The following is a 121,896-nucleotide window of genomic DNA, read 5'->3' as shown; positions in this document are numbered from 1 at the left end:
TTATTTACAGCAGGATATAATTTTTTTTTATGGAACACGAAACTAAAAGGTAGCGGAAACCATTGCCTACGAACACTGAGAAGGAACTGTTGGACTTCCTTAAGTCTACTTAGCTTTATAGTTCTAAGTCTGGAACCACGTAAATGATTTATACATCATTAAATAAAAATGAATCAAATTTCAAGTTCTTTGTGTGTGTGTGTGTGTGTGGCACTGGGAATTGAACACAGGGGCATTCTACCTCTGAGCTATATATCCAGCCCTATTTTATTGTTTATTTGAAACAAGGCCTCACTAAGTTGCTGAGGCTAGTGGCAAACCTGCCATACTCCTGTCTCAGTCTCCCAAGTATTGGGATTACAAGTGTGTGCCACCACCTTCAACTTAAAATTCTTTAAAAAAATTATTTAACACAGCCGGGCCTGGTGGCGTACACTTGTAATCCCAGAGCTTGGGAGGCTGAGACAGGAAGATCTCACAGGTTCGAAGCCAGCCTCAGCTACTTAGTGAGGCTCTCAGCAACTTAGTGAGACCCTGTTTCCAAATAAAATATAAAAAAGGTCTAGGAGTATAGCCCAGAGGTAGAAAGCCTCTGGGTTCCACCCCAGTACCACCAAAAAAAGAAAAAAAAAATGTTTTAACACAGAGAAGAATTAGTTTGAGTTACTTTTTTTTTTTTCACTGTTGTGGTACTGGGGATTGAACCAGGGACTTCTTCCCAACCCTTTTATTTTTTTGTTTTGAAACAGAGTTTCATAAGTTGCTGAAAGTCTTGCTAAGTTGCTGAGACTGGCCTCAAATCTGTTAATCCTCTTGTCTCAGTCTCTCAAGTACTGGGATTATAAGCGTGCACCACCACATCCAGCTCAATTTACTTTTTTTATTATTTATTTATTTATTTATTTATTTATTTATTTATTTATTTATTTTTGTGGTACTGGGGTTCCTGGAAACCCTTCTACCTCTGGGCTATATTCCCAGACCTATTTTTATACTTTTTATTTTGGAAACAGGGTCTCTTACACCAGCGAGGCTGGCTTCGAACCTGCACGATCCTCCTGTCTCCGCCTCCCAAGCGCGGGGATTATAAGCGTGCGCCACCACAGTTACTTTTTTTATTTTTAAAAAATGACATTTACTTTTATTTATTTTTATTTAGATTTTACCGATGCAATATAATCATACATCATAGTAAAGAGAAGGCCTCACTAATAATAAATAGATGGGTGGATTGATAGATGACACTCTTCCTATTGCAGACTATATAGTTCAAGAGGTTATAAGTAGAATTTGTTCCAAAATAGAGCTGAAATGAATGTTGGTGACCTGCCACACTGGAAAGTCTCAAGTTACATTTAAAAAGACATTTGACTATATGCACCAGTATGTAGTCATTATGTCATAATGACAGAAACAAATGCAAATGAACCTTAAATTGCTTTCAGTAGTCAGACTGCAGTCACAATATTGATATAGATATTGGAAGTATAATATATATCGTGTAGTTTAAAGTATATAAGTGACCATGTTAGTACTAGTAAAACCAAGATGTTCAACATAAGAGAAAAGAGATACAAATATAAGTCAAAGTAGTAAAAATTCTCTAGTCTTAAATTGGAACAAGAGCCTGTCTTCATAACATATTTTTTCAAACAAAAAAAGAAAAAATATTTCTAGCTTTTTGTTAGAGAATATAAGGATAAAAGAAAACACAGCTCTACAGACCAGAATAGACTTTTTAATTGGAGTGAAGCCTGGAAGAGGCCTGACCTGGAGAGAGAGCCCAGGAGTCAGGAGCCCCTTTTATACAGACGAGGACGTTTTCTGGGGCATTAGTGGGAGTGAGGCAGCGTGTATTTCTCTGATTGATGAGTTTAACAGCAGGCCAGGGCAGGTACATTTATGTGGCTGGGTGCAGAGGAATGGTTAGGGGCATCTTCTGCCTTTGCAGAAGTCCTTTGTTCTCAGCCTTTTCCCACCAGGACTCCCAGTCAGACCTCACAGGGGCCACACTTTTTCCACTGAAAAGGCCTACAATCATTCCAGGAGCCATAAATCTCCTCAGTGCTCCCACGCTCCTTGGGGAAAATGGCTAATTCTAGATTTGGTCAAGAAATGTATAAGATAAACCAAGAATATTATATAATGGAAATCAAGGAAGATATCAAAAGTTGTTCCAGACTCTATTAAAGAGCCCCAAAGCCAATTCGTGTATACCCTTTGGGGACTTCCCCTTGCCAGAGATGTGACAATTTGACTATCAAGAAGAATAAAGATTATAACATAGAAAATAATTAAAATTCATAAATTTGTAATAGAACAAATTTGTCCATAACCTGAAATATGTTAATTACTTTAAAACTAGTGAGTTCAGAGCCCATCATGGTGGCGCACGCTTGTAACCCCAGCATTTGGGAGGCTGAGACCGGAGGATCCCGGTTTGCGAACAGCCTCAGCTACTTAAGTGAGGCCCTTTGCAATTCAGTGAGACCCTGTTTCAAAATAAAGAATAAAAAAACATAGGGCTGGGGGTGTCGTTCAGAAGTAGAATGTCCCTGGGTTTCATCCACAGTACCGCAAAAACAAAAAACAAACAAACAAACAAACAAAAAAACCTAGTGAGTTTAGTTGGGAGTGGTGGTACACACTTGTAATTCTAGTACTTGAGAGGCTGAGACAGGAGGATCGCAGATTCGAGGACAGCCTCAACAATGTAATAAGACTCTCATCGACCTAGCAAGATCCTGTTTCACAATAAAAATAAAATAGACTGGGTGTATAGCTCAGAGGTAGAATGCCCCTGGGTTCAATTCCCAGTGCCACAAAAAATAAATAAGTAAATAAAATAAAACGGGTGCGTTCATAAGATACTTTGAAAATGCACTGGTAACCAGCTCTTCCAGCTGAAATTAGAAATATGAAAAATCATGAAAATTAACTATGCATACAAGAAGATGCTCGGCATTTCTTGTTGCCTCTGTTTGGATGCGTCCCCCAAGTCCCATGGGGATTGGTTGAAGGTTGGGGATTAGCTAAGTGGTAGGTGCTTGCTTAGCGCGTGTGAGGCCCTAGGTTCAATCCCCAGCACCATATGAAAAAGCAAAACAAAACACTCATTTCCAGCCGGGCATGCTCCTGCATGCCTCTAATCCTGGTACTTCGGAAGCTGAGATAGGAGGATTTCAGGTTCAAGACCAGCCTCAGCAACTTAGCAAGACTGAGCAATCTAGCGAGACCTTGTTTCAAAACAAAAATAAAAAGGGTTGGGTGTGTAGTTCAGAGGTCAAACACCCCTGGGTTCAATCCCCAGTACCACACACACACACACACACACACACACACACACACACACACACACACGGGCTTGGTCACCAGCCTGGGGGCTTATTGGGAGGCAGTAAAATCTTTAGAAGTTAGATCATTGGAGTGTGACCACGAGGAGACACTGGAGCCCTGGCCTCCCTCTTTGCTTCTTGGCCTGTTCACATGACCAGGCTTCCTCCACCACGCACTCCTACCACGACTCACGGAGCTGCCACAGGCCCAAAGCAAGAGGGCCAAACAGCCCTGAAAGCGAAACTTCTATGAGCCCAGATGAGCTTTCCCTCTTTAAAAGTTGATTTATCATAGGAATTCACTACAACAATGGAACTCTAACACCCTCATCACAAGGGATATGCCAGTCAAAACCACAGGAGGAGCCAATTCACACTGACGAGGATGACTGATGTTTGAAAAAGGGCAGATCGCCGGGCGTGGTGGCGCACGCTTGTAATCCCCGCGCTTGGGAGGCGGAGACAGGAGGATCACGCAGGTTCCAAGCCAGCCGCGCTGGCGTAAGAGACCCTGTTTCTAAATTTTAAAAAGTGTAAAATAGGTCTGGGAGTATATCCCGGAAGAAGAAGGGTTTCCAGGAACCCCAGTACCACCAAAAAGAAGTTTAAAAAAATAAAATAAAAAAGGGCAGATTATAACTGGCTTTGGAATAGATGAGCAGAAATGGAAACCTTCATTCAGTGCTAGGGGAATATAAAAAGGATTCTATCATTTTGAAAAATAGTTTGGCACTTTTTCAAAAAGTTAAATACAGAGTTACTATGTGCTCCGCACTGCTCGTCTCCTAGGTACAAGAGAAATGAAAACATATATCTACCATAGAATTATAGAGGAATACTCATAGCAGCATTGTGCATCAGAGTCAAAAGTGAAAACCCAGCTGAACGTGGTGGTGCACACCTATAATCCCAGTACTTGGGAGGCTGACACTGGAGGATTATGGTTCGCGGACAGCCTCAGCTACTTAGTGAGACTTTCTAGTCTCTAGGTTCCACTCCCAGTACCACACACACAAAAAAAGGAAAACCCAAAATATCCATAAAATGTAACATGTGTGCACAGAGAAACATTTTTAGCAATAAAAAGGAATAAAGTAGCCAGGCGTGGTGGCCCATGCTTAATTCCCGCGCTTGGGAGGCTGAGACAGGAGGATCGCACAGGTTCGAAGCCAGCCTCAGCTACTTAGTGAGGCTCTCAGCAACTTAGTGAGACCCTGTTTCCAAATAAAGTATAAAATAGGTCTGGAAGAATAGCCCGGAGGTAGAAATCCTCTGAGTTCCACCCTCAGTACCACACAAAAAAAAAAAAAAAAAAGAAAGAAAAGAAATAAAGTGCTGAAATGTGACAACATAGATGGATTTTGAAAACTTCACGCTGAGAGCATATACCCACTATATGTATATTGTATATGTATATTGTACAATTTCATTTATATGAAGTGCCCCAGATGGGCAAATCCATAGAAACAGGAGTTAAGTTAGTGGTTGCCAGAGGCTGAGGGAAGTGGGGAATAAGGAGAGGCTGGAAATGGACACAGGCTTCCTTGGGGGAGAGAGTCTGGAATTAGTAGTGATGGTCGCACAACTCTGCAAACATGCTAGAAACCACACAACGGTGTTCTCTAAAGGGCGAATTGTGTGGCATGAGAATTATACCTAGGTAAAGCCATTATTTCTTAAATCACTTTGTAAAACTTGTTTGGATTTTGATTCCAACCAGCCATCCATAAAATGATGGGTAGTGGTAATCTGAGAAGTCTGAGCTCGAAGGGGTAAATGATATGTGACAGCCTGTAATCTGGTTTTAGACATGATGGTGTCACCTTTATTGAAAATGATCTCTTAAGGCAGGCCTGGTCGCACAAGCCTGTAATCCCAGTACTTGGGAGGCTAAGACAAAAGGATTACGGGCTCAAAATGAGTCTCTCCAATTTAGGGAGACTCTTAGCAATCTAGCAAGACCCTATTTCAAAATAAAAGTTTGAGAAAATAGGGCTAGGGGTGTAGCTCAGAGGTAGAATGCCCCTGGTTTAATCTTCGGTACCACAAAAATTAATTAATTAATTAAAAAATGCTCCCTTAGACATATATCCTAAGTACTAACCTGGGATTTCAGGTGTGCAGCACTGTGCTCAGTGTCATACAGGTAATTCTTTTAATTTTTTTATTCATTCATTCATTCTTTTTTTGTGTGGGTCTGGGGCATGGCACCCAGGGGCATTTGACCTCCGAGCTACACCCCCAGCCCTATTGTTTTTATTCTTTATTTTGAAACAGGGCCTCACTAAGTTGCAGAGGGTCTCACTAAGTAGCTGAGGCTGGCCGCGAACTGTGATCCTTCAGTCTCAGCCTCCCGAATGCTGGGATTACAAGTGTGCGCCACCACACCCGGCTTCATTCTTTTTTGATACTGAAGATTGAGCCCAGATTCCAGGTGTGTATCATCATGCCCAGTGTTGTACAGATAATTCATTCATTCATTCATTCATTTTTGGTACTAGAAATTGAACCCAGGGCATTCTATCTCCAAATTAAATCATTAGTCCATTTATAATATTTTTTATTTTGTGGTCCTGGGGATTGAACCTAGTGCATTCTACCTACCTCCAACCTACACCCCAGCCCTATCATTTATTCTTTATTTTGAAACAGGGTCTCATTAAGTTACAGAGGGCCTCACAGTTGCTGAGGCTGGTCTTGAAACTGTGATCCTTCAATCTCAGCCTCCCAAGTTCTGGGATTACAAGTGTGTGCCACCACGCCTGGCACCGTACAGGTAATTCCCATCACTACGGTGCAAGCAGACACATCGCTAGTCCTCGAATGTCTTGGAACCATAGACCAAGGGCCAGGAGCCTCGCACAGGGTTAGTTGAACCAGGCTTCACTACCACTTTGGACTGGATGATATCTGTTATGGTGGGACCAACCTCCCCTTTGCATCCCGGCCTCCACCCACTAAATGCCGAAGCTGGACAAGAATAAACGCCTCCAGATGTTGTCAAATGTCTCCCGGGGGACAAAACTGCCTCGGTTGAGAACTAGCCTACTCCAAGAACCCTGGGGACAATGGAGGGAATTTGTCTAAAATACTGCCTGCAGGAGATGATGCCGAGCTAGGTCTAAGGGACTGAGGAGTCACCAGACCTAGGAGGGAAATGGCGTAGAGGAAGAGGAAGAGCAGGGGAGGGAAACAGCAGGAGGTGAGTGGAGGGGGGTTTGCAGCAGGGAGTGAAGTCAGTGAGTGTCGCTAACTCGCGGACTTTTTGTTTTTGACTTGTTTTTCTGTCTTTGTGTCTTGGTTTGTTCAGGTTCAGCTGATAGTTCTGAACAGATAATATATGCAAAAGCACCCAGTGAATCCAAAGAAGTGCTATTCAAATGCAAATGATTCTTGTTACCATAACATCGCTGGAAACAGTGCACTTTACAGCTTGACTTTGTTTGCGAGCGCTTTATGATCTCGAGAATTCTGAAGGACAGAGCCCTACTCACTGCTTATTGAACCACTGTCTCTCAGCTTCAAACGCACTCATACACCCTGAAACCCAGGCAACCCTCAAACCTCCCTTCTCCTTGGCCCGCGGGCTCCTCCTGGGCTCTGCCAATAGGGGGCAGTAGAGGGGACCGCGAGGTTGGAGACAGGTGAGCAACAGCGACTTCCCTGTCTCCTGGTCGCCTTCCGGTCACTGTGACCATGTTCCTTCACCCCAGCAGCACAGTTTGTTCCAGTAGCAGCAACTGATTCCCGTTTCCCTAATACTGCCAGAACCACCTTCTTTAGAGCTTTTCAAAGACACCAGCTCCAGCAGTTTGGGGTCTCCTCCGCTTCCTCAGAGACCCAGACCCCAGCGCCGTGCGCCCTGCTCCAAGCATCCAAGTGTTAATCATTCTGATGTGGGATAGGAGATTTTTAAAAAAGACACAAAGGAGGCAGACAGGAAGAAGTCAAATATAAAAGAACCTGGTGCTGAAGTTCTTCAGCCTTTACTCCCCAAACCATTCTCTCCCCAATTCCTGGGAAATTTGTAGACCCTAGAATTAACCAAAACAAACAAATAAAAACAAAATAACACTACAATTGCTCTCTGCACGGTAAAGAAAACAAGTAAGATATCTTGAGAAACCTATAACTTAGGGGACTTTTCAGCTTATCTATTGATCAGGAATAGATAATCAGCCTGAAACCCCTGAGGATAAACAGATCACCAGAAACCGCCTGTGACCACCGGACTGAGATCACCTAGCGCCTTTCCATACTCACCCATCACCTGTAAAAGAGGAGCCATAAACTGGGTATGGCGCGCACCTGTAGTACCAGTACCAGCACTTGGGAGACTGAGAATGGAGGATTGCTGGTTCGAGGACAACCTCAGCAACACAGAGGGACTCAACAACCTGGCAAGACCTTGTTTCAAAACAAAAAAAAAGGACTAGGCGTATAGCTCAGGAAAATGAGAGAGAGAGAGAGAGAGAGAGAGAGAGAGAGAGAGAGAGAGAGAGAGAGAGAGGAGATCCATGAAACTCCAAAAGGTACCTCCCTCTTGAGATAATCCACATTCTCTCTTTTTTTTTGGGGGGGGGTGGTCTGGGGATGGAACCCAGGGGCATTCAACCTCCAAGCTACATACATCCCCTGCCCTATGTTTTTATTCTTTATTTTGAAACAGGGTCTCACTAAGTTGTGGAGGGCCTCACTAAGTAGCAGAGGCTGGCCACGAACCGCGATCCTCCAGTCTCAGCCTCCCAAATGCTGGAGTTACAAGCGTGCGCCACCATGCCCGGCTCACATTCTCTCTTAAATGTGTATTTCTTACTTCCCTAAATTAACCTCTGTCTCTGACTAGCACACTTCATTTCTTTACTCTTCTTTGAAACCTTTGATGATGATAAAATATACATATATAAATGTACATCTTCAGGAATTGTTATAAAATGAGCATTTATGTAACTACCAGGAAATACAATCCCAAGAGCACTCTGTCTGTGATCCCACCCTACCTGCCAGAACTGACCACAACCCTACTTGGCTCCTTTCTTCCCCGTGGGTTTCTTCACGAAGGGTACATCTGTTATAGCAGAGTTTGATTTAGTCTGCCTTTAATTTTAATATGCAAAATCATACAGTATGTATTTTTCTGGATTTTTGTTATTGTTCACGCTGTTATTTTAAGTTGCCTTCCTAGCTGGACGTGGTGGCTCGTGCTTGTAATCTCAGTACTTGGGAGGCTGACACAGGAGGATTGAAGGTTTCAAGTCAGTCTCAGCAATTTAGTGAGACCCTGTTTCCAAACAATAAAATAAAAGGGGCCGGGGATGTCACTTGGAGGTAGAATGCCCCTGGGTTGAATCCCCAGTAACACACACACACACACACACACACACACACACACACACACACACACAGCTTTCCTGTTGTATGAATCTCTACTTTTTTCATGTCCACTGCTGTGTAGTACACCAGTATATGTAATACCACAATTAAAAACCCATTCTCTTGGGATTTTTTGTTTGTTTGTTTGTTTGTTTTGTTTTGTTTTGTTGCAGGTCTGGGATGGAACCCAGAGGCATTTGACCTCCGAGCTACACCCCCTGCCCAATTTTTTATTTTTTATTTTGAAACCGGGTCTCACTGAGTTGCAGAGGGCCTCACTAAGTAGCTGAGGCTGTCCGTGAACCGCGATCCTCTGGTCTCAGCCTCCCAAATGCTGGGATTACAAGCGTGCGCCACCACGCCCGGCTTCATTCTCTTGTTGATGGACATTTCAGTCTCCTCCCCTTTGGATACATATAAACACACACTTCTTTAGGGTAAATATGCTATGCAATAGTGAAATGGCTGGGCCCTAAGGTAGCCACAGTCCGGGGAATGGCAAACCACCTTCCAAAGTGGGCGCACCAGTTTCCACTCTGCCAGCGGCTGCACAGGAGGCCTCCTGCCTGGTACCATCCCTGCACTTCACGTCCGTAACTTACGCCTGTCAGGTGAGTGGCACCGGGGGTGGTTTTAATTTTGCCTTTTCAGATTAAAAGTGAATTAAGTACCCTTTTCGTCAACAAAAGATATTTATTTATTGGCTATTTGAATACTTTTTCCTTCCTTTTTTTTTTTTTTTTCATGAAACCCAGGGACGTTCTACCTCCGAGTGACACCCCCAGCCCTATTTTTAGTCTTTTATATTTTTTATTTATTTTTTATTTATTTTATTTTTGAGGTACTGGGGGTGAAACCCAGGGGCATTCTACCTCTGAGCGACACCCCCAGCCCTTTTTGTCAGTCTTTTATTTATTTATTTATTTATTTATTTATTTATTTATTTATTTATTTGTGGTACTGGGATGAAACCCAGGGGCATTCTACCTCCGACCTACACCCCCAGCCCTATTTTTTATTCTTTATTTTGAAACAGGGTCTCACTGAGTGGCAGAGGGCCTCACTAGTAGCTGAGGCTGTCCTCGAACTGCGAGCCTCCTGTCTCAGCCTCCCAAATGCTGGGGTTACAAGCGTGTGCCACCACCCAGCTGGCTTCCTTTCTTTTTTCTGTAAAACACCTGTTCCTCTCGCGTCCTCTTCCACGGATGGGGTTCCCTTTCTTCTCCGTGTCGGAGTCCTGGTATCCTAGCAGGTGACGTGCGACAAGGCTCTCCCTCGGGCAGCTGGCCTCCCCAGGGCGCAGCCGGAGGCCAGGAGGCGGCGGGAGCCGAGGCGCGGGGTGGCCGCCGGGCAGGTGCGCTGGTGCGGGCGGCGGAGGGTGGGCGCGGGGCGGCGGGCGAGGACGCCTGGGGCGGGGAGGCGCCCGGCCCGGCCTGGCGGCCTGGAGTCGCGGCCGTGGCGTCGCGTCGCTTGGCAACCGCAGCTCCGCGGGCCTCGGGGGCCAGCCCGGCGGCGGCGCCGTCCCGGGGTCCTTGCCCGGTGGTCCTTGCAGGTGACCGCGAGCGGGCGGCTTCCACTCTCCACTCGGGAAGGCCAGGCGGGCGGCGGGCGAGCGGGGCTGGGGCCGCCTGGCCGCCGCCCCCTGTCCACCTGCAGCCCGGGCTCACCGGCCTCCTTGGCTCGGAAATTTCAGCCCTCACTGCTGCTCGCTGCGGGTCCTCGTCCAATCTGAAACATCCACTTGCTAGTTCTAGTTCTCTCAACTTGACTGCCTTCCTTTAGTAATCTGCTTTCATTTATTTTTCTTTTTTGCGGTACTGGGGATGGAGCCTGGGGGCATTCTACCTCCGAGCTACACCCCCTGCCCTATTTTTGAAACAGGGTCTCACTGAACTGCACAGGGCCTAAGTAGCTGAGGCCGTCCTCGAACTGCCATCCTCCTGTCTCAGCCTCCCAAATACTGGGATTACAAGCTTTCGCCACCACGGCCGGGTTAGCAGATCAGAAAAACCAGCCTTGGAGGTATCTGGCTTTGCTCTTTTGGTACTCTCAAATGCATTAACATGTTAACAGCAAAATTATTATCTTCTGTGGCTGTTCTTTCATTTTTATTTATTCCAAGAAATCCTAGACTCTCAGTAGAAATTGAAGGGGCTGATTTATATCTATGAAAAAGCAATTCAAAAATGAACAGTAACGATTAATTTAAGCTTATTCTTAAAGATTCCAAAAAACAGTAACTTAACTCCTTTAGTAAAACCTATGTTTATATAAACTTTTAGTTCACATGTGTTAGTTATTTGCTGTCTGTGCTGCTTTCTAAAAACACCCTGAGAAGCCAGGACTTGCTGATCAGTATTAAAATGCTATGGCAGAATTAAATACGTATTTTTTAAGTAAAAGACTTAATGCAGCAAGCCAGTTTGTAAAACGAGGCAACGATATGTTAGTGGCCACAGGGGAACTCGGCGCAGAACGATCACTCCATGTGTGTTTAAATGGGAGCCTCCTCTTTTGCTGTTATGTTTGCTAAGGTGCTTTCCCCAAGGACCTGCTGTTCCCTAGAAACCTCAGCAAGGAGGTCAACATGCTGAGTAGTCCCAAGAATAAGGTTTTGCTACTGAATTAAAATTAGGATTTGCCAAAAGAGCCCCAGCTGGCCAGCAAAACAAATGTTTGCAGTGATCTGTAATGATCAAGGTTTCTATTATGTGACTTACAGAAAAATAACTGGCCTAACGGTAGTGAAGTGTGACCTAAACCAAACTAGAAGTGCCAGCTCGAGATGAAAGGAAGCACAAATCCAGAAGCATCATCTCCTTCTAGTCCTGTGTGAACTCACAGCCCTCTTTCCATAGACGGTCTCCCGGGTCCTTGAGATCGCAGGGCTCGCTGGGAATCACTCTCTGGTCAGAGTGGAGGGACTCCAGCCAACTCCCCGCTGTGACTCAGGTCAGCCTCTCTCCCAGCTTCCCCCACCATCCCTTTCAGACAGGCGCCATCCAGCCTCTGTGGTCATGATGATGTTGTTGTTGAATACTAAGCTGACGCTGATCTCCATAAAATGTCCACCTAAATTATAGTCTTCTCTAGTAGCATCCAGGATATCAAAAAGCCTTTTCTAAATGCTGCAGCTGAGCTGGGCGTGGTGGCGCACGCTTGTAATCCCCGCGCTTGGGAGGCTGAGACAGGAAGATCGCACGGGTTCGAAGGCAGCCTCAGCTACTTAGTGAGGCTCTCAGCAACTTAGTGAGACCCTGTTTCCAAATTAAAAAAAAAAAAAAAAAAGCTCTGGGAGTATAGCCCGGTATAAAGCCTCTGGGTTTCACCCCCAGTACCACAATAAATAAACAAATAAATAAATAAATACTGCAGCTGGCCCAAATGGGTCCAGAAACAAAACCAGCTTACAGTTCCCACTATGGAAACCACACTCCTTTCTCTTTCATTTACTTTCCAGAACCTGTTTTTGGTTTGTTTGTTAGTTTTGTTTCAGTACTAGGGATTGAACCCAGGGGCATTCTACCTCCAACCTACAGCCCCAGCCGTAATTTTCATTCTTTATTTTTGAAACAGGGTCTCACCAAGTTGCGGACAGAGGGCCTCACTAAGTAGCTGAGGCCGGCCGAGAAACTGCCATCCTCCTGTTTTAGCCTCTCAAGAACTGGGATTACAAGCATGTGCCACCATGGCTGGCTTCTGAACCTGTTTTTACCTCCCATGAATACTGCTGAACAGGCATAAGTATATTGTGGCCCTGGGTGTTTGAAATAGGGCCAGCAGAGTACTGTCCGTAATTAACCATCAGCTTCTCCCTGGCCTGTCAGAGAGAGGAAGCTGCTCTCAAGCAACTGTTTGGTGTCCTTAATAAAACTGCATTCGATTACTCAGGCTGTGGATGAGCTCTAAATCAGATGGGTTTCTGTAGAGAGGAAAAACAATCGTTATTCCAATAGACTTTCCTCGTACACCAAAAGGGTGCATATAACATAATTATTCATATAACGAGGCACAAAAGGGTACATACAATATAATATAATATGAAAGGCTGCAGCCGGGCGTGGTGGCGCACGCTTGTAATCCCCGTGCTTGGGAGGCTGAGACAGGAGGATCACACAGGTTCGAAGCCAGCCTCAGCTACTTAGTGAGGCTCTCAGCAACTTAGTGAGACCCTGTTTCCAAATAAAGTATAAAATAGGTCTGGGAGTATAGCCCAGAGGTAGAAAGCCCCTGGGTTCCATCACAGTACTGAAACACACACACACACACACACACATATATAAAAGGCTGCAGATAATAGAACAAGGTTCTTTTACTCACTGAAATGTTTGGTAAACATTGGCATTGAGATTTCAGGAGTCACAGAGTAACAACTATAATTTTTTTTTTTTTAGGTAACGCTTTTGTGAGCCACAACTTTAAATATTGATCAACCGCTGCTAACAACAAGACCCTCCCTTGTTATTTTTTAAATTTTTCAAAATGAGTAAGAAGAGTAAACTGATTCCCAAGCTCTCCATTCATTCTCCTGTCCATCATACCAACTTAAATGCCCAGTTATTGGATCCACTCTCTAAGAAAGAAGACTTAAATCTGATTTCCAAAGACTCGTTGGAATCGGACTCAGAAGGCCTCACTCGAGAGGCGAAGGCCCAGGCTGCAGCAGAGGACCACACCCAGGACAGAGACATGGAGCCTGACAGCTTAGAGGAGGGCAGCTCTGAGCAGGACAGCGCCAGCGACACGGAAGAGAAAGCACACAGAAACACAGCTCAGGTGCCCAGCGAGGGAGAGCGCCTGGCCGGGGACCAAGGCATGAGTAACAGGTAAAGAATGGGCTTTAAAAAATAAAAATAAATAAAAATAAAAAGAATGGGCTTATACCCAATAGTAATATCAAATAATGACTGGCACCGTGGTATTAAATAATTACCCTCATTCCAAGCGAGGACAGGACAGGCTTTCCCAGTGAGCCCCTGTGATGTGTGGGAGACAGGTCTCCAAGGAGCTAAGGGTTCTAAAGTCTAGATTTGAACAGCAAGGCTCCAAGTCATGCGTGCGTGCGTGCGTGCGTGCGTGTTACTGAGGATGGAAGCCAGAGGCATTCTACCTCTGAGCTACTCCCCAACCCCATTTTATTGTTTCATTTTGAAAAAAGGTCTCTCTAAATTGCAGTGGACCTCACTATGTTGCTGAGGCTGACCACAAAACTATAATCCTTCTGCCTCTGCCACACAAGTAGTGGGAAATCAATTGTGCCACGCCCAGCCATTTCTTTCTTTAATTAAAAATCACGATACCATCCCCAGTACTGCAAAAAAAAAAAAAAAAAATTACAATAGAACTGGATGTGCTGGTGCATACCTGTAAACCTAGTATTTGGGAAGCTGAGACAGGAGGATCACAGGTTTGAGGACAGCCTCTGCAAGTAGTGAGACTCTCATCAACCAGAGACCCTGTTTCAAAATAAAAATAAAGTGAGGCTGGGGGTATAGCTTGGAGGTAGAATGTCCCTGGGCTCAATCCTCAGGACCACACACACACACACACACACACACACACACACACACACTGCAATAGGTATTAATAAGGTCATTTGCATTTCTTTCTCTGAGCTACTCCCCCAGCCCTTTTCACTTTTTATTTTGAAACAGGGTCTCAGAGTTGCTGAGGCTGGCCTCGAACCTGTGATCCTCCGGTCTCAGTCTCCCAGGTACTGGAATTACAGGCTCGTGGCTCATTTGGATTCTTACTCTCTTATTTGTTATACGTATTCCAAGAGTCTGCTACAACCTCGCCTTAGAGAAATCCCAGAAAACGTAGTATAGGAAAATGTGTAACTTGGAGTCCGGCGACCTTAATTTGGTCCAAGCGCTGCTGGTTGGTGTCAAACTTGGAATAAGCCACTTAATTCTTTCAGCTCACTTTTTCTCATCTGTTAAGTGATCTAGCCTGCCTACCTCACAGGATTGCTATGGATGGCCAGTAAAAACAAATAGTTGGGGTGAGAATCCTATCGAGTTTGTAGGGATCTACTTCCCAGGGCTTGTAGGATCATTAGAGATTTAGTTCAATAACCAGTACTTATGGGAGTTAACATTACTCCATAAGCTATCAAAAAATATAAGGGGCCAGGCGTGGTGGCGCACACTTGTAATCCCCGCACATGGGAGGCGGAGACAGGAGGATCGCACAGGTTCGAAGCCAGCCTCGCTGACTTAAGAGACCCTGTTTCCAAATAAAAATATAAAATAGGTCTGGGAGTGTAGCTCGGAGGTAGAAGGGTTTCCAGGAACCACAGTACCACTAATATATATATATATATATCATACAGTGATAGCACTCCATTTTAATGGTTCATGAAATGATATGATCAGAGTTCAGAAGTTAAAAACTATTCATGAGAAAGGGTTTAGCATGGTAGAGAAGGACAAGGTCTAAAGCAGGCTGCGTGCGTTCAGTACTGATTCTGTGTTCAGTACTAACTCCATCACCTTGGCCAAGCCCAGTGACTAACTCTTTATAAATTATATTATAAATTATATTGTATGCATTTTTTAAAATTAGAGTTCAGCTGGGTTAAGGAAGGTTTATTGAAAGGCCTAGAACTTGGGCAGGGTTTTGAAGTCAAGATTTGGATATTAGATCAGCATTAGAATGACATGTTTGTGGCGCACTGGGAAATCCAGTTGGATTGCAAAGAATTTGTTCACGTGGAGGAGAAATTGTTTGAGTGGGAGCCTGATTATAGGGGCCTTGAGAAAGGCCCTTCAGTCGTGGACGACAGACTTACGGGTCATTGAGCATAACCACCCCACACCTCGGAACTCCAGGATTTGTCCGAGGGATGGTCCTGCGGGGGCGGGATTGGAGCCAGCCCCAGGGCCTTTGCTTCCTTTCCACTTCCCCTCCTTCCTCTTTTACTGGGGATATCAAGTTAAGTACTCTTGTATGCATCTTAGGATGTCTCAGAATACAGTAGAAAGGATAGGTGCTGTCCCAGAGGTGCTAAGTACGGGTGGAGGAGCAGCGTGGTTTGGGCTGGACTGGGTCCGCCAGAGGGACCGAGGGTCCTTGGGGAGGCAGTGGACGAAGCAGTGTTTACGGAAGTCGTTCTCAAGCTGCTGGAGACTAAGTGGGCAAACAGACTCCCGGACGGGAGCACCGGCGTCAGCGCCGCTGCCCAAAGCCTCTCTGTGGCCCTCACTTCGCACTGCAATCTTGTGATGAAAGTGCTGCTACCCCCATTTTACAGAGATGAAAAATGAGGCTAAAAGAGATGAAACAACTCATCTAAGTCATAGTGCTCTGAGAGGATTGTGTTATCTTTTTTTTTTTTTTTTTTTGTGGTACTGGGGTTCCTGGAAGCCCTTCTACCTCCAGGCTTCACTCCCAGACCTATTTTTATATTTTTGAAACAGGCTCTCTTAAACCATCGCAGCTGGCTATGAACCTACGCTATCCTCCTGTCTCCACCTCCCAAGCGCAGGGTTTACAAGCGTGCGCCACCACGCCCTGCTGTGTTGTTATCATTTAATGTCAGGTTTTTTATAATTAGGAAAAATTCTGGCCTACAGAAAAGTTCGGGGGAAAAGACTGTATGACCCTGATCGCCATATTTGTTTCAGGTTGTTTAAGCCATAAAATACTACAGATACATTTTCTTTAGTCCTTCTCAAGCCCATTCACCAATCTCCTCCTCAAAGGTAACCAAAAGCCAGGCATGGTGGTGCATGCCTGTAATTCCAGTAGTTTGGGAGGCTGAGACAGGAGGATTGCAGGTTTGAAGACAGCTGTAGCAATTTAGTGAGGTCCTCGGCCACTTAGCAAGACCCTGTTTCCAACTAAAAATTAAAATGAGGCTGGGGGTGTGGATCAGTGGTAGATTTCCCCTGGGTTTAATGCCCAGTAAAACACACACACACGCACTCACGCACGCACGCACGCACGAGCACATGCATGCATGATAACCAAAAATCTACTCACGTGGGTTTGCACATTTCTCAGCAACCTTTTATTCATTTCTTCCACAGGTAAATCTATAATTGGCAGGTGTGTGTGTTTTGTCCAGTCAACATCATTTTCATGACATTTTATTGTTCTGCATTTTTTGTATGTGTGTTTGTGTGCGCGGATCTGGGGATGGAACCCAGGGGCATTCAATGTCCGAGCTAAACCCCCTGCCCTATTTTTTGTTGTTGTTCTTTATTTTGAAACCGGGTCTCACTGAGTTGCAAAGGGCCTCACTAAGTAACTGTGATCCTCCGGTCTCAGCCTCCCGGGTGCTGGGATTACAAGCGTGGCCACCACACCCGGCATTGTTCTGCTTTTGAATCACACCTTGAGGTCCTTCATGCTCTGACTTCTCTGCTCCAGGGACACACAGCTCACCTGTTTCCCTAGTGACGAATGTCAAGGCCGTTCCCATTCTCCTGATTTCCCACAATGCTCCATGCACCTCCTTCTACACCTCCTTAGGTAGACGTGTGAGAATTTCTTTAAGTGGTATGCATCAGGAGTGAAACTGCTGGCTTATTGGATAATAAACATCTTCCACTTTACCCAGTGTACCTGCAAGTCCTCACAATTATCTAGGGCTTTTTTTTTATTATCTTACATTCAGTCAGGTTATAAAATTGCATCTTCTTATAGATTTAAACTACTTTTCCCTGAAGACACGTGAGAATGCTTTTAGCCCAAGGAGATCAAGTTAGACATACTCTTTAATGACTGGTTGATTTAACTATCACAAGTGTCAAGTCTCTTTCTGACATAGCTTTACCTCATGCTACCTAGTATTCTAATATCGAGAGGCATCATGGTATTATCACCCAGTCACCCAGGGGTGGACATTGGGATGCTCCTGGGTTTTTTGTTGTTTTCTTGTGATACTTGGGATTGAACCCAGGAACATACTACCTTCAAGCTACATCCCCAGCTCTTTCCATTTTTGTTTTGAAAGAGTCTCGCTAGGTTGCGAGAGATCTCACTCAGTTGCTGAGGCTGGCCTCGTATCTGTGGTCATCCTGTCTCAGCCTCCCCAAAACATGCCCAGCTGCTGTGTTTTCATTGAAAAATACATGGAAATATCGACAGAGCTTATTGATGGCTTAGAAATGGAGACTGAAGAAACAACAGATGCCACAGATGAGGTGTAATGAGAATAGCTAGCATTTATAGCTATACATGCACCTCCCACACACACTAAAGAAATGCGCTGTCGTACTCAGTCCTGATGGCAGCCTGACAAGTAGGCACTGGACTGGTCTCAGCCTGAAGGTGTGCATGGGCACCAGGAGGTTATGTTACCCCCCCCACCATCTGTCTAATCAGTGCTGGAGCAAAAGCTCAGGCAGTCTCACTACATATTTTACCCTGACTCTAACCTAGGAGATTCATAAGTCTCCTCCGTAGTAAATTGTAGTGGTTTTATTTACAGAAATGAGGCATCAGAAAGGAAAAATTGTTTGCTTTATACAAAGTGTCCTTGTCTGTACTTCTAAGATAAAAAAAAAAAAAGCCAAGGCAAGACTCCATTAAGTGACCTTATTCCTCAATTGTGGAGTTTTTCCTTCTTTTTCCAGTGTAGAGGGACCTGGTTTTAACCCTTTGTTTGTTTGTTTGTTTGTTTGTTTTTACCAAAGGGCAACTTAAATTCCACTTAATGCATTTTAAGTCATAAAGAATCATGCTTACAAAACTAAAACCAAAATTAAGATTAGATTCTTGGTCTTCTGAATCAGAGTCTTAAATAAAATGCGATTTTCCTTAGACTGACTTGCCTTGGAAATATTGAATGACAGGCTATCACCACAGGGCGGGGTTAGGACGGGTTACAGCTGGGTCATCAGTAATGTGCAGAGCTTTGTTCATTCCACTTCTGCTATAGAGAAAAACAAATAATGCTTCAAAAAGATTATTCAGGTGTGATTTAGTCATTGATCCCTTTCTCTGCATCACATTAGCCTTAAAAACCTTTCCTATGTGTATTGCTGATCATTTGATTAGTTATGAGCTATGATATAGACAAATGCATTGATCTTAGATTCTCAGTATGAAATTCAAGTAGATTTTCATTTCTGTGAGGCAGATGGCATTCTGGGAATTGTAGTTTAAAAAATCAAAGCTTTGCTTTAACCCAAAGCAGATCTCTTTCTTCCTTTTTTTTTTTTTTTTTTTTATAAGCAACAATTTTAAAAGCCGCCTGACAAATCACTTAGCCCTACCTACTCTCGTGTTCTGATGCTCCGAGAGCCTCCTCGGAGCAATTACTCCCTTGTATCTCACCAGAATCAAGCAATAGCCCCAGGTATGGATTAGAAAAAACCTTTTACTTAATAGAAATTGGAGCAATATTGACTGTAGCGAATGAATCAAGAGTGGAGAGAGGATCTTTATGTGACAGTCCTTAAGCCCCACTCCAGAATGAACCTCAGGACACTCGGCACTCTCGAAGAAAGAGATCAATGTAATGCCTGGAGCATTAGAAGTAACCTCTGAAGTCCCGGAGCCTTCTGACACCACACACACACACACACACACACACACACACACACACACACACACACAAAACACGGTTATATATATTACTTATTTGTATTTATATAAGTATATATGACTATATATTTACTTATATTTATACTTACATGCATTTTATTTATTTATTTATTTATTTATTTATTTATTTATTTATGGTAGTACTGGGGTTCCTGGAAGCCCTTCTACCTCTGGACTACACTCCCAGACCTATTTTTACATTTTTATTTGGAAACAGGGTCTCCTAAGCCAGCGCGCTTACATGCATTTTAAATGAGGGCTGGGGGTGTATGTTAGTGGTAGAGTGCTTGGTGAGCATGTGTGAGGCCCCGGGTTCAATCTCCCATACCACAAAAATAAACAAATAGTAAAAATCAGAAAGCCGCAACTCAGTACCCAGTCTATGTAAGGACTATTTAGTAGGACTTGCTTACACAAATATTTATGATTACTACTCCTATAGAAATATTTGCTTTACATATTATGTATATATATATATATATATATATATATATATATATATATGTCTCATTCTTACAAGAGCCCCTGAGATAGGCTTTATTTATTCATTCCCTTGTTTATTTCTGTGGTGCTGGGGATTGAACCCAGAGCCTTGGGTATACAAGGTATATACCTTACCACCGAGCTATACACCCAGCCCCAAGGCATTATTAGCCCATTTGCAGATAAAGAACCCAGGCTCTAAGACTCTGCCGGTATATGTGGTTGCTAAGTAGCAGAACTAGACATTAAATTGAATGCTCTCCTACCTCCAAAGCCCAAGTCTCTACTTATGAGCATCTGAATAGCTAATCACAGATTGAGCGGATAAATTTATAGACAGCACAACTGCAGTATGGACTAGAGTGGGGCAGAGGAAACAGGCATGTAAAATTATAAATTTTAGTAATGACATGAAACATTTTAAAGGACACTGTGTCCTCAGAATAGCTCCACTTAATTGCATTTTTCCTTGGGCCGTGGAGTCATAGTAACCTTTAACTCCAGCCCCTCCCCTGGGAAACAGGCTCACTTCTACTCTGCGATTTCCTTTTACATCACCTGGGACCCACATCATCCACAAAAGGGCCACATCCTGTCCAAAGAGCCTCCTGTGCTAGAAAAGCATGGGAGGCAGATAGGCTGGAGGAGGAATTATTAGTTAAATCGAATGCTCAGATTGTCAGGACGGAGAAAAGGGACTCAATAGTTGACATTTTTACTGTGTTGTGGTATGGATTTATTTTTCTTTCAAATCTTTTCTTCCTTCCTTGCTTTCTTTCTTTTCTCTTGGCAGTACTTGGGACATTCTACCCCCAAGCTACACCCTCAGCACTATTTTTTATTCCTTATTTTGAAACAAGGTCTCACCGAGTTGCAGAGGGCCCCACTAAGTAGCTGAGGCCGGCCAGGAACTGCGATCCTCCTGTCTCAGCCTCCCAAGTACTGGGATTACAAGCGTGTGCCATCATGCTTAGTGCTCTTCCAAATCATTTAAAGTGTGTTGTTTCTGAGCAGTAATGCAGGAATCAGGAGAAATAGTAAATGAAGAGTTGTACAGCCTGAAGTGCAGAACTGGATAACCAAAGCAGATAATGGTGGGCAAAGGAAGCTCTGGTGAAGACCCAAATCAGTATCTTCATTTTTTCCACCAAAGTTCTCAAGCTGTTTCATAGAAGTTTTTGAAATATGTAAGCTGAGGCTAGACTACTTACGGGTACTGTAGATTTTCCCCTCCACTGGTTGGAAATGTAAAGACATTTGAGGCTGGTTCTAATGTTCTAGAATTATCGAGAACATTTCAGAAGCCTCTAAGTCGCCTTTGGTTGGCCAACCTCTTCAAATACATCATACTATATACCACGTTCCAGAAGTTTCCACTCAGTATCCAGGGAATAGCTAATAGCATACTGGTGGTTTCGGATCATGTGGAAGTAGTTTCATCAGACAAGTGACTTTTGTCATAAGCATTCGTTATTTCTGCTTTATTTCCATTCATTTTCTCACAAATTGTACCTTAGTTAAACCGAAGGCCCGGCACTGTGCCATCCGGACAGCTGAGCCGTCACAGAAGGAAGCTTGGCTGTGCGTGAGCACGGATCCTGCCTGTTACAGGCACAGTCTTTGCCAGAAATGCTAACACTATGTTTGCTCCTGGGGTGTGTCGCCCCGAGAGACAATCGCTAGTTCCTTTCTCATTTACGTCAAAATCGGGATGTATTCTTGTGTTAAAATAAGTAGTCAGAAACCTCACAAAGAGCTGGTGGCAAGCTGGGCATGGTGGCACAGGCTTGTAATCCCAGCATTTGGGAGCCTGACACAGGAGGACCATGGTTTGAGGACAGCACCCAGCTACTTAGTGAGGCCCTTTGCAACAGTGAGACCATTTCAAAATAAAGTATTAAAATGGTCTTTAAAAAAAAAAGAATAAAAAATAAAGAATAAAAAATAGGGCTGGGGGTGTAGCTCAGAGGAAGAATACCCCTGGGTTCCATCCCTAGTATCACACACACACAAAAAAAAACCTTACAAATTATAATTTAAATTTATCACCTACAATCTTGTGAGTTAACCTAGAGGATCAAGAAAATTTTAACCAAGTTACTAAAGAGATGGTTTAATATCTGACCTTTACATCTTCATTTATTTCCATCTCTGACAAATTTGAAAATATATAGCGTTTTGATTAGTATAATTTTGTAATATATAGAATCTAAATTAAATTATTTTTCCCAATACTTATTAAAATCAGAAAGTTTTACAGGAAAGGCCCAATTTAACTAGTAAAATAATGGATTCTTTGAGCATTTAGGGCTGGGATAGGTCAGCCAGTTCCCCTCTTGTACAGAGGAGGAACCTGAGGCCTACAGGGGTCAAGAAACTCGCCCAAATTCAACTGCTAAGCAGCGGCAAGCCTGGACTGGAACACCAGTGTTGGCCATCGTCTCTCCCATGACATTACAGCTCACTTCCAGTGCTGTTAATCTGAAAGTTCATATATAAAAAACTCTAGGGATGTGTGAGCACCTGGAGATTGTATAAACCGAAGTCTCTACCTTCTTAGCCATTGCTCAGAGAATGAAAGGCAGAGCCACACCTTCATCTGCTGTTAGCAACATAAATTCTCACTGGGTGAGAAGAATTACAGTCCTAAACCCTGGCACTCCCCATGTGAAGATACAGTCTTGGGTTCATATCACAATTAACAATCTTTAATTAATTTATTTATATTTATTTTTCAGTACTGGGGATGGAACCCAGGGGCATTCTACCTCCAAGCTACACCCCCAGCCCTATTTTTTTTTTAATTCTTTATTTTGAAATAGGATCTCACTGTTTCAAGGGCCTCACTAAGTAGTAGCTGAGGCCGTCTGCGAACCACGATCCTCACTGAGTTGCAAAGGGCCTCACTAAATAGCTGAGGCTGTCTGCAAACCGCCATCCTCCAGTCTCAGCCTCCCAAATGCTGGGTTTACAAGCGTGTGCCACCATGCCCAGCTTCACAGAATGTTCTTGAATCAAAACTGGTACTAATCTTTTTCAGTCACAGGTTTGTTGTCAAAGAAAAAGAAATATTTTGGCAGGGAATTATTCAAATTATATAATTGCTATAAACAAAATTCACTAACAAGTCAGCCCCTCACTTTAGTGTATTTCTGTGGACAGTCTTGGCCTTTGGTTCATTAAGTCATCATTTTTTTCATGTTTAATATTGGCGGGGTGTGGTGGTGCGCTCTTGTAGTCCTAGTACTTGGGAGGCTGAGACAGGAGGATTTCAGGTTCAAAGCGAGACTCAGCAATTAGTGAAGCTGTCAGCAAATTAGGGAGACCCTGTTTTCAAATGGCAAATAAAATAGGGCTGAGGTATAGCTCAGAAGTAGGATGTCTCTGGGTTCAACCCCTAGCACCACACACATACAAAAAAAAGGCATAAAAAGAAGTTTAATAGTTACCAAAATAAGTGCCTTCATTAAGAGATTTTCTGGGTTATAAATAACCTCCATGAAGCATTTTGGTATACTTGTGGAACCATTTTATTCTTGCTTGCAAAAGTGGAACTGGGGGTGTAGCTCAGTAATAGCATGTTCAAGTCCCTGGGTGTGATCCTTAGCACCAGAAAATAAAAGAATGAAAATAAGAAAAGAAAGAAAGGAGAAAAGGAACTTAAGTACTTACAAAATAAAATTTTAATCTTTTGGATTCTTTCTTATTTATTTATTTATTTATTTTGCAGTAATGGGGATAAAACCCAGGGATATTCTAACTTTGAGCTATACCCCCCAGCCCTATTTTTTATTCTTTATTTTGAAACAGGGACTCACTGAGTTGCAAGGGCCTCACTAATAGGTTTGAGGCTGTCCTCAAACCGTGATCCTCCTGTCTCAGCCTCCTGAATGCTAGGATTACAAGCGTGTGCCACCAAGCCCTACTTATTTCATTTTATTTAGTGAAAAGTCATTGATAAGAAGATTAAGTCGAGCATAGAATTCAGAAATTCTTGGAAACAATTGTCAGTTTTGTAGTTCTCTGAAGAAGCATTAAAAACTTTACACTTAACCAAAAATTGAATTTGCTGTTCATATGCATAAAAGATTTAATGGCATATAAATTGGGAATAATTGTTGTGTTTAAAAGGATTAAATTAAACCTAAATCAATAATAACATGTGCAGTTTCAATTTAACTGCCTCCTTAATATAAAGTGGCAAATAAATAACAGCTAAATGATTAATAGCAAGGCTTTTATTCACCTCCTCGACAGGCAAAGCGGCCAGTTATTAGTTATTGAATATTTTATTGTGAGTGCAAAGGATGTTAATTGTGCTAGAAACATGCACTAATTTTAGTAATTTTTTGATTGAATACAAAACTGAATAGAAGCTCTTCATTAAATGGAGACTTGATTTTATTTTGTTTGAAGTTATCACAGTGAATACTCAAATATGGTCCATTAAAGCCAGCAAATACCCTGGCAGATACATGTGAGACTGCCCCAAGCCCCTTCTTCTCTGCCTCCGTTTCTAACTGGGGCCTCTGAAGAGGAGACCCTGCATCTGTTGTCTGCGCATAACAAAAGAGTTGTGTATTCATTGTCTGCTAACCTTTCCAAGGCTGAGGGGAAAAGAGGTGCGTGCTTTGTGCGCGCATGATTACTAACGAAAGGGCCCTTCACACTCATTTGTCCCCGTGTGTTGACCTGGACCACAAAACGCAATTGAGCTTCTTAGAGCGCAAGCCTGACACAATGGGGTTCTTTAGTATCATGTTGTATTTCAACCATTAGATTTGTTTCTTCCGTGAACCATTTCAGCTTTCCATGCTGATAATTTTGCAAAACATAACCTCCCATTTTTTTTCCAACATAGGTTTTCCATCTAGAAAGGGTGAAGGGGGTGTTTTAAGATAGTCGCTACAGAGCAGACGGTGTGACATAATTGAAGCGTTTGTACAAGCCACGCTTGTAAGTGCTATCTGTGCGTATGTACATTTCTAGGGTTTCACTTCAAACAGTCAGTTCAAAAATATTTTTCTCAGCCAAGGCAATTCGTCTTTTCTGATTTGTTTCCTCCCTCCAGGTTCCCCATAAAACATCAGTCTTCTGTAGCGTGTGACAGTACTTCTAATATGCATTTAAGAAAGAAAGAAAATCAGTTGGGGCTAGAAACTATACCTTTTTTGGAAGGTCTAAAATAATTTAGTTTTCTCAGTTTTGTCTTCCTCGTCATCTTGCGGTAGTTAAGACACTTGATTGTGTGAAACATTCCTCAATCCCATTTTCTAAATTTTGATTCAAACATTCTCTACAGTGCCTAAGTCATGGCTGACAACTGGATTTTTATCTTTTCGGTACTAGGGATGGAACCCGGGAATTCTACCTTTGAGCCACAACCCCAGCCCTATTTTTTATTCTTTATTTTGAACAGTGTCTCACTGAATTTCAAAGTGCCTCACAAGTAGGAGCTGAGGCTGTCCGCGAACCCCGATCCTTCCTGTCTCAGCCTCCCAAATGCTGGGATTACAAGTGTGTGCCACCACGCCTGGCCGTGACAACTGGATTTTTAAAGATGGGCGTTAATTCTTTTAGGCCACTGGGGTCCTGCCTAGGGCATCATAAGACAGCTTCGTGCCCTGGAAATACCATACGCCCTGGGGAGAGAAGAATCGCTTGAGATCCATCGGCAGAAAAGATTATACACAACAGCATCACATCATGGAGACTGGATGCAGGAACAGCGGTGAAGCGTGACAGAGCTCACTGGCTTCTATCACGGCGCCTACCGAATCCTGACTCTGCCAGGCATGGAAGTTAAATCCCTTGCCCACGTTCACATGGCAACTAGTGGCACCAGGAATTTAGGGCAGGCGGTGTGATTCCAGGACACTTGTCTTTGAAAACTCTGCTGTACCGTTTTCAGAACCAGAACCACTCCATGCGATTGTTTAGAGAAACAAAGTACCACTGTTACTATGGGCAACTGAGGAAGGGCTTAGCCACGCCATGCCTGTAGACACTGTGCCTTTATTGGCCAATGCTGGTTAAATGCGATGACTAGTCCGAGTGCAGCCATGAAAATCAGGGAATCCATTTCCTTCAGCCATTGAAAACGACTGTCAGGCCGGGCGTGGTGGCGCACCCTTGTAATCCCCACGCGTGGGAGGTGGAGACAGGAGGATCGCGCAGGTTCGAAGCCAGCTGCGTTGGCTTAAGAGACCCTGTTTCCAAATAAAAATATAAAATAGGTCTGGGAGTGTAGCCCGGAGGTAGAAGGGCTTCCAGGAACCCCAGTACCACCAAAAAAAAAAAAAAAAAAGAAAGAAAAAGAAAACGACTGTCAGTCAGATTTCTGTCTCCATGACAAAATACCTGAGAAAAACAAATTCTAAGGAAGAAAAGTCTGTTTGGGCTCATGTTTTCCGAGTCCTTAGTCTGTGGCCACTTAGCCCCATTACTTTGGGCCTGTGACAGAACAATACATCACGGCAGGATCCTGTGGTGGAGGAGGCCTGAGCATCTCATGGCAGCCAGGGAACAGAAGAGAGAGAGAGGGAGGAAGAGGCCAGGATCCCCATAGCCCCTCCTAGGGCACACCCTCAAGTGATCTTTCTCCTCCTCGGCCCACCTCCTAAAGGTTCTGCCATCCCCAGTAGCACCTCAGAGTGGGGACCACGCCTTCAACACTTGGCCTTTGAAGAACATTCTCAGTTTAAACCAGGGCAACTAGAAATAGAGAACAACAAGCCGGGCGTGGTGGCGCACGCTTGTAATCCCCACGCCTGGGAGGCGGAGACAGGAGGATCGCGGAGGTTCGAAGCCAGCCGGCGCGCGCTGGCTTAGGAGACCCTGTTTCCAAATAAAAACATAAAAATAGGTCTGGGAGTGTAGCCTGGAGGTAGAAGGGCTTCCAGGAACCCCAGTACTACCAAAAAGAAAGAAAAAGAAAGAAAGAAAGAAAGAAAGAAAGAAAGAAAGAAAGGAAGGAAGGAAGGAAGGAAGGAAGAAAGAAAGAAAGAAAGAAAGAAAGAAAGAAAGAAAGAAAGAAAGAAAGAAAGAAAAGAATTGGAATAAACTTTAAGAGGCCATCTAGCCAGTGGATCTGGAAATAAGAGGTTAGCATATTTTCAGTGATAAATAAGGTTATGCTATGTGCTCCTATTATTATTGTAGTTGTTCTGTTATTATTATTGAAGTACTGGAAGCGGAGGCCGGGGCTCACGCATGTAAGCCCTCTACCACTGAGCTGCATTAAACACCCATAGCTGCCCGTATTTCTCTATTCATCCAATGCATTAGCCAGTTTTTGTAGCCAATGCGTGAGTCCTGTCCTCCTCCCTGGGTGTGGAGGCGACACCCACCAGCCGCTCTGCTGTGCCTAACACTGAGCCTGTGCAGAGGGCAGCGCACACCACACACTGCTGACTGCCCCGCAGGCACTTCTCGAACTCACCCAAGCAGATGCTGCACCAGACCTGCTTCTCGCCCCCTATGGGAACAGCAGCTTAATGGACCAGAGCCAAAGTGGACTGCCAGGGCCAGGGGCCTGGCTCAACCCCTCCTTAGCTCTGACCTTAGGAGACTAGCAGAAGATCCTTGAGCCTCAGTTTCTTCATCTGTTTAGTGGGGATAAAGAAAACACCGAATAGTCACCATGCAATGAAGCACACTATTTTTCCCACCCTCCACTGAGGGGCAGAACAGTGATGCCCACAGCTCATTGTTACTCTGGAGGCAGCCAGCCCGGCTCTAAGTAATGGAAAAGAGAGGGCTGCTTGTTCTGAGCTGTCCCCCAAAGACTTAGGGCCTATTAGATGAGCCTTTTTAGAAACCCATCTCTTTGGCCAGAAAGGCTTGCCAATACCTTTTCTCTCTAACTACTGTCAGGTTAATTCATACAGCCCCCACTCTTTGACAGAGTTTACAAAGTCATTGGAGACCTGACTGCTGCTCAGTCTTGAGCTCATTCCTCAGCCTTCTCTCTGATCACCTCCTTTTCATTCATTCAGAATATGTTCTTGGAAAGCAACACACACTCTCTCTCCCTTCCCTTCCTTTGTACATGCTGTTCCCTCAGCCTGGCCACCGCCAGCTGCTGCCGCCTCCCTGCCCCTCTTTTCTTTCTTTCTTCCTTCCTTTCTTTCTTTCTTTCTTTCTTTCTTTCTTTCTTTCTTTTTCTTTCTTTTTTTTTCCTTGCAGTATTTGGGATTGAGCTCAGGGGCATTCTAACTCCAAGCTATACCCTCAGCCCCATTTTTTATTCTTTTATTTTGAAACAGGGTCTCAGTTTCAGAGAGCCTCACAAGTAGCTGAGAAGGGCCACAAATGTATGATCCTCCTGTCTCAGCCTCCCAGGTGCTGGAATTACAAGCGTGCGCCACCACGCCCGGCTCTCAACCCCATTATTTTGCGATAGGGTCTCTCTGAGTTGCTGAGGCTGACCTGGAATTTGCTATCCTCCTGCCTTAGCCTCCTGAGCTGCTGGTGTTGCAGGTGTGTGCTCCCACACCCAGCTGGCATACACTTCTTTAGCCTTACGTCTCAGCAACACCATCACTTCCTCCAGAAATCTCTCCCCAGCCTCCAAAGATGGGTGTGTGTCCCTCCTGCCTCCGTGGCCCCGGGGTTCTCAGCAACGGGGCTGTAGACTGCTTGTTTCCGAGACCTCAGGAGGCTAACACCAGCATGGTGTCCCTTACCCCGGCATCCCCCTCCCACTTAGTAGGTCCTCAATACCATTGAATTCATGAGCGACCTAGAGAATCAAGAATAAAGTTCAATTCGGATTTTCCTCTCCAAAGGAGAAAAGAATACATTTCTTCACTTAAAATACTTTTATTTACTTGAAGAAAAAAATTGAGCTAACTTCCACAGTGGAAGCTTACATTTCACTTGGTATACGCTCTAAAGTCACACAGTAATTTTGTCCAGTGCAAGAAGCTCCTGCATGTTTAGGTTCTAACTTGTGAAATCTTTAAGTTTAATGCATATTTAAATGTATTGATCTACTTGTATTTACTTAAAAATAAACATCAAATGCTATATTTGCATTGACCAGGGTATTTGTAGAGATGCAGTGATTTCTTCTAGAAGCATCTATGTGTGCAGCACCGGGCAGAGGTTAGGGAAGGAAGATAGCGCTCAGTTCCTGCTACCCCGGACCTTACCCCGGTGACAAGATGGAGGTGTCGCACACAAGCACAAACAGAGCACCAGAGATGCACGGCCTCGGGCTGATCTTCACACAGTCCTGACCAATAGACAAATCCAGCTGGGATCATGGCGCACACTTGTAATCCCAGTACTTGGGAGGCTGAGACGGGAGGATCACAGGTTCAAGGCTACCCTCAGCCACTTAGTGAGGCCCTGTTTCTAAATTTAAAAAAATAATAATAAAGGTCTGGGGTATAACTCAGAGGTAGAGAAAGAGACGAAACAAATAGCATTTATTCCTATTCAAAAATTACATTGCCCACTGACACCTAACAGGTAATGGCAGACCCAGAACTTGAGCTCAGTCCAAGTTCAAATTGTGCCTGGTGGGCCATGCCAAACGTGTCCCAGGTTACATGGCCCATGGTCCTTAGTAGCCGGCAAAAGGCCAGGCTGAGAAACATTGTGAGTTCACGGCACCAGGCAAAACCTGGGCATCACAGCCTGAGGCAGTGGCCTTGCAGTGCTGGGGTGTGCGGGCGGGACACGCTTGAGGCCGTTTCCTGACAGATGGACTGTGCCCATTCAGGCAATTTGCTGGCGGAGATCATACATCTCATGTTGGAAAAGGAAGAGCAGACTACTTCAAAAAGTCTCCCATCTTAATAGGCGAACTAAAAAATTCAGAATGACAATTTCACAAGGCCTGGGACTTTCGAGTTTTCCTCCAGTTTTTGCTTTCCATCAAATCAAAGAAATCTAGGTCCACATTAAGAAGAGTAAAATCCGTATTAGGGGGACCATTAGTTTGTTTACCCAGCATAAAATTACGTCCTCTGTAAACGGGAATATCAAATAGCATAAAAAGCCTGGGTGATTTACATTTTCTTTTTGATTAGAGGATTGCATCTACTGTACTCGGGAAGGAAAATCTCTCCCATTTAGCTTTTGAAGATCAAAGAGGCCATTAAATATGCCATATTACCAGCATTTTTTTTCTTTTTCTTCTTTCTTGGTTAAGACTCCAGGAGGCTTTATAAATTGAGATCGTCATGGAGAAAGGGGAGGACTTTATCTGAGGTCATCCGCGCAGATTATGGACTAGTCTGTTCCCCTTGGGCAGGACCATGTGCTTAACCTTTTATCCAAGTACAGCTGTCTTCCAACAACAAGTGCAGGCTGACCCGACTGCTGAGCTGTGTCTGAACAGACCCAGCGACCAAGAGCCTGCGAATGTGCTGGTGAGCCACGGTCTGAGTTTAAGCCTTGGAGATCTTTTTGTAGTACCCTTGGTAAAAACCTACAAAGAAACAAGGGAGTGAAAATCACAATTACTGAAAAGATGGATGAACCGGTATAGGTATTCAGTTGGGATAAAACCTGGCTTTCCTCCCAAAGGAAGCAGGCCAAGGCAAACGTTATCTAGGCAACATTCCGTATTTCCCTTCCTGGATAAGTAGCCAAACGTGCACATCACCAGCCAACATGCGAGTCACTAGTTGGGATGCAGGAACGTGTGGGTGTGCGGACGTACAAGCACTTCGTACAGCCGTGATTCCTTGGTTTAATGTGGTTGACGTTTGCTTTTCATTTGTCTCACATGCTTAGAATAAATTTTGAAGCTAACTGTCCTTCATTTTTATTTCATGTTTCAACGAACTAAGGTTATTAAGACCTGTTTGTTCTTATGTATAATGGGAGGGGGGCTAACTTGAGCCCGAGAGAAACATCTTAAAGATATAGATAGTAAAAGGGAAGGTGGGAACGGTGGCACACAACCGGAATCTTAGTATGCAGGAGGCTAGGACAGGAGGATCACAGATTTGAGCCTCAGCAACTTACATAGTAAAAGGGAAATTAGAGAAGAAAGACTGATTTCAAATAATATGATCAAGTCAGGCGTGGTGGCTCACCCTTGAAATCCCAGCATTCAGGAGGCTGAGACAGGAAGATCTGGGTTCGCGGCCAGACTCAGCTACTTAGTGAGGTCCTTTGCAACTCAGTGAGACCTTGTTCCAGAATAAAGAATAAAATTTTTAAAAAACTAGGGCTGGGGGTGTAGCTGTGAGGTAGAATGCCCCTGGGTTCCACCCCCAGTACCATAAATAAAATAAAATAAAATAATCAACTGTATACAGCAAGAAAATTTCTCCTGATTAAAGATTTGCCATTTCTTTTCTGTTTTGAGCAGCCAACAACAGGTAGAAGATAAATATTCAGACCTCCGATATGACCCGAACTGGAAGAATAAGAAGGAGAAAGGGCAGCTATTGGCAGAAGAAGCGGTGCCCGGCTCTGCAAACAGCTCTTCAGAAAATCTGCCTGCAGGTCCTCTCTACCCTTCCAAGGAGACGTCCATGGAACTCCCGGGGGGAAGAGACCAGCAGAAGAGGAGTGCCCAGAGTGCAGCTTCCTTACTCGGAAGCGAATTCCTAAGTCCCAACTATGAACCTGGCACCCGAGACAGCCAGCCCTTCTTGGAGCTGAGCGACAGTGACCTGGAGGAGGAGTCCAGCAACCTCTCTCAGTACCCGAAGAGTTTAAGTTCACACAACGAGGTCTTCCTGCCCAAGTCCCGTGACCCCCGGAGAAGGAAGTCCAAACAATATTTTGTGGAAAAAAACAAGCGGACTTTGGGATTACCCACTCCTAAAGCCGACTCTTATCTCCAGCTTCACAATAGAAAGCAGAGGGATACACACCTAGAAAAGGTATGTAGTGGCTATTTAAAAATTGCTTGTGCTGGATGGGGTGACGCGTGGCTGTAATCCCAGTACTTGGGAGGCAGAGAAAGAAAGATTGCAGGTTTGAGGCCAGCCTCGACAATTTAGCAAGACCTCATCAACTTAATGGGACCCTGTTTCAAAATAAAAAGGGCCGGGTATAGCTTGGAGGTAGAATGCTCCTGGGTTCAATTCCCAGTACAAAAACAAAAACAAACAAAAAGATACCCACCTAGGTAGCCATTGAGGAAAAAACTCAAATTGGATATACCTTATAGCATACAACAAGATCAATTCCAAGTAGATCAAATATTTACTTTATTAACATTAAAGCATAAGAATAAGACATGATAAGATTCTTCTGAAAACTTGAAATGTTTCAAAATTCTGAATCTAAAGATTGATAAATTCGACTTTGAAAATTTTTTAAATGCTACCAATAATATAAAAAAGGTCAAAATATTAGAACAAACTAGGAAAAATTCCTAATTTATGTCACAGACAAATCACTAAAATGTCTAATACATAAAGATTTCCTTAAAGAAGTCAATCACGAAAAGATAAAAATTTCAAAGGAAAAATACTCAAAATATATGAACAAGCAAGTCAAAGAGAAGTTCATCTAGATGGCGATTAAGCATCTGAGAACTTACAGTCATTATAAGAAAATGAAAATGTATATTATATCGGCTTCCATCTTTCTGTTGAATTATCAAAATTGGAAAGGTTTGATGGATCTGTGGGCAAATATAGTAGTCAAAGCTGTCCAGGAAATAAATTTGGATAAATGCTATGGAAGACAATTTATTCATATTTATTTAAAAGACAAATACACTCCTTGAGAACGTGGGACATAAGAGCTAAAAGCACAGACTTTGACTCCTGGTCGTTGGCCCTGCCCCAGCTCGCTGTCTGACGTGCAGGTTGTTCAGCCTCTCTGTGGCTCTGTGTCCTTGTCTCTAAAAAGAGTACGATAACAGTGCATTCCTCATAGGACCGTTAAGAGGACTAAATGAGTTAATATGCCCTTAGATTAGTGCCCGGCTCAGAACAAGCACTGTATAAGCTTTCACAATTAGATTTTTTTTATTTGGCCCAGTATAGACCACTCCTCGAATTTATCCTAGTTACGTGTGTGCAGTTTGGAATTATATCTATGAGAGATTATTCATTTCAGCCTAATCTGTAATAGCAAAAAATTGGAGGCCGGGCGTGGTGGCGCACGCTTGTAATCCCCGCGCTTGGGAGGCAGAGACAGGAGGATCGCGCAGGTTCAAAGCCAGCCGCGCGCGCTGGCTTAGGAGACCCTGTTTCCAAATAAAAAATGTAAAAATAGGTCTGGGAGTGTAGCCCGGAGGTAGAAGGGCTTCCAGGAACCCCAGTACCACCAAAAAAAAAAAAAAAAAAAAAAAAAAAAAAAAAAATTGGAGCCGCCTGTCATGTGGGGAGTACTTAAATATATGATAGGTCCACACAGTAAAATATACTTCAGCTGTTAAAAAAAAATGAGGTCCCCTTCCATTATTCATTATGGGAAATTTAACAGGATTTACTAAGAAAAATTTAAAACAGAACAGTGTGTACAGTATTCTAAAACTGGAGAGGAAGCTGAGCATGGTGGCCCATGTCTATTATCCCAGTATTTGGGAGGTTGAGACAGGAGAATTGCAGGTTCACAACCAGCTTCAGCAACTTAGTGAGACCCTGTTTCAAAATTTAAAACATAAAAAAATAGGGCTTGGGGTATAGATCAAAGGTAAAGGGCTCCTGGGTTCAATGCTTACTACCATAGTAAATAAATATAAATAAATGGAATATAAATATGGGTCATGTTTGTTTTTCTTTTTTTTTTGTGTGTGTGGTACTGGGGTTCCTGAAAGCCCTTCTACCTCCAGGCTACACTTCCAGACCTATTTTTACATTTTTATTTGGAAACAGGGTCTCCTAAGCCAGCGCGTGTGGCTGGCTCAGAGTAAAATCATTGAGCTTAAAATTCAGTTGTCTCAGCCTTTTTGCTACTTTTCATTGATCTGTGGATTTTACATTAAAATGATCATTATAATGAAAATAACTAAGTATATAAATTACCCTTTGACCACCACATGAGCTCAGGACCGCATGATGCGCAGCGCAAGGGCCGGTGTGGCGTGCACTCTGGTGCACACTAGAGGGCAGCTGAGCCCCACGGCCAGGCAGCAGCTTTGCGGGTGAATATCCAGCTTTTTTATTCGTGGTTTGCTCTATAGCCAAAAATATTTGTCTGAAGCCTATTAACGTTTAGGTCCATTTGTGATCTACCATTAAGGGAAACTGTGTTTTTAAAAAAAAGCACCACCTCTCTGCCTTCAGCACGACTTTGAAGATGAAGGTGAAATCCATTGTGGGCTCAGAAGAGCTACAAGTGCTTCCCGCTGGTTATGTGGCTCTTCCTAGCAAGAAAGTAGATATTTTATAAATGTAAATATAGAAGGGCGATGCAATAGCTATAGTCTTCAGGACAATATAAAGCCATAAACAGGATCCTGCTTCTCAGTCCACTCTCCGCTCAGTGGATCGGCACGCCTTCGTGGCCATTACCGAGGCTGCAGGTCAGCTGGTCAACAGATTCTTATTGAGCATCAACCATTTGCAAGGCCCCTTCTCGGTGCAGCAGAAAATGACGTGCACCTCCTCTCGGGAGCTTAGGGAGGGTCCAGTCATGTGACAAAATCAAGAAACACTGGCGAAGCCGGGCGTTGTGGCGCACGCTTGTAATCCCAGCATCCAGGAGGCTGAGACAGGAGGATCACAGTTCGCCGACAGCCTCAGCTACTTAGTGAGGCCCTCCGCAACTTAGTGAGACCCTGTTTCAAAATAAAGAATAAAAAAAAATGGGGCAGGAGGTGTAGCTCAGAGGTCCCATGACCCTGGGTTCCATCCCCACACACACACACCCCAAAAAAGAAAGAATTCACCAAGACCTCCAAGGATACTGAATACACGTTACTTAATAAAGTAACAGGGGGCGGGTAACTGGGGAGCTCAGCTAGGTGTGGCAATGATCTCTCTGGAGAAGTCAGTTGAGTCATGAAGGAAGGAGAAGCATTCCTGTTTGGGGAAAAGAATAAAACAAAGAACAAAACAAAACAAAAAACTGGCTGAGGGCCTCAGAAATTATGAATTCAGTCCTGGGCCTTATCCTAGCACTTAGAGCTGCTTGAGTAGGTAGCTCCTTCAACCTCACCTTCCTCCTCTGTTATGCGGGGTCAAAGGCTATTTGAGGAATTTGGGCCTCACTCCTGACAAGCGGCAGAGCCTCGGGAGGGAGGACATCCCCACCAGGCATTCCTTAGGCCCCCGGAGGAAAGAACCCTCTCCAATAGGCCTTTCTAAACAGCTTTTGCTTTTTTCAAGCTACAGTGCTTCAAATACAAGAGACATAACTTCAGACAGAATAGGGACAAAATGTAGCCCAAAGGATAACATCTGTGGGCCTCAGCAGCCATTCTGTGGCGTGTCCTGCAAGGGGCCTGTCTGGGCGCACTGCCACCTGCCACTCTATCTCCTGAGGGCCCCTGATCCCTTGAACTCTGTCCTGTGGATTAGAGAACCCAGCAGTGTTACATCCAAATAGTTAGCCTATTTCTTTAACAAATGCTCAGATACTGTTTCAAGCACCTCATGAAAAGGAACTGATGAGTCACTTTGGATTCTGCACACGGTATTTAATACTTCTGTACGGAGGTTCAGTTTTCTATCTTAATCTTTCCAGCACTTCCTTCCTCTCCTCTCTCTGTTCCCTGCCTTCACAGGGGTCCTAGTGGATACAAAACTGGTCACATCTATATGCTGCTATTTGAGTCCCTGTTACCTGCAAGATAACATGCCGTGTGTCATGGCACACACCTATAATCCTAGCTCTTGGGAGGCTGACAGGAGAATTGCAGATTCCAGGCCAGTTTCAGCAACTTAGCGAGGCCCTGCCTCAAAATAAAAAGGGTTGGGTAAAACAGGTTGAGCACCCCTGGGTTCAATCCCCAGTCTCACACACACACACACACACACACACACACACACACACACACATCTCTCTCTCTCTCTCTCTCTCTCTCACACACACACACACACACACACACACACACACACACACACACTTGATTTGAACCTCATTATTATTGGAACCACTTGTTACCTTTAGCAAACTGCAAAATCCTGCAAAGCCTTACTTTTCTCATTGAAGTGAGGTTATAAATGTTTGCTTTCTACCGTAGACTCAGGGTTATTGGGGCGACCAAGTGAGAGAGTGCATGTGAAAGCGTTTTACAATCATAATGCTGTATTTATTATCGAAGCGTGGTTTGAATTAACAAACTCTTTCTGGATAAGATTCTTATCCAAGTGATATATTACTCTTTTATTTTCTGAATTTAGTGGAACTTTAGGTTGTCCATAAGATTAAGCTTTACCTTTATTTAAATTATGATCATATGTGTGTGTGTGTGTGTGTGTGTGTGTAATTATGGTATAATTGTAATCCCATTTGGTTAGAAACACAGAATTCTTTTTTAATAGAAATCATCTAGTTTGTTAGTACTTTTGATTTCTATCTCTCCTATTATAGTAATAAAAAATTTTCTTCTCCAGACTAGGAACTCTGTAGATATTCACTGATCAAAAGATTTTCTTACGTCGCCCTGTGCTACCACACAAGAGCACTTACTTATGGCAGTATAATTTCAATTGAACTTCATGGTTTTTCCAATACAAGACACTTCTTTCTTGTGTGCACCTCTCAGCTTTTAGTTGCTTAATCTACCAATTTGTACGATCTATAGAGTGACACTTCATTAATTCCTCATTACTGACGAGGAATCCAGAAAAAGAAAACTTCCCAGATAACAAAAGAATGTCCTTTCAAAAACTAGAAATTTAGCCGGGCGTGGTGGCGCACTCTTGTAATCCCCGCACTTGGGAGGCAGAGACAGGAGGATCGCGCTGGTTCAGAGCCAGCCACATGTGCTGGCTTAGGAGACCCTGTTTCCAAATAAAAAAAATAGGTCTGGGAGTGTAGCCCGGAGGTAGAAGGGCTTCCAGGAACCCCAGTACCACCAAAAAAAAAAAAAAAAAAAAATCAAACAAACAAACAAAAAAAAAACCTAGAAATTTAACAGAATTAATCCTTTTTAAGGAATAATTCCTTTTAAGCTTTCAAACAGTCAGGCACCGCCAAGCCCAACTGACCCACAGGTTTTATTTAGCCACTTGCATTTATTGGAACAGTCTAGATCATGTCCTCAGTTGAAAATACCATCTCCATGCTCACACTCAGATCTCCTCAGATTCTCTGTCTTTGTGTAGATTTCATAAGCTTAATGACAAGAATAAGAGGAATAAACAGGGGTGGGAACAAATATAAAAGATTCTTGACAAATACAACCCAGCTAACGGGGGAAGAGTGGCAAGGCCTCCTAGGGAGAGCCTGCCGGCCGTGGCCGTGGCCGTGACGCTGTGGGCATCGGTGGGGTGTCTTTAAGAAGGGCCGGAAGGTACTGCTAACTCATGCGTTGGTTAAGGAGAAAGGGAGATGCACCTGTATATGACTAGATCGTCTGGACATTTTGAGTAGAAACATTGATGAGTGACTCCGTGGTGGCTTTTGTATGTCATTCCAAAACAGAAGATCTCAGATGAGTTCCCCGGACCAACAGCATCACCACCACCTGATTCACTAGCAGCACACGTGTTTGGACCTCATTCCCAAACATCCTGAATCAGAAACACAGGAGGGAGACGCAGCAGTGTGTGTTCTAATAGGCTTCCCAAGTGCTTCTGATAGCATGCTTAAGTTTAGAAACACCAGGCCAAAGAGTTAAGCCTCGCCTCCAATTGATATGCCATTGTTGAAGAATGGAGTGAGGGAGAAATTTGAGTGCAATGTGCCATCTGTGTGGAAAGTGGTTTTTTTATTTCAATCTCTCCCCTAAGCCCCAAAAGTCACACATCTTCTTGGCTTATCCTAGAGAGTTCAAACTGCTGGGTAATCCCTTGCTATAGGTCGCATGAAATATTCCCAAAAATCTCTTTTGCATTCTTGAAATGGCCAATTACTTCACTGCTTTGATACATATTTATTGAGAACTTGTACGGAGCAGTGCTGTGGTGCTTGGGATACATTACTGAATAAAGTAGACCAAGTCCCAGCCCTTAAGAGACTAATTTCTGCTGGGAGGATGGACAGTAAACAAAATAGACACATGTATTAGAAGGAGGGAAATAAAATGGGACAGAACTGCTAAGGATTTCTGAAGTGGGGGGAAATGGTAATTTTAAGTAGGCCATGCATGGGGCAACCTTTCCCTGAGAAGGATGTGGAGAAGCTGGGTTCACATGCCATGCAAATATTCGGGGAAAGCAGATTTCTTGAAAAGAGGAGGTCAAGGGCTGCAGGCCCAGTGGGTCTGAGCCCCATGCGCAAGGGGAGGGCTAGAAGCTGAGGTCCTCGGTGCCTGGATTGAATAGAAATCACAAATCAAAACCCGATATAAAGCCAGACGTGGTGGCACATGTTTGTAATCCCGGCATTTGGTCAGGGTTCAAGGACAGCCTCAGCTACTTAGTGAGTCCCTTTGCAACTCAGAGAGACCCTGTTTCAAAATAAAGAATAAAAAATAGATAATAGTGCCGGTGCCCATGAGCAAAACTGAAAGGTACCAGAGGATGAGCGTGAGTTGCAGGGGCGAAGAGGAGATAGGCGGGAGCACAGAGTACAGGGCCCAACAAACCTTTAAAGATGAATGCAATGGGAAGGTGCTGAAGTGTTTGTAAGTAGGAGACTGGTGACGGGTTTGCGGGCTTTGAAACTCAAGTATCTTATATGGAAAATGAATGTAAGAAACAATATATGTGAGCTAAGCACCGAGGCACACACCTGTAATCCCAGAATTTGGGAGGCAGAAACAGAAGGATGGGGGTTCAAGGACGGCCTCAGCAACTTAGTGAGACACTGTTTCAAAATAAAAAAAATTAAAAGGACTGGGAGTGGAGCTTAGAAGTAGAATGCCCCTGGAACTAATCCCCGGTACCTAATAATACTAATAATATAACAAATGCTCGGAGTCATCAAATTCTTACTGATCACACACATGCTAAGCACAGTCTATACAGTTGGAGAAAGTGGCCAAGAGCAGAGCCCAGATATTTCATGTGTGTTGTCTCTAAGTCGCTGAATAATACGGATCCCTGGAGAACTAAAACAGCTGTGCTAAATATCGGGGAGGAGGCCTGACAGTGATCACCTGTCATGCTTCAGCCTCTCTCACTGGCCGCAGATGAACACTGGCGGCGCAGTGCTGACATCAGCAGGCATAGAGCTTTGCACAGCAGGATGTATTAGAAATAGAACGCAGAAACAAAAACATCAGATCACTCGTTAGCCACATTAATAAAGAAATGCTCCCTGAATCTGGTGATTGTGCCCGAAGAGAGAGGCTAAATAACAGATGTACTAGAACGATAGTAAGAAATATTACATTAAAAAATCAAGCCAGGTGCAGGGATGCATGCCTGTAGTCTCAGTAGTTGGGAGGATAATACAGGAGGATCAATGGTTTGAGGCCAGCCTCAACAATTTAGAGAGAACCTGTTTCAAAATAAAAATACAAAGGGCTAGGGGTATGGCTCAGTGGTAGAATGCCCCCGGTTTCAATCCCCAATATTATACACACGCACACACACACACACACACACACACACACACCAGACACTTTGGCTTATTTAATTTGGACATATGCGGGTTGTCAGCAATACCACTAAGGAATGAGCACAGCAAAGAACCCAATGAGTTAACACGGGGCTCCCCACAACAGAACATACAGGGAGAAAGGGGCAAAGCCTGCAGCGACCGCAGAACTTGACACACTTACTGACGCAAGGCACGGCGTGTGTGTCTGCAGGTCTGCCAACTCACAGACGGCTCTGGCTACAGCCTCAACTTTGTTTTCTGCAGCGCTGTGTGATTCTCTAAGAACCTGATGAGTTTCTTTGAGAGAGAGAGAGAAGTAGCAGCCCAGCCTAGCTCAGCTGTACTCAATCTGAGTTGCTTTCCTACCTACAAACCTTCACTTCAAAGCAAGGAACATAATGTACAATTTTTTAATGGCTCTAGACCCAGGCACTCAGACTCTCTGCTCTGCGCCTTACCTCAGTGTAAACACCTAATCAAGATTGCCTGCGCTTCAACAATAGCGGCCAAATGCGATTCGGGCTCCGCGAGCCTTTGAAGTCCTCCCTGCAAAGGCCGGTTTTCTAGTCTGGGATAATGACATGCCATGATTGCTGTCTTTGTTGTATCTTTTCAGTAGAGAAGCAATTATAGGCCCCAATTTAACAGAATAGACATTACACAGCTTATGATGCTCAAAATGCAATTTCATTTGATCATTTTCTCGATTTGATTGGTATTAATAGAATGGTTCACCAAAAAAAAAAAAAAAAAATAGCTGGCAGAGGTTGTGTCCCATTCCACTTTCAAAGAGATAATGTAGAAGTATGCTTTACCTGCCCAGCAGTCTCGCCGGGGTGATTCAGCCAAGTTCTACCCAAATCGCTGGCAGATGGAAATACTATGCATCCTTCGTTCTTTGAGGGGAAAGGCATCAGATAGTGTAACTTTAATTTATAAACTTCTCATCAGAACTGTACATATAGCTCATAATTGTCAATAGAATGAGTAATGTCACGAGCAATAAACTGAATTAACTAAACAAAGTCCCCTTTATGGCTTAAGTGCTTACAAAAGTCAGGGGATGGGCATCCTAGTGTCGGGGATGAGCATCCTAGTGTCAGGGGATGAGCATCCTAGTGTCGGGATGAGCACCCTAGTGTCGGGGGATGAGCATCCTAGTGTCGGGGGATGAGCATCCTAGTGTCGGGATGAGCATCCTAGTGTCGGGGGATGAGCATCCTAGTGTCGGGGGATGAGCATCCCAGTGTCGGGATGAGCATCCTAGTGTCGGGATGAGCATCCTAGTGTCGGGGGATGAGCATCCTAGTGTCGGGGGATGAGCATCCTAGTGTCGGGATGAGCATCCTAGTGCCGGGGGATGAGCATCCTAGTGTCAGGGGATGAGCATCCTAGTGTCAGGGGATGAGCATCCTAGTGTCGGGATGAGCATCCTAGTGTTGGGATGAGCATCCTAGTGTCTGTCAGTATGCTCATTCCTGACAGACTAGGATGCTCATCCCCTGACATTAGGATGCTCATCCCTGAGCCAGGTGAGGTGGCACACACTTGTAATCCCGCACTTGGGAGGCTGAGATAGGAGGATCGCAGAGGTTCAAAGCCAGTCTCAGCAACTTAGTGAGACCCTATTTCCAAATAAATTATAAAATAGAGCCGGGCATGGTGGTGCACGCTTGTAATCCCAGCATTTAGGAGACTGAGACCGGAGGATGGAGGTTCACAGACAGCCTCAGCTACTTAATGAAGCTGTTTCAAAATAAAGAATAAAAAATAGGGCAGGGGTGTAGCTCGGAGGTCAAATGCCTCTGAGTTCCATCCCCAGACCCACACACACAGAAAAAAAAAAAAAAATTAGGTCTGGGAGTAGAGCCCCAGTACAAAAAGAAAGAAAGAAAGAAAGAAAGAAAGAAAGAAAGAAAGAAAGAAAGAAAGAAAGAAAGAAAGGAAGAAAGAGAAAGGAAACATGGGGTTGTACCCCCATCTATACAGGAAGAGCTTCCTGCATTTAGGTAGCTCAGCAATGGAACCCTGAGTGCATCACGCGTGAGGCAGAGACCCCTTTCTCCTCCTCGACCCACAGCAGATTTTTTTTTTTTTTTTTTGGTGGTACTGGGGTTCCTGGAAAGCCTTCTACCTCCGGGCTACACTCTCAGACACCTATTTTTGATACTTTTTTTTTATTTGCAAAGAGGTTCTCTTAAGCACAGCAGCTTCTTAAGCACATCCCATTGCTGCCAGGAGGTGGGTGTGTGTCGAGCAGAGAGGATGCGTATCCGTCATGGTTGGCATGGATGTACTAGAGGTCGAGCTGGAGAATCGCCAACGTTAGGAAAGCATAACTTTAAGCTAGACCCGGGTGTGCACCTGTGGTCCCAGCTACTCAGGATGCCGAGGCAAGAGGATCACTTGAGCACAGGAGTATGAGACCAGCCTGGGCAACACAGCAAGACCCAACCCCCGCCCTCCAAAAAACAAACCGTATGACTTTGGGTTTATTTGCTTTCTGCAGTGCACACTGATGGCTAGAGTGCTACCATGGCACAGAGACTGTTCTCAATTTAACACAGTAACCAGTGGAGGCAGATGAAGGGCCCGTCAGTGAATAATTTGTGAACCTAAATCCCATGAAACCTGGCTGCAAACTAGATCTACCTGGAGATCTTTTTGTACTTTTAAAAATCATATATATAGAAGCTGGGTGTGGTGCTGCATGCATTTGGGAGGTTGAGACAGGAAAGATCGTGTTTCGTGGACATCCACAGCTACTTAGAGAGTCCTTTTACAACCCAGTGAGACCCTGTTTCAAAATAAAGAATAAAAATAGAGCTGGGAGTGTAGCTCGGAGGTAGAATGTCCCTGGGTTCCATCCTCAGTACCGCAAAAAATAATAATAATAATAATAATAATAATTCATAGATAGGGATGTCAGGGAGAGCCGTGCATGTCTATAATCACCCAGTAACTTGGGAGGCTGAGGTGGGAGGATTGCAAGTTTAAGACCAACCTCAGCAACTCAGCAAGGCCCTGTTTCAAGATAAAAATAAATAAATAATTTTAAAAAGGGCTAAGAGTGTAGGTCAGAGGAAGAATGCCTCTGGGTTCTATCCCTGGTACTAAATTAATTAATTAACTGATTAATTAATTAGTGCTTTAAAAATATACTGTCATCTGAGGCCACCCCCAGAACTTCTAATTCCATGGCTTAGTGTGGGACCAAGGCATTAGTACTTTTTAGTCACTCCCTATGTTTTATCTAATACCTGACTAACATTGGGAGACACTGATCTATATCATTCAAATTCACCAAGTAGTCGAATGTGGTAGCACACACTTGTAATCTCAATACTTGGGAGGCTGAGACAGGAGAATCACAGGTTTGCAGCCAGCCGCAGCAACTTAGCAAGGCCTTCCTCAACTCAGTGAGACCTGTTTCAAAATAGAGAATAAAAAACAGGGCTGGGGGTATAGCTTGGAGGTAGAATGCCCATGGGTTCAATCTCCAGCTCAGCAAAACAAAAAAAAATTTTTTTACCTAGTAGCAGAAGTACAAATTGGGCAGGTCTAGGAAGTTATCTCTAATAAGAGAGTGAGCTTAGCAAGATGGTTACATGTGCAGGCTCTAGAGCTGGGCCACCTGGCTCTTCCCTTACCAGCTATTGCTCCTGGTTACTTAACCTCTCTGTACCTCAGTTTCTTCCTCTGCAAAAAGAAGACAATAATAGCAGATACTTTGCAGACATAGCGGCACGCACCTGTATTCCAGCAATTTCGGGGGCTGAGGCAAGATTGGAGGCCAGCCTGAGCAACTTAGTGAGACCCTGTCTCAAACTAAAAAATAGAAAGAGCTGGCAATAGCCAGACATGATGGCTCATGCTTGTAATCCCAATACTTAGGAGGCTCAAACAGAAGGGTTGCAGGTTTGCAGCCAGTCTCAGCAACTTAGCAAGGCCCTCTGCAACATAATGAGACCCTGTTTTATTTATTTATTTTTTTGTGTGTGGTACTGGGTATAGAACCCAGAGGCATTCTACCTTCAAGCTACATCCCCCAGCCCTATTTTTTATTCTTTATTTTGAAACAGGGTCTCACTGAGTTGCAAAGGGCCTCACCAAGTAGCTGAGGCTATATGCGAACCACGATCCTCCTATCTCAGCCTCCCAAATGCTGGGATTTAATGCCTGGCACGAGACCCTGTTTTAAATAAAATATTTTAAAAATAGGGTTGGGAATATAGCTCAGAGGCAGAATGCCCCTGAGTTTAATTCCCAGTACAAAAAAGGGGGAGGGGGACAGAAGGAGGGCAGGATGTAGCTCAGTGGTAGAGTGCCCATGGGTTCCATCACCGTGCTCCAAATAATCATAGTAGTACATACCTGGTAAGGTTGTGTGTGTGTGGGGGGGGGGGTACTGGGGAATGGAATCCAGGGGCTTTTCTACCTCCAGGCTATACTCCCAGACCTATTTTTTATTTGGAAACAGTGTCTCACTAAGTTGCTGAGAGCCTCACTAAGTAGCTGAGGCTGGCTTTGAACCTGTGCGATCCTCCTGTCTCAGCCTCCCAAGCACGGGGATCACAAGCGTGCGCCACCGCGCCCGGCTACCTGGTAAGGCTGTTGTAAGAGTGACTGGCACATTCCGTGCTGAGGACCTGGGCCAGCTGTGCGCCCATGAGCACCTGTGTGTATTAGGTAGTGTCATTTCTATTATGTCACTGTCAGCATCATCTTGGAGTGCAGAAGTCCTAGCTTAAAGCTTATAATGCAAAAGCATGCCTCTATGCAGCCACTTGGGTTTTTACTTTCAGTACAGCATTCAAAAGACTGCATGAGACATTAGCACCTTGTTATAAAATGAATTTTATTAGGTGGTCTTGCTCAGCTACAGGCTGTTCTGAGCAGGTAGCCTGTGTTTATGGCAGGCGAGGTTAAGAGAGGATGTTCAGCAGGTGAGGGGTGCCAAATGCATTTTTAACTTATGATGGGTTTTCAGGGCATGGCCCTATCATACATCAAGGGCCCTCTGCAATATAATGAGACCCTGTTTTATTTATTTATTTTTTTGTGTGTGTGGTACTGGGGATAGAACCCAGAGGCATTCTACCTTCAAGCTACATCCCCCAGCCCTATTTTTTATTCTTTATTTTGAAACAGAAGTCCTGTTTCACTCCCTATGAACTCTGAGCGACTTTCTCACAGGTCTATTGACATGATCACTGTTACCTGCAGTGTCCTGTTCAGAAAACGCGTCTACAATTGGGTCCCCTGACAACAGAGCAAAGGACAGAGGTTGGGGGAGGAGAGAGAAGGGCAAGGGGAGGTGCAGGGAAATGAATTCGATCAAACTATGCTATGAACAGTACAGATATCACAATGAAGCCTACTGTCATGTATAATTATAATTCATCAGTTAATAATAAAATAGAATAAAATTTTGTGCCCTGAGTATACCAAGAATTCAAAGTAAGGAATAGTTTGACCTCAAAGCACCAATTCCCCTTATTGCCTGCCAGAGAAAACACTGTTTATTCCCACCTGCCTTACAAACAATCCAGCTTCCTGACAGTGGAAGTAAGTCCTTGGGCATTATTGAAAATAGGAGACCTAGCCCTGCAGACTCGGGCCCCATGACTCCAAGACTGAAATGAAGCCAGTTCACATGCTATGTATGTTTTACCCTCTTAGGTCTCCTACTCCATCAGAGTGACTGGCAAGACATCCGTTCAGGATGCCAAAGAGGTTGAAGATGTAGCCGTCGATCCGGAGAACCAATGGCACCAAAGAGCACAGCAGCTAAAGGTGACCGCTAGACTGCATGTCATGTGGGTTTCAAGTGGAAATGCTGAATCCTAGTGATGTTTGCCACTGAGTTCCTGCCACTTAAGGGTTTGTTTTGATGCCCGGTAAAAGTTAGCTACCCGCTGCCCTGTGGGGGAGGGGCCTCTGCCCGATGAGCAGGGTTTGTATAGGCAGCGGCCCTCCCTGTTCAATCAAAGGTACGTTTCCTAGGACATGTCATCATATCACACCAGAAACACAGCTAAAGTCTCTTGCAGAAAGAAGGCCTGGGGAGCATGCAGGGAACAAATCACAGTTCCAAGGTGGCGTCCAGTTCTGTGTTGCCCCAAGTCAACTTCTTTGGGAGCTGGCAGTCACCTGGCTTCCCTAGATGATGGGTAGGGGTCCCCAAAGCCTCACCAAGACTTCATCTGCAGAATGTGATCGCTTACCAGCTGGTGACTTACCATGACCACATCCTTTTTTTTTTTTTTTTTTTTTTTTTTTGGCCATGGGCTTACTACTTCAGAAATCACAAATGTTATTTTGGGGAAGATGGTTTTGAAATTTTCCCCATTTGCTGTTTCTCTTTAAAAAAAGCAGTAGCAGCTGATTTTTCCCCCCTTGAGTTGGTGTGTAGAATTATGTGGAATTGCCTTTAGACAAGGTTTTATCCCCAATTCGGAAGGGATGGGCCCTTTGAAATCATGGAGCCTATAGTTGGCATCTTCGGCTACAACCATGTACATGAATATAAAATAAAGTTCAATCAGCTTCAAAGACGTTAGAAAAGGGAAATAGCCCAGATCATTTCTTTTCCTCCACAGCAGTCTACAGTTACAAGTAAATAAATAGTCCTTTTCTCAGAGCTTTTGGAAAGCTGAGGCCAGGGGGCCACCCCAGAAGTTGAGAGGAAGGAGACTGAACAGTTCCCTGCTGCGGGATGTGGAGGACAGGCTTTAGCTGACCTGACAGAGAGCCTGGGGAACTTGGCAAAGAGGATCCCAGGGACAAATGGAGCCCTTTCAGGTTTGTCCCGCAGTATGAGCAGCCAACTGACTGGGTGAGATGACTTGAATTTCTGGTCCTCGACCTGCCATTTATTTGATGCATAACTCTGGAAAAATCCCAAGTTTTCCTGTAAGCCTTAAGCTTCCTTATTATGAGAGGAAGAATTGACCTAAATGACCTTCAAAGTCCATCCCAACTGCAAAAAGCTACGATTCCACTGCTTCGTATTTCTAGTTAAATTATTAGAGAAAACATATTTGGAGTTATATAAGATTATCGTGACCCATATCTCTTCTAATTGTCAGTCAAGACAGTGGTAGGGTTCTCCGACACTGATAGGATCATCGAGGTGAAATGACAGTGCTTGACTCTTGGTGCTTCCCTGGACAAAGGCAGGGAATAGCGTTGTCTGCGAGAAAGTCAGAAGAAAGCCAAAGGAAGCTTTCTATTCTGTGTGTACTGTACTCGATGTGCTCACAAGCCATTCCTGAAGGAGGAAAGGCAGCACAGGACGTCTAGAGACTGTTCGGCAGACAGCAGCAGCAGCAGCAGCTCAGTGCAACCTAGGCAGGCACCGTCCCCTTTCACTAATCAGTAAAGATGTGATCACTACCACTGCATTCTACGAGTTGGCTGGATACTAACCATGCAGACTCTCTGGACTGTCTTTTTTTTTTTTTTTTTTTTTTTTTTGGTGGTATTGGGGGTGGAACCCAGAGGCTTTCTACCTCCAGGCTATACTCCCAGACCTATTTTATACTTTATTTGGAAACAGGGTCTCACTAACTTGCTGAGAGCCTCACTAAGTAGCTGAGGCTGGCTTTGAACCTGTGTGATCCTCCTGTCTCAGCCTCCCAAGCGCAGGGATTACAAGCGTGCGCCACCACGCCCAGCTTCTGGACTGTCTTTCTCGCTCCTCTTCAACTGTCCAAGCTCAGTGTCTCAGTTTCCATCCCCTCTCAAGGGCCATCTCCTGCAAGACCCCCAGCCTCTGCCACATCCCCTGGCTCCTCTTGTCTGTCTGCACTGCTTGCTAAGGCTGATCAGATTTGCCATGTCTCATTAGCTGCTGCCTGAGTTTCTTTTTTTTAACCACCTATACTAAGAAGCTCCTTAAAGGTTGGGATTATATAGTTATTAGCAGGCGTGGTGGCGCACACTTGTAATCCCCGCGCTTGGGAGGCTGAGACAGGAGGATCGCACAGGTTCGAAGCCAGACTCAGCTACTTAGTGAGGCTCTCAGCAACTTAGTGAGACCCTGTTTCCAAATAAAATATAAAAATGGGTCTGGGAGTATAGCCCGGAGGTAGAAAGCCTCTGGGTTCCATCCCCAGTACTACCAAAAAAAATAATAATAAATAAAATAGAACTGGTGGTGTAGCTCAGATGCCCTATGTTCAACCCCCAGTACTACCAAAAATAAGAAGAAAAAAAAGAATCATTAGCGGGGATGCCATTACATAATCATAGCGTGATAATGTAGAAGTAAATACAAAATACAGGGAGACTAAAAGAGCACTTAATTAGTCTCCCCAGAAAAGACAGCCTCTGAGCTCAGCCTGGAAGGGTGAAGCCCGGGGACTTAGCTGGGCAAGACAGAGCGTGAGGTTTGCACATAGGAGGACCGCAGCTTGACCTGTGCAGAGGGTTCCAGAGAGCTCACTTACTGAAGGGGGAGGGCAGGGCAGAGGGGCAGTGGGAGATGGGCTGACAGTCGGGTGGGGCCACATTGGGGAAGGTTTCTTTGTCAATCAAAAATTAGATTTTAGCCGGGCATGGTGGCATATGCTTGGAATCCCAGCATTTGGGAGGCTTGACAGGAGGATCGCGGTTCGCAGACAGCCTCAGCTACTTAGTGAGGCCCTCTGCAACTCAGTGAGACTCTGTTTCAAAACAAAGAATAAAAAATAGGACTGGGGGGGGTAGCTTGAAGATAAAAAGCCCCTGGGTTCCATCCCCAGTACCTCAAAAAAAAATTAGGTTTCTGCTGAGCATGGTGGCACCTGCCTATAATCTCGGTTGGGAGGCCGAGACAGGATGATCACAGGTTTGTGGCCAGCCTCAGCAACTTAGGCCAGACCCTGTTTCAAAGTAAAAATAAAATTGGATTGAGGATGCAGCTCAGAGGTAGAACACCCTGGATTCAAGCCCCTGTAACACACACACACACACACACACACACACACACGCACGCACACGCACACGCACACGCACTCGCGCACACATATACACATACATTTTTATCCTGTAAACACGCAAATATTCAGTGGGCTAATGATGCAGTTACCAGGCTTTCAAGTTAAAAAAAAATCATGAGGCTGAGACAGGAGGGTCGCACAGGTTCGAAGCCAGCCTCAGCTACTTAGTGAGGTTCTCAGCAACTTAGCAAGACCCTGTTTCCAAATAAAATATAAAATAGATCTGGGAGTGTAGCCCGGAGGTAGAAAGCCCCTGGGTTTCATTCCCAGTACCACACACCAAAAAAAAATCACCTTGTCAGTTGGGTGTGGTGGCCCACACTTGTAATCCCAGTACTTGGAAGGCTGAGACAGGAGGATCACAGTATTGAAGTCAGTCTTGGCAACTTATCGAGACCCTATTTTCAAATAAAATCAGATGAGGGCATAACGTGGAGGTGGAATGCCTCTGGGTTCAATCCCCAGCACCACACACACACACACACACACACACACACACACACACACACACACACATCACCCTGTCTCTGATCCGAGTAGCAGCCTGGAAGGGAAGAGACTGGAAAGGCGGCAGCAGCGGGAGGGTGGCCTCCCTGTAGCTTCTGCAAGGATGCGGTGGTGGCCCAACATGTCGTGTATTCACCCACTCCACACACCAGGAGGTCATCTCACGGGTGGCTGGTGTATCTTACTTCAGCCACTAGATTAAACTCCCTACTGACCTACTCCTGTAGGTCAGAACAGCGCCTGCTCCCTATGCAGAGGTGGTTGGAAGTGGAAGCAGCAGGCTTAGCACGTTGGGGAAGGTCTAATATCCGATGAGTAGCACTCGTGTGACTGAGGAAGGCAAGGCAGGCTTTTGGTGGGGGAAGAAGGGCAGAGGGGCAGGAAGGGGCCTGGTACTGAGCTTGGTGACACCTATAAGAGGAAGTGTGGTGTTATGACACTCAGGAGGGCAGCTGAGCTAGCCACATCTCCTTCATCGTGAGCACTTCTGATGGATTGAGCTATAGGGGTTGCTGAGATGAGCCAGGAGCTGTGGAGAGTGGGAGAAGAGAAGAAGATGGGAACCAGGGACCAGCAGAGAGCAGTAACATGCTAAGGGCAGGAGGTGGTGGGGGAAGAGGGCAGGAGGCAAGAGGCTCTGAGGAATTGCCAAGAGGTGGAGAGCTAAGAGGGATAGAAGAGGGTCACAGAACCTGAGGTGTGGATTGCAGGCATGGGCCACCACACCCAGTTTCCCTAGCAGGAAGAGAACTCAGGAGGTGATCACAAGCACCTTGATATTAATTAGTGGCTGGTCCTGGTCCTGCATGATTTTCATAAAGTCATTACCTTTTCTCTGGGAAATCAAGAGTTATTTTAGAGTGGTAAGGAGAACATCCTTTTTCGTGCTTTTGAATGCCTACTTGGGGATATATATATTTTTTATATTTTTTTTCTCCTGACAAAATGGTCCTCGCCTGTGTATGATTTTTTGTTTTGTTTTGTTTTGTTTTTTAGTTTTATTTTGCTTTGTATTTTTGGTACAGAGGCCTTCTACCTCCAGGCTATACCCCAGCCCTATTCTACTGATTTTTATTTGGAAACAGAGTCTTGCTAAGTTACTGAGAACTTCACTAAGTTGCTGATGCTGATTTCAAACCTGCAATCCTCCTGCCTCAGCCTCCCAAGTACTCAGATTAAGGTATGCACCACCATGCCTAGCATGTGCTATGGTTTGAATATTTGTATTTACCCCAAAATTTACATATTAAATCATAACGCAATGGCATTAAAAATGAGACCTCTGTGGAGGTGACTAGGTAGGTTATAAGGACAGAACCTTCCTAAATAGTACCATGCTGTTCCGAAGAGGCCCAAGGGAACTTTTGTTCCTGTCCACCACTGAGGACCCAGAGCAAAGGGACCACACCAGAACCTGAAGCCCTCACCAGGCACTGACCCTGGTGGCCCTTGACCTTGGAGGCTGAAGCAGAAAGATCACAAGTTTGAGACCAGCCTGGGAAACTTTAGTGAGACCCTGTCTCAAAATAAAATTAGAAAGAGCTAGGAGCCAGGCATGGTGGCGCACGCTTGTAATCCCAGCATTTGGGAGGCTGAGACAGGAGGATCGCGGTTCAAGGACAGCCTCAGCCACTTAGTGAGGCCCTTTGCAACTCAGTGAGACCCTTTCTCAAAATAAAGAATAAAAAATAGGGCTGGGGCCGGGCGTGGTGGCACATGCTTGTAATCCCCACGCTTGGGAGGCGGAGACATGAGGATCGCACAGGTTCAAAGCCAGCCGCACTGGCTTAAGAGACCCTGTTTCCAAATAAAAATATAAAAATAGGTATCTGGGAGTGTAGCCCGGAGGTAGAAAGGTTTCCAGGAACCCCAGTACCACAAAAAAAGAGCTGGGGATATAGCTCAGCAGTGGAGCACTTGCCTGCCATGCAAGAGGCCCTGGGTCCAGTTCCAAGTCTTGGAAAGAATAATGTAGGGAACATTCACTTTGGACCCCTTAGATGACAGGAAAGTTGGCCTGGAAGGCGCTCACAGGGCAGAGCAACAGAGCTGCACCAGAAGGAATGTGGATTTGCAGACGGAGACACCAAGATGAAATAAAGGGCAGGAAGCATAAGTATACTGATAACTAAAGTAGAACAACAGAAGCAAAACTTTGGAGGTATAAAATACATGGAGCATTAATATACATGGCAAAAACAAGATAAAAAGTGAGAAAAAAACCAAAGGAAATAATACATTCTCAGGCTTCAGTATTATTGGGGAACTGTTAAAAGTAACCATGTGTAATAAACTATAATAAGTAAGTGAAAAAAAAGTAGATCTGTGTTTCTGTTCATCTGAACAGAGTTCTTCCTTACTGACAGTAAAAATGAGAGCCACTTAATTCCTGTGTCTACAATTTTCTTAATATTATTGGATGGCATGCATGACCCACACTCAGAGGACTTGTATCTTATTGTTAACGAACACAGCAGAAGGCAAAACGCAAAAGGAAGCTCCCTGTGTTGGGGCTGCCCTGGGGCGCGGGTGCTGCTCTCGGGACCCACAGCTGAGATGAGGCGGCCAAGAGTAAGAGCAGCGTTTGCTTGAAGGCAGAGGAGCCTTCTGGTTGGGGCCGGAGCATGCATTCTCCCTTCGACTTAACGATACAGGCAGCCAGAGTGCCTTTCACAGGGACCGGGGCAACTTCCCTTGCATGACGCAGTGTGAGTCGACATTAATGGCTAAGGACCAGTCTTACTAAAAATTACCAGCCTGGGGTCAAGACTCAGGATTTCCTGGCGCTGATGCTCTGTGTGACAGACAAACCCCTGTCATTAAGCAGTTAATCTGAGAGCCTGTTGGACGTACCGACTGTAAGTGTTGGTAACAAAAGAACCCCAGAGTGTTCAGGATGAGATGGAGGGAGGATTTCAGTGCCTACGGAGATTAAGCAGGCTGAGAGCGGCTTTGTATATTAACTTCAGGGGACTTGGGTCTTGTCACCTAAAGAGTGACCCCCGGAGCCTCAATTGGAGGGTAACAAATCTTCAGTAAACTGTGGGTCTCAAGTAGACTGCCGAGTGGGAAGGTGAAGGAAATCGCTTCAAGCCCATAAATGTCTGCCTTTCTGGAGGCTGAACGCTGTCTCTGGGCACTACGTTTACCTGAATAGCAGATTTAACACTGAGACGAAGTTTCCTGGAAGGCGGGGTCCTTGGCCTTCTTGACAGAGTACAGTGAAGAGTCCTGTTGGGGCAGAGTCACCAGCAGTGAGGGTAGCTGTATTACATTAAGTGGTGACCCAGGCTCTGGGCCTGTAGCTGAGGCTACTGAGGGAGCTTTTTCTTGGTGGAGATGAGGAGAGAAAACCTGGAGATTTATAGTCAGGTGGCAGTGGAAAGTAGAAAGTCACTTATTCTCTAGAGAGCTAAAGGCTGAACAAATATCGAAAAAAAATCCTGGCATTAATCAACATCAACCAGCATTTTTAGATCACAGCGAAGGGAGGTTTTCTTGACCTTCGAACAGCATGAAAGGGTGTCGTGTTTCATGAGCACATCTGTAAGACATCTGTAAGACTGTAAAACAGCAGTTTCCTCCCAGATCCTCTGTGAAGAAGCATGCTCTATGGTTTTCCTGTTTTGTCTGGTTGGTACTAAAGATTGAACCCAGAGGTGTTCTACCTCTGAGCTACATACACCTCTAGCTCTTTTTATTTTTTATTGTGGAACTGGGTCTTTCTAAATCTCTGAGGCTGCCCATGAACCCGCCACCCTCCTGTCTCAGCCTCCCAAGTGCAGGATTACAGGCCACCACACCACGCCCAGCTTCTTGGGGTTCTTTTCAGAGCCCTATTGCCCATGTTTCCCCATGTGGCTCAATATACATCGAAGAAAGAACCTTTACTTACCTGCATACAGAACATTTTTCTTTTTATGAAGCACTGCAGGTAAAAACTGAAAGCTTATAGGAACTCATCCCCACCCCACCCCCGAAAGTGCAGGTTCCAAAGGGGACATACTCTACATTTTAAATTAGAGGTCATTCTTACCTCAAACTCTAATATAACAAGTAATATTGTATGTTGCCATTTTAAATTTATCTCAGCCTCATCGTTGGAGTGCAGTTTCATTAGAAATAGAACACCACTTAATATTCTGCAGGAACAGGCTGAGTCTGAGAGGCTGGATCTGAAAAGTGAAATAAAAACTGAACCCTTCTCACGGTAATGGGGCCATTCTTTGTAGCAAGCTGAAACACTGAGCAAAAGCCTGCTTTGCTCACTTCAAGATGTTTTTCCTCCAATGATCTAGCTAACTGTTGCATTTTTCAATTAAGGTTGCATAGATACAGGCCACAGAGGGGTTTTTCTCTTAATATGTCTGTTCAGAAAGGGAGGAATATGCGGCAGTTACATAACACATCGATGCATATGGTCAGTAAGCATTTAATCTTTCTTTCCGAAGGCCTCTTAACTCAGCTAGTTTTTCACCGAGTAATGAGTGCTCTATTCCTTGGAAAATATTCCTAAATGGCTAGAGTACAATATAGTTACATAGTGTATCTATTATACCCCGAGTACATTTTGTTGTTACTCAGCTTTGAAAAGCATAAAGACTGTTCTGAAATTGAAATCTTTCTCCCCAGATGTTTGATTGCCTAAGTACAGGCTATATTAAGGAACAGAAGCAAAACAACCCCGCGGGTTCGCAGAGGCCCTGTCACAACTCAAACTCTTTTATAATGCTCTGAATGCAATCTAATTTGTTTCATCTGGTGAAGAGGTCATTCCTAGCTTCTGACCCGTATGAGTAAGAAGAGCTGATAATCCGGGCACTGTTTGGTATTCAACTTGTACTTGCTTGTGTAATGCTCACCCGTGTATTCTCATTCGAATTTTTTCTTTCCTCTTGGTACCGGGGATTGAACGCAGAGGCATTCTACCTCTGAGATACGCCCCCAGCCCTTTTTATTTTTTATTTTTGTTTTGAAACAAGGTCTCCCTAATTGCCGAGGCTGGCCTTGAATCTGGGATTCTCATATCTCAGCCTCCCAAGTACTGAGATTACAAACATGTACCACCATTCCTGGCTCTAGTTAGGATTTTTTTAATGTTCATTTAGGAGTCAGGCGTGGTGGTGCATACCTGCAATCCCAGTACTTGGAAGGCTGAAAAAAGAGGATCACAGGTTCGAGGACAGCTGCAGCAAGTAGTGAGACTTTCATCAACCTAGAGAGACTCTGTTTCAAAATAAAAATAAAATCGGGCTGGGGTTGTATCTCAGAAGTCGAATGTCTCTGGGTTCAGTCCCCAGTACCAAAGTAAAATGCTCATTAGTCAAAATAAGCTTGCGTGCTTTAATGTAGATGTTTACTCTCTTCCTACACATCTCTTTGGAGATAGAGCTTCTCCCTATCTCTGACCCTGGTTTAGCGGTACTTCACTGTACAGCCTTTAACACAAAGCCCATTCTAAACTCTCAATCTCCTTGTAGGCTCATAATCTAAAATTTCCCGGCGAATTGTTCACCTGGTAATCTTCTAACTTGCCTGAACTTAGAAAAGGACCCTCTGTACTCTTTATCTGCCTTTAATTCTGCAGCCACTTTCCTAGAAGTATCAACTCCCCTTTAAAAAAACAAACAAACACTGATTTTGCCAGGTATAGTGCTACACACTTACAATCCCAGTACTTAGGAGGCAAGAGGACCACAGGTTCTAGGCCAACCTCAGTAACTTAGCAAGGCCTTCACCAACTTAGCAAAACCCTGTTTCAAACTAAAAAATAGGGCTGGGAAAAGAAAAACAAACACTAATTTAAACTTTATGAAGAGTGCCAATCTTCTAATTTTACATTAACCGAAAATCTCTTTTTAGAATTACCAGGAACACTGGTCTCAATATGAAGATACAAAATCAAGCAATGTATCTAGAGGTCAGTCATCTGAGACCGCTAATGGTCAACAGCCATCCGGAAGACCAGCCAAACCCAAACTGCGAAAACAGCAGAAACGCCAGAGTGGCCAAAAGTCTTTTATCACTAAAGAACTTGTTGTCAGTCAAGGAAAGCAGAACACCAATCCCAGCCAGCCACAAAACCAAAATCAGCCCATCGATACTTCAATAAAGCACGGACCCCCTGCGCTTCTGGATGCCTCTGGCGACAGTTTACAAGACTCAAGTGCACCGAGAGGCCACAATCCCAAAGGTACCTCCAGTACCTTTGCCTCACAGAAACAGGCTTTCAACAAGGTGGTCTATAAAAACCCCACTGGCTGTCACGCAGCACTGGATGTTAATAAAGAAAGAGGACTCAGAGAGGAAGAAGAGAAAAGATTTTCCTATCAGCAACTACCCATCTACACTCTTTCTGATACAAATTTGAACAGCCTCAGTGAACTTTCCCAGAGACACCTGCCCCTGAGCCAGAAAGGCTCTCAGCCTGTGTATGACATAAGTGTTCAGCGAGCAACCGAAAAGAAAAAGCAACCCAAACCGCCTTATGCAGAAACAAAATACAAGAACCTAGAAATTCTATGGTAAGAACTCCCTTTCCTCACATGGTTTCCTAGAGGTGAAATAAAAGACTGTTGGAGAAAGACAGAGGGAGAAGGGGATAGGAGAGTCCTGGGGGGTGGTCAGTTAAGAGGGAAAAAGTCACACAACTTCCTTGCCTCTGATTCCTGCCCGGCACAGTCCGTTCTATTCTATTCTATTCTATTTTTTCTTTTTCTTTTTCTTTCTTTTTTTTTTTTTTTTTTAGTTAGTGAGATGGAACCCAGGGGCATTTTACCTCTGAGCTACACACTCATCCCTATGTTTTATTCTTTATTTTGAATAAAATGAAAAGGCCTCACTAAGTTGCAGAGGGCCTCAGTAAGTAGCTGAAGCTGGCCACGAACCTGTGATCCCCCTGGTTCAGCCTCCCAAGTACTAGGATTATAGGATTATGAGTGTGTACCTCCACACCCAGCTCCATTTTTTTATGTATATCTTTTCTCTTCCCTGTCTCCAACTTTTTCTGCTGTAGCTAAAGTAGAATTAAAAGAGAAAGAAGGACTCGGAGACCCAGTCAAAACAAATCATTGTATTTTAAGGGATGCAAGTAATATTTGGAGAAAACCAGTGACCTCTAGCACAATAATGGCCTGTCATATGAAAATAACCTAAAATACAGAAAAATTTATATACACAAAGATGCCATTTTTTCTAGAAATGACCTAAAATCTGATAGTGGAGAAGTGTTTAAGTAAATTATTATGTTTGATATCATATAACCATTAAGAATTATGGTTATGAGGAAATCTTTCTATAAAAAGAAATCAGTAACATCAAAAGTATGGCTAAGGAGCACGTGCTTTCCTGGGTTATAAATGTGCACAGAAGACAACAGGCCCGCTGTCAGTAGTAGTGATCTCTGGCAAGAGAGATTACAGATGATTTGTTTTCTTCTTTATATTTTCGAGTTGCTCAAGTTCCCTGCAATGTAGAGTAGTTCTCCAAAGATAGGAAAAAGGAATCTACTTTTTTATACCCTTCAGGAGAAGCCAGGTGTAGTGGCACACGCTTGTAAATCGCAACATTTGGGAGGCTGAGACAGGAGGATTGCGTTTCTTGGACAGCCTCAACTACTTAGTGGGATCCTCAGCGACTCAGTGAGACTCTGTTTCAAAATAAAGAATAAAATATTGGGCTGGGAGTGTAGCTCAGAGGTAGAATGCCCCTGGCTTCAATACCCAGCACCATAAAAAATAAATAAATAAATAAATAAATCCCTTCAGGAGAACTTTATTTATGTTCTTTAATCATAAATATGTTTTCTAGACACCTGACATGTGCTGAATATAAATCTAAAATGCTATAGGAAATACAAGAGAAGTTTTATGTGGGAGTCATCTTTAAGGAACTTACTATCAAAACAGAGGGACAATGCCGGGCGTGGTGGCGCACGAATCCCCGCACTTGGGAGGCTGAGACAGGAGGATCGCACAGGTTCGAAGCCAGCCTCAGCTACTTAGTGAGGCTCTCAGCAACTTAGTGAGACCCTGTTTCCGAAAATAGTATAAAATAGGTGTGGAAGTATAGCCCGGAGGTAGAAAGCCCGGGTTCCACCCCCAGTACCACAAAAAAAAAAAAAAAAAAAAAACAGAGGGACAATTTTATGAATCTGAATTGGTCAGAAGACATTTAGGCATACCACTTTATAATGTGTATTGTAAATATAATAAGGCTCACAATTCAGATCCTTGGAAGAGAGAGTGATAGCAGGCATCCTTATTCCTCCCTCTCAGCTTTAGAGCCATTTCTTTTTAACATTTTTACTGTTAAAAAATAATATTTAGGGAAGCTGGGCGTGGTGGCGCACGCGTGTGATCCCAGCATTCTCCGGAGACAGGAGGATCGCGGTTCGCGGACAGCCTCAGCTACTCAGTGAGGCCCTCTGCAACTCAGTGAGACCCGATTTCAAAATAAAGAATAAAAAATAGGGCAGGGGTGTAGCTCAGAGGTTGAATGCCTCTGGGTTCCATCCCCAGAATAATAATAATAATAATAATAATAATAACAACAACAATAATAATAATATTTAGGGAGCCAGGCATAATGAAACAAACCTGTAATCTCAGTACTTGAAAGGTTGAGCTAGGAGGATGGCAGGTTTGAGGCCAGTCTCCACAACTTAGTGAGACCCTGTTTAAAATAAAATAAAAAGGGCTGGTGGTGTAGCTCAGAGGTAGAATGCCCCTGGGTTCAATCCCCAGTACCATGTAGTAGTAGTAGTAGTAGCAGTAGTAGTAGTAATAATAATAATAATAATGATGATGATGATGATGATGTTGGAAGATAGAGAAAAATAGAAATTTCCTTCCTATTCCTAGTCATATTTTTCTTTGTAAAGATTTTTGTCAAAAGTGGGGATGAAACTTTTTGTTTTTTGCTGTACCAGAGACTGAATCCAGGGGCATTCTATTTCCGAGCTACACCCCCAGCCCTCTTTTTTGTTTGTTTGTTCGTTTGTTTGTTTGTTCATTTGGCAGTATGGGGGGGGTAACCTAGGGGCATTGTACCTCCGAGCTACACCTCCAGTCCAATTTTTTTCTTCTTCATTTTGAAACATGGTCTCACTAAGTTGCAGAGGGCCTTACTAAGCAGCTGAGGCTGGCTGAGAACCTGCAATTCTTCTATCTCAGCCACCCAAGAATTGGTATTACAAGCGTGTACCACCACGCCCTATTTTTAGCTTTCTGTTTTGAAAGGGGTCTTACTAAGTTGTGGAGGGCCTCGCTAAGTAGCTGAGGCTGGCTGCAAACCCGTTCTCCTCCTGTCTCAGCCTCCCGAGTACTGAGTTCAGAAGCATGCGCCACCACGCCAGCTGCTGAAACTTTACTGAGTGTGTTCTCTCCATCAGTGTAAATGTTCTTCATCAATCCTTTGGGGTCGTGAACTCCTCCAGCACATTCTCTAAGGCTGTGCCGCTGCTGTGTCTAGGGTAACTCATCGTGCTGTATTGTTAATAAGTTGCTTGATTTGATCTGTTAACACTGCTGAGGATTTAACATTCACTGCATAAAGTGAGATGGGCTTGTACTTTTTCTGCCACTGGCTTTGTATGAATGAATTGTGAAGATTACCCCAAGCCAGGCATAGAGGCACACCTTGTATCTTTGTGACGAGGGAGGCTGAGACAGGAGGACTGCAAGTTCTAGCCCAACCTGGACAACTCAGAGAGACCCCATCTCATGATAAAAATGAAGGGAGGGAGGGAGGGAGGGAGGGAGGGAGGGAGGGAGGGAGGGAGGGAGGGACGAAGGAAGGAAGGAAGGAAGGAAGGAAGGAAGGAAGGAAGGAAGGAAGGAAGGAAGGAAGGGCTGGGGATGCACTCAGTGGGAGAGCACTCCTGCGTTCAGTCCACAGTACCCCCCCACACACACACCAGGATTAAGCTAGCTTTGTGAAATGAGATAAGGACTGTGCCCTCGTCTTACATCTTTTGGAACACTTCGTGTACAATTGGAATGATCTGTCAAACATTTGCTAGAACTTTCCTATACAACTATTTGGGATATGAGTATTTTTTTCTTGGGTTGGTTGGTTAGTTTTTGTTTCTGCAATTGTTTCTGTACAGGTTTTATTTTTTTTCTATACAGGTTTTAAACTTGAGTCATTTACTGTAAGTTTTTATAATCTTTCTCTTTCTTTACTCAGTCTGACAAATTATATTTTCTAGAAAAAAATTCCCACTTTTGCTAAGTAAATTTTAATGCACCATCATAAAGCTTTTCATAATATTTAAATAACTTTCATGGTATTCAACATCTTTTATGTTTATAATCATATCCTTCTTTTCATTTATAATATTACTTTTTCTCCTTTCTCTCTCTTTTTATTCAGTAGTATGGATTGAACCCAAGAGCATTCTACCTCTGGGCTACACATACCCAGCCTTTTTCTTTTTCTTTTTCTTTCTTTCTTTCTTTTTTTTTTTTTTTTTTTTTTTTTTTTTGGTGGTACTGGGGGTGGAACCCAGAGGCTTTTCTACCTCCGGGCTATACTCCCAGGCCTATTTTATATTTTATTTGGAAACAGGGTCTCACTAAGTTGCTGAGAGCCTCACTAAGTAGCTGAGGCTGGCTTCAAACCCATGCAATTCTCCTGTCTCAGCCTCCCAAGCACGGGGAATACAAGTGTGCGTCACCACGCCCGGCTTATTTTGAAACAAGGTCTCACTAGCTTGCTGAGGGTTTTGCTTAGTTGCTCAGACTGTTCTCAAACCTGCGATTCTCCAATCTCAGCCTCCCAGGTACTGGGATTGTAGATTATGCAACCATGCCCAGCTTCCTCTCTTATTTTTCAAATTAAAATTTCAACCAAGATGGTACATGCAAAAATATTAAAAAGTCAAATAGCACTTAGGCCAGTGGCAGTATATTGCTTGCTCTCCCCAGTGGTCCATTTAGCTGGGAATAATATTTACATTGGTATAATAATGAAAATGCCAAACTTCATTAACCACTTTTTGTTGTTGTTGTTATACTTGGGATTGAATCCAGGAGCATTCTATCCCTGAGCTACACTCCTAGCCCTCTTTTATTCTTTTTCTTGTTTTGTTGAAACAGGGCTTCACTAAGTTGCTGAGGCTGGCCACGAACCTGCAATCTTTCTGTCTCAGCCTTCCAAGTACTGAGATTACAAGCATGAGCCACCTCTCTGGGCTTCAACAATCACATTTTATTTATTTATTTATTTATTTATTTATTTATTTATTTATTTTTTGCAGGTCTGGGGATGGAACCCAAGGGTATTTGACCTCCGAGCTACACCTCCTGCCCTATTTTTTATTCTTTATTTTGAAACAGGGTCTCACTGAGTTGCAGAGGGCCTCACTAAGTAGCTGAGGTTGTCCGCGAACCGCGATCCTCCTGTCTCAGCCTCCCGAATGCTGACATTACAAGCGTGCGCCACCATGCCCGGCTTCCACTTTTTAATTTTTTTCCTCTGATATTTGCCATTATTCTCAGTTAGGTTTATTTATTGCTGTATTGTGCTGCATCAGTTTTAAAAATTTTAGTTGACTTCCTACTCTGCTAAATAGATATTTGGCTTCCTTCCATCACCATCACACCTGTACCTATGCTCCAGAAACATTAGTTATCATACAATCTTTGGCTAGACCCATAGTCCGTATTTTCATTACCATGCCAGGGGATCTATAATTCATGGTCTAGCATTGTAGATACTATGATTATGCTTCACCTTTTTATTTTTCCCAAAGTTTGTAATTGCCTTTGTTTTTTGTTTTTGTTTGGGTTTTTTTTTTGTTTGTTTGTTTGCTTTGCTTTTGCTTACTTCTCCTAGTACATGTGAATAAAGTCTTCATCAGGATATATCAGGTTCTTTCTTTTTTCTGGGAGACAGACTTTTTACAGACTTCTTTTTTTAGTACTGGGGATGGAACCCCAGGGCATTCTACCTCTGTGCTACACCTCCAGCCCTATTTTTTATTCTTTATTTGGAAACAGGGTCTCACTGAGTTGCAAGAACCTCACTAAGTAGTAGCTGAGGCTGTACTTGAACTGTGATCCTTCTGTCTCAGCCTCCCAAATGCTGGGATTACAAGTATGCACCACCACGCCCGGCTTTTACAGACCTTTCATTTGTTTGACTTCCTATAACTGCTACAAAGCTTTTCTGAGAATTTCCTTTGCCTTTCTTCTGATCAGATCCCTTTTTCAGAACCCCACATTTTCCTTTTGGGCACACCCTCTGATGTTTTCTTCAGATTAAAACCATGGAAACTGAGTGCAGTGGTGGACACCTGTAGTCCCAGCACTTCACGTTGGATGCTGAAACAGGAGGACCGTAGGTTCGAGGTCAGCCCCAGTAACTTAGCAAGACCCTCAACAACTTAGTGAGACCCTATTTCAAAATACAAAGGTCTGGGGGTGTAGCTCAGAGGTCGATTTCCCCTGGGTTCATTCTCCAGTACCAAAAAAAGAAGAAAAAAAGAAAGAAACACAGAACCGTGCAGAGGCTGGGGTGAGGGGTGCTGGCAACGCGCAGTGTCTGGCGCGGCACTGCCGCCTGCGCTGTGTCCTCTGTGATGGTACCCTGGGGTCCCTGCATGACCTAGCCTCACTTCGTTGTGAAGATGCCCCTCTTTGTTCTCCACCTTTGGGCCTCCTGTTTTCTCCATCTCCCCTTTCACTCTCTTGGCTTTCTCTCTCATTGTGGTAGAGAACATCCTCTTCTACTTTGGATGTAAATGAGACCTTGCCTGACCGAAACTGGCTTCCTTCTGCCTTCTGCCTGGTGGACGATGGCCGGCAGCGCGTTACAGGTTCCTAGAAGGAAACTGTTTCCCTTGGAGTCGTTTCTTACTTTCAGTCCCATGTAGATGACCTGTTTGTATTTTCTTTGGAAGCTGTAGGATCTTCTCTTTTTTCTCTCTCTCTAAGAACATGAGAATTTATTATAATGTACCTTGGTAGAGGTCTATTTTCATTGATTGTTCTGGGCCCTTTTAACCTGGAAACGTGTGTCCTCCAGTTCTAGCAAAATGTCTTAAACTGTCTCAAGGGTCATTCCTTCCAACAGTTTTCTCCACTTGCTCTTTCTAGAAACTCCTGCCATTCAGATATGTTCTTCCAGGACAGTTCTCACGATGGCCCTTTCTCGCTTGTTCTTTGTTTCTTTGTAATTTTCCTCTGCTTTCCTCGGAGTCTTCTCAATTCTACCTTCCAATTTCTCCACTGTTATAGTTACTGGATCTTTTGAAATGGAAACAAGAGAAATGAGCCGGAGCCCGGCCTTGTAAACACACACAGGCTAGATCTTAATTGGAGCTTCAGCTGAAGGGGGGCAGGCTGCTCTCTGAACAAAGGGAGATGTAAGCTTTGTATTGATTTGCTGGGATGGGCTAAAGTTCATAATCTTCCACTGGCCAGAGACATGGTTTCTTCTTGCAAGAGACATTGGATCGCCTGGCAGTCACTGTCAACTTGTCCAGGAACTGCTGAGTTATTCTTGTGGCTGGTGCACCGCACTTGCAACCCCCCTGGCCTTGCAGCTGGGTCTGGGCCTCAGCACAGGCCTGAGCTTCTCAGGCTGCTAGAGTAGCGAAGAAAGAGCCTGAGGCTTATTATCTTAAAGGGCAGCCTTATAATCTTAACCCACAAGTCAGAGGTGTGATCTACCCCAGGGCCAGTGGGGGACTGACAATGAACACCCCACTGTGTGACCTCCAAAATCAGTGGTTTTAAGTGACTAGGAACAAGCGATGCTAGAGGGCTCATCTAGGACTTTTTCCCAGTAGCAGCCGCATTTGTCGGGGCCTCACGAAGGGTCTGTCCAGAAGAGCACGGGAAACGAGCAGCAGCGAGCCCTGGATGAAAGGTGCCGGCCGGTTCCAGTGTCCCAGCCTGTGTCGTCCTTCTTCTCAGTCTTCCTGCTAGAGTTTTGGGTTGAGTTTACGAGCAGTCACCTCAAAGAAGTGGGCTTGGGTGGAGAACAGCCCTGTGGGAAAGTCCAATGTTTGCTTCTGACAGTTGCTGTGGAAGTAGCTCCCAATCTAGGGTCATGTCAATGTTAATTTCTTGGTATTGAATTTCTGTGATTATATAGGTGATGTAAATTTGAACCTATGTATCATCCCAGGAAATTCATAGTTCTGTCCCTTATGCAGAGCCCAGACCAAGACAGTCTTGCTTTTATCTCTCTGGGCTGGTGGATGGGTTTTTATGTGCTCCTCTGGTCTGCTGAGTGCAGCCCTCCAGGTGGCAGTCTTTATTGAAGGGTCTCAGCTCTGATTCTGCCTCACATGGACAGTGTTAACAGTCCTCTCCCAGGGCTATGAAAGCTGAAGTCCCTGCGCCCAGAGTCCCACATGAAAGCCATGGCTTCAGCTAACCCAAAGTCTGCTCTGACTTAAGGTCTGTGCTATCTTTCATCCCTGGAGATTCCGTGCCTCTTTTACAAACTCCACTATGGACTGAAGGGATGCTCGCTTCATTTAATGCAACATTTCTAGGTGTTTTGAAGGGGAAACTCTTCAACTTTTCAAAATGCCTTTTTTTCTACTGTGAATGTACACAAGCAGAAGTTCTAAAGACAAGTCAAAATATCCTAAGGAAAAAGAATTTCTTTCTGTGTGTGTGTGTGTGTGTGTGTGTGTGTGTGTGGTACTGGGAATTGAACTCAAGGGCATTCTACCTCTAAGCTACACCCCAGCTCTTTTATTTTTTTCTTTTTAAACAAGGTCTCACTAGGTTGCTGAGAATCTCACTACATTGCTGTCCTCAAACTTGTGATCCTCCTGTCTCAGCCTTCCAACTACTGGGATTACAGGTGTGCGCCACCACACCCAGCTAGATGAATATTTCAAAATATGAAATTAGCATATTCATGCAAGATTAAGCTAAAGGTCATTATTTTGCTTTGGGAGGTGGTAGATGCATCAAGTTAGTTGTTCGTAAAGTCTCAAATGCTGCGGGTCTTAGGTATTGAAGATTTGTGTTTTATTAACAACTTTGTGTTTTATTCCAAAGGAAATTCTACTCTTCCTCGGACAGCGAGCCCCTTAGAGCTTCTCCGGATTCTCGGCTCACTCAGATCATGGAGCAGCACCAGCAGGCCCTGGTGCAGCTGGCAGAGGTGCAGCCTGGCGAGGGCCCCTCGGCCAGCCTCATGCTTCCTCCCATCCTGCCAAGGGTGGAAAGTGAGGCCCAGCTCTATTCAGGGAGAAGCCAGAGAAAACCCGTGAGAATCAGTCGCAGCAATTCCGAGGGCTATCTGTTCCAACTGGAAAAAGGAAAAAGGCATAGTAGGAAGAGAAGCAGCATCAAGGTGAGAAAGGCATCGGTCGTTTCCTCCCTAGTGACTCTTTAATTTTGAAACTACAGATGGGTCTTGATTTTGTATAGCCCTGGAATAGGGATGGTCACTACCAAGCTGTTGCCACAGCTGGGCACCGTGCATCTCAGAACTGTCTTTCCTCTAGCCCTGCTCCTCCCTGGAATTGTACTCCCCTTTTTTGCAGACAAGTACTGGGATTACAGAAGTGAACCATCATTCCTGGCTAAAGTACTGGCAGAACAAATTTCTCCTCCTTTTTCTTTTTCCTTTTTTTTTTTTTTTTTTTTGTGGCATAGGATATTGAAACTCAGGACCTTGTGCATGCTAGGCAAGTACTCTACCACTGAGCTACATCCCCAGCAAAGCTGCAAGTGGCCTCTGCATCAGAGACTTGAACCCCAGTTTCCAAACTGACAGGCAGGATATTCACCACTATGCTATCGAAGATGAGCCTCTGCTATTTAAAGCAATAAGAAAGAACACCTCAGGGAGAATCACTTGCATCTAGAGCCAAATGTATTGCCTTTTTTTTCATTACTATAATGAAACACCTGAGGCAGACTACATTATGTAGTAGTAGTAGTAGTAGTAGTAGTAGTAGTAGTAGTAGTAATACTAGGAATTGAACCCAGGGGCATTCTATCTCTGAGCTAAACTTCCAAACCAATTTTATTTTTTATTTTGAAAAAGAGTCACACTAGGTTGCTGAGAGTCTCACTAAATTACTGAAGCTAGCCTTGAGTCTGCAAATCCTCCATCTCCCAAGTAATTACAAGTGTGCACAACCACACCCAGCTAGCCTACTTTATTTTTATTTTTATTTTTTGCGGGTTTGGGAATGGAACCCAGGGGCATTTGACCTCCAAGCTACACCCTCTGCCCTATTTTTTTTTATTTTTTTATTCTTTATTTTGAAACAGGCTCTCACTAAGTTGCAGAGGGCCTCACTAAGTAGCTGAGGCTGTCCGTGAACCGTGATCCCCCAGTATCGGCCTCCTGAATGCTGGGTTTAGAAGCATGCGCCACCACGCCCAGCCTACTTTATTTTTAAAAGAGGTTTATTTAGTACACCGTTCTAGAGATTCAAAGGCATGGCCTCAGCATCAGCTTGGCAGTAGTGAGAGGCTCATAATGGAGTGTATGAGAGAGAGAGAGAGAGAGAGAGAGAGAGAGAGAGAGAGAGAGAGAGAGAGAGAGATCACAAGTCAGGAAGCCAGGATGGTTCTGGGTCAGGCTGGCTTTTATTTTTTTATTTTTTTATTTATTTTTTATTTTTTGGTGGTATTGGGGGTGGAACCCAAAGGCTTTCTACCTCCGGGCTATACTCCCAGACCTTTTTTATATTTTATTTGGAAACAGGGTCTCACTAAGTTGCTGAAAGCCTCACTAAGTAGCTGAGGCTGGCTTCGAACTCGTGCGATCCTCCTGTCTCAGCCTCCCAAGCGCAGAGAATACAAGCGTGCGCGCCCGGTTTAGGTTGGCTTTTATAACAACTCACTCTTCCAAGAACTCAGAGTTCCCAGAGAGCTACCTTCTCTCCTTCTGAGGGCCAGGCTCACAACGAAAACCAGGTGGCTACGAGAAAGATGGAAAGCTGGAGGAGGGTGGACAGCGGTCATATTATAGAGAAGGGAAGGAGGAGCCCACTCTGAGCTCAGTCTTGGGCCCTGAGCCCAGGCTTTCACTAGCTCACAGCCCCAGCTCCTCCACGCACCCTGTTCCAGAGCTCTCTGGACCCCCATCCCCTGTTCTTCCAGGGTCCCCTGCCCTGCCCAGGTATGGAAACCACACTGGCAGCTGGAGAATCCCCAGTTGTACTGTACTTACGGAGCCCTGTGATTCTGGAACCTCAGGTCCCTTCTTTCCCACAAAATCATCATTACACAGTAATTAGATTGGGAGGCCCTACTAGTGATCTTTTCAAGTATTTCAGAAATAAATAAGTTTTGTAGCCTAGACTAAAAAGCCAAACACCATTGTATTATTCTTTCTCTATGGAAATGTGTTTAGAGGCTTAGAAACAACCCATTCTTGAGGCAAAGAAAGCCTGCTCGCTCCAGAGCTGATACACTCCCAGGCCTACAAATATCTTAAACTTTCCTTGCTTGTTTTTGCCAACTTTGAACATTATTGAAAATGCACACTTTTTAAAATTTAAAATACTTTATTGGTGCAGTGTAATTATACATTATAATGAGATTCAGGATGATAAAGACATACACAGGTGCAGGCATCACTTGCACATATAAGGGAGCTCTGGATACCACCCTTAAACGTGATTCCCGGAAGGTTTGGTGCAGTCAAGGACTCAGGCCTCCTCTCAGCTCTCATTCGACATCCCTGTGACGGGCAGGCTGCTAACTTACCTGAACCTCTGATTGCTCATATGCACGATCAGAACTATTCTTTCCTTTTGCAGATTTGCAGTGATAGTAAATGAAGCAATGCAGTACATGGACGCTTATTACCTAGCAGAGAGTGGGCGGCATTACATGTTAGTTCCTTTTTTCCTTCCTCCTTCTCTTGATAATTTGAATTTATGTTTTACTGAAAAAAAGTAAAGTACCCTGGCAACAAGTATATCACCAGAAATCTAGTAGGGTGGGAGGGGAAGGAGGGGGAAGGAGAATTTCCAGTCACTGACCCCAAGGCCCCCTTTCCAGCTGGGAAAATCCCTGCCTTCCTGCTCTCTGTTAGGAATGTCACAATCCATGCGCATCCACTTTCTCAGTCCAGTACCTTCCATCTCCATCTCCGTTTGACACAGTCACAGAAGCTCTCTTTGTCATCCAGAGCCTTCCAGAAATGCAGAAGACTTAGCAGTGAGCTATTGTCAAGGACAGCAGGTAGCAGGGGCCCCAGCCAGAAGGAATCAGGGCTGGTCATGCCCATTTGCTGGCCACATGCAATCAGGTGGTTTCCAAGGGAATCGCCCTGAATCGCATTATAAATTGGAGGATTTGCTAAGATAATAGGCCTGAGCCCCCTTCCTCTTCTAGCCATTCTGGTGGGACCATTAAATCCAGATGTCAGACAGCAAGAGATTAGCATGGGGCGAGGACGGCACGCGGTATAAGCTATACTGTGGCGCCTCACCCCACCTCAAAATAACTGCGTGGGTTCTGCGAGGGCCGACATGGGGCTGCGGTCGTTAGCTCCTTGCCTGTTGTTACAGACAACCTGGGCGTTGCTTCTCGGCCACTTCCAAGAAGAGGTTTATTTGGGTTAAGTTCAGCAACCACTGAGCAAATTTCCTTAGCTCGCTGTTCCCGGGTACCCGGGCATCATGTCTCTGTCCTGTTTTTCGGTGACTTTCTCACCCTTACACATCTTAGGAATTTTCTGGAGAATAGCTCTGCAGTATCCCCCACAGCAAGGAATATTTTAGAGATGAAACAAATCCTCAGGCGATCATGTCATTTTTAGTTCAGGCACACTCCAGGTTTACAATCAAAAGCACTGATGGGGCGAGAGAAGAGCTGTGATCGGTTACTGGAGAAGCCTTCCTTCCGGGAGGGTCTGCGGAAGCCATGGACAGAGCCGGGGCGAGCGACGTCACCTGTGTGTGCTGTGCAGAGATTAGCAGGGATCTGGTCAGGGACTGTGGAGAGGGTGTCTATGTTTTCCAAATTGTCCTTTGTATTTGGAGACTTAATGGGACTATCAATGTTGGTTCGTTATTATTATTTTGGCATTGTACTGCTGTGATCTTTTAGTGTTGTCAAAGCCAAGGAGAGGTAAATCAAAGTAAATTCTGGGGATTATTGTCTACAGCAGATTTTTGAAGAGGCAGAAAGTAGATTAGTGGTTGCCTAGGAGTGGAGGGGGAGGAAAGGAGGAGCAAGTGCTGTGGGGGACAAGAGCCTCTCTTTCGGGTGATGAAAAGGCTCCAAAATTGCATTGTAGTATTGTTTACACAACTCAGTGCATATACTAAAAGCCACTGAATCATACAACTTGGAATGGGCGAGTTTTGTGATATATTAATGATTTCTCAATAAAGCTGTTAAAAGGACTTTTGCTGGCAAGAGATCAAACAGAATTGCAGTGCTGAGAAAGAGTTCAAGATTATTTGCACCAAGCTTAAGCAAATCCAGGATTTTCACAGCCGATCATCCGGAACAAACTCCGTTAGGAGGAACCACCGCTATCCCTTGAGAAATGTCTCCCAGCCATGCTGAATGTCATCCCGTGAAGGCAGCAACAGCACTTGGGGATGGCCCCAGTGGGCCATGCGCTGGCCTCCATGTGGAACCCTCATGCTAGGCCCTGGCTTGAGTTTTCTGTGCTAACCTGGGAGTTATCTGTGGTGATAGTCGGCCAGCAGCACGCACACAAGCTGTAGCGTGTGTCTTTGTGAGTCAGCAGAATGGTGAAAAGTTAAGCTGCTGCAGAGGAAGGGGGAGGCTGCCGGGCACTGAGCAGTCCTTTCTCATCATCTCTGGACAAATTGGATTTGTGACTTGGATCCGAGTGGTTTTTTTTTTTTTTTTTCTCTTCTTTTTCTTTATTGGTTTATTCTGGCAAATAGTAATTTAGTGACTGCAAAACAATGATCCAGATGGCACAGGTAAGGAGAACCGATTTGCGATTACAAGTTTTAGCAGTTTACTCACCTATTAAAAATTACTAAAAGCCAGGCATGGTAACACACACCTATAATACTCAGAATTTTGACTATAAATGGTTCACATTGTAATGGGGCCAATTCTGTAATAGAACCTGCAGTCCTTACAGTGTGGAAGCACTACCCATGTGCCACATTATTTTGGCCCGCGCGCACGCATGTGTGTGTGTGTGTGTGTGTGTGTGTGTGTGTGTGTGTGTATGTGTGTGCACGCGTGCGTGTGTGTGTGTGTGGTACTGGGGATTGAATCCAGGGGCATTCTACCTCTAAGCTATACCCCAGTCCTATTTTATTTTTGTTTTTGAAATAAGGGATTGCTAGGGTGATGAGAGTCTACTTGCTGAGGCTGTCTTCAAGCCTGCAGTCCTCCCAAGTACTGGCATTATAGGCATGTGCCGCCACACCCTGCTGTTTTGGCCCTTTGGGATTGTGACATTGTAGCACGGATTAAAAACACAGCCTTCAGCAGTAAGTTAACCAAGCTGCTAGCAATTTCAAAGATAAGAGTCCAGTATTCCTTCATACATTATCCATAGAGAAGTGGTGTTTCCATAGCTCAAAACATCAAGGATGTGTGTGATTCTCTTGTCTTCCTGGCTACAAGATTGTGGCTCTAAGAATCATATCCACTTTTTATTTTTTATTTTTTTTGCTACTGGGAATGGAACCTGGGGGCTTTCTACCTCTGGGCTACACTCCCAGACCTATTTTTATATTTTATTAGGAGCAGGGTCTCACTAAGTTAATGAGAGCCTCACTAAGTAGCTGAGGCTGGCTTTGAACCTGTGTGATCCTTCTGTCTCAGCCTTCCAAGCGCGGGGATTACAAGCGTGCGCCACCACGCCCGGCTGAATCACATCCCTTTTAAAGAAAGAAAAAAGGGAAAGTGAAGGGGCCCTGGCGGTGGAAGAAAAGCTTTCCAAGGCATGCCCGCTACCCCACATGTCACTTGTACCCATGGTCCAGAGCCCAGGGCCGGGGAGACACAGGGAAACACAGGGAAACAGCGCAGTTGGCCCTCCTTATGCTCTATTCTACAGAAGTGAATTAAGCCAACCACTGATTGGAAACATAGTTAAAATAGCATCTGTTCTGCATACAGATAGACTTTGTTTTTATGTCATTAGTTCCTAAAGTATATAACAAATCTTCATGAGACATTCTCATTGTGTTAGGTATCATAAACAACATAGGGGCGACTTAAAGTACATGGGAGGATGTGTATAGGTTCTATTCTTCTACTGTGCTATTTTATGTGAGGGGCTTGAACATCCCTAAATTTTGGGATGGAGGGAGGGTGCTGGCAGCAGTCCTCCTCAGATAATGAGGCACAGCAGTATTTGACTGTCTCTCCAGTGATGAAGGCCCCATTGCAATGGCGAATGGGAGGCCTCTCGGCCACTGGGAGAAGGATGCATTCTTGAATGGTTGGCACCACGTGTGCACATTAGTTCATTCTTAAGATCACAGAGTTTCATGCAGCCATGATATTTCACATCTCTTTCATCTGGACCCACTAGGTTCATGGCCTATGGCAGGGCTTGTGATAATGAATGGGAGTTTTCAAGTTTTGTGCAGATATCGTGCCAGACAGGCGCGTCCTGCGGTCAGCACAGAGGAGCTGCCTTTGTACTCAGCGTTTTCTTCTCCACTCTGAGCACAACTTAGAAGTGGCCCTGAGATACTCCTTGTCGCACAAGCCATCTCCTTGGCATTCCCTGTCCTGCCCTCCCCCCAGGAAAAACAAATTAACTAACCCACTGAAAGATAAACGAGTTTGGTTTCCCCACAAGGAGAGGGAGCGAACCTAAATGTCACATTTAATGCTGAAAGCTGCAGTTTGTGGGGTACCTTGGTCTACCCTGTGGTCAGGAGAGCATTCAGGTTTTTCCTGTCTGCTGGTGTGCTCCAGGTCATTATTTTTCTTAAAATTATCTTTTTTCTCCAAAATCCATCTCAAAATCTAAAAGGTGCCACCTTCTTGCTTTCTCTTCTGAGATATCTGCAAAGTGCAATGCTGTAACTTTGGGGGCAGGTTCTCTTTTTGAATCAATGTTCTTCTCTGATGCGTTTGAATTGTCACTTCCAAGGAAGTCATTTGCCTAGGCCTGAACATCACAGGAACCACAGCTGTAGCAACATGGTAATGTGCTCTTTATGTTAAAAAAAAATTAATAAAAAGACACACTGCTAATTGGAATTTTTATTTATAATTTTTGGAATCTCAATCTCCTTTATTCAAAACACATCAGCTACCCAGGTACAAGTTGCCTAAGAGACTTTTACCAATATCTGCCATTAAAATGGGAGAATTGCCAGAAAATGCACCCATTCATACCAGCTTTCATTCTTTGTTGTTTTTGTGTATGCACACATATGAGTGTGTTATTGCTTATGCATATGTGTGTGTGTGTGTGTGTGTGTGAAAGAGAGAGAGAGACAGAGACCAGGTATTGAAACCAGGGGCATTCTACCTCCGAGCTATTCCCCTACAACCAGCCCCATCTTATTTTATTTTATTTTATTTTATTTTATTTTATTTTCAAACAAGGCCTTGCTAGGTCGCTGAGAGTGTTGCTAAGTCTCAAGTCTGGCCCTGAACTGTGATCCTCCTGTCTCAGTCTCCCAAGTACTGGAATTACCCCACTCCTGGCTTCCATTCTTTATCTTCCTTCTTCCTTCAGTGCTGCTGTGATGACTCAGGGAAGAAGAGTCATGAAGAGTTAAGCTGTTTCTCTGGTTGTTTTTAGAGTTCCAAGCTGAAAGGTTATCAGAAGAGAGATGTGAAGCTTGGGGGCCTGGGACCCGACTTTGAGTCCATCAGAGATAAAGTGAGTGAGATATGCAGTATCTTTTAGCAAAACCACATAAAGATGCTCCCAGAATCAAGCCCTGTGCAAATAAATGTCTCACACTGAATAGAGGGCCTTTGAAAACAGCAACAGTAAGAGAACAGAAGCTGGGCGTGGTGCAACCACCTCTGATCCCAGCACTTGGGAGCCTGAGACAGGAGGGCTGCAGGTAAGAGACCAACTTCCACATCTTAGCAAGACCCTGTTTCAAAATTTAAAAAAAGCGCCGGGCGTGGTGGCACACGCCTGTAATCCCTGCACTTGGGAGGCAGAGACAGGAGGATTGCGCATACTCGAAGCCAGCCGCACTGGCTTAAGAGACCCTTTTTCCAAATAAAAATATAAAATAGGTCTGGGAGTGTAGCCTGGAGGTAGAAGGGTTTCCAGGATCCCCAGTACCACCAAAAAAATTTTTTTTAATTAAAAAATAAAAAATAAGCCGGTCGTGGTGGTGCACGCTTGTAATCCCCGCACTTGGAAGGCTGAGACAGGAGGATCACATGGGTTCAAGCCATCCTCAGCTACTTAGTGAGGCTTTCAGCAACTTAGTGAGACCCTGTTTCCAAATAGAATATAAAAAAGGTCTGGGAGTATAGCCCAGAGTTAGAAAGCCTCTGGGTTCCACCCTCAGTACCACCAAAAAATAAATAAATAATAAATAAATAAATAAATAAATAATAAAAAATAAAATTGGGCTAGGGGTGGAGCTCAGAGGTAGGAAACCCCGGGGTTCAATCTCCAGTGCCAAGAAGAGAATGAAGGGTGGGGGGGGGGAATAAGGACCCAGACACACTCTTTACTGTACCATAGCATACCTGTCCTTCAGTGAGCTTGAAGGCCTGGCCTTCAAAAGCAGGACGCCTGCCAGGAAAGGGGCTGTGTGTGCTGTGCGGCTGTTGGTCTTTCCAGACAGTGTTATCATGGTAATTTTGAAAAGTGGCTGGAGAGAAGACACTTGAACGAGAGTTGCCAGCCGAGAAGTGCATCCACTTTGTTCTCTTTCCCCCAGTGAAAAGAGATCTTCGTTTAATGTGTTTTAACTGCAGTTGCACTCAGGCATAAAAAGAGAGTAGCATTCCAAGTTGGAAGCAAAAATGAAAATAAATTGGGTAAATGCACCAGAGAGGGGCTGTGAGCAGTGTAGCCACTGTTGAGGGAACACTGGGCCTGGGCAGCAGCATTCCTCATCTCCAGGAGAAACAGTAGCTTAACCAGGCCCTGCTGTCGCCCTGACGCACCAATCATGTGTCCCCTGTGCTGTCTAGCTCCCTGAACCCTAAAGCCCTGTCACTTTAAGTAAAACAGAGAGGGCCAGCAGTACCTGTGACTCATCGCAGCTCTGTCTCTCTGAGCAGATGCAGAAATTACTACAGCAGAAGGAATATGCGAGGCAAGTTAAGGAGCACAACATGAAGGCACTGTCGGCCCTGTCCAAGCCACAAACAGCAAAGCCCCAACAGAACCCAGCCACGCCCAGGCAGAAGGTAAGAAGCTCTCCTCCACACGTACGTTTGTTTGTTTGTTTGTTTGTTTGTTTGTTTGTTATCAGGAGTAAAAGAAACTTTCAGCTGGGTGCACGCTTGCGATCCCAGCATTCAGGAGGCTGAGACCAGAGGATGGCGGTTCGTGGACAGCGTCAGCTACTTAGTGAGGCCCTCTGCAACTCAGTGAGACTCTGTTTCAAAATAAAGAATAAAAAATAGGGCAGGGGGAGTAGCTCGGAGGTCAAATGCCCCCCTGAGTTTCATCCCCAGACCCACACACACAAAAAAAGAAGTTAAAAAAAAACTTGTATTACTTCTTAACTCTAAAAAGATTTCTGTCTGTAGCTGGTGCAGTGGTGCACACCTGCAATCCCAGTACTTAGGAGGCTGAGACAGGAGAATTGAAGATTAAAGATAAGCCTCAACAACTTAAGCAAGACCCTCAGCAACCAAGCAGGACTGTTTCAAAATAAAAAGTAAAAAGAGTTGGGATATAACTCAGAGGTAGAATGCCCCGAGTTCAAATCCCCAGTACAAAAAAAAAAAAAAGTGCCATATATTTGGGATATGGAGATGTTCTAGTGACTGTCATTCCTGCAACGACCTATGGCATTTGATCCACAGATAGTGATATAGTAACAATAACACACGCACACACACACACACACGCGCACGCACACTGCTGTGAGCTTAGCCTTTTCCTTTTCCTGAAGTTCATTGTCTCTGCACCTTTTCTTCCAAGTATTTTAGGCAATTAATAAGGTGATTAATTAGAAGAAATTAACAATCCTATTAACTTTGTTCTCGATCATTAAATAAGTTCCAGGGTATTGGTCCCAGGGTATCCCTGCTATTGAGATGTCAAAGAGAAATCCTCAAGTGTTTCTCTCCAGTTCATCCCCCCACCTCTCCACAGGGACTGTAAAAATAGGTTCCTCTAGAGAAGGGACCTGATCTCAAGAAACAGACTGTTTCCCATCCAACCAAGAGTCGTGGCGTAAACACAACACGTGCTGTGAAGACACAGAGTTTGGCAGTGCAGGTCTGTGCCTTGGTGACCTACGCAGTCCCAGCAAGGACAGTGGATCCTTTGCTTAGAAATAAGTGATGCTCAGGTGCCCTGAGGAACCTGTGCCTCGTGTTGCTTTCACAGACCAGCCTACTTTTATTTTATTTATTTATTTATTTATTTATTTATTTTGGCGGTACTGGGGATGGAACCCAGGGTCATTCTACCTCCAAGCTACACCCCCAGCCCTGTTTTTTATTCTTTATTTTAAAACAGGGTCTCACTGAGTTGCATGGGGCCTCACTAAGTAGCTGAGGCTGGCCACGAACCTGAGATCTTCCTGTCTCAGCCTCCCGAATGCTGGATTACACGTGTGCGCCATCACACCCGGCTTATTTTTTCCTTTCTTACTCACACCTGGAAGCCCTCAGTCTTCTTAATTGACTTTCTACGGTGCCATTTTTTTTCTTTTTTCTCCAATTCATTATCTTTTCATAAAGAGTTTTGGGGCAACAAATACATAGCTAGAAATTTCTATAGATTTCACCCATATTGACTGAGAAATCTGGGCTCTTTTTTGTTTCTCTGTTTTAGAGTTCTTTTACCCTTGAAGGACTTATCCATTCACATTTCAGTTCTTATTAAAATTAAAGTTTGTCTTAATAACTCTTATTAAAATACAAATATGATATAAAGGCAAATTTACAAGTCATAGTTAGAAGTCTCACCTTAAAGCAATATTACTTAAAACAAGACTGTATTTTTCTCAGCATCTAGATTTCCACAAATATACTAAAAAAAAAAAAAAAAAAAAAAGAGGAAATTGTCTGGACATGGTGGCACACGCTTGTAATCCCCACACTTAGGAGGCGGAGACAGGAGGATCGCGCTGGTTCGAAATCACCCTTGCTGGCTTAAGAGACCCTGTTTCCAAAAAATATATAAAATAGGTCTGGGAGTGTAGCCCGGAGGTAGAAGGGTTTCCAGGAACCCCGGTACCACCAAAAAAAAAAAAAAAAAGGAAATTAGCCTCTAATACCTCCTGGAGCTTTAAGACCCTAGGAACAAGAACAGTGGATTTAATAAAAGAGACTCAGTTTTACATCAACTTTGATCATATGCCACCAGTTTTACATCAGCTCTCACAAGTCCTCTTTGGGCGGAAAGGTCTGCTAATACAGTACTACTGAAAGTTTAATGTACTAAGGGTGCCAGAAACTAAGTAGATCAAACGCATAAGAAATCCAGTTTCAAACACTTGAAGGAAACTCACTTTTATTTTAAAAAAAAAACAACTCATTTTTGTGAAGAAAACATTCAGAGGTCACAAGAGCTAGTACACCATTCTCAGACTCCTCCCACAGCCTATAGTTTTGCGGCTCATTTATTTTATTTAAACACAGAATGTTTTTATTTGCATTATTTGCAAATATGTTGCAATATTTGCATTTCTGTTTGATATCTATTTCTATCCATGTCTTAATAATTATCTTTTTGTCTAAATAAACATTTTTTTCTTGGTGGTACTGGAGGTGGAACCCAGAGGCTTTCTACCTCCAGGCTATACTCCCAGACCTTTTTGTATATTTTATTTGGAAACAGGGTCTCATTAAGTTGCTGAGAGCCTCACTAAGTAGCTGAGGCTGGCTTCGAACCCGTGCGATCCTCCTGTCTCAGCCTCCCAAGCGCGGGGATTACAAGCGTGTGCCACCACGCCCGGCTTAAATTAACATTTTCTAAGACTAAATTTAACTTAAGGAATCCAGGGGAGGCACTTTCTGTTTTAAGTCAAATTTTCTCTCTCTGCTTTTAGGCCTTGGAATACTCTAAGACCATCCCGAAACCCAAACCATCAAATCTGATTGATCAAGCCTCAAAGAGAAAAAACAAGCCAACCTATGGTGGAAAAAAAGAAAGTTTACCTGACATCTCACTTCTGGAAATACTGCAGGACAGGCACGAGAGGGAGAAACAGGCTGTGGCTGCTTTTAAAGTCCTTCACATTGTCTAGACGGCATTTGGCAGAGACCAGAAATGCTCAGAGAAAGGACGCAGCGTAAACGTGCACAGAGAGTAATTACCCGGCACCATCTAACGAGCTGTGCGGATGTAATAGGGGCCCATCGGATTATGGTGCCATATCTTACCTTCTAGGAAGAAAAAAATGTCTATTTATTTTCAAATCAGTTAGAATTGGGGCTGATAAATAATGAGAGAATAAAGTTTGGGGTTTTATATTAGATATTTTTATCTCTCTCTTTTTTTAAATTGCTTTTCCCTTCCTTAGCATGATGCAAACCCTGAGGTATCCAGAAATAAATGTGTCTTCCTACTTGTGTTTCTCTCTTACCTCTCTGATAGGAAAAACAAAACAAAACAAAAATATAAAACCTTAATTTCTCCTAAAATGAACTCGACTGAACTTCTCATCAGTAAATTTTGAGGTAACACTTCAAAAATGTTACTCAAAAAGAAAGTGTATATGGACCTGCCTGCTGCCGTCCATTGTCACCTTACAGAGCAGTGAGTCCTTAGCTGTGCAGCCTCCTGAAACGTCAGCCAGACAATTAGGCACACAGACGCTTGCCTCACCGGGCATCACAAACATCTTAAAATATCATCAAATGTGTACTTTTACACAAAAAGCAATATTAGGTAAGATAAAAACATTCCATAGCATACTACTGAGTGAAAATATTCGTAAATATCTGACTTATTTTTAACTTTGAAGCATTATAAAATCTTCAGTTTTAAAATAATTACTAGAGGGTTTTTTGTTTGTTTGCTTTGTTTTTACGGGTCTGGAGATAGAACCCAGGAGCATTCGACCTCCAAGCTACAACCTTTGCCCTGCTTTTATTCTTTATTTTGAAACAGGGTCTCACTAGGTTGCGGAGGACCTCACTAAGTAGCCGAGGCTGGCCAGGAACCGTGATCCTCCTGTCTCAGCCTCCCGAATGCTCGGATTACAAGCATGCGCCACCACACCAGGCTTTAGAGGTTTTTTATTTTTCATGTTGAAACAGGGTCTCACAAGTTGCAGAGGACCTCACTACATTTGCTGAGACTGGCTGTAACCCTGTGATCTTCCTCAGTATCCCAAGTACTGAGGTTACGAGTGTACACCACCATACCCAGCTAGAAATGGATAATTTTTTTATGATACTAGGGACTGAATGCAGAGGCATTATACCTCTGAGCTAAATCCCCAGCCTGATTTTATTTTTTATTCGGAAACAGGGTCTCACTAAGTCGTGGAGGGCCTCTCTAAGTTGTTGAGGCTGACCCCAAACCTGTGCTCCTCCTGTCTCAGCCTCCCAAGTACTGGGATTACAACCGTGCGCCACCACACCCGGCTGAAATAGACTATTTTTTAACACCAGTACAGGGCAAATCTGTTGATCTTTCCATGTGGTTCAAGGACTGACTTTGGAAATTCACGTATTTATTATAAACATCTACATATATCATGATGTGATATAAGAACTGTCTATATGTAACTTTCTCTTAAACTGGATAGAGTTCAGAGTCTGGGAAGATATCGATTTAAAGAAGACAGAGTAGTTGAATGAATCATGTTGCAGTGGTATTTGGAAAATAATATCATACATAAGGAGTTAGTTCAAGAAAACACAACCCAAGCTGCTGCTAAAATATATTTGTAAAGAAAAAGCCTCTTAAAAGCCAGGTGTGGTCGTGCACACTTGTAATCCCAGTACTTGGGAGGTTGAGACAGAAGAATCCCAGGTTCACGGCCAGCCTCAGCTACTTAATGAGGCCCTCTTCAGCATCTCCATCTCTCAACATCAAGAACAGGACTGTTCTGCTTGGGGGTGTAACTCAGTGGTAGAGCACTTGTCTAATAAGGCCCTCTTCAACTAGTGAGACCTGTTTCAAAGTAAAGAATAAAATAGGGCCGGGCGTGGTGGCGCACGCTTGTAATCCCCGTGCTTGGGAGGCTGAGACAGGAGGATCGCACAGGTTCGAAGCCAGCCTCAGCTTCTTAGTGAGGCTCTCAGCAACTTAGTGAGACCCTGTTTCCAAATAAAATAGAAAATAGGTCTGGGAGTCTAGCCAGAGGTGGAAAGTCTATGGGTTCCAACCCTAGTACCACAAAAAAATAAAATAAAATAAAATAAAATGTAACTAAAAAAAATGAAAGAAAGAAACACTAATTTTTTCCCTAAATGACCTTAAACTTACTCTGGAAGAAAATAAAAGAATACAGGAGAGACATTCCCATATTTTTATATTTAAAGGAATAGGGTAGGGTGGTACATGCTTATGCTTGTAATTCCAGTATTTGAGAGGCTGAGACAGGAGGATTACAGGTTCATGGCCAGACTCAGCAATTTAGCAAGACCTTCTGCAACTTAGTGAGACCCTGTTTCAAAATAAAAACTAAAATAGGGTATAGCTCAGAGGTAGAATGTCCCTGGGCTCAATTCCTAGTACCAAAAAATAAATAAAATTTTAATAATTGTATAAATAGTCTATATCTATTAAAGTAATAGGAAAGGATTGGAACTAGGAAAGTTTATCTTGTTCAGTTGCCAATTTTTCAGAAAAAAAAAAAAATAGATGTCAAGAAAGGGTGAGTAGCTCAAAAGTCCACCGGTCTTGCTAAGGGTGTTGGGAGAACAGCCCTATAGCATCTCCATCTCCCAGCATCAAGAACTGTTGGGCTTGGGGGTGTAACTCAGGGGTAGAGCACTTGCCTAGCATATGCAAGGCCTTGGGTTCAATCCCCAGCAATGCAGGCTGAATACAAACAAAAACAGTAGTGTTTGATTATTTGAGGAAACAGGATGTTCTTGCTTCTCTGTTTGGGAAAAGAACAAGTAAATGCCATGACTTTTCAATTTGGGGGTCTAAATTTCCATTCATTTCAATTTTTAGAGATATGCATTACTGTATTCAGATCTTTTTTTTTTTTTTTTTTTTGCATGTGTAGTCTGGCAGTCTCATGTAAACCAGAAGTAGATGTTGATCAATAAAAGAGACACTTATTTTTTTCCTGAATATTTTATACATCTTCAGACCTATTTTATTCTTTTATTTTGAAACAGGATCTTACTAAGTTGCTGTGTGCTACTGTACTCAGTTTTTCCAGAACATTTCAGAAACTTCCCATAACTATGTATATATTTTTAGCAGCCTACACATGGTTAAATCTTTCCAACACCTTGACACATGCTGTTGAAAATCAATGGTTAGCTCGGCGTGGTGGCGCACGCTTGTAATCCCCGCGCTTGGGAAGCTGAGACAGGAGGATCGCACAGGTTCAAAGCCAGCCTCAGCTACTTAGTGAGGCTCTCAGCTACTTAGTGAGGCTCTCAGCTACTTAGTGAGACCCTGTTTCCAAATAAAATATAAAATGGGTCTGGGAGTATAGCCCGGAAGTAGAAAGCCTCTGGGTTCCACCCCCAGTACCACCAAAAAAAAAAAAAAAAAGAAAAGAAAATCAATGGTTAGCTGAAGCAGGTGACATGATTTATTGATGTCAATCAACATTTCATAGGCTCCTGGCCCCCAAGGTCAATCTTTATTATTTAGGACATAAGACTCTAGAACATTAGAATTCTTTATAGGGTACCAAGTGGTATCTAAAATGATTGGGGATAAGCAATAAAACACGTGTTGTAACTGAGGGGTTGAAAGGAAAGAATAGGCCGGACGTGGTGGCGCCCGCTTGTAATCCCCGCGCTTGGGAGGCAGAGACAGGAGGATCGCGCAGGTTCGAAGTCAGCCGCGTGCGCTGGCTTAGGAGACCCTGTTTCCAAATAAAAATGTAAAAATAGGTCTGGGAGTGTAGCCCGGAGGTAGAAGGGCTTCCAGGAACCCCAGTACCACCAAAAAAAAAAAAAGGAAAGAATAGATCAAAATGGCCCTTCATTTGTCCCCACGTCATCTCAAAAAGTAGACCCAGCAGAAGGTCACTAAGCTGCCACAATCCTAAAACAGGGACAGAATCCACAAACGGAGAGGGGTGCATACATTTTGTTCTTTTTTTTTTTAACTTTAATTGTGCTCATGACAACAAAATTGATCTTTTATAAATCCTAATGGATCCATGATCAATTTATAGCATATCTGTTTCAGATACTCAAGAAAATAAAAACAATCTGCTTATTAAAAAAAAAAAAAACAAGGAACTTCAAAGTCGAATGATAGAAGGGAGGGCCTGTATTTGACCAGATGTTATATATGCCACTGAATGACACCGTATAATTACGCGCAGCCTCCAGGAGCTGGTATAAATAAAGGTCCTTGAAGCCATGCATCTTCTCTGATTACAGCCTCCTTTCTACAGTGTTTTTACATCTTGAGTTTCCAAAGAGAGCATCCTCTTAAAGAGGGCTTTTTTTTTTCCTTACAAGTAGCTGAATTTAATGACAGCTGTCTTCTTGATATTGTTTTGTATGGTAAGGAGTCTCTTGGGAGTTATCCAGAAAACAAGTCAAGAAAAGACAATATTGAGGAACAAAATAAAAGGTAAGCCAGCGAAGGCACCACTGCCTAATGGCTCCAATTGGGGCCTTATTATTGGCTAATGAATCATTGTCAAAACATCACAGCGAGCCTGAGCGCACACAGTCTAGTCTATAGTGAGAAAATGACTCTCCATCCAACAGTTATTAACGGGGAGTTGTTTGAAAACACGTCCAGTAATTATAACAACACTGGAGCTAATTGAGAACTTAGAGTTGACAGCAAATGGCCCACAATAGCAGACTAGATCAACTCAGGAGGGATTCTTTCCTAATTACTTACTGAAAAATAGCAGAAACCGAATTGAATTTGGGTGATCGTCTGCAGATATTAGGGTAAATTTAGCAAATTCTCTCCCAAGATGTGTTTTAAAACATATATGTTACCATATATGTGTGTGTTACCATATATGTGTATATGTTACCGTGTGTGTGTGTGTGTGTGTGTGTGTGTGTGTGTGTGTGTGTTACTGGGGATTCAAACTATGGGTGTTTTACCTCTGAGTTACATCCCCCAGATCTTTTAATTTTTTTTTTTAAAACAGGGCCTCCACAAACCTGTGATCTTCCTGTCTCAGCCTCCAAATACTGGGGTTACAGGTGTGCACCACTGTACCTGGCTAAAAGTAGTATTATTAAATGTAAAGTTTTTAAGGAAAAAATCAGGATTGCTTTCCTAAATATGGCTTTTGTTTTGTTTTGTTTTGTTTTTCAGGTCTGGGGATTGAACCTAGAGGCATTCTACCTCCAAGCTACACCCCAGCCCTATTTTTTATTCTTTATTTTGAAACAGGGTCTCATTGAATTGCAGAGGGCCTCACTAAGAAGCTGAGGCTGTCTGCGAACTGCCATCCTCCTTTCTCAGCTTCCCAAATGCTGGGATTACAAGCGTGGGCCACCACATCTGACTTTAAATAAATATGACTTATTTAAAGACTTTAAGTAAATATGGCTATTATGAGTAACTCATGTGTATTTCATCCAACTCCTCTCTAAAGCTAGGTTTTCATAATTACTATTGCCAGTGGATAAAACCAGAGAGACAAAAATACAGAGATCTGGGTATGGTAGCACACACCTGTAATTCCAGGACTTGGAAGGCTGAGACAGGAGGATCACAAGTTTGAGGCCAACCTCAGCAACTTAGTGAGAGCCTGTTTCAAAACAAAAAGTGGGCGTGATGGCCCATGCTTGTAATCTCAGCATTCAGGAGGCTGAGACTGGAGGACCGAGGTTCAAGGCCAGCCTCAGCTACTTAGTGAGGCCCTTTGTAGCTCAGAGGTTGAAAGCCCCTGGATTCCATCCCCAGACCTGCAAAAAATAAAATAAAATAAAAAATAAAAAAGGCTGATTGTGTAGCTTGAGGTAGAATGTCCCTGGGTTCAATCCCCAATACAAAAAAGAAGATGAGATAGATGAAAGATAGATGATAGATAGATAGATATGATACATTTTACACACACACACACACACACACACACACACACACACACACACACACACACTTACCCCCTCTATTTGGCACATGCTTGTAAACTCAGCTTTTGGGAAGCTAAGACAGGAGGATCATGATTCACGGACAGCCTCAGCTACTGATGAGGCCCTTTGCAACTCAGTGAGACCCTGTTTGAAAAAATAAAGAATAAAAAATAGGGCTGGGGGTATAGCTCAGAGATAGAAGGCCCCTGGGTTCCAGCCCCAGTATCGGGGGACAAAAAATAGGGCTGGGAAGCGCAGATAGAATGCCCCTGGGTTCAATCCCCAGTACTGCAAAATAAATAGATTAATTAATTAATTAGTGAATAAACCTAACTAGGGTCTCAGAGTCACAGAAAATCTGATTGCAAATAATATTTCTATACCGTGAAGGTGAAATATGCATTCTAAGAATTATTATTATTATTAATTATTATTATTACTGTTAAGTTGCTAAGCCTAGACTTGAACCTGAGATCCTTCTGTTTCAGCCTCTCAAGTATTGGGATTACAGTGCCACCATGCCTGTCTATATATTTAAATATTCTACTTTTTTATGAATGATACTGGGAATTGAACCCAGGGGTCTTCTACTTCTGAGAAACACCTAAACCTTCTTTTCTGTTTTTGTTTTTGGGTTTGGGGGGTTTTATTGGGGGGGGGTATTTTTTTTTTTTTTTTTAGTAGTAGTAGTACTAGGAACTGAACCCAGGGGCATTGTGCCTCCAAGTTACACACCCAGCCCTATTTTTAATTCTTTACTTTGAAACAGGGTCTCATAAAGTTGCTGAGGCTGGCCACAAACCTGCGATCCTCCTTTCTCAGCCACCCAAGTGCAGGGATTACAAGTGGCGCCACCACACCTGGTACCATATTTGTTTCTACTTACCTTCTGTCTTCATTAAGCAAAATCACACAGCTTTCTCATTAAGGGACTGAAAAAATACAAATTGTCTCAATTTCCTAAGCAGATACCTGGCCAAGGGAAAGCAGAAGGCTCTTGGATGGCAGACTTTCCTTGTGTTCATCTCTCTCCCTAAACTTCTCCCAGCCTGTAACATTTGTCATGTTTGGTTACTTAATTTTACCTTAGTAAAACAACTGGAAAATTGGAAAACAACTCCAAAATGTTATGGAAACAATACAGTAAAATTGCAAGAAGATGCAAAGTGAGGCCAGGCACGGCGGTGCATGCCAGTCATCCCAGTACTTGGGAGGGTGAAACAGGAAGATCACAGGTTCGAGACCAGCCTCAGCAATATGACTAGGCCCTCCAGACCCTCACTCCATCCCTCCACAAATTAGTAAGACCCTTTTTCAAAACAAAAAATAGCCGGGCATGGTGGCGCACGCTTATAATCCCTGCACTTGGGAGGCGGAGACAGGAGGATCGTGTAGGTTCGAAGCCAGCCGCGCTGGCTTAAGAGACCCTGTTTCCAAATAAAAAAATATTTTAAAAAATGGGTCTGGGAGTGTAGCCCGGAGGTAGAAGGGTTTCCAGGAACCCCAGTACCACCAAAAATAAAAAATAAAAGTAATAAAAATAAATTTAAATATATATATATATATATATATATATATATATATATATGGCTGTGAGTATAGCTTGAAGGTAGAGTGCCCCTAGTTTCAGTTCCCAGTATGAAAAAGAAGATGCAAAATAAAAGAAGACTGCCTCTCTCCGTCCCAATCTCTCTCTCTCTCTCTCTCTCTCTCTCTCTCTCTCTCTCTCTCTGCAAGGACTCTCTGAAAAATATGAAGAGAGAAAAAAAGAATTCTGTGGACAGGGTTTACCTCCCTTGCTGCCTCTCCATTCCTTTTTCATTTCCCCTTGCAAACCTGGGTAATGTAAGTAATTAATTTTCAATAAGCTGAATAAATGGTCTTCTGCTATTAAACAGCTCTAACAGGTTGAGAGGATTTTAATGATGTGGGCGTTCCAGGCCAATGTAGTTAGTGAATCCTTGGATATGTCTAATAAGATTTCATACATAGACTTTTACTGACCTGGCGTCTCATGGAGACCAGTCCTGATTGATAGTGGGGGCTGCTAGCCTGGTTTCTCAGTTGCTGAGGTTTCAAACTTTTACAATAAATGTTTAGACGGTAGGTATAACTGTGGTAAAAATTTCATATAGGTAAATAATTGTCAGAAATTTAAAACCCCCAAAATCTGATCAGCCAGCCTTTGGGACATTATCTACACAGGAAGAAACAGAGGACACACCAAATAAAACGAACAGGGATCTGTGTGCTGAATAACTTGAACCTGTCTGTACGCTTTCCTCAGTGGGAAACATCTCCCGATTAATCTCATGCTATATTTTTCGGCATCCAGACATCTATCAAAATCAGTACCTGACCCCTGGCAGCGAGGCCTTTCCCGCCCCCCCTGCCCTGCACACAGTGGCCACACTTTGAAGTCGTGCAGATGAGGTCCCTAAATTTGTTGTCTGTACTTAAAATTGATAATCTCCTGTGTTCCAAACCTCAAGCACCTATTTTTCAATGAAAGCTTTAGATGAATATCAAAGAACTATTTAGCCATGTCTAATATTTTAATTAGATTATATTCTCAATTTAACCCATTAAATCTCCTTTGATGATCCCCATATTTAGTGTTTAGCCTCGATGCACGAGGTAATGAACACTGGACCTTTTGATTTAATGAGGATTTCGGCTGTTCCAGCTTGCACCTCTTTGTATACCTTTTATTTTCCTGGCTATAGAATTCAGTTAATTGAAGGGGTCTCTTACCATCACACATTAAGGGGTATAAATTAGCATCCCCATTCTAGTAGGAAAATGTGAGCAGACAGTTCTGCTTTGATCTGAGGATGGAGCTGAAGAAGGCGGCAGCCCTCTGAAAATGAGCTGATGGCCTTGTTACGGGGCCAAATACAGACGGGTCCATGTGCCACGAAACGCTTAATGTCTTAACTGGGCACCTTCCGATTCTGCCTGTCCTGACTGTGTCGTTCTCTTCACGAGCCTGTGTACGTGTGTCTGTGTCTGTGTCTGTCTTGTTTTCTCTGTTCATCCTGTTTCTCTCCTCTCCCCAGTACGATACCTAGATTTTTGTTTTGTTTTGTTTTTGTTTCTGGTTTTGGTGGCACTGGGAGTGGAACCCAGGAGCTTTTCTACCTCCGGGCTATACTCCCAGACCTATTTTATATTTTATTTGGAAACAGGGTCTCACTAAGTTGCTGAGAGCCTCACTAAGTACCTGAGGCTGGCTTTGAACCTGTGCGATCCTCCTGACTCAGCCTCCCAAGCGCAGGGATTACAAGCGTGCACCACCACGCCCAGCAGGTACCTAGATTTTTAATTAATCTGAGTTTAAGAAAAATGAAATACAGTCACCCCTAAGAATCCAAGAGGATGTGGCTCCAGGCAGGACCCACCCCCCAGAAAAAACAACTCACACAACACAGAGATACTAAAAATCTGCAGATGCTCAAGTTCCATATATAATTTGGTGTTCTTGTTTTGTTTGGTACTGGCAATGGAACCAGGAGCATTCTACTTCTGAAGCTATACTCTCAGTCCATTTTATTTTTTATTTTGAAACAGAGTTTCTCTAAGTTGCTGAGACTGGCTTCCAACCTGTGATTCTCTACCTCAGCCTCCCAGGACTGGGATTACAGGTGAGCAGCACCGTGCCCAGCAAGGTTCTTAGATAAAATGGAACACATCCTCCCAAACTGCAGCACATTCTCCCAAATACTTTGTTTGTTTGTTTGTTTGTTTGTTTGTTTTGAGGTACTGGGGATGGAACCCAGGGACAGTCTACCTCTGAGCTACACACCAAGTCCTACTTTTTATCCTTTATTTTGAAACAGCATCTCACTGAGTCGCAAAGGGCCTCACAAGTAGCTGAGGCTGTCCTTGAACCGCAATCCTTCCGTCTTAGCCTCCCAAATGCTGGGATTAAAAGTGTATGCCACCACGCCCGGCTCTCCCATATACTTTAAATCATTTCCAGATTATCTTTAATACCTAAGGCAATGTAATGCTATACACATAGTTGTTATACTGTCTTTTTTTTTTTTTCGAATAACAAGAAAACAGTCTATACATGTTCAGGTCAGACACCATTTTTTCAAATATTTTTTACCAGTTATTGGTTGAATCCACTGATGCAGAATCCCCAAATATAGAAGGTGCCAAATATGCATAAATCCCCTTACTTTGAGATTTCTAAGAATATCCTGTGGAACTGTTCTGAACGTTCCACAGACCAAGATGCTTAAGAAATAACTCCAACTTCCAGTGCTCTCAGCCCAGTAGCTCCCAAGCCACTGGAACCGCAGCACTGAGTGTGAGGAGGGAGGACCTGCGGGTGCTTCCTTCCTTCCACAGGAAGGAAAGTACAGAACACACTAAGCAAAGCCAGCAGGGATCTCTGTGCTCCAAGGCTTGGGCCCGACATGCACCTGTGCTTGGTGCAAAGTCATCTCCCAAATTAATCTTGTTCTTTACCGTTTTGCCCTGCAGATGACTATCAGAACCACCGCCATGAGTCTGCTCTTGCTGGCCCTGCCTCCTGTCTTTACCCTACACCAGACCACAGGGGCTTTTCTGATTTCCCCAACTTTTAATCTTTTTAGTGATAATGAGATTCTCCTGCACCTCAATAAATTAAGTTTCACAAAAGAAATATCAAGGTCAAAGATCAACACTTCCCTCAGATCAGTGCCTCCATTGCTCACTCTGAAAGCCCAAATAAAATAACATCAGATTCAAATTACAAGACATCTGAAAAAATAAGTTAGAGTGAGCACACGCACATTTCATTTTTTTGCCAAGACCCCACTAAAATCACAGCATCAATTTTTTGTCTTGTTTTTTATTTGTTTGTTTTCCAGTACTGGGGTGGAACCCAGGGGCTTTCTATCTCCGGACTACACCCCCAGCCCTATTTTATACTTTATTTGGAAACAGGGTCTCACTAAGTTGCTGAGAGCCTCACTAAGTAGCTGAGGCTGGCTTCGAACCTGTGCGATCCTCCTGTCTCAGCCTCCACGCCCGGCTTACAGCATCCGTTTTTTTGTGTGTTTGTTTTTTTTTTGTTTGTTTGTTTTGTTTTTTTTTTTTTTTTTTGGTGGTACTGGGGTTCCTGGAAGCCCTCCTTCCTCCGGGCTACACTCCCAGACCTATTTTATATTTTTGAAACAGGGTCTCTTACGCCAGCACGGCTGGCTTCGAACCTGCGCGGTCCTCCTGTCTCCGCCTCCCAAGCGCGGCGATTACAAGCGTGCGCCACCACGCCCGGCGAGCATCCGTTTTTAAAAGGCAGAAATGTAGAAGAACAGGAGGAATGAGTGGCAATAATAAAATTTTGAGAGTGGAGAGCAGGCAAATGACTCACTAAAAAGAAATTGACAGACTCCAAAAATATCGATGCTAAGCTAGCAAGAATTGGTGAGATGCATTCCCACCAACACGCTCAGGAATCGGTGGCGTCAGCCACCTCTGAACACAGGCGAGAGTGAAGATGAGAAGGGGCTGCAGGACGGATGGCTGGATGGAAGTCTGCTCAAGAGCGGGTAGGCCTGCAGCAACATTCTCCAGTTTCCATGCGGCAGAACCCCGCCAGTCCACTGCCCCAGCAAAAGATGGCTGTGCCTTCTGCAGTGTCTCTGGAGGGAGGGACTGGCTCAGTGGAGGAGGCATAGAACTGAGTCAATAGAGGGTCACGTGCTCTAAATACAGAGCTGTGGTCCTTTTCCACTTGGCTCCTAGGATGCTAGGACTTCATCCCACAGGTAGGAGTTTGAAAAATTCTTTTCTGAGCCGAGCATGGTGGCACACGCTTGTAATCCCAGCCTTTGGGAGGCTGAGACCGGAGGATTGCAGTTCGCGGACAGCCTCGGCTACTTAGTGAGGCCCTTCGCAACTCAGTGAGACTGTTTCAAAATAAAAAATAAAAAATTGGGTAGGGGGTGTAGCTCGGAGGTCAAATGCCTCTGGATTCCATCCCCAGACCTGCAAAAAAAAAAAAAAAAAAAAAAAAAAAAAAAAAAAAAAAAAAAAAAAATTCTGTTCTGGAATTCTGACCAACCTACAAGATAAAAATCCTGACTTGAGAGGTTCTGCAACTAAAGAACTCAGCCAGGTTACCCCACAGCACGGCTGCCTGTCAATAAATCATGTGCTCCTTGATTCCTATCCATTTCTTAGTTTCTCACTTAAATACAGAGGAACGGGATTTCCAAATGTTGGTGTATATTACACAGGATGCTTTTAAAAAGAAGGAGGAGAACAAGGAAATGAAAAGAGATCTAGAGAATCAGAGATACAATAGCAGAAATTAAAATCCCAAAAGTAAGACTAGAAAATAAGAGGGATCAGCCGGGCGTGGTGGCGCACGCTTGTAATTCCTGCGCTTGGGAGGCTGAGACAGGAGGACCATGCAGATTCAAAGCCAGCCTCAGCTGGTTTAAGAGACCCTGTTTCCAAATAAAATATAAAATAGGTCTGGGAGTGTAGCTTGGAGGTAGAAGGGTTCCATCCCCAGTACCACCACCATAAAAATAAAGATAACTGAATTGCCTATAATTAATTAAAATAAAAAATTAATTATAAAAAAGAAAATAAGAGGGATCAATTTTTCCAGAAATTGGAGTAAAAAGGCAGAGGGAAAGAAAAGACAAAAATGTAGAGAATAAATTTAGCAGGTACAAATCCAAATAATAGAAGATCCATAAAAAACAAAGAGGAAAAATAAAGGCTATGAATCATCAAAGAATTAATTCAAGAAAATTGCTTATAACTGGGAAAAAGGTTGTTTTCAGACCAAAAGGGCCTGTTGAGTATCCAGACCCAAAGCCAGACAAAAACTGTAAAATTTCAGTACACTGGCTACAAAGACAGTATCATATTAGCCACCAAAATGGATAAATAAATGATATAATAAAACATCAAACCAAGAATCAAGAGTCAGCGCAGCTTTAGACTTCACGATAGCAATGAAAGGCTAAAAATAAATGGAATGGGGCATTCAGAATTATTCCAAAGCATTCATCCATGATCTCCAGCTTAGGACTCCATTAGCCAAAATGCTAATCATGCATGATAATAGAATAAAAGTTTTTTAGAGACAAAGAAGAGTCTCAAAACAGTATCTCTTGGCATCTCTTCTCAGGAAGCAAAAAGAGGAGGTAAACCAAAAAAGAAGAGGATACGGGGGAGGGGGAACAAGAGTCCAAGAGAAAGAAAGAAATCCCCGGGAAGGGAGATGATGGGGGACAGTCCAGAGACAGTGCACTACATTGAGAGGCTGGGGATGGCGGGCGGGGGAGTCTTTAAGAAAATAAAATGGGACTGCCGGCGGCAGCGGCGAACTCAACGGCAGCGGCGAACTCAACGGACGGCTACAGCAAGCCAGGTGAGCCGCTGCGGAACAGCCAGGCGGGATCTTTCGGCGCAGACAGCATTTAAAGCTCCCAGTGGCTGAGCTCAGCACACGCTGCAGGGATTAATCAAAACCAGAGAAGAAAAAATACGCCAGCCTCATGGCCGAGGGCGTGGCAGAGGCGCCATATTGCCACCGGCGGCGGCGGCAGCAGCAGTGAATTCACCGAGTCCAGTACAGCTACATCTGCGTACTCAAGAACAGTGAGTCAAATTGCGGGCCACAGAGGAGAAATCGCAGTATTGGGCCTCCTGGGACTTGACCCAGTGAGGGAGTGGTGGTGGCAGAGATATCACACCATAGGAGAACGTGCAACCTGGCACCCCCCATAGTTTAAAGCAGCCTCTATCGACTCCCTGGGTCGGAGACTCTGTGATACAACCCAGTAAAGGAGTAGTGGGGTCTGAGATAATACAGACTCGAGATCCAGAGCACCTTAAGTGAAGCCATAGTGACCCAAGGGAAGAACCCAGAGAAGGCACAAACCTCCGAAATCATGGGAAAGAGGAATAACACTGGAGTAATGAATGTGCACAACCCCACAACATCAGAACCTGATAAAACAGAAAATCAGAGATTTCTAGAAGATCAAATCAGGAAAATAACTGTAGAAATAATAGAGGTGCTTCGAAAAGAACTCAGAGAGAGCCAAAAAGAGATAAAGGATGCAATTAATGAAGTAAAGGCCTCAATTCAAAGCACAAACAACCGATTAGACCACATGGAGAACAGAATCTCGCTCTTAGAAGATGAGCAATCCAAAAATGAATGCATAGTTTCTAATCTAGAAAAAAATATCCAACAGCAGGAATCTGACATTGAAGAAATATGGGCCCATCTTAAGAGAGCTAACCTAAGAATAATTGGAATAGAGGAGGGAAAAGAAAGTGATACCAAAGGGATCAACAATCTCTTCAAGGAAGTAATAGCAGAAAATTTTCCAAATATAGAGCAAGAGGTTGATACACAGATCCAGGAAACTTATAGAACTCCCTTTAGACAGGATCCGAGAAGAGGATCCCCACGCCATATAATTGTCAAAATGACCAATGTGGAAGCCAAGCAGAGAATCTTAAGGGCAACAAAAACAAAGGGCCAAGTGACATTCAGAGGCAAACCAGTTAGAATCACTCCAGACTTCCCAAACCAAGTCATGAGAGCCAGAAGGGCTTGGAGTAACATATTCCAAACTCTGAAAGAAAAAAACTTCCAGCCAAAAATTTCCTATCCAGCAAAACTTTCTATCAAATTAGATGGAGAAATAAGAAGCTTCCATGACAAACAGAAACTGAAGGAATTTATGTCTTCAAAACCAGCACTAGAGAAAATACTCAAAGAGATTAACTACAAAGAAGAAATAGGTAACACTCACCAGAACCAGAGAAACAAGAGTTTCCATCCAACAGACAACTAAGATTGGTTATCTGTGGAGATTCATTATTTATGTTAGTCTTTTACCTATCTCTAAGTTGTATTGTTTGCCTTTATTGTTGTTAATTTTTAGGATTTCTAGTTGGAATATTAATATACCTTCAGATATAGCATTTGGAAATATTTTATCCAATTCTATTAGTAACTTTTAACTCTGTTTACATTGTCTTTGGATATATAATATTTTCTTTTATTTTTTAGGGAGTTTGTATATTCTTCTGTTGCCTGTGCCATTGAAATCATATCCAAGAAATCACTGCCAATTTCAATGTTGTGAGGTTTTATGACCCAGATTTTCTCCTAAAAGTTTATAGTCTTAAGATTTATATTTAGGTCTTTTATCTATTTTGAGTTAATACTTGTATATGGGATTAGGTAAAGGTCCAATTTTATTCTTTTCCATGTAATTATTATTTTTCAACAATATTTAGTTAAAAGATTATTATTTCCACCACCAAATGTTCGTGGAAACCTTGTCAAAAATAACTTGACAATATAGGGAAGAATTTAGCTCTAGGCTTGTATTTAACTCCAATGGTCTATATATCTGCCTTTAGAACAGTACTACACTGTTTCAATTATTGTAGCTTTATATGGTTTGAAATCAGAAAATATATATCTGCTAGCTTTGTTCTTTTTCAAGATCGTTTTGGGTATCTAGAATTCATATTCCATATTAGGATAGATTTTTTTCTGAAAAATAAATATATAAATATATGATAGTTTCACCTAAAAAAACAGAAAAAAATATGCTCTAGTAAGAAAGAAAGCAAAAAGAAATATTGAAATGCTATCTTTAAATCATCAAACGCTTGGTATCAGACAAATGAAACTGTTATGTGAGATTATCATTTTTAATTTTGGATAAATTGCTATAATACTAGATGTCAACCACTAAGCCAAGCATGGGAGGGAGGGATGGGGAGAGAATGGGGTGGGGATCGGGTGGGGGCTGACTGGGCGATGTGTGCATGTATGTCTACAAAAGTTTGTATCCCACTATGATGTATGAATACAGTGCACCAATAAAATAAAATTTAAAAAAATAAATAAATAAAAATAAAAAAAATAAAAAATAAGACTGGGGGTGTAGCACACCTAGAACTGCAAAAAAAAAACTTATTAATATGGAAAGAAATTTACATGATAAAGCTCAATTTTATTTAAAAAAAAAATAAAAAAATAAAATAAAATGGGGGAATACGTGAATTTATTGAGAGTAGGATCTAGACAAGTAATGAAGAGCTTGTGTAATGACATTAAAAAATAATAACTGGGTGCAGCCAGGCGTGGTGGCGCATGCTTGTAATCCCCGCGCTTGGGAGGTGGAGACAGGAGGATCGCGCAGGTTCGAAGCCAGCCTCACTGACTTAAGAGACCCTGTTTCCAAGTTAAAAAAAAAGTATAAAATAAGTCTGGGAATGTAGCCCGGAGGTAAAAGGCCCCTGGGTTCCATCTCCAGTACTACTACTACTGCTACTACTACTAATAACAACAACAACAACAACAACAACAACAACTGGGTGCAGCGGCGCACACCTTGGGATACTTGGGAAGCTGAGACAGGAGGATCTCCAGTTTAAAAATGAGAAATAAAAGCCAGGTGTGGTGGCGCACGCTTATAATCCCAGCATTCAGGAGACTGAGAAAGGAGGATCACAGTTTGCGGCCAGCCTCAGCTACTTAGGCCCTTTGCAACTCAGTGAAACTGTTTCAAAATAAAGAATGAAAAATAGGGCTGGGGGTATAGCTTGGAGATCAAATGCCCCTGGGTTCCATCTTTAGTACAGCAAAAAAAAAGAAGAAGAAGAAAAGAAAAGAAAAGAAAAGAAAAGAAAAGAAAAGAAAATAGGGCTGGGGTATAGCTCAGAGGTAGAATGTCCCTGGGTTCCAACCCCAGTACTGCAAAGATAAATAAATAAATAAAAATAAAAATAAAAAATAGCAGGGGGCCGGGCGTGGTGGCGCACGCTTGTAATCCCCGCGCTTGGGAGGCAGAGACAGGAGGATCACGCAGGTTTGAAGCCAGCCATGCGCGCTGGCTTAGGAGACCCTTTTTCCAAATAAAAATGTAAAACTAGGTCTGGGAGTGTAGCCCGGAGGTAGAAGGGCTTCCAGAAACCCCAGTACCACCAAAAAAATTTTTTTTAAATGGCAGGGGGTATTGCTTAGAGGTAGAATGCCTCTGGGTTCCATTCCTAGTACCAAAAGAAGAAGGATGAGGATCGAAAGGGCTGGGGATGTAGCTCACTAATGGAGTGCTTGTGTTAAGCCCTGGATTTGATCCACAGCAACAAGTAAAAAAAATAAACTTTCTTTGAGACATAACAATCTTTTTGTTAATCACTTTTTATTAACCATGTAGTAATGGTTGCAGTCCTATGAAGATTGACACCAGTGACCTTATCATTAATAGGCTCTGATCTATATCATAATTATATCTTATCTAACTTCCCCTCAGCATTACAACTGATTTATTGGCATCTCTCCTCATTTTTCAGATGCCAAGTAAGAGAAATAATGTTATCATTGGCAAAACCAAGATTAGAATTTAAGCCTGTATACTAAGCTGTCTAACCAACACTCTGATTTCAAATGCGATGGGGTTCTTCAATATAGCAGAGTAATGAGAGAAAGCTCGTGGCATTATTATAAATGAAATCATGGAGGAAAGTTCCTGGTGTGCACTGTGAATTCTGAGAGGGAAGAAGTAAATAAAATGGAGGGTAGCCAAGTGAGGTGGCGCATGCTTGTAATCCCAGTATTTGGAAGGCTGAAACAGGAGGATGGCAGCTGTGAGGCCAGCCTCAGCTACTTAGTGACGGCCTCCGCAACTTAGTGAGACCCTGTTTCAAAATAAAGAATAGGCCGGGCGTGGTTGCACACACTTGTAACGCCTGCACTTGGGAGGCGGAGACAGGAGGATCGCACAGGTTCGAAGCCAGCCTTGCTGGCTTAAGAGACCCTGTTTCCAAATAAAAATATATATAAAAAAATAGGTCTGGGAGTGTAGCCCAGAAGGGCTTCCAGGAACCCCAGTACCACCAAAATAAAGAATAAAAAACAGGACTGGGAGTGTAGCTCAGAGGTATAATGCCATAGTGTTCAATCCCCAGTACCATAAAATAAATTAAAAATCAAAAATTAAAAAATTTAAAGGTGGGTAGATAACAACTAGAAAATAAAGTGGAGAGAAAACACTAGAGCCATTTTGAATGTTCGCTTCACTCCTGGATATCTGATGGAATTAGCTCTGACCTCTGGATGTACTAATTCTGTGATCCACCAAACTAATGGGCTGTATGACACTGGAGAGTCAGTCTCTCTGACTCTCATTTTGCCTCAACTGTAATTAAGAGAGATTGGGTCCCAAATTTGGGGATAGAGAAATGTAGAAACTTGAGATCTTCTAAAGATCAGCATTCTGCTGGATACAGAAGTTTCTTATTCTCTTCCTCCTCCCCCTCCTCCTCCCTCCTCCTCCTCCTCCTCCTCCTCCTCCTCCTCCTCCTCCTCCTCCTTCTTCTTCTTCTTCTTCTTCTTCTTCTTCTTCTTCTTCTTCTTCTTTCTCTCTCTCTCTCTCTCTCTCTCTCTCTCTCTCTCTCTCTCTCCTTTCTCTCTCTCATCTGGGGGTGGGGGGTGGGGGTCCTAGGGATTGAACCCAGGGGCAGTCTACCTCTGAGCTACACCTTCATCCCTATTTTTTTTTTATCATTTGTTTGTTTGAGTGGTACTGGGGGTGGAACCCAGAGGCTTTCTACATTCGGGCTATTCTCCCAGACCGATTTTATACTTTATTTGGAAACAGGGTCTCACTAAGTTGCTGAGAGCCTCACTAAGTAGCTGAGGCTGGCTTCGAAGCTGTGTGATCCTCCTGTCTCAGCCTCCCCAGCTCAGGGATTACAAGCATGCGCCACCACACCCGGCTTATTTTTTATTTTGAAACAGGGTCTCACTAAGTTGCTGAGGGCCTTGCTAAGGTAATAAAGCTGGCCTTGAACCCATGATTCCCCTGTCTTAGCCTCCCAAGTACTGGGATCACAGGCTGTGGCACAACACCTGGCTCAGAAAGTGTCTGTGTTCTGAAGCAGCCTGCAGTGGTTGCTCAGCCTGTACCTCAATGAAAACAGGGCAGAGACTACAGTGCCTCCCAGGAAGGCTTGTTTGATTCTCAGATTGCTCTTAATCAGAAGCGTTCCAAAAGTTGACCAAAGACTTTACTAAATAATTTCTAGCTATACTTTTTTCCCCCAAAATAGCTATAGAAGTCTGCTCCCCCACATGCCACAGTGGCAACAGCCCCACATCCTCATCACAGCCACACGAGTTGCTGGTAAGGCGTGACAACTAAAATTGGCCTTTAGCCTTATTTTGGCCACTGTCCATGTGACTTTCACAAGGCTTTCATTAAATCTAGAACTTAACTTCTTCAATTTTGTCAAATACTTCTAACACTGACAATTTCTTCCAGATGGTATCTTTATCCTTAATCTAGTGGTGGGGGGGGGCATTCTACCTTTAAGCTACACCCCTAGCTGGCCTTGAACCTATGATCCCACTATTTCAGCCTCCCAAGTATTAGGATTATAGGCATGTGCCACTGTGCCAGGTAACAAATAATTTTAATATACTTGGAACTTACATCCTTTCCTACAAAAAAAGAAAATAGAATACTAGGGTCTTAATGGTTAAGAAAAATCACACCAGGCTGGGGGTGTAGCTCAGTGGAAGAGAGCTTACCTAGTATGTGTGAGACCCTGACTTTGATCCCCCAGGATTGTGAAAAAAGAAAAGGAAAGCCAGGCGTGATGGTGCACGCTTGTAATCCCAGCATTCGGGAGGCTGAGACAGGAGGATCAAGGTTCAAGGACAGCCTCAGATACTTAGTGAGGACCTTTGTGACTCAGTGAGACCCTGTTTCAAAATAAAGAATAAAAAATAGGGCTGGCCGGGCATGGTGGCGCATGCTTGTAATCCCCGCGCTTGGGAGGATCGCGCTGGTTCGCGCTGGTTCGGAGCTAGCCTCGCCGGCTTAAGAGACCCTGTTTTCAAATAAAAATATAAAATAGGTCTGGGAGTGTAGCCCGGAGGTAGAAGGGCTTCCAGGAACCCCAGTACCACCAAATATATATATGGAGAGAGAGAGAGGGTGGGGCTGGGAGGTAGCTCAGAAGTAGAATGCCCCTGGGTTCCATTCCCAGTACTGCAAAACAAGAAGGAAGGAAGGGAGGGAGGGAGGAAGGGAGGAAGGGGCAGGGAGGAATATAGAGGAAGGGGGAGGAGGAGGATAAGGAATCTTACAGGATATGTAGCCCAACTTCCCACTAATGGAGAAATGTATAATAGAGAATCCCTTAGGCTTTGTCTTCTAGCCTCTGCCTACACTTTTCCATTGAAAAAGTGCTTAGTGTTTTGTGGACTTAGACTATTCTGTTCTGGGATAGCACAGTACCAGGCCTACAGGAGGTATTCAAATATTGTTTCAAAATCTGCTTCCCTGGAACTACTGTAACATCTTTAGCAGGGCTGAACAGATAGCTGTACCCCCCCCATACCATTATAGCTAGCATCCTCCTTCTCCTCCCAACAGTTTTCTTGCCCCCAAGCTCAAAGGTCCTACATTTGCTTCCCACACCCTTTCTGACCTAGGTCCCTGCATTTTGGATGAAGGTCAGCTTGTCAACATCCTCTTTCAAATGTGATGGCAAGCAGTGGCACACAACTGTAACCCCAACTACTTAGGAGGTCACAAGTTCAAGGACAAAGTAGGGGATAAAGTTCAGTGGTAGAACACCCCTAAGCACCTTCCTCAATACTAAAAAAAAAAAAAAAAAAAATGAAAGTGGTGCCAAAAATACATCATAAATTCAATATATAAAATATCTCAAGTATCTGAGAGGGTTTTTGCATGTATATTAAACCCAAATTATGAAAGCCACAGAGTCACTGCTTCAACTAAATATGTTTATTGAATGATTTTTCATCACCAGAAACTCTCTCTGCTTCTCCATATCTCTCTCTCTCTCTCTCTCTCTCTCTCTCTCTCTCTCTCTCTCTCTCTCTCTTTCTCTCTCTCTCTCATCACAGATACCCATGATGCTAGTCCCCATCTCATGAAGCAGTGTCATAGATCCCTGTTATTTATTTCTGAGTGTCACTGCCAACTAATCCCTGGCTGGATGGTGATTTGACCATTTCTTATGCTTTTACATGAGCAGAAATATAACCCAAGAGTCCCTCTCTGAAAATCTATGAAATACAGTGCATCAGAAATAGAGCATTGTCAATAAATAGGGAAAACTATTTATTACCTTGGGATTCCACATGGGATGACTTGCCTAGCTTGGCTATTGGAAGAGGTTTTTGTCCCTTCAAAATCAGATTTGTGTGTGTCTTCCTATAGTTTGTCATAATGGAAATAGCTTTGTCAGATCTTCCCCAAGTGAAACTGAGTTGAGGCAAAAGCCTGGGTAATTCACTCAGAATACCTTTTCAGCCTGTGGAGGCTTTGATCAGTATTGAAGGCCAAAAACAAAAAGTGCTGTCGTGGTACATTAAATTGAGACTAAATTGTGCCTATCCTCTACCATCATTAGTGATCCCTCGTATTTAAAAAGAGGAGGAAGGGGAGGGAAAGGGAGGAGAAGGGGAGGGGGAGGAGACGATGATGATGATGATGATGATGATGATGATGGAGAGTACCTTACTCTTGGGTGTCTGCCACCAATTTCAGGGATATTTGATGAGAAAACTTTTGCCTCCACGGGCTGGTGCTGCAGCTCTGAGCTCTTCCCTTCCCACCCACTGCAGCCAAGCACAGACAGCCCTAAGGAGAGGACAAGGTGAGAGGAAGGAGCATCTTCCCTGTGCTTAAACCTTGTGAATCAGGCCCAGCTCCCTGGGCTCGAGGACTTTTTGTGCCTCCAAGAAAGCAGAGCTATGCTTATGCTACCTGTGTAGCTGTTTTTTCATGACAAAAGGTCGTGAGATGCACTGACTCTGCTCCTCTGAAACTCAGAATAACCGCCCCCCCCCCCTTCTTGTGAGGGCAGAATAAGGAAGAAATAAATGCTTGGTCCTTTTGTGTTTGTGTTCACCATCTAACACACACACACACACACACACACACACACCAAACACACAATGTTTCTATTTACTTTAAAGATTCTTCCAAAATCCCACTTGCAGTTGTTCTTCCTGGGTTGGAAGAATTTGTTGTTTTTTCCTTGGCTCCATGTTCTTGTATAATGATATGTACTTTCTCTCTAGGATTAACAAACATTCTAATTCACAAATCAATTCTTTTTTGTCTTGGAGATTAAATCCAGTGGCATTCTACACCCCAGACCCCTCTCCTTTTTTTCATTTTTCATTTTGGAACAGGGTTTCCATAAGTTGCTGCGGATGGCCTCTTACCTGCAGTCCTCCTGTCTTAGGTATGTGTATCATCACACCCTGCAACAAATCACTTTTTTTCCTTCTCTCTAGTCAAGTCTTTCATCTTATTATAGAGCATTCTTTTTAAGCAAACTCATGCCTTAAAATGATACTGTCAGTCTGGGGGTTTAGTGCAGTATTCTGTCTGGCAGAGAAGAGGGCCTGGATAAAATCCCCAGCAACACACACACACACACACACACACACACACACACACACACACACACACACCAAAAAAACGAAAGGGGTTGCTGTCATTATCTGAACAGAGAGGGAGAGGCGAAATCTCAGCCTGAATTGCCTTTGAATAGTCACATCCCCACAATCTAAAGGGGAGTGGCAGAAGCAATATCAACTGATGTGAAGTTACCAGAAACATATCGTCCCCCACTTTGCCTATCAGCTAGCCCACATTTCATGGAGAAATCCTTCAGTCTTGCCAAGCCTCACTCTCCTCATCTGTGAAAAGGAAACCGAGTACTTGGCATATGTGACTCACAAGCTCATTGACTGACTGCTGAACAGTTTGGAAACTCCCCAAATCTAGGCAGAACTTATGTTTTAAAACCAGTGGTTTTGCCGGGCGTGGTGGCGCACACCTGTAATCCCAGCATTTGGGAGGCTAAAACTAGAGGATTTGTGGTTCGTGGACAGCCTCAGCTACTTAGTGAGGTCCTCTGCAACTTAGGAGGCCCTGTTTCAAAATAAACAATAAAAATAGGGCAGGGGATGTGGCTCAGAGGTCAAACATCCCTGGGTTCCATCCCCAGACCCCCCTCCCACACACACACACACAAAAAGTGGTTTCCCCTCTGACTGAAAAACACGGGTAAATCTCAGAGTCTCCCATTTGTATATTCTTCCTGTAATGTTTTTTCTGTATTGTTTTTTCAAAGCCTACTTCTCCATTCCTGAAATCGTGGGACCTAGACCTAGAAGAATCTTTAGGAGTAAATTTAACCCAAGCTCACCCCACAGTGGGCGAGGAGCCGACCAGGCCAGCTTTGCCAGCCTTCATGGCCTCTTACCTAAAGGTAAAACCCGAAGGCAAAGAAAAATCTAAGAGAGGTTTCCTGGCTCGGCTGCTATTTGACAAGCGCAGAGCGCGTTAGCATGGTCTCAAATTGAGAATACCAGTAGATCCCTGTCCCTTCAGCCTTTTGAAGTGACACAATGCCATCTAGGGCGACCTTTTCTATGTACATGAGATTCAAGACTATTCATCAAATGGTTGAAAACAGAAAATCGGGGTCAGGGGAAAACGGAATCTGTTAATGAAATGTCATTAGCCAAGTTCATTTCTACCGGGAATAGGAAACTGCCTGGGGCCGAGGGGATAACGCGTCTAAAGAGGTGGGTAACAAACGAGGTTGTTCCCAGTTTTGTCCCGCAAGCCCTTTATTATCTAAAGAGACTGCAAACCCAGTGAGGAGTGGGAGACCTCCGGGAGAGGGGAAGAGGGATAACGCGCAGGGCAATCAAACTCGCGGCCAGCCTCGGGGGTCCCTGCCGGGCGCGCACCGCGGGCCCTCGGTCTTCGCGGCCAGGCGCCCAACCTCGCTAAAACTCAGAGTTCCCGAAAATGAGCATTTCCACACACAGCCCGTGGACACTCACTTTGAAAACATCAGTAGCCCGTGGGACATGGAAGCGTGGCGGGACAGGAAGCAGAATTGGTGTGAGAATGTTTCTCGGCCCACGTTGCGGGTCTGCAGGGGGCGCGGGCTGCGGAGCGGCGGGACCCGAGCCCCGGCTGGGGCGCGGGCAGGCGGGGGGCGGCAGCCGCGGCGCGCGGGGTTGTCCCCTGCTGGACGGTCTAACCATCGGGCCTGGCTCCGCCTAGACCCCTGCGGAGCAGAGAAGCCCCGACACCCCACCCGAATTGCTAAGGGAAGCGCCGAGGGTCCGGGCGGGAGGTCGCGAATCCGCACGGCGGAGCTGGGGGCGGGGGCTGCACACCCAGGAGGGAGGCTGGCTGCGCACTCTCCGCCGAGGAAAACCTCCCCGCCGACTCAGCCGAGAGCCCCGGGGCCGGGGAGCGGCACGCCCGGGGGTCCCGCGGGGCGCAGGAAGAGGCGGGCCCGGCGGCGCGCTCCCCGGGCGGGGGCGGGTGGGCAGGTTTGTGGGTCTTCAGGAGCTGGACTCCGCGGCCTCGCCCTCCCGCTCGGGAGAGACGCGCCCGGGTCCGCGGCCCCCGCTCCCGCTCCCCCGCCCGCCGGGGCTCAGAGCACGTGCGGCCCCGAGCTGAGCTCGCCCTCGTCCCCAATGTCCACCTCGTCCTCTGGCTCGGTCAGCACGAAGGGCCCGGCGGGCAGGCCCAGGCGCGCGTCGGCGCCGGCGGCCTCGGGCCCGCGGGGGCTGCCCTCGGGGCTCTCGGGCCCGTCTGGCGCTTTGGGTTCGTCTTGACTTTTCCTCAACTGCTTTTTATGCTTCATCCGCCGGTTCTGGAACCACGTTTTCACCTGATTTCGGAGAGATAGAAACAAAATTATGTCATTCTTCCAGACCCATAGTTACCGAGCTAAAATCTGAGCGACTGATCGCTGGGGTCTAGGAAAATGGACCTCAGTCCACTGATTGTCTAGGAGCTGTGACCGCCTCTCACTCGGGTGTCACAGCTAAAGCACTCAGAAATGATCATCTTGTTGAGTGAAACCAACTATCCCAAGGCTCCCAGGAGTAACTGTCCCAAAATAATGGTGAGGGTCACACCGGTGTGGTTTGTGATCACCAGTACCGGTGCTATTGCTCGCCATTACTAATAGGAAGTGCTGAGTGATCGGTCTCCTTCACACCGAATGCTGATCGACACCTCTCAATACCTGGCGCAGCACAACTCCTGAGCAGGAAGATGAGACTTGAATTTGCGAGTTATCATTGGAGAGAAAAATCAGATGGAGGCCTGGCGAGGCTACCGATTTCACAAGTTCTATTTTCCAGGCACAGAGAATGTGGGAGAGACAGAGACAGACACTAGAGAAAGGTTGCGAGTTGCTTCTGAAAGGCGCCTGGAGCAAAAGGAAAACGGTCCTAGCGCTGTGGTCCGGAGGGCAGCGAGAAGCTGAAACTACCGCGGGTGTGGGGTTGCTTTTGAAAACCTGCCCCGGGTGAGAGACTGAGTAAAATAAGAAGGAAAAGATATTGTGCGGGCTGCTCTAGGGACAGGAACCCACCTGGTCGCGCACTAGTTTACCTCTGACGCGGGTTACACCCATTGGTTGGAGGGAGTAAAGGAAACATTAGAAATAATAGTTCTTAACCCGGGGACTGGTCGCGGAATCGGAGGAGGGGCTTTTCCCTCCCGTAGAGCCCCGCAGGAGATAGATCTTGGGGGGTTAGAAAAGAAGGAGCGGGGGTAGGGAGTAATTCATTCGACTCACCCCTCCATGCCAGTCTCTGGTATGGAGCGGTATCCTCTGTATTTCTATCTTTCTAATAAACTTCTTTAAATCTTAAAGAAAAAGAAAGAAAGAAAGAAAGAAAGAAAGAAAGAAAGAAAGAAAGAAAGAGAAAAGAAAAGAAGGAGCGGAGTCGTTCTCCTTAGAAGAGTTCTTCAATGGGCCCCCCCAAGTGTTAAGAGTTAGGGGAGAGAGAAGCGAGCGGAGATCCGGGTCTCCCCTCCTGCTGCCCACCTGCGTCTCCGACAGGCTGAGGGCGGTGGCCAGTTCCACCCGCTCCGGCGTGGACAGGTAGCGCTGGATCTCGAACCTCTTCTCCAAGCCCGAGAGCTGCGAGTCTGAGAAGACCGTCCGAGCTTTGCGGCGCCGGCAGTGCTTCCCCGGCAGCTCCGCATGCTGGGGGTGCGGGAAGAGTGCAGGGACCGGCACTCCTGCAGGGAGAAGAGCGGCCGGGTGGGCAGGGTCCAGACAGAGGGGAGGCGACCTCGCCCCTTCCACTCCCCCCTCTGGTGCCAGCGCTTTCTGCGGCCTGCTCCGGTCCAGGGCCCTGCTCGCCCAAAGCTCCCCAGCCCTTTTCCCAAGAATGGGGGGGGGGGGTGTAAAATAGTGCTTGGAGATCTTTTCTTTGGAGGTCATCTAGAAATACAAATAGTAAACAGCAAGTAAAGTGGGAGAGAAAACTAGGAAATAGATCCAGAAGGCTTTTAAAAATGTCTCCTTGGAGAGGAAACGATTCCTCCTGCGCCAAGTGGCCTATTGCTCCAGATAAAGTTTTCTTGCAAAAACATCAGATGATCCGGGAGCTGTCCATTCCGAGGGACGACCTGGTCGTTGTCAGTGCTGTTCCGGAGCTAGAACAGAGGCAAAATGATCTTGCCTCCTGGGCTCACCAAATAACATTTTACTCTTTGCAGAGCTGCTCCCATCCCCCTGGGACCAAAGAAAACCACAAACTCATATCCAGAGAAGCTGGGAAACCCGGCCCTCGTGTTTCCTTGTCAGTTTTAGAGTCACCCAGGAGACCCTGGTCTCTAGTCTGGTCCTTACTCTTCTCTTGAAGGCCAGAAAAGCAGAAGGCTAAAGCGTTTTCCCTTGGTGGAATATGTGGAGACTTCCCTTGTCTCCTCCTGTCTGTCTCGGGCTTTACTTAGTATCGGAGAGGACCCAAGCAGACAGAAGCTGCTGCAGACGCAAATATCTGCTAATCCCAGAGAAAAATAAAACAAAAGGCAAAATTTGGCTCAGTCATCGCTATATGAGACAACACCAGTACAGCTGAGAAGAGTGTGGTGAGGAGGTGGGGAGCCAATTGGAGGGAGACTGGACCTTAGCACAGGCTTGAAATCCCCTCCAAGCCTGTGCCTGAGAGCCTGGGTTTACCGCTTGCTTCACACAGCGCCAGCTTTTGTTCTGTGTTTCACAGCCGGCCTCCGGTCTTCCCCCAGCTCTTGCCCCAGACACTTGTTTTCACTGCTTCACTCAACAACCGGACTAAACAAAAAAAATTCTATTCTGTCTGGAACAAAAATGCCAGAGAAGATAGAGTGGATGTGGCCTTTCTGAGAAAGAAAGAAACAAACAAAAAAACTGGTATTTCTCCAAATCTTCTTGTCCCGACCATACTTTGCAAATCCCCACCTTTGTCAAGCTGCAGAAGAAATCAAAATACTTTAGCACTCAGCTCCAGCGACTCTAGAGTCGGGAATGGTAGACCAGTCTATGAGCCTGAGTGTAATGCTAACCCTTTGGAATGAAGAGGATCAAAAACTGTGTCCCTCTTTCTTTGTTTCGTACCCTTTCTGTGCTTACTTGGGCCAGCCCAACCTTTCTTCCTCAGAGTACCCTAAACCCTCGCCACTTCTCCACCCTCTGCTGGATTCACCAATGCTTGGTAGCTGGAAGAAGGGAGCTGGCTAGGTAGAAGTGTCCAGCTTCCAAGCTGGAAAGTTAAGTTCAGTCCATGAGAGGGGATAGTTGTGGGGATAGTTGAGGGTCTTCCTCTGACCAGGAGAGGTAAAGAATCGAGACTGCGTGGCCAGGATGATCAGTCATAGGACTGAGCACTGCCCTCCAAAAATATGTCAACCCCATCCACCTCCACATAACTCTTGGTCAGTTATAAAGAATGTGAAGTGACCACCACTATCCCCAATGCATTGGCATGCCCCAAGGGGGCCCTGGGTGCTCTCAGCCGCCTGCCCAACCGTTTATTGTCACTGGGTGGAAGAGGTGGGGGAACAACCCAGTGCAAGCCAGACCTGGCCTTTCCGTGCTCTATGGCAGGCTTAGCATCTGGACTAGAAGGCCTGATCTCTACCTCCCCGCAGGTTGAGACCCTGCCACTTACCGGAGGTGGTGAGGAAATAAGGATGATGGTGGTCTCCCTTATGCAGAGGGTGGTGGGCGTGAGGAGCCAGGAGGGTGGGTGTGGGCATGAGGGGGTAGCCATAGTCTAGCAGCGGCACCCGGGAAGCCAGAGAGCTGGCGAAGTGGTCGGGGGTCACCTCCCTCAGCGGCTTGGGCTTGTGCAGGAGGATGTCCTCAATGAAGAAGGACGTGGGCCTCTGCGAAGACGCCGGGTGGAGCGGGGAGGTGAAGTTGAGATTCATCCTGACCGGAGCACCTGCCACGGGGCGAGGGCCGGGGGCCGATGTAGGAAGCGGGCAGCGTCTCAGCAAGCCTGGTCGAGAGCGGACAGCCGCTCTCCGAGGCTCAAATCTCCGCTGCACTCCTCGGCCTGGGCTGTCCCTGGCGCTGAAGAGGCGAGAAGACAAGCTCCTGGGTAGGTTGGGTCTCTGTGTTGGAGAATTGGCAGCTCGAGAGGGGAGCGGGGAGAGCCAATGGCGAAGCTGCCGGAGGCAGAGGGGAGGGTGAGGTGGGCTGGGGCGGGGCGGGGATCTGTCCGCGGTGCTGAATTGCTGAATCCGTCTGGCCGAGCCGGGAGAGCGAAGCCCACCGGCGGCGCTGCTTCCCTAGCTGGCTTCTCGACCTCGACTTCTGCCCCTCCATCGCAAGAGCGGTTCTGTCCTCAGGAGAATTTTGTTTTTTTCTTTTTAAAAAAAAAGATAAAAGGAAAAGTCTGTAGTCCAACAAACTCTTCCATAGCGATAAAGCACTGATTTGGGCCTTTGGGCCTGGATTTTTAAGAGTTTCCATAACTGATAGCAAAGCAGAAAGAGAAAAGTGAAGAGGAAGTGTCCGCTGTTTAGATTGTTAGCTTAATTGATGGGAAGAATGACCGGATTATTTGAAGTAAATAAAGAAAATAAAGCCAGGCAAAGTGGTGCACACCTGTAATCGCAGTGCCTGGGAGGCTGAGACAAGAAGATCACAAGTTCAAATCCAGTCTCAGCAACTTAGTGAAACCCTGTTTCAAAATAAAAAATGAAATAGGTCTGGGGTGTAACTCAGAGTTAGAAAACCCTGGGTTCAATCCCCCAGCACCACACCAGAGAGAGGAGGAGGAGGAAGAGGAGGAGGAGGAGGAGGAGAGAGAGAGAGAGAGAGAGAGAGAGAGAGAGAGAGAGAGAGAGAAGGTTGAAGAAAGAAAATTATTGTAACATCATTTACATCAGTTAGATAGGGAGTGGCTGGAAGGAAGTTTTTATCTACATTCTTCAAGTGATTTTGATCGCTTTAAGAATACCACTCTTTAGCGCCATACTGTGTTCCCTCAAATTTTCATTGTTTCCCCATCAATTCATTCACATGGTTTGCTATTTCTGCTGTTTCCCTCTTTTCAATCCCAGTTCCCCAAATAAGAGTGCTAGCCTTTGTCTCCTGTTCCCCATCCCAGACTCTCTTTTCCCTTCCTCCCAACCTTTTGTTTTCTTGTTTGTCTTTTTCTAATCTGTCACATTTATTTCCCAAGAGTCGATTTGCTAAAATTGAGGTGATCATCTACAAACAGCAGGGGTAATTCTGGCTCGCATCTCCCAAAATTGCTCTAATTATTGATGTTAAACTCAGGGAAATTAAAAGAAGCCACTTCTCTTCCATCTCTCCATTTTTAAGCTCTAATTTGGTGAAATCTAGTCGTCATCACAATTCCAATCACTACTGCTAATAGCAAAAGTGTTTTAATAGAGACTGAGTCCTCACAACCCATGCTATTAGATAATTAGAGGAGGTGCTAGAAAGCCAAGTACTAATCCTTGGGTGCACGAGCAGGATTTCCATCTGATCTAGCAGGTAGAACAAATTAATTACCAGCATCAATTAGGCCCCAAACTATAGTGCTCCTGGAAGTAGAAGCATCCTGTTCCATACAGATGAACTGGTAAATGGCAGAAAGATAAGGAAAGTCAGAGGAAGGAACAGTCTCTGATGGGAGGCTTTAAAGGAAGATCTGACCAGTGGGCTTCTAAATGAAGTCACCTGCTGTCCTGGAGTCTGAGCGTAGAGTGTTTTTCTTAAGTTTATAATGGTACCAACGGAGAGCCCAGAGGATTGAGTTTCCCAAAGCTGTTCTCCAGCCCTTAAGCCTGGTCCAGTCCTCTCCTATCTGCTGGAGGGAGACGACGTCTGAGACTGCGAAGAGGCTCTGGGGTGACAACCAGGCTGTGCGCCTACCCCCCCCCCATGTGAGCTTTCGGCTGCTACGTTCAGCAAGTGTAAATCGAGTCTCCCCAAATCCTAAAGCCTCGGTGGCTATTGAGGGCCGGGCGGGTGTGCAAGCCGACCTCTGCCGTGCCTGCTGGAGCCCTACACTTGGTTCCCACGCAGAGAAACTTGCACCCAGCCTTGGGAGCGTGATTCCAGTTTTAATCTGGGCGGAAACTCCCTCTTTCCTCTTTGGGAACAGGGGCAGTAAAAACATTGTGAGTGCCAGGCTTTGAGCCAAGGCAGGGCAGCCCCTCCCTTACACCTCCCCGGGCTCCTCGGAGGGTCTCGGTAGGAGAGCGGGGCTGCGGGCTGCGTCCCGACCCCGGGCCTGCTCTTATTTTGCACACTCCGAACTCTGTGCTCCGCTCCCTCCTCCCCCCCAAAACAAAAACTCTGGCGGTCTCCCCAGGCCCTGCCTCCTGGCCAGGAAGCCAGAAAGGGTCTGAGCCCGCGGGCTCGCGTTTCTCTGCTTGCGCTCACACCCGGGCCAGCCTTTGCCAGAGCCCAGCGCCTGGGGAGCCAGGTTTGCCGGCGTTTTCCTCGGGAAAAGAGCTGCCCCGCCTTTGCCGGGCCGGGCGAGGGACCCAGGGAGTGAGAGGCGGGGGCGGGAGGCCGATCGCCGCGGGAAGGGGCCGGACCTCGCGGTGGCCGGCGCCCCCTGCCCCTGCCCCTTCCCCTTCCCTTTCCGCCGCGCTGGGAACAAAGCCCAGGGGCTGCGAGGGCAGCGCGCCGGCCGCGGGACCCAGCAGGCCCCTGGGGCTCGGAGGCCAAACGGGGTCTGCAGGGCAGCGCCGGCCGGGCTTCCTGCGGCGCCGCCTTCTCCCAAAGCCAGCGAGGCCCCCGGCCCCGGATCCCAGATACCAGCACTGCCCACACTTGCGGTGGACAGGCCGGGTCCTGAGCCCAGCTCGCAAATGGGCGGGCCGGGCAAGAGCTTCATCCTCAGATCTGGTTCCTTTTAGAGCCGTGCCCTGAACCCGCGGGGCAATTGCCAGGCGGGGAAGCAGGGAAGTTTCTGTGCAGGGCTGGGATCCTATGCACAACCGCGGAGGCAGCGCCAGCGTGAACAAAAGCTCCCCTACCTTGGCGCGGAGCGCAGGCCTGACGGGCTCTACTCCAGCAGAGCGGTGAGCTCGGGCCCCGGGGTGTCCAGCCCCCTCCAGTTTCGGTCCTGGAATATCTCGCGCTAGAAGGAAGGAGCCTGGCAAACCCAGCAGCTGGGTTAGCAGCATTGCCCGGGTCTCCCCCCAGCTCTCCGCAGGCCCCTGGGCAGCCCGGGGAGGGGTCAGTGTTATATTTTCGGGGGTAAAGATGGTCCGGTGCAGAGCAGGGGGATAGAAAAACAATTTTCTTATTTAAAAAAGAATTGTTTCATTGCCTGGTTTATCTAAGTCTAAACCAGTGCTGGTCAATAAAAATAGAATACAACCCACACAGGTAATTTTAAGTTTTCTATCGGTCAAATTTACAAAGCAGTAAGTCATATTTTAAAAGTAGGAGGACGCTGGCGGTGGTGACATACACTTGTAATCCTAGTACTTGGGAGGCTGAGATAGGAAAAATCACAGGTTCAAGGCCAGCCTCAGCAACTAAGCAAGACCCTGTTTCCAAATGAAAAATAGGGCTGGGGTTGTTGTAGCTCAGAAACACTCGTAATCCCAGCTGAGAGGGGAGGATCACAGTTCCCAGACAGCCTCAGCTACTTAGTGAGGCCCTGTTTCAAAATAAAGAATAAGAAATAGGGCAGGGGGAGTAGCTTGGAGGTCGAATATCCCTGGGTTACATCCCTGGACCCACAAAAAAAAAAAAAAGAAAAAAGAAAAAAGAAAGAAAGAAAGAAGTAGAATGCCTCTGAGATCAATCCCCAGCACACAGACACACACTTAGGAAGAAATGGGTGAAGTGTTAATAGATTTTATTTAATTTCCAATATACAAAAAAATCATTCAACATATAATCAATATAAATATTATTTGCATTTCTTATTTATACTAAATCTTCAAAATTCAATGTGTAATAAACCGAGCATGGTATTGCACTCTTATAATCCTGGTACTTGGGAGGCTGAGACAGAAGGATCACAGGTTCAACACAAGCCTTAGCTACTTAGTGAGGACCTCTGCAACTTAGTGAAACCCTGTTGAGAGAGAGAGAGAGAGAGAGAGAGAGAGAGAGAATATAATAAGCCCAGCATGGTGGCACACGCTTGTAATCCCTGCGCTTGGGAGGCTAAGACAGGAGGATTCCACAGGTTCAAAGCCAGCCTTAGCTACTTAATGAGGCTCTCAGCAACTTAGTGAGACTCTGTTTCCAAATAAAATATACAATAGGTCTGGGAGTATAGCCCAGAGGTAGGAAGCCTCTGGGTTCCACCCCCAGTACCACCAAAAAGTTTAAAAAGACAGAGAGGGAGAAAGAGAGAGAGAGGATAAAAAAATATAGCTGGGGGTGTAGCCCAGAGGTAGAATGCTCCTGGGTTCAATCCCTGGGATTGAAAAACAAACAAACAAACAAACAAACAAACAAACAAACCCAGTGCCTATTCTACATTTGATACACAGCTCAACTCATAGGAGCCATATTTCAAGTGCTCAGTCGCCACATCCTGCTGGTAGCTACTGTTGTACAGCACAGGTGTAGTTAATTGCTATAGTCCCCAGCATTCCTTCCAATGCAGATAGAAACACACATCCCCAAAAAGGAAAGCAGTTGCTGAGAGCAGTCTAACACATTCTCACGCTTGCCCTTCAGCCATCCATTGTAGTCAATGACTCTGAGCATTCACCAAGCTCCTACTATATGCAGGCTCCTTACAACATACTTCCTCACACTTTCTTCAAGCCTTAGGAGAATAAATAAATGCATATTAAAATGCACTTATTAGCCCGGCGTGGTGGCGCACGCTTGTAATCCCCGCACTTGGGAGGCGGAGACAGGAGGATCGCGCAGGTTCGAAGCCAGCCGCGCTGGCTTAAGAGACCCTGTTTCCAAAATATAAAAATAGGTCTGGGAGTGTAGCCGGGAGGTAGAAGGGCTTCCAGGAACCCCAGTAGCACCAAAAAACAATGCACTTATTTTTTTTATTCTCATTTGATTGAAATCTGTCACCCACGGCCAGTAAGTGTAGTATAGTCCTCTGTAAGGCTGACACATAAGGCCAGATCCTACGCTCAGCCCAGATTTTAAAAAAAATGAAGATCAAATGAATTTCCTCCCACTCCCTACCTGAAAGGTCTGCTGGCACTCCTGCTTGTGGCTCCAGCTGAAGAATTATTCATTTAAAGCGAGAAAAGACATGCTTTTCAGGAAAGTAATAATTAAACAGTCCCTTTCTCTTTCATGTCAGCCTTCCCTAAAACTGTCATCTCAGCTGGGACTTAGGTTCCCGAAAAGATAACCCTATTGATGATCAAAGGAAGAGGCTGCCTCCATTAGCCAAGTTGCCTATACCATGGCCTTCAAAATAAAGGGAGAAATGTATTTCAGAAGGATCTGAGTAACACACTTTACTCATAACATTTTGTATTATATTGCTTGTTGTCTGTTTCAACTTGCCTTCTATCTGAGTACTTTATTTTAAGCACTACCAAAGTGGATGACATGTCTACAAAAAGAACAGAAGTTGCTGGCTGCTTCAAGCAAATGCATCTTCAAAAATACTGCTTTTGCACTGGAAATTAGGATAGGAACCCACAGGAGAACACACCCAGGGATGTGCTATTCAAACCAGTGTTACTAATGCAAAGAGGATTAAATCCACCCATTTTTCTCACTCAGAACTCAATTCGTCTACAGGGCTAAGAACTTTTATTTCGTTTCTCTCTTGAAGTTCTCTATGCTGCCTGTGGCATCCCAATTCAAAACATGCTTCCTGGAGTGACAAAGAAGGGGAGATGGGATGGAGAATTGAAGGTTTGAGATATGAGAGATCCTATACCATTTCTTGTTCCTCTCAAAGATACATGGTGGAACCACACTGGTCTTTAATCAGTGTCTTATTAGTATTCCACCATTTTCTCATCAGACCCTTAAAAAGTCTACTGCCAGGAAAAATAAGCTAACAAAATAATGTTTCTTATAAAAGCCAGGCTGGTGGCACATACTTGTAATCCCAGTACTTGGGAAGCTGAGATAGAAGGATCACAGGTTCAAAGCCAGCCTTCAGCAACTTAGTGAGGCTGTCAGTAACTTAATGAGACCCTGTTTCCAAACAATAAAATATAAAGGACTGACAGTGTAGTTCAGAGGTAGAAAGCCCCTGAGTTCAATTCTCAGTACCACACACACAAAAAGTCTCTTATAGATGTCCTTTTCTCACATTCTAGACTACCCAACTTCTATCTGATTTAACACAATAAAATTAAAATAATAATGCTAAATTAGTATGTATAGTTTTGAAAACATAAAGGCACGAATTATTTATTTTTATTTGTTTGTTATATATTTATTTATGTGTTAATTTTTATATGCCATGAGTTTCTAGCATAAGAGATTGTCAGAAGCTTTCAAATTCTATTATGAGGTATAGAAATAAACTTATAAACATTTCCCAAAAGGGTTTTGTGAATACAACCAAATATTTGGCATATTTTTGTTAAAATGCTAAGTTGTTTATATTTTTTGTTTGAAGATACTATTCATAAAGCCACGTTGATTTTGATTTTTGTAACTCCCATTGAAAATGCAGTTAAAGCCGGGCGTGGTGGCGCACACTTTTAATCCCAGCATTTGGGAGGCTGAGACAGGAGGATCGCGGTTCGCGGACAGCCTCAGCTACTGGGTGAGGCCCTTTGCAATCAGTGAGACCCTGTTTCAAAATAAAAAATAGGGCTGGGGGTGTAGCTTGGAGATAGAATGCCCCTAGGTTCCATCATCCCCAGTACCACACACACACACACAAAGTTTCTACAAATCATCAAGAGAAAAAATTAAGAGCACATTTTTTTTTTTTTTTTTTTTTTTTGGTGGTACTGGGGTTCCAGGAAACCCTTCTACCTCTGGGCTACACTCCCAGACCTATTTTTATGTTTTTTTTTTTTTTTGGGAATAGTGTCTCTTAAGCCAGCAGGGCTGGCTTTGAACCTGCGCGATCCTCCTGTCTCCGCCTCCCAAGCACAAGGATTACAAGGTGCATCACCACGCCTGGCAAGAGCACGATTTCAATAATAAAACTAATGCCAATTTAAGTATATTTAGAAATATCTTTCACCTAACATTTTTTATAATAGTGAACATTGAACTCAGGAACATTTTTATCTCTGAACTACACTCCCAGCCATATTTTTTATGTGGTTTTTTTTTTTTTTTTTTTTTTTTGGTGGTACTGGGGGTGGAACCCAGAGGCTTTCTACCTCCGGGCTATACTCCCAGACCTTTTTTTAAATATTTTATTTGGAAACAGGGTCTCACTAAGTTGCTGAGAGCCTCACTAAGCAGCTGAGGCTGGCTTCGAACCCGTGCGATCCTCCTGTCTCAGCCTCCCAAGTGCGGGGATTGCAAGCGTGCGCCACCACACCCAGCTTATTTTTTATTTTTATGTTTTATTTTTAAATACTATATCAAGGAGGGCCTCAAGAGGTTGCTGAGGCTGACCTCGAACCTGTCTCAGCCTCCCAAGTACTGGGATTACAAGAGTCCGCCACCATGCCTAGTTCAACTAACAATTTAATAAAATAAAAAATAATCTAACCACCCCTTCTGTTGGTAATTTTGTGAGAAGTGAAATATGCTCATACATTCATGCAAAGGCTGTCTTCCTCTATAGAGAATAATTTGATAGTATTTATCATAATTATAAATGCACATATAAATATATCCTACATAAACGATTTGCACATCATGGCTAAGTTATAGAAACTCAGAATGAAGAGAACTCTCAGATATAATATTAAGTGAGAAGAACAGAGTACAGAATTCTCACACTTGTCTTAAAGGAAAAGAAGAGAAAAACTATTCAAATCTGATGAGACGTGCTATGCATACCTTTAGAAAGAAATATAAGAAGCCTACAATACTGGTTACCTCCAGGGACCAAGATGCTGGGAATTTGGTGAGAAGGTGATTTTTCCTTTATACTGCTTTTTTACCTTTTGAGTACATATCAAATAAATATAATATTTATTCAAAAAATTATATTAAGGCTGGGCGTGGTGGCGCACGCTTGTAATCCCCGCGCTTGGGAGGCTGAGACAGGAGGATCGCACAGGTTCAAAGCCTGGGAGGCTGAGACAGGAGGATCACACGGGTTCGAAGCCAGCCTCAGCTGCTTAGTGAGGCTCTCAGCAACTTAGTGAGACCCTGTTTCCAAATAAAATATAAAAAAGGTCTGGGAGTATAGCCCGGAGGTAGAAAGCCTCTGGATTCCACCCCCAGTACCACCAAAACATAAAATAAAATAAATTATATTAAAATTTCAACAATTAGCCAGGCATAGTGGTAGACATCTGCAATCCCAGGACTTGGGAGACTGCGATAGGAGGATCACAAGTTGATGGCCAGCCTCAGCAACTTGGTGAGAGCCTCTGCAACCTGTTTCAAAATAAAATGAAATAAAATAGGGTGGGGAGTGTAGCTCAGAGGTAGAATATCCCTGAGTTCAATCATCAGTACAAAAAAAACCTTTTTTTAAAAATTAAAATACAGCCGGGGGTGGTGGCCCACGCTTGTAATCCCCATGCTTGGGAGGCAGAGACAGGAGGATCGCGCAGGTTCGAAGCCAGCCACGCTGGCTTAAGCGACTGTTTCCAAATAAAAAGTATAAAATAGGTTTGGGAGTGTACCCCGTAGGTAGAAGGGCTTTCAGGAACCCCAGTACCACAAAAAATAAAATAAAATACAAAGGAAAAAATAATAAAAACTCACTTACATTAGTGTGTGTGTGTGTGTGTGTGTGTGTGTGTGTGTGTGTATAGTACTGGGGATTAAACCCAGGGGCATTCTACCTCTGAGGTACACCTCTAGCCTATTTTTTTTTTTTTTTTTTTTTTGGAATAGGATCTCACTAAGTTTCAGAGGGCCTCACTAAGTTGCTGAGGCTGACCTTGAACCTGTAATCCTCCTGTTTCAACCTTGAAAGTACTGCGATTACAGGCATGTACCACCACACCCAGCATACTTTTTATAAATTGCTGGACACAAATTAGTACATGATTGTGTTTAATTGACGTTTATGTATAAGGAACACTAAATTTTTATTCCATAGCATGGTTATATAAACTTTACTTTCATATACATTGTATGTGGTTTCAGAAAGTTAACACACACTTGCCGGGCGTGGTGGCGCACGCTTGTAATCCCTGCGCTTGGGAGGCGGAGACAGGAGGATGGCGCAGGTTCGAAGCCAGCCACGCGCTGGCTTAGGAGACCCTGTTTCCAAAATGAAAATGTAAAAATAGGTCTGGGAGTGTAGCCCCGAGGTAGAAGGGCTTCCAGGAACCCCAGTACCACCAAAAAAAAAAAAAAAAGAAAGAAAGAAAGTTAACACACCCCAGGCACATCTAGAAATTAGGGATAATGTCTATTAATTTCCAAAAGAAATATATGTAAAGAATTTTTAAGCCGGGCATGGTGGCGCACACTTGTAATCCCAGCATTCAGGAGGCTGAGACCATAGGATCAGGGTTCACAGACAGCCTCAGCTACTCGGGGAGGCCCTCTGCAACTTAGTGAGACCCTTTTTCAAAATAAAGAATAAAAAATAGGGCAGAGGGTATAGCTCGAAGGTCAAATGCCCCTGGGTTCCATCCCCATACCCTCAAAAACATGAAAGAAAAGAAATAGAAAGAATACAAAAGGGGAGGGGGTGTACCTTGGAGGTCAAATGCCCCTAGGTTCCATCCCTATGCCCACAAAAAACAAAAAGAACTTCTGTTTACTGTTACAATGATGATATCTTAGCTAAGAGATAGGTTTCTTGCATTAATATTTCACAAGGTGGGCATGGGGGAGCATGCCTATAATCCAAGTACTTGGAAGACAGAGACAGAAAGATCTCAGATTTGAGGCCAGCCTCAGCAACTTAGGGAGACCCTGTTTCAAAATAAAAAGTAAAAGGGTTGGGAATGTAGCTGCTGGGTTCAACCCATACTACCATACACACAAATTATATAACCTATATTTTGCTCTGCCTTTTCATTTGAATAGCACAGCTCTTTTACAGGTAAGGAAATAAATCCCTTAAATCCCTTTTTATTTGAATAGCACAACTCTTTTACAGGTAAGGAAATAAATCCTTTAGGTTCAAACTTATGTGCCAAGATCTGTACTCAAGTTTATCTGAAATCAGAGTCCATATTCTGTGCATTCTACCCATTATCTTTGAAAATGAAACAAGCAAAACAATAATAGACTGCCTATTTCTTGTCATGAATGAAACTTGAGATTATATACCTTGATTTGAGAGCCTGGCTTCCCTAATTCTTCTTCTCATTGGAGGGTTTACAAATCCATAACATGACCCATAATAGCTAGAAACTAAAATGCTAGAAAGGATGTTTTGAGCAAGGTGCGGTAGTTCATACCTGCAGTTCCGGATTGCAAGTTCAAGGCCAGCCTCAGCAACTTAGTGAGCCTTCCATCAACCTAGCAAGATCCTGCTCCAAAAAAGAACAACAAAAAAAAATTTTTAAGGGCTGGAGATATAGCTACAAGGTACAATTCCCCTGGGTTCAATCCTCAGTACAAAAAAATAAAAAAGAAAAGATGTTCTGAGATTTTGTTTGGAGCTGTGTGTGTGTGGCTATGTCACTTTTTTTTTTCAGTACTGGGGATGGAACCCAGGGGTATTCTACCTTTGAGCTACACCCCCAGCACTATTTTGCAAAGGGCCTCACTAAGTAGCTGAGGCTGTCCACAAACCCAGATCCTCCTGTCTCAGCTTCCAAAAGATGGGATTAATATAATGGTGATGCAGCCAGCTGCCTAATAGGTCTGACACCAAACCTTTTTTCCTGTTCACCACTGGAAATATATATACTTCCAAATACTTGAATGCATATATACTTGATGCAGCCAGCTGCTCATCATTATATTACTGTTACCTGTATGACCTTGGAAATTTTGTTTAAGCTCTCTAAGCCCTTGTCCCCATTTGAAAAATTTGGATAATAATATTGCCTAGCTCATAGGACAGTTTTGAGGCATAAAGTAACATAGCATGCCCCACAACAGCACTGCCCCACACCAGCACTGCTCCTGTTGCTGCTGCCTCCACTGCTACTGATAATGATGACGGTAATGGTAGTGGTGATGATGATACTGGTGGTGATGGTGATGGTGGTGGTGATGGTGATGGTGATGGTGATGGTGGTGGTGATGGTGATAATAATGATGGTGATGGTGTTTATAGTGGTGAGCTGGTGGTGGTGGTGGTAATGGTGGTGGTGATGGTAGTGGTAATGGTGATAGTGATGGTGATGGTGATGGTGATTATAGTGATGGTAGTGGTGATGGTGATAGTAATGGTGGCGATTGTGATTATAGTGGTGGTGATGGTGATGGTGGTGGTGATAGTGATGGTGGTGGTGGTGATGGTGATGGTAGTGGTGGTGGCGGTGGTGATAGTGGTGGTGATGGTGATGGTGGTGGTGATGGTGATAGTAGTGGTGGTGGTGGTGATGATGATGGTAGTGGTAATGGTGGTAGTGATGTGATAGTGGTTGTGATGGTGATGGTGATAGTGATGGTGATGGTAATTATAGTGGTGGTGATGGTGATAGTGGTGGTGATGGTAGTGGTGGTGGTGGCAGTGATGGTTAATGATGATGGTGATGATGATTATAGTGGTGGCGATGATAATGGTAGTGGTAATGGTGGTAGTGATGTGATAGTGGTTGTGATGGTGATGGTGATGGTGATGGTAATTATAGTGGTGGTGATGGTGATAGTGGTGGTGATGGTGATGGTAGTGGTGGTGGTAGCAGTGATGGTAATGATGATTGTGATGGTGATCATAGTGGTGGTGGTAGTGATGGTAATGATGGTGATGGTGATTATAGTGGTGGTGATGATGATGGTAGTGGTAATGGTGGTAGTGGTGGTGATGTGATAGTGGTTGTGATGGTGATGGTAGTGATGGTGATGGTGATTATAGTGGTGGTGGTGGTGCTGATGGTAATAGTGCTAGTGATGGTGGTGGTGGTGGTGATGGTGATAATAGTGGTGGTGGTGATGATGATGATAGTAGTGGTTTTGGTGGTGGTTATGGTGGTGGTGATGGTGGTATTTTCCATACTTTTGATCTGAAATGACCCCCACTCTGTGGTGTATTGAGAGGTGACAGAGCCTATATGAGGAAGTTAGGAAGTTGGGTCATGGCAGCTATGCCCTTAAAGAGAATATTGAGACCCAGGCCCCTTCCTCTTTTTCTGTGCCATCCAACTGTCATGAGTCCTCTGTCACATGATCCTGTCATGCCACAGGTTCAAAGCAATGGAGCCGACCACCCATGAGCTGAAATGGTGAGCCAGAACAAACCTTTCCTCTTATAACTTTATTTTCTCAGTTATTTTTAGCAGCAGTGGAAAGCTGACCAACACAGTGGTGATGGTAGTGATTGTGGTGGTGATGCCTGACCATCTAATAAATACAAACCCAAATGATCAACACTAAAACTCTAAAGCTACTATGAGTATGAGTAATTAATAAATTTAATACCATGTTTCTATGCAAGTGTGCACTTATATAATTCTAGAAGGAATTTTATGCCCAAAAGAAAAAAAAGAAAGAAAGTATTGAGAAGGAAGCAATGAGCAATGAATGAGGAGTATCCTCTTAGGTAGAAGTGGGGAATCTCTACTTAGCCCTCAGTGATCTCTTAAAAACACTTCTAAACATTGTCCAATTGGGTGAATGCAATATTCATGTTTCTACTTTCTCCCAGCCAGGAGTAAAGCCACTACATTAGAAAACAAGATCTAGCCAGGCATGGTGGCACACACCTGAAAGCCTAATAGTTGGGCGGTTGAGAGAGGAGGATCACAGGTTCAAGGCCAGCCTCAGCAATTTAACAAAACCCGCAGAAACTTACCAAGACCTCGTTTCAGAATAAAATAGATCTGGAGGTATAGCTCAGAGATAGAACACCCTGGTTCAATCCCCATTACCAAAAGTAAATGGAAGGGGGAGGGGGAGAAAGAAAGAAAAGTGAAAAGAAAGAAAGAAAGAAAGAAAGAAAGAAAGAAAGAAAGAAAGAAAGAAAGCTATCAAAACCAAGTGTGTGCTTTCTTCTGAGGTGGGAGAGGCAGGAATTAATAAGGCAAAGAGTATTTACTGAGAATCTACCATGTACTAGGCTCTGTGTGAAGTAGTCCAGAGAGATAAAGAAAAGAGATATAAGTAGTCCAGAGAGATAAGGTGCAGAGAACAAGGAAATATAGGAAAAATATTGCATCTGTTTGAAATACGCACAAAAAAACTAATAAAAACAGTCAATGGCTTCTTCCTACATTTTTATTTAATTAGTAAAATAATTTCATCATAGGTAATACAGGCTCAGTTGTCTTTATGATTAAGGTAGGAAGAATATTGGGAAATAGCAAGCCCAAGGGCTCTGAGATGTATGAAGCTCACATCTGCAAACATTTATAGAACAAGCACCTTGTATAAAGATAAGTGTATGGGGCTGGGGGCATGGCTCAGGGGTAGAGTACTTGCCTAGCATTCAGGAGGCCCTGGGTTCAATCCACAGCAAACACACACACACACACACACACACACACACACACACACACACTACACATCTGGAGGCTTTTTCTCACAACTTGACAATCTTGTCAAAGACTTTTAAGTCAAGCATTTAATTTCATCTACTATAACCGTAATATTTTCTAGTGCACAGTACTGAACTTTCCCAAAATTGATGCAAACACTTCTATGACAGTGTCCAGGTAAAGGAATAATTTGGCACTGGTTCCAGATCCCTCCCTATTAGCTGGAAGGCAAACAGATCCTCAAGATAATATGTGGGTTTTTTTTCTTTTTAAATATCATGTGGTTTTACATAGGAACCAAAAAATAGTGGGTTAGTGAATTGGGAGAAAACTTTTCAAAACTCAACCCAAACATGGCCTTGAATTTGCACTCTGGGGTCTTAGTCTCTCAGCTATTAAATAAATTATCAACTTATCATTATAGATTATTAAAACTCAATTACCAAACCTTGCTTTCATCTGTCTTCTTTCTGAAAAGATTCTCTACAACCCCTCCATCTGAATAATTCCCATTCAAACCTAAATTAGTTCATTTCCTTCTTCCCCAGAAAAACACTCCTGTGCACATATTTTAGTGGTCAGGGTTTTAGTAGATGTTTACCTCAGTAGGCTTTGGCATGAGCTAAATACTACATTTATCTCTGTTCATGACTGTGTTCTATTACCCCAGCTAGTTTGGGCATTGTGTTTTCCTATAACATTTCAAATAATTCAAAATCAAAAGTTATGAGTTTATGAAGTAAAAAAATCCTGCCTCCCTTTTTTTCTAAGCACCCAATTTTCTTTTTGGAAGCAACCATTTATCACTTTTTTGAAATCCTTACAGAGATATTTTAAGCACATATATGTGTATTTTTACCCCTTTTGATTTATTAATTTTTAATTTTTTGTGGTATAGGGGATAGAAACCAGGCCTCACCCAAGATAGGCAAGTGTTCCACCACTGAGCCCATCCCTAGGCCCCTCCCTCTTTTTTTTTCTTTTTTCTTTTTTGCGGGTCTGGGGATGGGACCCAGGGGCATTCGACCTCTGAGCTACAGCCCCAGCCGTACTTTTTATTCTTTATTTTGAAACCGGGTCTCACTAACTTGCAGAGGGCCTCACTAAGTAGCTGAGGCTGTCCGCGAATTGCAATCCTCTGGTCTCAGCCTCCCGAATGCTGGGATTACTACAAGCGTGCGGGTCTGGGGATGGAACCCAGGGGCCTTCTACCTCCGGGCTACACTCCCAGACCTGTTTTATATTTTTATTTGGAAACAGGGTCTCTTACACCAGCACGGCTGGCTTCGAACCTGTGCGATTCTGTCTCAGCCTCCCAAGCGCGGGGATTACAAGCGTGCGCCACCACGCCCGGCAAGCTTCCTCTTTTAATATAAAGGCTAACAGACTCCATATTCTTTTGCACCTTCTTGTTTATTTGTTACCAACTTTTCTAAAAGGACATACCATGATTTAACAAGGTTCCTATTGATAAGATGTTTAGGATGTTTCTAATTTTTTAAGGCACATTTAATTTAATATCAAGAGTATAATAAAAAAAAGCCCCAATACAATGAGGGAATGCATTCCTTCATTAACACCAATGACAACACTATTTTAATATGTGCCTATTGAGTGGGATGGGGGTTTCATAAAGATCACAACTGAAAAAAAATGTAGTCTCATCACATCCAATATCCTTATATAATCTAGTTATGAAATCAATATTTATAATTCTTTAAACAGTTTAAACCTAAAGTTTGATCCCATACCTTCATGTTTAGTTTGTACAGTTCTTTTTTTGTCGAGTCTGGGCATGGAACCCAGGGGCATTCCACCTCCGAGCTACACCCCTGCCCTATTTTTTTTTTTTTATTCTTTATTATGAAACCAGGTCTCACTGAGTTGCAGAGGGCCTCACTAAGTAGCTGAGGCTGTCCACGAACCGCGATCCTCAGGTCTCAGCCTCCTGAATGCTGGGATTACAAGCGTGCGCCACCACACCTGGCTTCATAGTTTGTACAGTTCTTAATCAAAATTATCTACAATTTTTGCAACCATTTAAAGAACAAACTATTGATTAAAACCACATTGATTTAAGGCTCCGTTAAATAAAATAAAGCCCTAAGTAAATGGCTAAATATATGTGCTACTGCCCTGATATCTATTATGTGACCTTTTTCATGACTAATAAAAATTGATTCTTAGCAAATCCTGTTAAGGGAAAAATAACTTGATTTGAATTTTGACCTAGACGTTCAACAACAATCACAAAGTTCACAGTCTTACTGGCAAAACTGATATGCAGTGTCTCTAAGTCATTATGCTCAAGTTTAAGAGCATAATGGTCCATTTTTACATTTTACTGGAATTTTACATGTTCAATTCATGATTTTCAATCCTACAAACTATCTGAAGACACAGTGTGCCACAGACTAAAGACTTCTGTTTCTTACTCTATTTTCTTCAAACAGAAACATTTTTCAAGTGTCTGCATGTTCTAGAAGGGGAACTTCTCCCTAGGTGGCCTCTTCTGTGACATCAGGCCTCTGAAGCCAGAGGGAGGGGAAGAGGAAAAGCCGGTATCCAGGCTCATCTGGTAAGTTTTACACTAATCATTACGAGCTGGACAGTATAAGAATGTGGCTCTGGTGGGCTCAGAAAGTCCGAGTCTTGGTGTGGAGAGGAGCGTGTGGCTAGCCCACCAGTTTCTGGTAGTGGGCTGGCTGTCAGGGGAGTCTTGGCTGGGGAGTGGAACTCGTTTACCTATCAGGCATGAACTTCCAGGTACTCAGTTCATTTGGGGTTTGTTCCAGTTGGTCTTTAGTCTGTTCTGGTTCAACTTTCAGTTTTAGGAACAACAAATTGATCGTTGGAAAACAATTGTTCCATTGCTGATCTGAGCTGGACAACACTGGGCTGCGGGACGTGCCTGAGATGCAGGATCCAAGGCGCATACTCTTGCCCCTCTTGTTCCTTGATTGCTAGTCGCTTTACAAGGGAGTTTTGTCTTTGTGCAGGCTTCTGCTGTGGTTGCTTAAGGTTTTCTTCAGACTCCTGTATGCCAGTTACATCATTTGGGCTAAGGTCTGTGTTCTGGCCCTCCAAAGCTTAAACATACCCTTCATAAAATGTCCATCTTAGAATTAACTCATTTCCTGCCATAACTTTGAAGTCTGTTTCACAAAGTCCGGTCTTTTTTGGAAGCGGTTCTTCGATGGTCATCTTGGATGCTCCCTGGACCAGGGCTGTATGGGCACCACCAGCCACACCGGCCAAAGTCACACCCAGAGGAGGGCCACAAAGAAAAAAAGGAGGATCTTAGAATTCTGTCTGCAAATTGGGGGTAATGTCAGACATCTATTGTAAGCACTATTTTATGGCTAAAATATGCAAAAGAAATTTCAGCCGGGCGTGGTGGCGCACGCTTGTAATCTCCGCACTTGGGAGGCTGAGACAGGAGGATCGCACAGGTTCGAAGCCAGCCTCAGCTATTTAGTGAGGCTTTAAGCAACTTAGTGAGACCCTGTTTCCAAATAAAATATAAAAAGGTCTGGGAGTATAGCCCAGAGGTATAAAGCTTCTGGGTTCCACTCCCAGTACCACCAAAAAAAGAAAAAAAGAAAAAAAAAAAAGAAATTTCAGGAAACTGCCCAGCCATATGAAAATATTAACTATAATCAAGATATATATATATATAATGTTAACTATAATTACCTTCTAAGAATTCCTCTTTGGATAGGCATTGCATTTGGTGGATTTTGTTTGTTTTTTTGGTTCTAGGAATTGAATCCAGGGTCATTCTAACTCCAAGTTACACCCAGCC

General features: G+C 44.2%; 2 protein-coding genes across 2 annotated transcripts; one reads left to right on the top strand and one right to left on the bottom strand.

The window, feature by feature from the left end:
• Positions 1 to 13,190: 13,190 nt before the first annotated feature.
• Positions 13,191 to 76,139, top strand: JHY (junctional cadherin complex regulator; the record flags this gene model as incomplete). Its single annotated transcript, XM_080715489.1, has 9 exons — positions 13,191 to 13,534; positions 30,013 to 30,207; positions 31,081 to 31,600; positions 45,015 to 45,128; positions 54,686 to 55,347; positions 63,850 to 64,147; positions 71,534 to 71,614; positions 72,991 to 73,119; positions 75,942 to 76,139. The coding sequence occupies 9 exons, from the start codon at positions 13,191 to 13,193 to the stop codon at positions 76,137 to 76,139; spliced, it is 2,541 nt and encodes an 846-aa protein (XP_080571615.1).
• A 24,463-nt stretch (positions 76,140 to 100,602) lies between these two features.
• BSX (brain specific homeobox) lies at positions 100,603 to 104,387 on the bottom strand (the record flags this gene model as incomplete). Its single annotated transcript, XM_080701641.1, has 3 exons — positions 100,603 to 100,842; positions 102,013 to 102,209; positions 104,126 to 104,387. The coding sequence occupies 3 exons, from the start codon at positions 104,385 to 104,387 to the stop codon at positions 100,603 to 100,605; spliced, it is 699 nt and encodes a 232-aa protein (XP_080557767.1).
• Between the last annotated feature and the right edge of the window lie 17,509 nt (positions 104,388 to 121,896).

Source organism: Muscardinus avellanarius, assembly GCF_963383645.1.
Source record: "Muscardinus avellanarius genome assembly, chromosome: 1".
Classification (NCBI taxonomy): domain Eukaryota; kingdom Metazoa; phylum Chordata; class Mammalia; order Rodentia; family Gliridae; genus Muscardinus; species Muscardinus avellanarius.
This window is presented reverse-complemented; position numbering and strand designations above follow the sequence as displayed.